Genomic DNA, 133,513 nt, shown 5'->3' with positions numbered 1-133,513 from the left:
AGCCGCTCTATATGCTGCACTATGCACTAAACTCGACTCGGTTGCGCCATGTTAGCTGTTTGGGATTCCCCTCCGTGATTACATCACCACACTTTCTGATTGGCTACCTGTCACATTCCACAAGTTGCGTTCTTGCTCCCAGTTATGGGAAACCTCACTCGCTGCTATAAAAGGGCCAAGACAATCCATCATGTTGAATGTGCCTGATTTTAGATCAAAGCGGTCCCGATGCTCTACGTAACACACCAAACAGGATTATTACAGCAACAATCTTAGAACTCGGAACGTTCTAAGAATGTCATAAGTGGAAAATCAGGGCAAAAAAATTGAAAACTGTGTCATGTGACCTCCTCCCCAAGCCTTGACTGGTCCGTGGTGATAAAAAGTTTGCGTAATTAACCTCACAGCATTGAAAGCTCAAAACATTGTCCTGAGCCGTATGCAACGGAATTTCGTTCTGTATACACCCTGTGCATGCAAAATGATAATAAAGTCAGTCTAAGTCTACCACTGCTTTTGAGGACAGGTGGCCTCTCCATCACAGACACACAACCTAGCACACACTCCCACATGAAAACTCCATGCAGAAAGACCCCCAGTAGGGTTTTGAACCGAGGACCTTCAGGGCGCTAGGCAACATCACGACCATCTGTACCACTGCACAGCCTGATTCTAATTTTTATTTGAAAGAAAGATAAAGGTAACACGTTTTATTTCATAATTTTAATAGTCCAAAAATTGAAATGTATTGGGTTTCTTTTTATCTTCCTCTGGTCTGGTTACATGTACCCCCATCACCAATACCACCACCACCCAAAAGCATCTTTTATCCTGGTGTCACATTTTTCTTCGCATTTATGTGAATATGACATTTCAAAATATAGCCCCAGGCTTAAGATAGCTGTACATATTAGTCTTGAGAGATGCTTTTATGGATGTGTAGTGTGCCAAGGGGCAAATATTTCACACCTCAGAGGGAGGCTGGGAATTACTTTAGCTTAGCATCTGAACTTTCCTGATTGATCTTCAGCAGAAACGTTATTTTATTTTATATTTTTACCTGTTATTCATTTTCTGCATGTTCATAAAGGAGCCCTCATGCTTCTGCGGCGTTGCTTCCCCACTGAGACTAATAAGTGAGAGGTACCGACTTCCTTGGTTTCCAGAGTTTGTATTCTGTACAGATGAGCATTTGTTTTAAACATTAAAAACCACAGCCACGTTAAAACACGTGGACATTTTGACTTTATCAGAACAGCCAGGAGTCAGCCCTGGCTCAGCGACCTGTGGTATAAATACTCCGATTTGTGGGATCGTTCTGACAAAAATGTGTAAGTCTGATTCTCACAGTTCATGATTACGACCAGTGCAGCCGTCTGGTTTTATGAAGGTGAAACATCTTAGAACAACAGAAGAGTAGGAACCAGATGGTTGCACTTTCTTTAGGAGCATCAGAGTAAAGAGACTGAATCCATATGGGTGCGACACATTTCAGATTTTAATTTGTTAAAACTTCTTTTAACAAGGAATGAATAATTTTCATTCCTCTTTTCAAATAAGCACATTTAATCAAATTTTATCAAATTTTATCAGATAAAATGAAATCTAAACTCATTAAAGTTTGGAACTGGAGACAATGTAAAAAGATGTAGGGGTATGATTCCTTTTGGAATATTCAATAACAGCACTGAATATTATTGTTGTTATAGATTTCTCCAGTGCTGTGTGTTTTACTTCAGGATACTCTAAGCGCTAGCATGAGCCATGAGGTCAGCAAAAATAAAGTCCACAGCCTAAGGCTGAGTTGTAAGCTTTGCAAATGGGCATTTTTTAATGATTCACTTCATTCTAATTCATGTAGCAATCAACAGGCCTTTTTTTCTCCAGAGTAATTAAAGAAAGGCCCTGACTCCTGATTAGGTTTATCTGAAACGGAGTAGAAAGAGAGGACAGGCACTGAGCTCTGAGCTGATTATTGCCATTCAACCTAATCTTTAAAAACTGCTCACCCTGCATTAAACTTACTGTCAAACCAGACGTTCTGCTGGGCCAAAGCCAAATCTTGGAAACGCGCACGCATAACAAAGACTCCACATATATGAACAACAGCAACCCACTCAGAATCAGACGTGGATTAAGATTTGGACTGAAGCTGAGCAACACATTTTTAAATAGTTTCTTTTTACTGAATGACTAACCAGGTTCCTAATTTGGTGTGACATAATTAATTACAGCCAATTAGGTAAACAGATGGGACACAGAGTGAGTGGAAAGGAAATGAGCGTGAGGATCATTAAGTTGTGTGGGTGGGTGGCTGGATCAGGCTTCACCACGGGCCCACCGAGCAGGCAGGAAGAGCTGCAGCTTAATGTGAGGCGGAAGAAAACCGAGGCGTAAACAGATGAAGGCGGGGGCAAAGATTAGGTTATCTTGACACTAAGCAGCAAATATTGGTGTGAAAGAAAACATCTGCCATATTGAATAGACGTTAATGTCTGTTCCACTGTGGAACAACAGAGTGCGCCAAACTCCAACCCCTCCCTAGGAGTTAATGTGTCACCCTCTGTCTGAATACGTTTCATGCAATCAGTCAGTGTTTTGTGACAGATATTAGAGAATGCTTTAGCATTCTGTCTTTTTCCAACTATGAACGTTAATGGGTCTTATTTACATACAGACAGACCAACACAAAGGGGGACATGATGGTGAGCTGGAAATAATCTGAAAAGTGTTGCGTTTGCAAGCCTATATAATCTAAAAACCCTTAATCTAATTAGTTGACAACAAATGTTGTGTTGTTTGTAAAGTTACACAGTATGAAAAAAATAACAGCAACAATTCAAGTTATAAAGCCTGTCAGAGAGAAGACAATTCATGTTTTAAAGTTTGAGGTATATATTAATTTGTAAATGTCACAGTTTGACGTATTTAGTGACCTCAATCTTCAGCATCAGGCTAAATATTTAGTTTGCAAAGTAAATATTTAGCTACAAATCAAATGTTTAGTTACCAAAGTAAATGTTTAGCTTCAAGATAAACATTTAATTTGCAAATTAATTATTTAGCTCCAACTGAAATAGTTTGTTAATTATTTAAATATTTAGCTTGCGAGACATTTAGCATTTGTTTACAAAGTTTACAAATATTTAGTTTTCAAACTAAATATTCAGCTCCAAATTAAATATTTAGTTAGAAAGCTTTATATTTATCTCCAAGCTGAACTAACTTCAAACCAAGAACCTCAGTTAGTTTGGTGCTCTGACAGCATAAGCAGATGTTAGTTTAAAATTCATGTTTGTTATGAGGAGGAGGAAAACTAAACTATTTCTCTCTGTATTCAGTTTTTTTAAAAGCAAGTTCTTGGTAACAACTTCAGTGCAAACATGTTTTATATGATGCATGTCATGAAAACAATGGTTGGAGAAACACGGTGATGGAACCTTTAGCTTTACTGGGAGATGATTAGGTTTGAGGACGATTCTGCTGAAACTGTGAGGCCTGTTTTCTCAATGATTCTATTTGCATGAGTGCCAACACTCAAATGATCAAACTGTCTTTAAAAAAAAAAAAAGTGTTTGACATCATTAGAAAGATTAAAATCCACATTTTCAAAAAATCTAAGTACCTTGGTAAGATTTGTTTTGTCGTAACATTATTCGTGAGGAATCAATTCAGTTTGTCTCAGTATTAGGAAGGAATATGTGATAAAGTGGATAGTTTCTGTAAATGTCTCACTTCCTTTTTTTAAATAGGTGGCACAAACTACAAATTTTTTTGAACTATACATTTTCTTATGTGAAATAATTTTTCTTTGCAGTGTCTGTTCTATGTAACAGACACTGCAAAAATGAAACCATTTTTGTAAAATGTTGCTCAGATGCACAACATCAGATCAGTGGGGATGATAAGCAAGTAAAGATTTTTTTGTTTCTTTTTTTAACAAAACTTTGAATAAACTCGGAGCTGGAAAAATATTAAACTAATTAGCTCCTGAATTTCGCCGTGAACTAATTGTGGCAAATTGAAATAATTTCTTATTTCCATCTCTGCCTCCTGCAGCCTTGTGGATTAGCATGAGTTTTACATAATTGCTAATATATCTGCACTCTGTGTACCATCCAAAGAAAAGGTCTCAAGCCCCACTCCGCTCTTCTGCGTAACGGTGACATTAATGAAAAAATCAGGAGCTGCAAATACATGTTGATGATGATGATGATGATGATAATTTATCCAGACAAACCAATGACTAAATCATTATGTGTTCCTGATCCTGCAAAATCTGCCTTCACTGTCTCTCATGCTGAATGGAGCTGTGCACGACTGCAGTTCTACAGAGAGTCCATGTTACCAGGCTGATGCATAATCAATAGGACAAGCACTCTCCAAATAGGGTTTTAACTTTTATTGAGCACGCACAAGAATGAGTGGCCCACTCTGTGTCCATGTACCGCCTGGATCTCCGACCTAACTGCATTCCGACTGGGATTCAGGCCTTTTTAGTGCTGACTTCTGCCCACTATGGTAAAAAATTGTCGGCAGCAGAGTGCAGCGGTCTCCGATCGATCCGTGACTGAGGAATCAATCTGCTCTGCCCTTAAAACCAAACAGTTCTCAGGCAGAATTGAAAGATCCTGCATGAGAATATTTCAGAGATTGGTGAGCTGTCGCTTGTTCTTCACTCATTATTTGCTTAAAATATAGATTTGATTGTGGTCCAAAAAAGTAGGTATGTAACAATAAATCACAATTTGCTTTGAACACAGCTCTGTATGGGTTTGGCAAAAAAAAATAAATAAATAAATAAATAAAATGAAAACCACAAACAGGCAGAGACATTTTTGTTAGTGCGCCACAGAGGAGAGACTAAGTCATCGTTTAGCAAATCACAAATAATTCTCAATTCTTTCTTTTCAAGTCTGAAGTCACAGCACGCAAGTCCTGCATTGTCAAAGATTTAGACTTTTAGTCTTCAGTCTTATTAAAGTTAATTACTAAACTAGGAAAGTTTTGTTATTTACTATGGAATTTTTGTTTATCCACAATAATCAAAAATCATGGTTTGGTATCATTTCAGTTTGTGTCAATCAAAAAAATAAATTACTATTATTATTTTTCTTAAGTTTTTACTTCAGTCAGCAGTAAACTGGGATTCTTTTTCAATTTCTGAAATTGTTTAGATGTTATGTTCTAAAACTTTAAAAAGTGGAAGTATACAGCTGACTGGAGAGATGGCTGAATATTTTAAAATTAAAGAAAGCAGACATATCCAATACTTGCATAAAGAGATTATTAAACAACGAATCTGCTAAAAAACATTGTAATTGCTTAGCAACTTCTACATATGAATATGAGAATAAAAACTATTTAAATCACTTTGGCGTTGTTTTGTTGTTTTAGATTTTCCAGTGTCCCAGCTGTACCTGAATGCAGCATGAGCAGCTGTTTGGAAAAACTCTCCTCAATATTTGCTATTTTGTTTGCATTTCCTTTTATTTCCTGTAAAGCACTTTGTATTGTCTTGTTGCTGAAAATGTGCTATACAGTATAAATAAAATGACCTTTAATGAATATTCTTCTGTCATGTATTTTATACGTTTACACATTGAACCCCTGATATTCATAGTTGTGCCTTCATCAACAGTTAAAAAAACAAATATGCTTTAATGTGCAATATTACAAACAGGAAATATGCAGCTCCTTCATAAAACAACCAATCAGAGCCAGAGGGAGGGTCTCAGTGCTGCCAATCACCCTAGTGTGCGGGTGTGTATGTGTGTGTACTGTATATTCTCAGAGTGTTCGGCTACAGCCGAAGGCAGAGCCAGAAGGCAGAGCAGCTCAATTTATTTTCAAAAATTATCTATCTCATGTTGTACGTAGTGATAGTTTTAAGAAATGTGTGAAAAAAACATGTATTTTTTAAAATAACAAGTACATGTTGTAGCTTTAAGCTCATTAATTGTAAAACTTATAAGAAAACAGTAGCTATGGCAACACATTAGGAAGCAAAGGATTCAGGTGAAAACTTAGTTTGTTGTGGCAAACACCCCAGTCAGCACATTGGGCTCACAGTGACAGTTACTATAGTAACAATCACCTTCTTCATGTTACCATGGTAATAGGCTCAGATTTTTCCCTCTGGAACTTAGAGCTCCTTTCGACTGTCAACTTTACCTCTTAGTTTTCTTCTTAGTCTGAGTTGGAGAACTTGTGAGAGTACTGGGCAAACATGTGTTGAGCTGATAAAGAGCCACTGCTCATGGGTAACTTTTATGTACACTGGGAGGATAAATAAAAGAAAAAAATATATCCAATGAAATTACAAAAAGTTGTAAAAATGTGGATCATTTAGTTTTTGCTATTAAAATGAATGGTGAAGAAGTCAACTCTTGTTCACTAATATAACAATGGCATAGCAGAAATGAATGAAGGTTGATCTCACGTCACACAAGTCATGCAAGTCATTTGCAGTTTGAAAGCAAACCCAAGTTCGTTCATTTTAGGAGACTGGCACTCAGCCAATAATTGCATGAGAAATCAATCACACCCTACTACTTTTTTCTGCAACAATCTTCACAGTCTCCTCATCTACCGGCAACTCTCCAATACCACCCAGGAAACCATCCTCACCAGTTTTGTTTGATGCACAACTAGTCTCTCCCTGGAATTAATTTAAATTATTGAAAATAGTAATACAGCACTGTCAACCTCCGGTTCTCAAGATCTGGGGTCCAGCAACCTTTAGCCGTGTCCCTGGTTCAACACACCTGGATCAAATGGCTGAATCACCTCCAGTCATCCTCTAGAGTCCCGCTAATGAACTAATTATTTGAACCAGCTGCGTTGAAGCAGAGACACGTTTAAAAAGTGTCAGAACAACGGCCCTCCAGGACTGGAGTTTGACACCTGTGATGTAGTGCGTCCACTTACTTTCCCTCGTTTGGTAACAGATCCATCTGTCACTTCATCACTTATTGCTCACTCAGGCCTTAAAATATGTACCTCTACCATCCAAACATATCTGTCTTGCAGAAAGTGTTTCTTTAAACTGATTACAGGTATCGACTGCTCATCCGTTATCCACTGTGATGTGTCCGCGCCTCTCATGTGGCTGAGAAAACAAGAACCCTCAACCATTACTCAACACCTTCCAGTGACATCAGATCACCTCAGTATTTGCATTTTAACTCGGGGCTCCAGAGCCTGCAAGCCTTTACTGACTTCCTCTGAGTTTTCTCCAGCATCGTCAAAGTTTTGTACTTTCTTCTGTCTATGTGTTTGTATCATCGTCATTAAACACGATGAAACTCTTTCAAAAGACGACAACAGAGTTGAGCTGACTGAGGAATTAATCAGTTTCATAATGAACAACCCAAACGAAACGAACAGCTGCACAAGAAGGAGATTGTATTAATAGGCTTTTTTTTTTTCCACAAACTAATCCATTCTTTCCAATCCCCACAGTGTGGAAGCCTCTGCACCTAAAGCCCAGACAGATCTGCTGGGATCACCTCAGGATTCAGCTCCCTGAGCAGAGCTGCATCCCGGATCTCATCACTTTCTATCAGCGATGTCCGTTCAGCAGCTGCAGCTCGCTGAGAAAATGTCACTGGGAGAAACCCCTCAGGGGCTGGCAACATCCACACACACACACCTACACACCAGAATGTAAGGCAAAATCCTCAGCCATGACAGCCAATGTGCATTGCTACATAGGCTCACTGATCCAGCTGCTACTGTCGGCGTGAGCTTGTGTGGGTGTACAATAGGTATGAGAGTCTCTCAGTAACAAACAGCAAGAGTCTTGATAAGAATCAGGAACACAGGAAAAACCTCCAGTTCAAACCAACTCATTACTTTTAGAGATGGTTTAGCCACAAAACGAGGCATATTCTTTAAATTCAAGGGCCTGAGATTTTAAAGCACTGTGTGTAAATTACACCCTGAGGGCTTCCTTAGCTCTTGCAGGGTTATTACAGCATGTGTAGTAATGAGGATTAAGTTCTGTTAGGACCCGTGCTGCCGGATGCTCCCAGCAACAATAGCTGAGAGTCGGAAAAGAAAAAACAACAGTGATTTTGTAAAATGATAACAGACCAGACAGGACTAGACTTAGAGTTCGCCCTGTGCAATAAAAACCATGGTTACAGGAAATTAAAGCTTCTTTTGAGAAACTATTATTCGTTATTATACGAGATATGCAACATAATACACCAAGAAGAGATGTTAGCATTAACTAAAGCCAACAGTCAGGGCTCAGAGGTTGAAGAGAAAACTGGTGGGATCTGAAAAAAACTGGAGTTTCCCTGTATTTCTGCATTTTCTGCTGTGAAGGACAAAAAAATCAAAAGGCTTTCTGTGACAAGTTTGCAAAAAGTAAAACACTAAATAGGTGCCTTTGTGTTTTTATCAAGCTATAACAGGTTAGAGATTCCAGAGAGGGCTCCGGTCTGTCGGAGCTGCAACAATAACTGTTCTAATGAAACATTTAGAGAAGCAAAAGCAGTTCCTCCTCACAGACAGAAGTTCACAGGTTAGACTGATGGTAAATTTCTAAAAAAGAGAGCCTCTAATATACACGTAGAATGTCATACAGTCTCAGATATTAAATCTCAGACGTCAACATGTCCAAGACAAACTCTGAGGCCAAATTCGAACATTTAAAAACAACTTTCATTTGTTCAGTCAGTGTAATTAGGAGTAAAACATCAATTTTCTTACACTCTTATCCCATTGGGGTTGAGGGGTGCTGGTGCCTATCTCCAGCTGTCAACGGGCGAGAGGCAGGGTCACCCTGGACAGGTCACCAGTCCATCACAGGGCAACACAGAGACAGACAGGACAAACAACCATGACACACACACACACACATTTACACTTAAGGAAAATTTATACAGACCAACCTAACAGTCATGATTTTGGACTGCGGGAGGAAGTTGGAGTACCTGGAGAGAACCCACCATGCACACAGCGAACACGCAAACTCCATGCAGAAAGACCCCAGGTTGTTGCAAGGCAACAGTGCTACCTGCTTCACCACAGTGCAGGCTAGAGTAAAACAACCAATACAAAATAAATGATAAAGAGACTGAAGCTGACAAAACAATAGATTGAATACCTTGATAAAATAAATAAACATTAACAAATCTTCTGTGTAATGGTTCAGAAAATGAAGCTACTGAAATATAATGTAAAATAAATAATAAAGCATGAAGTTGCTCAGAGCACAAGCATAGAATTGGACTGAATAGATCTGCCCTTATGGATCGAGCATATTGTCACAAGTACCCAATCTAGGATTGTTTTCAATTTTGGGACCAATACACATGTTAATATTGGACCCCCGCCTATTTCCTGATTTTTCAGTGGCTGATGACTTAGCATACTGAGAGATTTTTTCATAGAACATATCTAATCTATTCAAAAGAAATGAACGTTCAGAAGCTGAAATACCTGGACATAATACTTCTGCTTCCCCCATCAGCAGAGATTGTTGCCACAAGACATGTTAGCCTCTGCTATAGTGGTAAGATGGTTTCCATTATGTGTATTGAAGGTTTATTTAGTGTCATACCTGCTATTATAGGCAGTTAAAAGCTTAAGCTTGTTTCTTGGGTTTCTGGCTACTGGAGGCCATTTGAGGTCTCTAAACCAGGTAGAAATGGATTGGATTGAATTTCTACCTTTTGTACGGCAGACGCTGATGTCACAGTATGAAGTGGGACTCTGGAAAACCCCAACCACACATTCCAAAGTACATTCCCATCCAAAATATTGCAATAAAACATTGTTTCAGAACATTTGTGTGGAAATTCCAGGCTTTAAATTACTGTAAAACATCTTAGCACTGACTAAGACCCACAAAGAAGAAACTGTCTCTGTCTGTTAAACCACACTGAGCTACAGCTTCTGTCCTGAATGTTCCTGGAGTACGGCTATGTCGAGGTGTCAGCGAGGATGAAGAATCACGACGGGGTAATCCATTCAGAGAAACCATCCAAATGGACAGAACCAAAGGCTTTAAATTCTCGTTAAGTCGCAACAGCCAAGGTGTCTCACTCCAGCCAGCTGGCTGCCAGTTCCCACAGTGGTCAGACAGGGCGTCTTTAGAAAGCTGCAGGAGGCCGCTCAGCTGAGAGGCTGGGGGGATACCAGGGGGACACAAAGGCAGCAAAACGCATTTGTTTTTTTAAAATCAGACGTTTGAGGCTGACTTCAAGTGGCTGGATATGAAATGCTGTTCTCTCTCTCGCTTTAGCTCCGTATTGCTGGCCTGCTGCCATGCCTGTGAATACTACAGCTCAATGGGGGACCAGTGGAGACAAGCAAAGGAAACAGTGCATCTGTACGCATTTTTGTTTTCCTGTCCAAATCAGCAAAGACAGGTGGGAATTTTCCAATGAAATCAGATACAGCTCGTTCTCCACAGATAATGGATCTGTGTAGGACTACATAGATCCTCTGGTCTCTAAAGGGGCAGAATCAGGTGATTTCAAAGCACATAGTCCAGTTTTACAGCACAGTCAAGTAATTATGTTACATTCAGTTGTTATAAAAATGCCATATATATCAAATATGACTTACAAGAAGGGCTGCACAGTGGCGCAGTTGGTAGCACTGTTGCCTTGCAGCAAGAAGGTCCTGGGTTTGATTCCCCAGGGTCACTCTGCACGGAGTTTGCATGTTCTCCCTGTGCGTGGGTTCTCTCCGGGCACTCCAGCTTCCTCCCACAGTCCAAAAACATGACTGTCAGGTTAATTGGTCTCTCTAAATTCTCCCTAGGTGTGAGTGTGTGCATGGTTGTGTGTCTCTGTGTTGCCCTGCAACAGATTGGCGACCTGTCCAGGGTGACCCCGCCTCTCGCCTGGAACATTAGCTGGAGATGGATGGACTTACAAGAAATTTGACTTTGATATTTAACGCCATGAAATTGTGATATTCAACTCCTCTATTAACCCTTCAACAACATTTTTACCTGTGTTTCACTGGTTGCCATGGGAGATTAAAGGATTTCTCAAATATGAAAGGATCAAAGCAACACTCCAGGTATGTTTCTGATGAAGGAATAACACTAATATGGTGTAAAACCCCAAACACTTGATTTTACATAAAAATCCCCCATCAAACCTAAAAATCCATAAACAACAAACATTTCCCTTCTGCTAGCAAAAAGTCAACATTCACTGTGTTAAATCTAAATATCTCAGGCAGTTCAGTTTGACCTGTAGGACAAATCCGGACTGATGTCGACCCAGTCTTAGTTTTTAGGACTTTGCTGTTCTTTTATCACTTTAATGCCACTTTGTCTGGATGTTTGGAAAACCCTAAAATAAAATGTACTTCATTACTTACCTGTGCCAAATAAAGTGCAAGTTACGTATGGAAAACTGTTATGGAGACATTAAAAAGCTCACAGAAAAGCCATAACAAATACAGTAAATCACAGTAAGATTTTTTTCTGTTTTTTTTTTTTTACGTACCGATTTCATTGTTTTTACCTGTAATTGTTCAACAAGTGTTGTGCAAAATTATAGCTCTACTTTAGTTGCATTTTATCTGACTATACCAGCCAGATATAAAGAAAAAGATTTGAATTTAATCTGAATAAGTCTCACTTCTTTTGTCCAGTCTGGAAGATTGAAAACAACAAGTTCCCAGAGATAGATCTCTTATCCAACTCTTGGAAAAACCGAAATTCCACTGAACAAAGTCACAAACCATCAAAGAACAAACAGGAAATGAGACAAACACACAGAGAAGAACTGGGAAGGTAAGAGAATGAAGAGGATGGGACGGAAATAGTGACAGAGAGAGATGCTCTCCAATAAGAAATTTTTTTAACCCCATTTCTTTAGCTGGAAGTGGGTCACAAAGGGCTGGAGGTTAAAACTGTGACAACAGCACTCTGTTTGCGTCCTTATTTTTAGCAGAGGAAGAAGTTTTGTGAAATTAGTTTCTGGGAAGAGAGAGCCAGGCTAAGTGCAGCGAGAAAGAAAAAAGGAAGAATTAAAGTATAACAGGAGAGAAAGTCACATTGCAGACATTATGTAAATGAAAGAGTTTGGGTCTGTGAAATGACTTGAATGAAATGACAGTTTGCTCAAGCCCAGAGCGCTCCCAAGCCTTCCGTCGCTCTTCTCCCTGGAATTATTAAACGTGTTTAGCTTCGGCTTTGTGAAGGTGTGGGCCGAAAAAGCTTTTCACAACCTGGATGTTTAGCATTTCTGAAACCTTATATTACTGAGGAGGTAATCATAAGCAGACAAGAAACCAGCCCCTGCGGCTGCACATTTTAAATTAGAAGCCAGTTTTCTATAGAATCTTCATTAACTCGGAGACAATTCGACTCAGAGGTTAGTCGGGATCAGATGTGTAGGTGTTTAACTACCGGCAGGAAGTTTCTCAGCAAGGAAAAAGTTTCAATAAAATGAAGAGAAGTATGAAATCGTTAGGTTCTGTTAATTCGTTTTAAAACTCTGTCACTCAGATTCCATCCGACTGAAGCCGAGAATTAGAGAAAGAAAGAGAATTAGAGCTCGGACCTCTTTGGTTAGTCAAAAGAAAGTCCACCCCGTAAAGTGGTTTGTAAAAAAATTCCCCTTAATAATGAACACAAATGTTACCTCATCTAACAGGCTGAGAAGGAGAGGCTCACAGTTCCGTACTGAAAAACACGGAGGGTTAATAAGCTTGGTGAACAGATATGTTGAATCCAGTCCTGATCTGAAATATTGACCTCTAACAACATGAGGCGTTCTGATTGGTCAGAGTTTCTTTCAGAGAGTAGAAGAAAAAACAATGATGATGAAGTTATGATGTATTTTATCATAATTATAATCAACTTACTGATGTCAAATGACCAAATTATTCAATGATGACATCGTAGGAAAAAAGTATCGATATTGATATCGGTATCTGCAATACCAGAGGCTTACTTACTTGATATAGGACCAAGATCAAAAAATCCCAGTATTCCACACCTCTACCACCTGCTGGGTTTAAATGTGTTTTTTTTTAAGAACCTTGCAGCAAACACACAGACACTGATAAATTTTGTCTCTAAAACTAAATTTTTTTAATTCAGTTTTCCAAAAACCAAATTGAAAAGTGTTTTGGGTTGTACCACTTCCTGCCACATTTTGTTGTCACATTGCAAATCAAACATTCTGGTCTCACCGAGCAGCATTGCAAATTCAATCCTGTTTGTTGTCTTTGTTGCAAGTATAGAATGCATTTTAACTGATTTACCACAGCTGTAGCAACAGGAACTCCCAAAATATTGGCAGCTATAAATATCTGTCTGAGTGGCATGTCAAAGTGACACCTGCAGGGGGCGAACGGTGTGGGCCATCAAATGGAAAACAAAGAGGCAGCAGCAGAACAGTGACATGTAAAAAGGCTGAATTGTGAATGTAAATGATTGTGTTTACCATGCATGAGTCTCCCCTGCTTGTTATCCTCTGACAAATGTTTTGAGTGGTGAGCGGATGACATTCACTGCCTCCGGTAATCAATGGCTGGCTCTGGCGTTGCCCCTGGAATAGACTATTATAGATCACTTGAAGATTCCTGAATATAAACTGCCAAACCTGCAATCTGAGTCCCGTGCGTCTCCACGTCTCTGCTGTGTAAGACAACATAATTAAACAAAGAGTAATCCTTCGTGGTGGCCAAGCCAAAGCTAAACCTTTCTCTGGTTTAATTCAGAACTGCTTTAATTAAAGTGATAAACGCTTAAATTAGCTCCGGAATATGTGGGTTTTATTTTATGCTTTAGTCTGTCTGCTGGGTGCCGACTTGTTTAAGCTCACATTTCCTGTTCAGGCCTGTTTGACTCTGATTGATTCCTCATCTTTGCGTCTTTGTTCGTCGTCCAGAGGTGAGGCTCAGATCGTTCCCAGTCAGCACCGTATTTGCCTCAACAATAACGACTCACTAAGGTTGCCAATTAGCCCTGTCAATACAAATTTCAAACCCTTTCACTATTCTGACTTTTGAACCTCTCTCCAACGCTGATCCTCCACCCCACCGATAAACACTTGCTGATAGCAACGCAGCCCTCCTGGGCATTCACCCAAATCTTCTGTGCGAGCTAACAAATGCTGCATATGTCCGCCCATGCTGCGGCATTAGAGGGGAAATTCCATTTGGTGTCAGGAGGAATGATCTATCAGAGACCCCCACGCTGCTCTTGCCATTCACAAAACACATCTCCATCGATTGCCAATGTGTTTGCTGTAAGTGCAACTGGGTTCTGCTTCACTTCACTGTATCAAGCCGGCGAAAGTAACCACTCAACTCTGCGTTGTGTAGTTTTTTTAATGAAGACGAGTTTCTGGGTGAACAGGCAGTTTATTTCCTGAATGAGAACATATCGGGGTTCGAATCGGTGCAACGGCTGAGCTTCAATCAGCACACTACAACAGAGCGTTATGTTAGCTTTTAACTTAGCACATGAAGTGTTTTACAATATTCACACAACTAAAAGTACAAAAATTGGTGCCAGGCACACATCTAGTAAATAGTCATTACACACTATTTGTCTAAGTTAGTAAAAATTATGTTTTATTATATTGCTAACACTTTTCTACTATGTGCTGAAGAATGCAACTCACCTCTCGTGCAGCTTTCACAGACTGGCACTGAGTACAGGAGCCAGCAACATATAACCAACCACACAGAGAGGGGGCGCTATCTCCCCATTGCACTGATACATATAAAGCAAGTGGGATTCTACAACTTAAACCTAAACACTGTTACATAAGGCCAATGGTACCAACGCTCCAGTGCTTCCAGCAATAAGCAAGTATTTGTCCCTTTGTGTCTTCCTCTTTAGTCTGCAGATACAGAAAGGTTTGTCAGCTGTTTGGAAATCAGATTGACAGTTGATAGGAAGATTTGTGACTGACACTTCCACCTGGCCAAGATCATGCAAATATCAACCAATCACTTAAATAACTTTCTAAGTGATCCCTGCGGTGCATATAAACATGGTATTGAGTCACATAAAACTTCAATCAATGGAGTGTTTTTAAAGTGCATCAGGATAATTACCCCATTGTTGACTACAGAGCATTTACCATCTGACTAAACACATTATCCAATATATTTTATTTTGATCAAGTTGTTTAACAAGTGTTATGCCAGAGGACATTATTTTATCACAGCACTAGAGGATAACATTTGCATTATGTCTAAGGGTGTTTTCACACCTGATAGCCTGGTGGACTAAATTACAACATTTGTGTTTTCAGTTGGTGCGGTTTGCTTTCTCAGTGCGTTGTTCCGGTTCACCTCTCGCCTGTGGAGGCGCAGCACCAAGAACCACTGAAGGAAGCAACACAAAAACCTCTGAACAGGACAAAGTCCTTCTTCACAAAAAAGTAGATACAAATGGGGTGGCGTCAAATTTCAGCTACTTTGCGTTTCTTGCATTTTTTGTGCAGCTCCCCAAACGAACCTAGAGTCTGGTTTGTTTGGGGAGCTGTACAATTGGATTAAGCCGACTACACAGGGTAAGCCTGTGTAAAAAATAACAAATTTTCTTGGGCGATAAATTGTTCCAGAAGTTATTGCGATGAACAATAAAATTGTTATTTTGAGATATTTCTTAAGTAATATAATGGTAATGGCATAGCAATAAAGCAAAAATACATTCTCAGAAATCTATAAACTTCAAAATCTAATGAACATTTAACAGTGGAACTGAAAGACATTTTAAATATCCAAAATAAATAAACAAAACGACAGAAACAAAAAATAAATTGAACTATGAAGTCTCTGTGAACAAAACTATCCTTCAAAAAGACTTTTGTCATCTAGTTTTTGTTAGAAAAAAAAAGATAAATCATGCCAAAGGAAGTTATTGAGTTTGTTTTAATTTATCATGCGAGTAATTGATTTATTGATTATTTTGACAGGCCTAACACAGGGTTAGTATGAATGAACCCTTAATTAAAAATAATGTAATCATTGTTCAGTCCATCTTCCAACTAACTCAAATAAAATGTATTTCCATTTTGACTTTCAAACTAAAACTCATTCTCAAGTTAAACGACCAACACCTACTGAGTTTTCTTGAGCAGTAACTAGAACCACAGACATCCTGTACAGTGGGCAAGTGAAGTTGTTAGGAAGTTTGTTGTGGGATTACACATCTTTTCTAAAGGTAGATTATGAAAAACATCTGTTTTGCGGAGCTTTAGAATGGCCTGGGGCAACAGAAACCTCTAAAGCTAGAAGAAAAAATGTTTGAGAGGAAAATGTGCACAAGTAAAAGCAATGCAAGAACTGATAAATCTAAACAAAAAGACAGGAAAAGCTGCCTCCAGTGGGCTCCCCACACCAGCTGAGCAAAACTAATCTGGCTCGTTGTCAAACATCTCTCACCAAAAGACAAAGTCCGAAGTGCTGAAATCATAAGAAACTGCTGTTCATTTACCAATAAGAGTTTCAAAGATTCCAGATAGATCAAGTGATGTTACAATGAAACATGACATGGACGTTACGTTATGTACAAAAAGGCAGACGAAAGACTTCATGACATGTTACACTGTTTGCATAGTTATTTTAAACATCGCAGTCTTAGTGGTATACTTCCAAACCCCAGCGTTGTGTCAGAGAGGTTCGGTTCATGCCACATCGTCTCCTTTTAGCTTCAGATGTTTTCATCTGAGATGAAAGAAGGTGGCTTTGGGAAAGATGGGGTAAGATGTTTATTTGACTGCTTAAAAGTATCCAGTGACCCCTGAGCTGCTGCTGCTGCTGCAAGGCGAGTGAGGATGCAGAGGGTTGTAACAAGCAAGGAAATGAGGTCAGTGTGTGTAAGCAAGAGCAAGGTGGAGAATAACACTGATGTACCAAAGTCAGTGTGGTGTTCTCTGACTTTTGGAACAAAATGGGTGTAAAAAGCTCAAGATGAACTTTGTTGAAAACTACACAGGGCTTTCAAGGTTGGTGTTACTTGATAAAGGAAGCCAAACAACACGGTCAGCACGCTTTCTGCCCCACCATGTGAAAAACCTGCACACTTCCAGTGAACAATGCTGTCTGACTGTTACCACATCCTTGAATGGTTCTGTCTCTTCTTTACTTCCATGACTGAACCATCCTGATTGGTCTTCTTCAGCTTTATGATTACATTCAGAGAATACATGTTTTCCTGGCAAAGCAACACTCTTACGTGTCTGTTTCCCTGACAACTCTTCCTGTCAGTTTGTTTCTCTCTCCCCAATACGCAAATTTAAAAACAGTTTTTGTGTTAGTATGTTTTTCAGCTGGATTCAAGTAGACATATTTCATAAAACTCCAATGGAAAAACAGTTTTTTGCATCACACAAGTCACATGATCAACTGCCGGATGATACTACTGATGAAATCAATGAAGAAGATGACAAGAAGCAGGAAGTAGTATTAGGATTGTGGTTTGCTTTTGTTTTGACTTTTTTTCTTTTTTTGCTCCACCAGAGCTCTCACAGTATCACGCAGATCATAAAAAGTTATATGTCATTGCAATGGGTTGAATCCAGAACTCTACTGTTAAAAATCTGACTACATTTTCCCCAAAACGTCGCATACATATCCACTCCAACGCTTGAGTAAGATCCCGATGTCTCCTCTGGTTTACTGATAAGATGATGAGCATTAGCCATGGCTGAATTATGAATATATCTTATGCAACTGTTTACATCCATCGCTGCCATGATTTTTGATGACTGGACAAACTTATTCATGTGTGATTTTAATTTTGCTTCCTTTTTAATGTAAACAATACAGTTGTAGAATTGTGTGTGTGGAATTGGTGGACTGACACTGGAAGAAGAGCGACAAAGATTTGTGCACATTTGTAATGGGAACAGCTAGTGTGATCCTTCGGTGGATACTTCCTCTTATCCTTCAAACTCCATCGTTACCTAAACTTGACTGTCTAACCTCTGCACACATGTTTGGTTTGTGTGAGCTCTCACCAGCAGCGGCTCTGCTGTTGTTCCTGCCCATCCTGACTCTGCTCCAATATGACAACGGAGCTTTGAGTGAATAAGATCAAACTTTAAGTGTTCTTTGCTGCAGCTGCTGTCCTGGGGGGAGAGTGTAGCTTTGGAGGAAAGACAGGAGCAATTTGTATTCCCCAACAGAGGCTACTCGACTTGTTGTCACTGTTTTATCCTGACTGAAAAAAGGTTATATATAAGAGCAGAGTACTTTGGTGCATCCACTCTGGTCATTTGGGTTTGCCCACAGGCGGAGGATTTTTTTTTATCTTTGTTTGAGTGTGAGCACGTGCCTCTGCTGCTCTGTGTGCATCTGTCACAACAACATGCAAAGACTTTTAGCATTCCGCAACTATTCTCAGCAATCGCTTTGGTGTTTAGCTACTTTACACACCAAAGTTTGTTAGGTAAAAGCCTTTAACACATGGGAGAGAAAAAAAAAAAACATGCACTGTGGCTTTAGCAGGGGGTTTGTGAAGTCGGATTAATTCCACTGTGTGATTTAGCCAGTGGTGGAGAAAAGTACTCATACAATGTACTTAAGTAAAAGTACAAATACACAGACAAAAATGTACTCAAGTAAAAGTCAAAGTACCACATTATTATTTTACTTAAGTAAAAGTAAGAAAGTACAAGCTTTTAAAACTACTTAAGTATTAAAAGTAAAAGTACTTGCCGACCATAATACCTAACGGCTAATATAACGTCATTAAGTGTACCTATCGTATTTAGTTTTAATAAATCAGTAATGTACCATTTTAATGAGCAATGCTGCAGATAAAGCATGTTTTTATTGTGTTTACCCCCTGTGACAGTTTAGATTTAGATATTTTATTCCATGCATCAGAATTCCAGGGATGACCTGCAGGGTTACATGTAATTAGGCAAAATGAGAGAAATTATTATAACTTTGAAATGTTTTATTTAATTCAAAATAAACACGTTCAAAAGAAAATTGTTTCCCTGAAAAAAGGGACTTTAAACTGACCTAACAAACATCAAGCGATTTGGAAACATCTAGTCTTTCGTCCTAACAAAACATGAACTTAACTTTTTTGCCAGCTATTTTGAGAGAACTCTTAACAGAAAGGGGCTGACAATAAACACCTTCCAGGCAGGGGGGGTACGGCTGACTCTGTGGGCAGGAATGTCCGCCAATGTCGCCGGACTTGCGACAATTGCGTCTCATTGGAACCCATATTCTAATTTATTGAATATGACTGTAACTGTTACATGGAGATTATTTTAATGGCGCTAACATTTATTCAATAACCAGGACGTGAAGGAGTTTAGCGTCAACTTATATGTAACATTCATGGCGGGAGACGTGATCACGACCGCAGTAATCACTGTTACTTGCAAGTTCATGCTAGCTTATAACAATATACAGTAATCGTATTTATTTACTGCAGTCGAGTTCAACAAAAAGCTTGCTAAGATTACATAAAACTTCACTAACACAAATTAATTTAACATCGATAGCGTTTAGCAACTTAACTTACCTCAATATGTTTTTTCAAATTTGATGGTGAATTTTTGAAAGATAGAATTTCATGCTTTCGGGGAAGGCAAAGGCGGCATTGGAATCTCCAGGAAGCGTTTTTTGACCCAGTTATTTCAAAGAAATCTTTTAAATAAGGCCATGGGTGGGGCAGGTCTTCTGGAGGATGACTATCCTTGGACTCCATTCTGGGAGTTAATGATTCTGCAGGTCCTGCGTACTGTGCTGCTCTTCTTGAGGGAGGGCCTAGTGGTTATTTCCCGCTTTGGATTGGTTCAGCGGACTGATTCTGCTCTCGCCATTGGATACTTTCAAACTAACGAACAAATCAAAAAACTGAAATGCGTCTTGGATGTAACGAGTAACGAAACGCTATATAGAAATGTAGTGAAGTAGAAAGTACAGATACTTACTGTTAAATGTAGTGGAGTAAAAGTAGAAAGTATCCATTATTAAATCTACTTAAGTAAAGTACAGATACACAAAAATTGTACTTAAGTACAGTAACGAAGTACTTGTACTTCGTTACTTCCCACCACTGGATTTAGCTGATATCAGGATAGGTTGATGTTGAGGGCAAGACTGAAAATAAAAGAAATTTGAGTTCTTTGAAGCCAGAATTACATGCACTATTCGCTGTACAACACAGTTTGTTTTTTTTTTCCCCAAGATGGCGGCGCACGCAGTTGCAGCGGCTCATTGCTCTCTCGGTCGGTGCTATGTTTGGCTGCTTGTGTAGGTGTGCTCCATACTCGTCATGTCGGACAAACAAGATATACAGTCGGGACGATCTCCTGACGATCGGTGCCCGCTACGAACTAGATGTTACAGCTGATTTTCAACGCTTGTTCAATACTCTGGGGGACATAGCGAGGAGCCCTGGCGCGCCGTGGATTACCATCACAGCAGGGAGGAAGCGACGGCGGCGTAGAGAGAGAAGGCAGAAGCGGGGCTGCAGGGCCGGCGTGGTAGCTAGGCTACAGAGGCAACCACACAAACCGCCGCTCCCCAGCCTGTTTCTCTCGAACGCCAGATCCCTTGCAAACAAGATGGATGAACTGAGACTACAGGCTGCATCTCACAGCGCAGTGAAGGACAGCTGTATTCTTCTGATCATGGAGACCTGGCTGCATCCAGACGTAGCGGACTCTGCCATCGAGCTAGCAGGCTACGCAGTACAGCGCCACGACAGAACGAAGGACTCCGGTAAGAGCAGAGGAGGAGGGCTATGTGTGTACGTGAACAACACCTGGTGTACTAACACAGCGACTGTCATCAGCCATTGCTCTCCAGACCTGGAGTATGTGACGGTTAAATGCAGACCAATATACCTCCCCAGAGAGTTCACCGTAGTCATGGTAACCGGTGTGTGCATCCCACCAGATGCTAATGCTAAAACAGCTATTGGACTTTTGCATGGCAGCATTAGCCATCTGCAGAGCATCTATCCAGATGCTGTGCACATCATAGCGGGGGACTTCAACCATGCAGACATGAAGACGCCGCTCCCCAAATTCCACCAGCATGTAAAGTGTGCTACAAGAGAGGCTAACACTCTGGACAAAGTCTACTCCAACATCAAGGTAGGCTACAGGGCTAGACCACTTCCTCACCTGGGTCAGTCCGATCACCTGTCCCTGCATTTAATTCCAGCTTATGCCCCCCTCAGGAAAACTGCTCCAACCATCACCAAAACCATCAAATCCTGCCCCGAGGATGCGACACAGCAGCTGCAGGACTGTTTCGACAGGACAAACTGGGATGTTTTTGAACATCAGGACCTGGAGGTTTTTACAGACAGTGTACGCCCCTCCATGCTGCTCTGTCACATCTGGAGCAGCAGGGGAGCTATGTGCGGATGCTCTTTGTAGACTACAGCTCTGTTTTTAATACCATCCTCCCTCACAGACTGGTGGACGAATTGGGGAACCTGGGCCTCCCTCACTCCACCTGCATGTGGATTCTGAGCTTACTGACCAACCGACAGCAGAGAGTTAGGGTGGGAAAACATACATCCACTGCCCTCAGCCTTAGTACTGGCTCTCCACAGGGCTGTGTGCTGAGCCCCCTGCTCTATTGTCTGTACACATACGACTGCACCCCTGCCCACCACAGCAACACCATCATCAAGTTTGTTGATGACACCACAGTGGTGGGGCTCATCTCAGGAGGCGACGAGTCCGCCTAAAGGGGAGAGGTGGAGCAGCTGTTGCAGTGGTGCAGGGAGAACAATCTGCTCCTCAACAACTCAAAGACAAAAGAACTCATAATAGATTACAGGAGGAATAAAACGGACATTACACCACTAACCATTGAGGGAAAATGTGTGGAGAGGGTAGCTGATTTCCGTTTCCTGGGGGTCCACATTGAGCAGGGCCTCACATGGAACATGAACACCTTCGAGCTGATAAAAAAGGCCCAGCAAAGACTGTACTTCCTGAGGGTTCTCAGGAGGAACAACATCAAGGAGAAGCTGCTGGTGTCCTTCTACAAGTGCTCCATAGAGAGCATACTGACCTACTGTACCTGCGTATGGTATAACAGTAGCACTACGGCTCAAAGGAAAGCTCTCCAAAGGGTTGTGAATACAACCCAAAAAATCATTGGCTGCCCTCTCCCCTCACTGGAGGATCTGCACAGCGACCGCTGTCTAAGAAAAGCACAACACATCACAAAGGACACTTCTCACCCCGGACATTCTCTGTTCACACTGCTGCCTTCAGGCAGAAGATACAGAGCAATCAGAACAAGAACCAACCGTCTCAGAGACAGTTTCTACCCGATAGCAATAACAAAACTAAATGCAATCAAAAACAACCATTAATCATCATGAATGATGTACGTGAGAATGTGGCTATTCTTATTTATTAGTTTTTTTGTTTTGTTTTGTTTTTTTACCAGTTATTTGTTAATTCTTACATTGTGTGTGAATTGTGAGACAGTTATTTTTTTGTTTTTAAGCATATGCACTGACTGATGGCACCTTTTAAATTTTGTTGTTCTTGTGACAATGACAATAAAGATTTATCTCTCTCTATCTCTCATCTCTATGATTAGAGAACTAGAAAAGGTTCAACAGTCTGATAATGACGGCTGGTTCTATTTTTGGTTCGGTTCTGGGAACGACTATGGAACCTCTGGAGATGATTAGACAAGAAAGGATTCTTAATAAAATCATGGGAATTATGGACATCCCTGACCATCCTCTTCATGAGACTGTTTTGAGAAATCAGAGTATCTTCAGTCAGAGACTTCTTCAGTTCTGCTGTAATACAGACCGCTACACGAGATTCTTCTTCTTGGCAACAGCCATCACTATCTGTAACACCTTGTTGAAGACTTTGAATTAATAAGCTACAACAACATTTAATTTTCCTTTGGAATCAATAAAGTATTTTTGAAGTTGATTTCCAGTTGGTCATGTTTAGGCTTAACACCAATTAAAAACCTTCATCCATCCTCCTGTGCACAATGGCTGAAACTCACTCTTATGGAGAGAAATTGTCTGGGATCAACCCAGACATGGACAATTCTCAAACAGTTGTCAAACACTAGAAACTTGATTGACTCATAGAGACAATCTAATTTGGAGGAATGCAGAGAGCTGGGAAGTGCCTTGTGAAGACCTTAAGTGCAGCATTTGCTCTAAAGGGAAAATGGGACATGTGCCATGAAACATATACAGGCTTGGTGAAATGAAACAAATATATTTTGAACCTCAACAAACGTGACAAAAACAATTACATGCATCTGGAGGGAGAAAGTAAAATAGCTGATCATACCCTGCAACTGTTACCCAGGCGATCATGATGCATAAGAAGTCAACACTCCCTCTTAACATATAATGGAAGCAGCTAATTACAAGCAACATAGTGAGTCAAGAGTCCTTGACAACGAGGGTTTTTTTTGCTATTGAGGTCTCAGGATGCAGTAAACCGCTCCACTGAAACTGAAACAAAATCATGGGAAGCAGGTAGGATAGCTTTAAGGTGTGAGGCATGGATAGTGTGGCTACAGATACATATGTTATTATAAATTTGGCTTCTCTAATGCATGGGAGATAGTGTGTTGTGTGCTCCCGGTGACAGCCGTGAATGTGAGTCACACTGGTGCAAATGTGACTAATAATAGATTGCTAAGAAGAGACCATAAGCATGTTTGTGAGTCTGTGAAGCTTGCAAAAGATCTTTGACGATGAATACCTACAGGGCTTAAAAGACAATATGAGAAAATGGGGCAGGTGAAAAAAAAGTGTTTTTTCCCTGACCAGGAATCAAATCCAGGCCGAGGCAGTGAGAGCGCCTAATCCTAACCACTAGACCATCAGGGACCTTTGCAACTCTGTTAAGCTAGCAAAAGATCTTTGATGATGAATACAAAGACATGATCAAAACAATGGGGAGGGTTAAAAAGAAGTGTACTTTCCCTGGCCAGGGACTGAACCCTAGCCACAGCAGTGAAAGCACTGAATCCTGACCACTAGACCAACAGGGATGTTTGTGAGTCTGTGAAGCTTGCAAAAGATCTTTGACGATGAATACCTTGACTGCTTTATAGACACATTCAAAAGAAAGGTGCAGATGAAATAAAAGTGGACCTTCAATTACCGGGAATCGAAGCCAAGCCGCGGCGGAGAGAGTACCGAATCCTATGTTTTTAGCTAAGAAAAGATCTTTGACGATGAATACATAGAGTGCTTTATAGACATGATCAAAACAAAGGTGCAGATGGAAGAGAAGTGGACCTTCCCTGACTGGGAATCGAAACCAAGCTGGTGAGAGTGCCGAATCCTAACCACTAGACCAGGGGTCTCAAACTCCAGTCATCGAGGGCCTCAGACCTACAGTTTTTAGATGTGCCACAGGTACAAAACACTGGAATGAAATTGCTTAATTACCTCCTCCTTGTGTAGATCAGTTCTCCGAGCTAATGACCTAATTATTCCGTTCAGGTGTGGTGCAGCAGAGGAACGTCTAAAAGTTGCAGGACTGAGGCCCTCGAGGACTGGAGTTTCAGACCCCTGCACTAGACCATCAGGGACCTTTGTGACTGTTTGTAGCTAAGAAAAGTTCTTTGACGATGAATACATAGAGTGCTTTAAAGACATGATCAAAACAATGGGGCAAGTGAAAAAAAGGGGTTTTTCCCTGATCAGGAATTGAACCAGGGACATAGCAGTGAGCGCAGCGAATCCTGACAACTGGACCGTCAGGGAATTCTGTGTCTTTGAGTCTTTAGCAAAAGGATTTTGACCACAAATACCTCGGATGTTTTAAAGTCATACTCAGAAAATGGGGCTGGTGAAAAATAACTGGATTTTCCCTGACCGGGAATCGAACCCAGGACGCGGCAGTGAGAGCGACGAATCCTGACCACTAGACCATCAGTGAATTTTGTGTGTTTGAGTCTTTAGCAAAAGGATTTTGACCATAAATACCTCGAATGCTATAAAGTCATACTGAGGAAATGGGGCTGGTGAAAAATAACTGGTTTTTCCCTGACCAGGCATCGGACCACGGCCGCGGCGGTGAGAGCGCTGAATCCTATACACTAGACCATCACTGACCTTTGTGTGTCTGCAAAGCTTGCAAAACCTGTTTGACAATGAATACGTTGACTGCTTTACAAAGACGAGCAAAGCAAATGCGCAGATGAAATAGAAGTGGACCTTGCCTGACTGGGAATCGAAGCCAGGCCGCGGCGGTGAAAGCGCCGAATCCTGACCACTAGACCATCAGGGAATTTTGTGTCTTTGAGTCTTTAGCAAAAGGATTTTGACCATAAATACCTCGAATGCTTTAAAGTCATACTCAGAAAATGGGGCTGGTGAAAAATAACTGGTTTTTCCCTGACCGGGAATTGAAGCCAGGCCGCGGCAGTGAGAGCGCCGAATCCTGACCACTAGACCATCAGGGAATTTTGTGTCTTTGAGTCTTTAGCAAAAGGATTTTGACCATAAATACCTCGAATGCTTTAAAGTCATACTCAGAAAATGGGGCTGGTGAAAAATAACTGGTTTTTCCCTGACCGGGAATTGAAGCCAGGCCGCAGCAGTGAGAGCGCCGAATCCTGACCACTAGACCATCAGGGAACTCCGTGTGTTTGATTCTTTAGCAAAAGGATTTTGACCATAAATACCTCCAATGCTTTACAGTCATACTCAGAAAATGGGGCTGGTGAAAAATAATTGGTTTTTCTCTGACCGGGAATCGGACCCCGGACGCGGCGGTGGGAGCGCTGAATCCTATACACTAGACCATCACTGACCTTTGTGTGTCTGCAAAGCTTGTAAGAGGTGTTTGACAATGAATACCTTGACTGCTTTATAGACACGATCAAAATAAAGGTGCAGATGAAATACAAGTGGACCTTCCCTGACCGGGAATCGAACCCAGGCCGCGGCGGTGAGAGCGCCGAATCCTGACCACTAGACCATCAGGGAATTTTGTGTCTTCGAGTGTTTAGCAAAAGGATTTTGACCATAAATACCTCGAATGCTTTAAAGTCATACTCAGAAAATGGGGCTGGTGAAAAATAACTGGTTTTTCCCTGTCCGGGAATTGAAGCCAGGCCGCGGCGGTGAGAGCGCCGAATCCTGACCGCTAGATCATCAGGGAATTTTGTGTCTTTAAGTCTTTAGCAAAAGGATTTTGACCATAAATACCTCGAATGCTTTAAAGTCATACTCAGAAAATGGGGCTGGTGAAAAATAATTGGTTTTTCTCTGACCGGGAATCGGACCCCGGCCACGGCGGTGAGAGCGCTGAATCCTATACACTAGACCATCACTGACCTTTGTGTGTCTGTAAAGCTTGTCAGAGGTGTTTGACAATGAATACCTCGACTGCTTTATAGACACGATCAAAATAAAGGTGCAGATGAAATAGAAGTGGACCTTCCCTGACCGGGAATCGAACCCAGGCCGCGGCGGTGAAAGCACCGAATACAGACAATTAGACCATCAGGGAATTTTGTGTCTTTGAGCCTTTAGCAAAAGGATTTTGACCATAAATACCTCGAATGCTTTAAAGTCATACTCAGAAAATGGGGCTGGTGAAAAATAACTGGTTTTTCCCTGACCGGGAATTGAAGCCAGGCCGCTGCGGTGAGAGCGCTGAATCCTATACACTAGACCATCACTGACCTTTGTGTGTCTGCAAAGCTTGCCAAAGGTGTTTGACAATGAATACCTTGACTGCTTTATAGAAACGATCAAAGAAAAGGTGCAGATGAAATACAAGTGGACCTTCCCTGAGCGGGAATCGAACACAGGCCGCGGCTGCAAAGCTTGCAAAAGGTGTTCGACAATGAATACGTTGACTGCTTTATAGAAACGATCAAAGAAAAGGTGCAGATGAAATACAAGTGGACCTTCCCTGACCGGGAATCGAACCCAGGCCGCGGCTGCATCCAGCCATCCATCCATCCATTTTCTGTTCACCCTTGTCCCTAATGGGGTCGGGAGGGTTGCTGGTGCCCATCTCCAGCTACGTTCCGGGCGAGAGGCGGGGTACACCCTGGATAGGTCGCCAGTCTGTCGCAGGGCGCCGCGGCTGCAAAGCTTGCAAAAGGTGTTCGACAATGAATACGTTGACTCCATCCATCTATCCATCCATCCATCCATCTTCTTCCGCTTATCCGAGGTCGGGTCGCGGGGGTAGCAGCTTCAGAAGGGAGGCCCAGACTTCCCTCTCCCCGGCCACTTCTTCTAGCTCCTCCGGGGGAATCCCGAGGCGTTCCCAGGCCAGCCGAGAGACATAGTCCCTCCAGCGTGTCCTGGGTCTTCCCCGGGGCCTCCTCCCGGTGGGACGTGCCCGGAACACCTCACCAGGGAGGCATCCAGGAGGCATCCTGACCAGATGCCCAAGCCACCTCAACTGGCTCCTCTCGATGTGAAGGAGCAGCGGCTCTACTCTGAGTCCCTCCCGGATGACTGAGCTTCTCACCCTATCTCTAAGGGAGAGCCCAGCCACCCTACGGAGAAAACCCATTTCGGCCGCTTGTATCCGCGATCTCGTTCTTTCGGTCATGACCCAAAGCTCATGACCATAGATGAGGGTGGGAACGTAGATCGACCGGTAAATCGAGAGCCTCGCTTTTTGGCTCAGCTCTCTCTTCACCACGACGGACCGGTACAGCGCCCGCTTGACAGCAGACGCTGCGCCAATCCGCCTGTCGATCTCCCGCTCCCTTCTTCCCCCATTCGTGAACAAGATCCCGAGATACTTAAACTCCTCCACTTGGGGCAGGACACCCCCCCTGACCCGGAGAAGGCACTCTACCCTTTTCCGGCTCAAGACCATGGCCTCGGATTTGGAGGCACTGATCCCCATCCCGGCCGCTTCACACTCGGCTGCGAACCGATCCAGCGAGAGCTGCAGATCACGATCTGATGAAGCCAAAAGGACCACATCGTCTGCGAAAAGCAGAGATGAGATCCTAAGGCCACCAAATCGGATCCCCTCAACACCTTGGCTGCGCCTAGAAATTCTGTCCATAAAAGTGATGAACAGAATCGGTGACAAAGGGCAGCCCTGGCGGAGTCCAACTCTCACCGGAAACGAGCCCGACTTACTGCCGGCAATGCGGACCAGACTCTGACACCGGTCATACAGGGACCTGACAGCCCGTATCAAAGGGCCCGGTACCCCATACTCCCGGAGAACCCCCCACAGGGCTCCCCGAGGGACACGGTCGAACGCCTTCTCCAAGTCCACAAAACACATGTAGACTGGTTGGGCGAACTCCCATGCACCCTCCAGGACCCTGCTGAGGGTGTAGAGCTGGTCCAGTGTTCCACGACCAGGACGAAAACCACGCTGCTCTTCCTGAATCCGAGGTTCGACTATCCGACGGACCCTCCTCGAATACGTTGACTGCTTTATAGAAACGATCAAAGCAAAGGTGCAGATGAAATAGAAGAGGACCTTCCCTGACCGGGAATCGAACCCAGGCCACGGCGGTGAAAGCGCCGAATCCTGACCACTAGACCATCAGGGAATTTTGTGTCTTTGAGTCTTTAGCAAAAGGATTTTGACCATAAATACATCGAATGCTTTAAAGTCATACTCAGAAAATGGGGCTGGTGAAAAATAACTGGTTATTCCCTGACCGGGAATCGGACACCGGCCGCGGCGGTGAGAGCGCTGAATCCTAAACACTAGACCACCACTGACTTTTGTGTGTCTGCAAAGCTTGTAAGAGGTGTTCGACAATGAATACGTTGACTGCTTTATAGAAACGATCATAGCAAAGGTCCAGATGAAATAGAAATGGACCTTCCCTGTCCGGCAATCGAACCCAGGCCGCGGCGAGCAGAGCGCGGAATCCTGACCACTAGACCATCAGGGAATTTTGTGTCTTTGAGTCTTTAGCAAAAGGATTTTGACCATAAATACCTCGAATGCTTTAAAGTCATACTCAGAAAATGGGGCTGGAGAAAAATAACTGGTTTTTCCCTGACCGGTAATCGGACACCGGCCGCGGCGGTGAGAGCGCTGAATCGTATAAACTAGACCATCACTGACCTTTGTGTGTCTGCAAAGCTTGTAAGAGGTGTTTGACAATGAATACCTTGACTGCTTTATAGACACGATCAAAATGAAGGTGCAGACGAAATAGAAGTGGACCTTCCGTGACCGGGAATCGAACCCAGGCCGCGGCGGTGAAAGCGCCGAATCCTGCCCGCTAGACCATCAGGGAATTTTGTGTCTTTGAGTCTTTAGCAAAAGGATTTTGACCATAAATACCTCGAATGCTTTAAAGTCATACTCAGAAAATGGGGCTGGTGAAAAATAATTGGTGTTTCTCTGACCGGGAATCAGACCCCGGCCGCGGCGCAGAGAGTGCTGTATCCTATACACTAGACCATCACTGACCTTTGTGTGTCTGCAAAGCTTGCAAAAGGTGTTCGACAATGAATACGTTGACTGCTTTATAGAAACGATCAAAGCAAAGGAGCAGATGAAATAGAAGTGGACCTTCCCTGACCGGGAATCGAACCCAGGCCGCGGCTGCAAAGCTTGCAAAAGGTGTTCGACAATGAATACGTCAACTGCTTTATAGAAACGATCAAAGAAAAGGTGCAGATGAAATACAAGTGGACCTTCCCTGACCGGGAATCGAACCCAGGCCGCGGCGGTGAGATCGCCGAATCCTGACCACTAGACCATCAGGGAATTTTGTGTCTTTGAGTCTTTAGCAAAAGGATTTTGACCATAAATACATCGAATGCTTTAAAGTCATACTCAGAAAATGGGGCTGGTGAAAAAAAATTGGTTTTTCTCTGACCGGGAATCGGACACCCGGCCGCGGCGGTGAGAGCGCTGAATCCTATACACTAGACCATCACTGACCTTTGTGTGTCTGCAAAGCTTGTAAGAGGTGTTTGACAATGAATACCTTGACTGCTTTATAGAAACGATCAAAGCAAAGGTCCAGATGAAATAGAAATGGACCTTCCCTGTCCGGCAATCGAACCCAGGCCGCGGAGAGGAGAGCGCCGAATCCTGACCACTAGACCATCAGGGAATTTTGTGTCTTTGAGTCTTTAGCAAAAGGATTTTGACCATAAATACCTCGAAGGCTTTAAAGTCATACTCAGAAAATGGGGCTGGTGAAAAATAACTGGTTTTTCCCTGACCGGTAATCGGACACCCGGCCGCGGCGGTGAGAGCGCTGAATCCTATACACTAGACCATCACTGACCTTTGTGTGTCTGCAAAGCTTGTAAGAGGTGTTTGACAATGAATACCTTGACTGCTTTATAGACACGATCAAAACGAAGGTGCAGATGAAATAGAAGTGGACCTTCCCTGACCGGGAATCGAACCCAGGCCGCGGCGGTGAAAGCGCCGAATCCTGACCACTAGACCATCAGGGAATTTTGTGTCTTTGAGTCTTTAGCAAAAGGATTTTGACCATAAATACCTCGAATGCTTTAAAGTCATACTCAGAAAATGGGGCTGGTGAAAAATAATTGGTTTTTCTCTGACCGGGAATCAGACCCCGGCCGCGGCGCTGAGAGTGCTGTATCCTATACACTAGACCATCACTGACCTTTGTGTGTCTGCAAAGCTTGCAAAAGGTGTTCGACAATGAATACGTTGACTGCTTTATAGAAACGATCAAAGCAAAGGAGCAGATGAAATAGAAGTGGACCTTCCCTGACCGGGAATCGAACCCAGGCCGCGGCTGCAAAGCTTGCAAAAGGTGTTCGACAATGAATACGTCAACTGCTTTATAGAAACGATCAAAGAAAAGGTGCAGATGAAATACAAGTGGACCTTCCCTGACCGGGAATCGAACCCAGGCCGCGGCGGTGAGAGCGCCGAATCCTGACCACTAGACCATCAGGGAATTTTGTGTCTTTGAGTCTTTAGCAAAAGGATTTTGACCATAAATACATCAAATGCTTTAAAGTCATACTCAGAAAATGGGGCTGGTGAAAAAAAATTGGTTTTTCTCTGACCGGGAATCGGACACCCGGCCGCGGCGGTGAGAGCGCTGAATCCTATACACTAGACCATCACTGACCTTTGTGTGTCTGCAAAGATTGCAAAAGGTGTTTGACAATGAATACGTTGACTGCTTTATAGAAACGATCAAAGCAAAGGTCCAGATGAAATAGAAATGGACCTTCCCTGTCCGGCAATCGAACCCAGGCCGCGGCGAGGAGAGCGCCGAATCCTGACCACTAGACCATCAGGGAATTTTGTGTCTTTGAGTCTTTAGCAAAAGGATTTTGACCACAAATACCACGAATGCTTTAAAGTCATACTCAGAAAATGGGGCTGTGAAAAATAATTGGTTTTTCTCTGACCTGGAATCGGAACCCGGCCACGGCGGTGAGAGCGCTGAATCCTGACCACTAGACCATCAGGGAATTTTGTTTCTTTGAGTCTTGAGCAAAAGGATTTTGACCATAAATACCTCGAATGCTTTAAAGTCATACTCAGAAAATGGGGCTGGTGAAAAATAATTGTTTTTTCTCTGACCGGGAATCGGACACCGGGCACGGCGGTGAGAGCGCTGAATCCTATACACTAGACCATCACTGACCTTTGTGTGTCTGCAAAGATTGCAAAAGGTGTTTGACAATGAATACGTTGACTGCTTTATAGAAACGATCATAGCAAAGGTCCAGATGAAATAGAAATGGACCTTCCCTGTCCGGCAATCGAACCCAGGCCGCGGCGAGCAGAGCGCGGAATCCTGACCACTAGACCATCAGGGAATTTTGTGTCTTTGAGTCTTTAGCAAAAGGATTTTGACCATAAATACCTCGAATGCTTTAAAGTCATACTCAGAAAATGGGGCTGGAGAAAAATAACTGGTTTTTCCCTGACCGGTAATCGGACACCGGCCGCGGCGGTGAGAGCGCTGAATCGTATAAACTAGACCATCACTGACCTTTGTGTGTCTGCAAAGCTTGTAAGAGGTGTTCGACAATGAATACGTTGACTGCTTTATAGAAACGATCAAAGAAAAGGTGCAGATGAAATACAAGTGGACCTTCCCTGACCCGGAATCGATCCGAGGCCGCGGCGGTGAGAGCGCCGAATCCTTACCACTAGACCATCAGGGAATTTTGTGTCTTCGAGTGTTTAGCAAAAGGATTTTGACCATAAATACATCGAATGCTTTAAAGTCATACTCAGAAAATGGGGCTGGTGAAAAATAACTGGTTATTACCTTACCGGGAATCGGACACCCGGCCGCGGCGGTGAGAGCGCTGAATCCTATACACTAGACCATCACTGACCTTTGTGTGTCTGCAAAGCTTGTAAGAGGTGTTTGACAATGAATACCTTGACTGCTTTATAGACACGATCAAAATAAAGGTGCAGATGAAATAGAAGTGGACCTTGCCTGACCCGGAATCGAACCCAGGCCGCGGGGGTGAAAGCGCCGAATCCTGACCGCTAGACCATCAGGGAACTTTGTGTGTTTGAGTCTTTAGCAAAAGGATTTTGACCATAAAAACCTCGAATGCTTTAAAGTCATACTCAGAAAATGGGGCTGGTGAAAATTAACTGGTTATTACCTTACCGGGAATCGGACACCCGGCCGCGGCGGTGAGAGCGCTGAATCCTATACACTAGACCATCACTGACCTTTGTGTGTCTGCAAAGCTTGTAAGAGGTGTTTGACAATGAATACCTTGACTGCTTTATAGAAACGATCAAAATAAAGGTGCAGATGAAATAGAAGTGGACCTTCACTGAGCGGGAATCGAACCCAGGCCGCGGCTGCAAAGCTTGCAAAAGGTGTTCGACAATGAATACGTTGACTGCTTTATAGAAACGATCAAAGCAAAGGTGCAGATGAAATACAAGTGGACCTTCCCTGACCGGGAATCGAACCCAGGCCGCGGCGGTGAGAGCGCCGAATCCTGACCACTAGACCATCAGGGAATTTTGTGTCTTTGAGTCTTTAGCAAAAGGATTTTGACCATAAATACCTCGAATGCTTTAAAGTCATACTCAGAAAATGGGGCTGGTGAAAAATAACTGGTTTTTCCCTGACTGGGAATCGGACCCCGGCGGTGAGAGCGCTGAATCCTATACACTAGACCATCACTGACCTTTGTGTGTCTGCAAAGCTTGTAAGAGGTGTTTGACAATGAATACCTTGACTGCTTTATAGACACGATCAAAATAAAGGTGCAGATGAAATAGAAGTGGACCTTCCCTGACCGGGAATCGAACCCAGGCTGCGGCGGTGAGAGCGCCGAATCCTGACCACTAGACCATCAGGGAATTTTGTGTCTTCGAGTGTTTAGCAAAAGGATTTTGACCACAAATACCTCGAATGTTTTAAAGTCATACTCAAAAAATGGGGCTGTGAAAAATAATTGGTTTTTCCCTGACAGGGAATCGGACCCCTGCCGCGGCGGTGAGAGCGCTGAATCCTATACACTAGACCATCACTGACCTTTGTGTGTCTGCAAAGATTGCAAAAGGTGTTTGACAATGAATACGTTGACTGCTTTATAGAAACGATCAAAGCAAAGGTCCAGATGAAATAGAAATGGCCCTTCCCTGTCCGGCAATCGAACCCAGGCCGCGGCGAGGAGAGCGCCGAATCCTGACCACTAGACCATCAGGGAATTTTGTGTCTTTGAGTCTTTAGCAAAAGGATTTTGACCATAAATACCTCGAATGATTTAAAGTCATACTCAGAAAATGGGGCTGGTGAAGAATAACTGGTTTTTCCCTGACCGGTAATCGGACACCGGCCGCGGCGGTGAGAGCGCTGAATCCTATAAACTAGACCATCACTGACCTTTGTGTGTCTGCAAAGCTTGTAAGAGGTGTTTGACAATGAATACCTTGACTGCTTTATAGACACGATCAAAATAAAGGTGCAGATGAAATAGAAGTGGACCTTCCCTGACCGGGAATCGAACCCAGGCCGCGGCGGTGAAAGCGCCGAATCCTGACCACTAGACCATCAGGGAATTTTGTGTCTTTGAGTCTTTAGCAAAAGGATTTTGACCACAAATACCTCAAATGCTTTAAAGTCATACTCAGAAAATGGGGCTGTGAAAAATAATTGGTTTTTCTCTGACCGGGAATCGGACCCCGGCGGTGAGAGCGCTGAATCCTATAAACTAGACCATCACTGACCTTTGTGTGTCTGCAAAGCTTGTAAGAGGTGTTTGACAATGAATACCTTGACTGCTTTATAGACACGATCAAAATGAAGGTGCAGATGAAATAGAAGTGGACCTTCCCTGACCGGGAATCGAACCCAGGCCGCGGCGGTGAAAGCGCCGAATCCTGACCACTAGACCATCAGGGAATTTTGTGTCTTTGAGTCTTTAGCAATAGGATTTTGACCATAAATACCTCGAATGCTTTAAAGTCATACTCAGAAAATGGGGCTGGAGAAAAATAACTGATTTTTCCCTGACCGGTAATCGGACACCGGCCGCGGCGGTGAGAGCGCTGAATCGTATAAACAAGACCATCACTGACCTTTGTGTGTCTGCAAAGCTTGTAAGAGGTGTTTGACAATGAATACCTTGACTGCTTTATGGAAACGATCAAAGCAAAGGAGCAGATGAAATAGAAGTGGACCTTCCCTGACCGGGAATCGAACCCAGGACGCGGCTGCAAAGCTTGCAAAAGGTGTTCGACAATGAATACGTCGACTGCTTTATAGAAACGATCAAAGAAAAGGTGCAGATGAAATACAAGTGGACCTTCCCTGACCGGGAATCGAACCCAGGCTGCGGCGGTGAGAGCGCCGAATCCTGACCACTAGACCATCAGGGAATTTTGTGTCTTTGAGTCTTTAGCAAAAGGATTTTGACAATAAATACATCGAATGCTTTAAAGTCATACTCAGAAAATGGGGCTGGTGAAAAAAAATTGGTTTTTCTCTGACCGGGAATCGGACACCCGGCCGCGAGAGCGCTGAATCCTATACACTAGACCATCACTGACATTTGTGTGTCTGCAAAGCTTGTAAGAGGTGTTTGACAATGAATACCTTGACTGCTTTATAGAAACGATCAAAGCAAAGGTCCAGATGAAATAGAAATGGACCTTCCCTGTCCGGCAATCGAACCCAGGCCGCGGAGAGGAGAGCGCCGAATCCTGACCACTAGACCATCAGGGAATTTTGTTTCTTTGAGTCTTTAGCAAAAGGATTTTGACCATAAATACCTCGAATGCTTTAAAGTCATACTCAGAAAATGGGGCTGGTGAAAAATAACTGGTTTTTCCCTGACCGGTAATCGGACACCCGGCCGCGGCGGTGAGAGCGCTGAATCCTATACACTAGACCATCACTGACCTTTGTGTGTCTGCAAAGCTTGTAAGAGGTGTTTGACAATGAATACCTTGACTGCTTTATAGACACGATCAAAGCAAAGGTCCAGATGAAATAGAAATGGACCTTCCCTGTCCGGCAATCGAACCCAGGCCGCGGCGAGGAGAGCGCCGAATCCTGACCACTAGACCATCAGGGAATTTTGTGTCTTTGAGTCTTTAGCAAAAGGATTTTGACCACAAATACCTCGAATGCTTTAAAGTCATACTCAGAAAATGGGGCTGTGAAAAATAATTGGTTTTTCTCTGACCGGGAATCGGACCCCGGCCACGGCGGTGAGAGCGCTGAATCTTGACCACTAGACCATCAGGGAATTTTGTTTCTTTGAGTCTTTAGCAAAAGGATTTTGACCATAAATACCTCGAATGCTTTAAAGTCATACTCAGAAAATGGGGCTGGTGAAAAATAATTGTTTTTTCTCTGACCGGGAATCGGACACCGGGCGCGGCGAGGAGAGCGCCGAATCCTGACCACTAGACCATCAGGGAATTTTGTGTCTTTGAGTCTTTAGCAAAAGGATTTTGACCATAAATACCTCGAATGCTTTAAAGACATACTCAGAAAATGGGGCTGGAGAAAAATAACTGGTTTTTCCCTGACCGGTAATCGGACACCGGCCGCGGCGGTGAGAGCGCTGAATCCTATAAACTAGACCATCACTGACCTTTGTGTGTCTGCAAAGCTTGTAAGAGGTGTTTGACAATGAATACCTTGACTGCTTTATAGACACGATCAAAATGAAGGTGCAGATGAAATAGAAGTGGACCTTCCCTGACCGGGAATCGAACCCAGGGCGCGGCGGTGAAAGCGCCGACTCCTGACCACTAGACCATCAGGGAATTTTGTGTCTTTGAGTCTTTAGCAAAAGGATTTTGACCATAAATACCTCGAATGCTTTAAAGTCATACTCAGAAAATGGGGCTGGTGAAAAATAATTGGTTTTTCTCTGACCGGGAATCAGACCCCGGCCACGGCGCTGAGAGTGCTGTATCCTATACACTAGACCATCACTGACCTTTGTGTGTCTGCAAAGCTTGCAAAAGGTGTTCGACAATGAATACGTTGACTGCTTTATAGAAACGATCAAAGCAAAGGAGCAGATGAAATAGAAGTGGACCTTCCCTGACCGGGAATCGAACCCAGGCCGCGGCTGCAAAGCTTGCAAAAGGTGTTCGACAATGAATACGTCGACTGCTTTATAGAAACGATCAAAGAAAAGGTGCAGATGAAATACAAGTGGACATTCCCTGACCGGGAATCGAACCAAGGCCGCGGCGGTGAGAGCGCTGAATCCTGACCACTAGACCATCAGGGAATTTTGTTTCTTTGAGTCTTTAGCAAAAGGATTTTGACCATAAATACCTCGAATGCTTTAAAGTCATACTCAGAAAATGGGGCTGGTGAAAAATAATTGTTTTTTCTCTGACCGGGAATCAGACACCGGGCGCGGCGGTGAGAGCGCTGAATCCTATACACTAGACCATCACTGACCTTTGTGTGTCTGCAAAGATTGCAAAAGGTGTTTGACAATGAATACGTTGACTGCTTTATAGAAACGATCAAAGCAAAGGTCCAGATGAAATAGAAATGGACCTTCCCTGTCCGGCAATCGAACCCAGGCCGCGGCGAGGAGAGCGCCGAATCCTGACCACTAGACCATCAGGGAATTTTGTGTCTTTGAGTCTTTAGCAAAAGGATTTTGACCATAAATACCTCGAATGCTTTAAAGTCATACTCAGAAAATGGGGCTGGAGAAAAATAACTGGTTTTTCCCTGACCGGTAATCGGACACCGGCCGCGGCGGTGAGAGCGCTGAATCCTATAAACTAGACCATCACTGACCTTTGTGTGTCTGCAAAGCTTGTAAGAGGTGTTTGACAATGAATACGTTGACTGCTTTATAGAAACGATCAAAGAAAAGGTGCAGATGAAATACAAGTGGACATTCGCTGACCGGGAATCGAACCCAGGCCGCGGCTGCAAAGCTTGCAAAAGGTGTTCGACAATGAATACGTCGACTGCTTTATAGAAACGATCAAAGAAAAGGTGCAGATGAAATACAAGTGGACATTCGCTGACTGGGAATCGAACCCAGGCCGCGGCGGTGAGAGCGCCGAATCCTGACCACTAGACCATCAGGGAATTTTGTGTCTTTGAGTCTTTAGCAAAAGGATTTTGACCATAAATACCTCGAATGCTTTAAAGTCATACTCAGAAAATGGGGCTGGTGAAAAAAAATTGATTTTTCTCTGACCGGGAATCGGACACCCGGCCGCGGCGGTGAGAGCGCTGAATCCTATACACTAGACCATCACTGACCTTTGTGTGTCTGCAAAGCTTGTAAGAGGTGTTTGAGAATGAATACCTTGACTGCTTTATAGAAACGATCAAAGCAAAGGTCCAGATGAAATAGAAATGGATCTTCCCTGTCCGGCAATCGAACCCAGGCCGCGGAGAGGAGAGCGCCGAATCCTGACCACTAGACCATCAGGGAATTTTGTGTCTTTGAGTCTTTAGCAAAAGGATTTTGACCATAAATACCTCGAATGCTTTAAAGTCATACTCAGAAAATGGGGCTGGTGAAAAATAACTGGTTTTTCCCTGACCGGTAATCGGACACCCGGCCGCGGCGGTGAGAGCGCTGAATCCTATACACTAGACCATCACTGACCTTTGTGTGTCTGCAAAGCTTGTAAGAGGTGTTTGACAATGAATACCTTGACTGCTTTATAGACACGATCAAAATAAAGGTGCAGATGAAATAGAAGTGGACCTTCCCTGACCGGGAATCGAACCCAGGCCACGGCGGTAAAAGCGCCGAATCCTGACCACTAGACCATCAGGGAATTTTGTGTCTTAGACTCTTTAGCAAAAGGATTTTGACCACAAATACCTCGAATGCTTTAAAGTCATACTCAGAAAATGGGGCTGGTGAAAAATAATTGGTTTTTCTCTGACCGGGAATCGGACCCCGGCCACGGCGGTGAGAGCGCTGAATCCTGACCACTAGACCATCAGGGAATTTTGTTTCTTTGAGTCTTTAGCAAAAGGATTTTGACCATAAATACCTCGAATGCTTTAAAGTCATACTCAGAAAATGGGGCTGGTGAAAAATAATTGTTTTTTCTCTGACCGGGAATCGGACACCGGGCGCGGCGGTGAGAGCGCTGAATCCTATACACTAGACCATCACTGACCTCTGTGTGTCTGCAAAGATTGCAAAAGGTGTTTGACAATGAATACGTTGACTGCTTTATAGAAACGATCAAAGCAAAGGTCCAGATGAAATAGAAATGGACCTTCCCTGTCCGGCAATCGAACCCAGGCCGCGGCGAAGAGAGCGCCGAATCCTGACCACTAGACCATCAGGGAATTTTGTGTCCTTGAGTTTTTAGCAAAAGGATTTTGACCATAAATACCTCGAATGCTTTAAAGTCATACTCAGAAAATGGGGCTGGAGAAAAATAACTGGTTTTTCCCTGACCGGTAATCGGACACCGGCCGCGGCGGTGAGAGCGCTGAATCGTATAAACTAGACCATCACTGACCTTTGTGTGTCTGCAAAGCTTGTAAGAGGTGTTTGACAATGAATACCTTGACTGCTTTATAGACACGATCAAAATGAAGGTGCAGATGAAATAGAAGTGGACCTTCCCTGACCGGGAATCGAACACAGGTCGCGGCGGTGAAAGCGCCGAATCCTGACCACTAGACCATCAAGGAATTTTGTGTCTTTGAGTCTTTAGCAAAAGGATTTTGACCATAAATACCTTGAATGCTTTAAAGTCATACTCAGAAAATGGGGCTGGCGAAAAATAACTGGTTTCTTCCTGACCGGGAATTGAAGCCAGGCCACGGCGGTGAGAGCGCTGAATCCTGACCACTAGACCATCAGGGAATTTTGTGTCTTTGAGTCTTTAGCAAAAGGATTTTGACCATAAATACCTCGAATGCTTTAAAGTCATACTCAGAAAATGGGGCTGGTGAAAAATAAATGGTTTTTCTCTGACCGGGAATCAGACCCCGGCCGCGGCGCTGAGAGTGCTGTATCCTATACAGTAGACCATCACTGACCTTTGTGTGTCTGCAAAGCTTGCAAAAGGTGTTCGACAATGAATACGTTGACTGCTTTATAGAAACGATCAAAGCAAAGGAGCAGATGAAATAGAAGTGGACCTTCCCTGACCGGGAATCGAACCCAGGCCGCGGCTGCAAAGCTTGCAAAAGGTGTTCGACAATGAATACGTCGACTGCTTTATAGAAACGATCAAAGAAAAGGTGCAGATGAAATACAAGTGGACATTCGCTGACCGGGAATCGAACCCAGGCCGCGGCGGTGAGAGCGCCGAATCCTGACCACTAAACCATCAGGGAATTTTGTGTCTTTGAGTCTTTAGCAAAAGGATTTTGACCATAAATACCTCGAATGCTTTAAAGTCATACTCAGAAAATGGGGCTGGTGAAAAAAAATTGATTTTTCTCTGACCGGGAATCGGACACCCGGCCGCGGCGGTGAGAGCGCTGAATCCTATACACTAGACCATCACTGACCTTTGTGTGTCTGCAAAGCTTGTAAGAGGTGTTTGAGAATGAATACCTTGACTGCTTTATAGAAACGATCAAAGCAAAGGTCCAGATGAAATAGAAATGGACCTTCCCTGTCCGGCAATCGAACCCAGGCCGCGGAGAGGAGAGCGCCGAATCCTGACCACTAGACCATCAGGGAATTTTGTGTCTTTGAGTCTTTAGCAAAAGGATTTTGACCATAAATACCTCGAATGCTTTAAAGTCATACTCAGAAAATGGGGCTGGTGAAAAATAATTGGTTTTTCTCTGACCGGGAATTGAAGCAAGGCCGCGGCGGTGAGAGCGCCGAATCCTGACCGCCAGACCATCAGGGAATTTTGTGTCTTAGACTCTTTAGCAAAAGGATTTTGACCACAAATACCTCGAATGCTTTAAAGTCATACTCAGAAAATGGGGCTGGTGAAAAATAATTGGTTTTTCTCTGACCGGGAATCGGACCCCGGCCACGGCGGTGAGAGCGCTGAATCCTGACCACTAGACCATCAGGGAATTTTGTTTCTTTGAGTCTTTAGCAAAAGGATTTTGACCATAAATACCTCGAATGCTTTAAAGTCATACTCAGAAAATGGGGCTGGTGAAAAATAACTGGTTTTTCCCTGACTGGGAATCGGACCCCGGCGGTGAGAGCGCTGAATCCTATACACTAGACCATCACTGACCTTTGTGTGTCTGCAAAGCTTGTAAGAGGTGTTTGACAATGAATACCTTGACTGCTTTATAGACACGATCAAAATAAAGGTGCAGATGAAATAGAAGTGGACCTTCCCTGACCGGGAATCGAACACAGGCCGTGGCGGTGAAAGCGCCGAATCCTGACCACTAGACCATCAGGGTCTTTGTGTCCTTGAGCCTTTAGCAAAAGGATTTTGACCATAAATACCTCGAATGCTTTAAAGTCATACTCAGAAAATGGGGCTGGTGAAAAATAACTGGTTTTTCCCTGACCGGGAATCGGACACCCGGCCGCGGCGGTGAGAGCACTGAATCCTATACACTAGACCATCACTGACCTTTGTGTGTCTGCAAAGCTTGCAAAAGGTGTTCGACAATGAATACGTTGACTGCTTTATAGAAACGATCAAAGCAAAGGAGCAGATGAAATAGAAGTGGACCTTCCTGACCGGGAATCGAACATAGGCCGCGGCTGCAAAGCTTGCAAAAGGTGTTCGACAATGAATACGTTGACTGCTTTATAGAAACGATCAAAGAAAAGGTGCAGATGAAATACAAGTGGACCTTCCCTGACCCGGAATCGATCCGAGGCCGCGGCGGTGAGAGCGCCGAATCCTTACCACTAGACCATCAGGGAATTTTGTGTCTTCGAGTGTTTAGCAAAAGGATTTTGACCATAAATACATCGAATGCTTTAAAGTCATACTCAGAAAATGGGGCTGGTGAAAAATAACTGGTTATTACCTTACCGGGAATCGGACACCCGGCCGCGGCGGTGAGAGCGCTGAATCCTATACACTAGACCATCACTGACCTTTGTGTGTCTGCAAAGCTTGTAAGAGGTGTTTGACAATGAATACCTTGACTGCTTTATAGACACGATCAAAATAAAGGTGCAGATGAAATAGAAGTGGACCTTGCCTGACCCGGAATCGAACCCAGGCCGCGGGGGTGAAAGCGCCGAATCCTGACCGCTAGACCATCAGGGAACTTTGTGTGTTTGAGTCTTTAGCAAAAGGATTTTGACCATAAAAACCTCGAATGCTTTAAAGTCATACTCAGAAAATGGGGCTGGTGAAAATTAACTGGTTATTACCTTACCGGGAATCGGACACGCGGCCGCGGCGGTGAGAGCGCTGAATCCTATACACTAGACCATCACTGACCTTTGTGTGTCTGCAAAGCTTGTAAGAGGTGTTTGACAATGAATACCTTGACTGCTTTATAGAAACGATCAAAATAAAGGTGCAGATGAAATACAAGTGGACCTTCCCTGACCGGGAATCGAACCCAGGCCGCGGCGGTGAGAGCGCCGAATCCTGACCACTAGACCATCAGGGAATTTTGTGTCTTCGAGTGTTTAGCAAAAGGATTTTGACCATAAATACCTCGAATGCTTTAAAGTCATACTCAGAAAATGGGGCTGGTGAAAAATAACTGGTTTTTCCCTGACTGGGAATCGGACCCCGGCGGTGAGAGCGCTGAATCCTATACACTAGACCATCACTGACCTTTGTGTGTCTGCAAAGCTTGTAAGAGGTGTTTGACAATGAATACCTTGACTGCTTTATAGACACGATCAAAATAAAGGTGCAGATGAAATAGAAGTGGACCTTCCCTGACCGGGAATCGAACCCAGGCTGCGGCGGTGAGAGCGCCGAATCCTGACCACTAGACCATCAGGGAATTTTGTGTCTTCGAGTGTTTAGCAAAAGGATTTTGACCACAAATACCTCGAATGTTTTAAAGTCATACTCAAAAAATGGGGCTGTGAAAAATAATTGGTTTTTCCCTGACAGGGAATCGGACCCCTGCCGCGGCGGTGAGAGCGCTGAATCCTATACACTAGACCATCACTGACCTTTGTGTGTCTGCAAAGATTGCAAAAGGTGTTTGACAATGAATACGTTGACTGCTTTATAGAAACGATCAAAGCAAAGGTCCAGATGAAATAGAAATGGCCCTTCCCTGTCCGGCAATCGAACCCAGGCCGCGGCGAGGAGAGCGCCGAATCCTGACCACTAGACCATCAGGGAATTTTGTGTCTTTGAGTCTTTAGCAAAAGGATTTTGACCATAAATACCTCGAATGATTTAAAGTCATACTCAGAAAATGGGGCTGGTGAAGAATAACTGGTTTTTCCCTGACCGGTAATCGGACACCGGCCGCGGCGGTGAGAGCGCTGAATCCTATAAACTAGACCATCACTGACCTTTGTGTGTCTGCAAAGCTTGTAAGAGGTGTTTGACAATGAATACCTTGACTGCTTTATAGACACGATCAAAATAAAGGTGCAGATGAAATAGAAGTGGACCTTCCCTGACCGGGAATCGAACCCAGGCCGCGGCGGTGAAAGCGCCGAATCCTGACCACTAGACCATCAGGGAATTTTGTGTCTTTGAGTCTTTAGCAAAAGGATTTTGACCACAAATACCTCAAATGCTTTAAAGTCATACTCAGAAAATGGGGCTGTGAAAAATAATTGGTTTTTCTCTGACCGGGAATCGGACCCCGGCGGTGAGAGCGCTGAATCCTATAAACTAGACCATCACTGACCTTTGTGTGTCTGCAAAGCTTGTAAGAGGTGTTTGACAATGAATACCTTGACTGCTTTATAGACACGATCAAAATGAAGGTGCAGATGAAATAGAAGTGGACCTTCCCTGACCGGGAATCGAACCCAGGCCGCGGCGGTGAAAGCGCCGAATCCTGACCACTAGACCATCAGGGAATTTTGTGTCTTTGAGTCTTTAGCAATAGGATTTTGACCATAAATACCTCGAATGCTTTAAAGTCATACTCAGAAAATGGGGCTGGAGAAAAATAACTGATTTTTCCCTGACCGGTAATCGGACACCGGCCGCGGCGGTGAGAGCGCTGAATCGTATAAACAAGACCATCACTGACCTTTGTGTGTCTGCAAAGCTTGTAAGAGGTGTTTGACAATGAATACCTTGACTGCTTTATGGAAACGATCAAAGCAAAGGAGCAGATGAAATAGAAGTGGACCTTCCCTGACCGGGAATCGAACCCAGGACGCGGCTGCAAAGCTTGCAAAAGGTGTTCGACAATGAATACGTCGACTGCTTTATAGAAACGATCAAAGAAAAGGTGCAGATGAAATACAAGTGGACCTTCCCTGACCGGGAATCGAACCCAGGCTGCGGCGGTGAGAGCGCCGAATCCTGACCACTAGACCATCAGGGAATTTTGTGTCTTTGAGTCTTTAGCAAAAGGATTTTGACAATAAATACATCGAATGCTTTAAAGTCATACTCAGAAAATGGGGCTGGTGAAAAAAAATTGGTTTTTCTCTGACCGGGAATCGGACACCCGGCCGCGAGAGCGCTGAATCCTATACACTAGACCATCACTGACATTTGTGTGTCTGCAAAGCTTGTAAGAGGTGTTTGACAATGAATACCTTGACTGCTTTATAGAAACGATCAAAGCAAAGGTCCAGATGAAATAGAAATGGACCTTCCCTGTCCGGCAATCGAACCCAGGCCGCGGAGAGGAGAGCGCCGAATCCTGACCACTAGACCATCAGGGAATTTTGTGTCTTTGAGTCTTTAGCAAAAGGATTTTGACCATAAATACCTCGAATGCTTTAAAGTCATACTCAGAAAATGGGGCTGGTGAAAAATAACTGGTTTTTCCCTGACCGGTAATCGGACACCCGGCCGCGGCGGTGAGAGCGCTGAATCCTATACACTAGACCATCACTGACCTTTGTGTGTCTGCAAAGCTTGTAAGAGGTGTTTGACAATGAATACCTTGACTGCTTTATAGACACGATCAAAATAAAGGTGCAGATGAAATAGAAGTGGACCTTCCATGACCGGGAATCGAACCCAGGCCGCGGCGGTGAAAGCGCCGAATACTGACCACTAGACCATCAGGGAATTTTGTGTCTTTGAGTCTTTAGCAAAAGGATTTTGACCACAAATACCTCGAATGCTTTAAAGTCATACTCAGAAAATGGGGCTGTGAAAAATAATTGTTTTTTCTCTGGCCGGGAATCGGACACCGGGCGCGGCGGTGAGAGCGCTGAATCCTATACACTAGACCATCACTGACCTTTGTGTGTCTGCAAAGATTGCAAAAGGTGTTTGACAATGAATACGTTGACTGCTTTATAGAAACGATCAAAGCAAAGGTCCAGATGAAATAGAAATGGACCTTCCCTGTCCGGCAATCGAACCCAGGCCGCGGCGAGGAGAGCGCCGAATCCTGACCACTAGACCATCAGGGAATTTTGTGTCTTTGAGTCTTTAGCAAAAGGATTTTGACCACAAATACCTCGAATGCTTTAAAGTCATACTCAGAAAATGGGGCTGTGAAAAATAATTGGTTTTTCTCTGACCGGGAATCGGACCCCGGCCACGGCGGTGAGAGCGCTGAATCCTGACCACTAGACCATCAGGGAATTTTGTTTCTTTGAGTCTTTAGCAAAAGGATTTTGACCATAAATACCTCGAATGCTTTAAAGTCATACTCAGAAAATGGGGCTGGTGAAAAATAATTGTTTTTTCTCTGACCGGGAATCGGACACCGGGCGCGGCGAGGAGAGCGCCGAATCCTGACCACTAGACCATCAGGGAATTTTGTGTCTTTGAGTCTTTAGCAAAAGGATTTTGACCATAAATACCTCGAATGCTTTAAAGACATACTCAGAAAATGGGGCTGGAGAAAAATAACTGGTTTTTCCCTGACCGGTAATCGGACACCGGCCGCGGCGGTGAGAGCGCTGAATCCTATAAACTAGACCATCACTGACCTTTGTGTGTCTGCAAAGCTTGTAAGAGGTGTTTGACAATGAATACCTTGACTGCTTTATAGACACGATCAAAATGAAGGTGCAGATGAAATAGAAGTGGACCTTCCCTGACCGGGAATCGAACCCAGGGCGCGGCGGTGAAAGCGCCGACTCCTGACCACTAGACCATCAGGGAATTTTGTGTCTTTGAGTCTTTAGCAAAAGGATTTTGACCATAAATACCTCGAATGCTTTAAAGTCATACTCAGAAAATGGGGCTGGTGAAAAATAATTGGTTTTTCTCTGACCGGGAATCAGACCCCGGCCGCGGCGCTGAGAGTGCTGTATCCTATACACTAGACCATCACTGACCTTTGTGTGTCTGCAAAGCTTGCAAAAGGTGTTCGACAATGAATACGTTGACTGCTTTATAGAAACGATCAAAGCAAAGGAGCAGATGAAATAGAAGTGGACCTTCCCTGACCGGGAATCGAACCCAGGCCGCGGCTGCAAAGCTTGCAAAAGGTGTTCGACAATGAATACGTCGACTGCTTTATAGAAACGATCAAAGAAAAGGTGCAGATGAAATACAAGTGGACATTCCCTGACCGGGAATCGAACCAAGGCCGCGGCGGTGAGAGCGCCGAATCCTGACCACTAGACCATCAGGGAATTTTGTGTCTTTGAGTCTTTAGCAAAAGGATTTTGACCACAAATACCTCGAATGCTTTAAAGTCATACTCAGAAAATGGGGCTGTGAAAAATAATTGTTTTTTCTCTGGCCGGGAATCGGACACCGGGCGCGGCGGTGAGAGCGCTGAATCCTATACACTAGACCATCACTGACCTTTGTGTGTCTGCAAAGCTTGTAAGAGGTGTTTGACAATGAATACCTTGACTGCTTTATAGACACGATCAAAATAAAGGTGCAGATGAAATAGAAGTGGACCTTCCCTGACCGGGAATCGAACCCAGGCCGCGGCGGTGAAAGCGCCGAATCCTGACCACTAGACCATCAGGGAATTTTGTGTCTTTGAGTCTTTAGCAAAAGGATTTTGACCACAAATACCTCGAATGCTTTAAAGTCATACTCAGAAAATGGGGCTGTGAAAAATAATTGGTTTTTCTCTGACCGGGAATCGGACCCCGGCCACGGCGGTGAGAGCGCTGAATCCTGACCACTAGACCATCAGGGAATTTTGTTTCTTTGAGTCTTTAGCAAAAGGATTTTGACCATAAATACCTCGAATGCTTTAAAGTCATACTCAGAAAATGGGGCTGGTGAAAAATAATTGTTTTTTTCTCTGACCGGGAATCAGACACCGGGCGCGGCGGTGAGAGCGCTGAATCCTATACACTAGACCATCACTGACCTTTGTGTGTCTGCAAAGATTGCAAAAGGTGTTTGACAATGAATACGTTGACTGCTTTATAGAAACGATCAAAGCAAAGGTCCAGATGAAATAGAAATGGACCTTCCCTGTCCGGCAATCGAACCCAGGCCGCGGCGAGGAGAGCGCCGAATCCTGACCACTAGACCATCAGGGAATTTTGTGTCTTTGAGTCTTTAGCAAAAGGATTTTGACCATAAATACCTCGAATGCTTTAAAGTCATACTCAGAAAATGGGGCTGGAGAAAAATAACTGGTTTTTCCCTGACCGGTAATCGGACACCGGCCGCGGCGGTGAGAGCGCTGAATCCTATAAACTAGACCATCACTGACCTTTGTGTGTCTGCAAAGCTTGTAAGAGGTGTTTGACAATGAATACCTTGACTGCTTTATAGACACGATCAAAATGAAGGTGCAGATGAAATAGAAGTGGACCTTCCCTGACCGGGAATCGAACCCAGGCCGCGGCGGTGAAAGCGCCGAATCCTGACCACTAGACCATCAGGGAATTTTGTGTCTTTGAGTCTTTAGCAATAGGATTTTGACCATAAATACCTCGAATGCTTTAAAGTCATACTCAGAAAATGGGGCTGGAGAAAAATAACTGATTTTTCCCTGACCGGTAATCGGACACCGGCCGCGGCGGTGAGAGCGCTGAATCGTATAAACAAGACCATCACTGACCTTTGTGTGTCTGCAAAGCTTGTAAGAGGTGTTTGACAATGAATACCTTGACTGCTTTATAGACACGATCAAAATGAAGGTGCAGATGAAATAGAAGTGGACCTTCCCTGACCGGGAATCGAACCCAGGCCGCGGCGGTGAAAGCGCCGAATCCTGACCACTAGACCATCAGGGAATTTTGTGTCTTTGAGTCTTTAGCAAAAGGATTTTGACCATAAATACCTCGAATGCTTTAAAGTCATACTCAGAAAATGGGGCTGGTGAAAAATAATTGGTTTTTCTCTGACCGGGAATCAGACCCCGGCCGCGGCGCTGAGAGTGCTGTATCCTATACACTAGACCATCACTGACCTTTGTGTGTCTGCAAAGCTTGCAAAAGGTGTTCGACAATGAATACGTTGACTGCTTTATAGAAACGATCAAAGCAAAGGAGCAGATGAAATAGAAGTGGACCTTCCCTGACCGGGAATCGAACCCAGGCCGCGGCGGTGAGAGCGCCGAATCCTGACCACTAGACCATCAGGGAATTTTGTGTCTTTGAGTCTTTAGCAAAAGGATTTTGACCATAAATACATCGAATGCTTTAAAGTCATACTCAGAAAATGGGGCTGGTGAAAAAAAATTGGTTTTTCTCTGACCGGGAATCGGACTCCCGGCCGCGGCGGTGAGAGCGCTGAATCCTATACACTAGACCATCACTGACCTTTGTGTGTCTGCAAAGCTTGTAAGAGGTGTTTGACAATGAATACCTTGACTGCTTTATAGAAACGATCAAAGCAAAGGTCCAGATGAAATAGAAATGGACCTTCCCTGTCCGGCAATCGAACCCAGGCCGCGGAGAGGAGAGCGCCGAATCCTGACCACTAGACCATCAGGGAATTTTGTGTCTTTGAGTCTTTAGCAAAAGGATTTTGACCATAAATACCTCGAATGCTTTAAAGTCATACTCAGAAAATGGGGCTGGTGAAAAATAACTGGTTTTTCCCTGACCGGTAATCGGACACCCGGCCGCGGCGGTGAGAGCGCTGAATCCTATACACTAGACCATCACTGACCTTTGTGTGTCTGCAAAGCTTGTAAGAGGTGTTTGACAATGAATACCTTGACTGCTTTATAGACACGATCAAAATAAAGGTGCAGATGAAATAGAAGTGGACCTTCCCTGACCGGGAATCGAACCCAGGCCGCGGCGGTGAAAGCGCCGAATCCTGACCACTAGACCATCAGGGAATTTTGTGTCTTTGAGTCTTTAGCAAAAGGATTTTGACCACAAATACCTCGAATGCTTTAAAGTCATACTCAGAAAATGGGGCTGTGAAAAATAATTGGTTTTTCTCTGACCGGGAATCGGACCCCGGCCACGGCGGTGAGAGCGCTGAATCCTGACCACTAGACCATCAGGGAATTTTGTTTCTTTGAGTCTTTAGCAAAAGGATTTTGACCATAAATACCTCGAATGCTTTAAAGTCATACTCAGAAAATGGGGCTGGTGAAAAATAATTGTTTTTTCTCTGACCGGGAATCAGACACCGGGCGCGGCGGTGAGAGCGCTGAATCCTATACACTAGACCATCACTGACCTTTGTGTGTCTGCAAAGATTGCAAAAGGTGTTTGACAATGAATACGTTGACTGCTTTATAGAAACGATCAAAGCAAAGGTCCAGATGAAATAGAAATGGACCTTCCCTGTCCGGCAATCGAACCCAGGCCGCGGCGAGGAGAGCGCCGAATCCTGACCACTAGACCATCAGGGAATTTTGTGTCTTTGAGTCTTTAGCAAAAGGATTTTGACCATAAATACCTCGAATGCTTTAAAGTCATACTCAGAAAATGGTGCTGGAGAAAAATAACTGGTTTTTCCCTGACCGGTAATCGGACACCGGCCGCGGCGGTGAGAGCGCTGAATCCTATAAACTAGACCATCACTGACCTTTGTGTGTCTGCAAAGCTTGTAAGAGGTGTTTGACAATGAATACCTTGACTGCTTTATAGACACGATCAAAATGAAGGTGCAGATGAAATAGAAGTGGACCTTCCCTGACCGGGAATCGAACCCAGGCCGCGGCGGTGAAAGCGCCGAATCCTGACCACTAGACCATCAGGGAATTTTGTGTCTTTGAGTCTTTAGCAATAGGATTTTGACCATAAATACCTCGAATGCTTTAAAGTCATACTCAGAAAATGGGGCTGGAGAAAAATAACTGATTTTTCCCTGACCGGTAATCGGACACCGGCCGCGGCGGTGAGAGCGCTGAATCGTATAAACAAGACCATCACTGACCTTTGTGTGTCTGCAAAGCTTGTAAGAGGTGTTTGACAATGAATACCTTGACTGCTTTATAGACACGATCAAAATGAAGGTGCAGATGAAATAGAAGTGGACCTTCCCTGACCGGGAATCGAACCCAGGCCGCGGCGGTGAAAGCGCCGAATCCTGACCACTAGACCATCAGGGAATTTTGTGTCTTTGAGTCTTTAGCAAAAGGATTTTGACCATAAATACCTCGAATGCTTTAAAGTCATACTCAGAAAATGGGGCTGGTGAAAAATAATTGGTTTTTCTCTGACCGGGAATCAGACCCCGGCCGCGGCGCTGAGAGTGCTGTATCCTATACACTAGACCATCACTGACCTTTGTGTGTCTGCAAAGCTTGCAAAAGGTGTTCGACAATGAATACGTTGACTGCTTTATAGAAACGATCAAAGCAAAGGAGCAGATGAAATAGAAGTGGACCTTCCCTGACCGGGAATCGAACCCAGGCCGCGGCGGTGAGAGCGCCGAATCCTGACCACTAGACCATCAGGGAATTTTGTGTCTTTGAGTCTTTAGCAAAAGGATTTTGACCATAAATACATCGAATGCTTTAAAGTCATACTCAGAAAATGGGGCTGGTGAAAAAAAATTGGTTTTTCTCTGACCGGGAATCGGACTCCCGGCCGCGGCGGTGAGAGCGCTGAATCCTATACACTAGACCATCACTGACCTTTGTGTGTCTGCAAAGCTTGTAAGAGGTGTTTGACAATGAATACCTTGACTGCTTTATAGAAACGATCAAAGCAAAGGTCCAGATGAAATAGAAATGGACCTTCCCTGTCCGGCAATCGAACCCAGGCCGCGGAGAGGAGAGCGCCGAATCCTGACCACTAGACCATCAGGGAATTTTGTGTCTTTGAGTCTTTAGCAAAAGGATTTTGACCATAAATACCTCGAATGCTTTAAAGTCATACTCAGAAAATGGGGCTGGTGAAAAATAACTGGTTTTTCCCTGACCGGTAATCGGACACCCGGCCGCGGCGGTGAGAGCGCTGAATCCTATACACTAGACCATCACTGACCTTTGTGTGTCTGCAAAGCTTGTAAGAGGTGTTTGACAATGAATACCTTGACTGCTTTATAGACACGATCAAAATAAAGGTGCAGATGAAATAGAAGTGGACCTTCCCTGACCGGGAATCGAACCCAGGCCGCGGCGGTGAAAGCGCCGAATCCTGACCACTAGACCATCAGGGAATTTTGTGTCTTTGAGTCTTTAGCAAAAGGATTTTGACCACAAATACCTCGAATGCTTTAAAGTCATACTCAGAAAATGGGGCTGTGAAAAATAATTGGTTTTTCTCTGACCGGGAATCGGACCCCGGCCACGGCGGTGAGAGCGCTGAATCCTGACCACTAGACCATCAGGGAATTTTGTTTCTTTGAGTCTTTAGCAAAAGGATTTTGACCATAAATACCTCGAATGCTTTAAAGTCATACTCAGAAAATGGGGCTGGTGAAAAATAATTGTTTTTTCTCTGACCGGGAATCGGACACCGGGCGCGGCGGTGAGAGCGCTGAATCCTATACACTAGACCATCACTGACCTTTGTGTGTCTGCAAAGATTGCAAAAGGTGTTTGACAATGAATACGTTGACTGCTTTATAGAAACGATCAAAGCAAAGGTCCAGAGGAAATAGAAATGGACCTTCCCTGTCCGGCAATCGAACCCAGGCCGCGGCGAGGAGAGCGCCGAATCCTGACCACTAGACCATCAGGGAATTTTGTGTCTTTGAGTCTTTAGCAATAGGATTTTGACCATAAATACCTCGAATGCTTTAAAGTCATACTCAGAAAATGGGGCTGGTGAAAAATAATTGGTTTTTCTCTGACCGGGAATCAGACCCCGGCCGCGGCGCTGAGAGTGCTGTATCCTATACACTAGACCATCACTGACCTTTGTGTGTCTGCAAAGCTTGCAAAAGGTGTTCGACAATGAATACGTTGACTGCTTTATAGAAACGATCAAAGCAAAGGAGCAGATGAAATAGAAGTGGACCTTCCCTGACCGGGAATCGAACCCAGGCCGCGGCTGCAAAGCTTGCAAAAGGTGTTCGACAATGAATACGTCGACTGCTTTATAGAAACGATCAAAGAAAAGGTGCAGATGAAATACAAGTGGACATTCCCTGACCGGGAATCGAACCCAGGCCGCGGCGGTGAGAGCGCCGAATCCTGACCACTAGACCATCAGGGAATTTTGTGTCTTTGAGTCTTTAGCAAAAGGATTTTGACCATAAATACCTCGAATGCTTTAAAGTCATACTCAGAAAATGGGGCTGGTGAAAAAAAATTGATTTTTCTCTGACCGGGAATCGGACACCCGGCCGCGGCGGTGAGAGCGCTGAATCCTATACACTAGACCATCACTGACCTTTGTGTGTCTGCAAAGCTTGTAAGAGGTGTTTGACAATGAATACCTTGACTGCTTTATAGACACGATCAAAATAAAGGTGCAGATGAAATAGAAGTGGACCTTCCCTGACCGGGATTCGAACCCAGGCCACGGTGGTGAAAGCGCCGAATCCTGACCACTAGACCATCAGGGAATTTTGTGTCTTTGAGTCTTTAGCAATAGGATTTTGACCATAAATACCTCGAATGCTTTAAAGTCATACTCAGAAAATGGGGCTGGAGAAAAATAACTGATTTTTCCCTGACCGGTAATCGGACACCGGCCGCGGCGGTGAGAGCGCTGAATCGTATAAACAAGACCATCACTGACCTTTGTGTGTCTGCAAAGCTTGTAAGAGGTGTTTGACAATGAATACCTTGACTGCTTTATAGACACGATCAAAATGAAGGTGCAGATGAAATAGAAGTGGACCTTCCCTGACCGGGAATCGAACCCAGGCCGCGGCGGTGAGAGCGCCGAATCCTGACCACTAGACCATCAGGGAATTTTGTGTCTTTGAGTCTTTAGCAAAAGGATTTTGACCATAAATACATCGAATGCTTTAAAGTCATACTCAGAAAATGGGGCTGGTGAAAAAAAATTGGTTTTTCTCTGACCGGGAATCGGACTCCCGGCCGCGGCGGTGAGAGCGCTGAATCCTATACACTAGACCATCACTGACCTTTGTGTGTCTGCAAAGCTTGTAAGAGGTGTTTGACAATGAATACCTTGACTGCTTTATAGAAACGATCAAAGCAAAGGTCCAGATGAAATAGAAATGGACCTTCCCTGTCCGGCAATCGAACCCAGGCCGCGGAGAGGAGAGCGCCGAATCCTGACCACTAGACCATCAGGGAATTTTGTGTCTTTGAGTCTTTAGCAAAAGGATTTTGACCATAAATACCTCGAATGCTTTAAAGTCATACTCAGAAAATGGGGCTGGTGAAAAATAACTGGTTTTTCCCTGACCGGTAATCGGACACCCGGCCGCGGCGGTGAGAGCGCTGAATCCTATACACTAGACCATCACTGACCTTTGTGTGTCTGCAAAGCTTGTAAGAGGTGTTTGACAATGAATACCTTGACTGCTTTATAGACACGATCAAAATAAAGGTGCAGATGAAATAGAAGTGGACCTTCCCTGACCGGGAATCGAACCCAGGCCGCGGCGGTGAAAGCGCCGAATCCTGACCACTAGACCATCAGGGAATTTTGTGTCTTTGAGTCTTTAGCAATAGGATTTTGACCATAAATACCTCGAATGCTTTAAAGTCATACTCAGAAAATGGGGCTGGAGAAAAATAACTGATTTTTCCCTGACCGGTAATCGGACACCGGCCGCGGCGGTGAGAGCGCTGAATCGTATAAACAAGACCATCACTGACCTTTGTGTGTCTGCAAAGCTTGTAAGAGGTGTTTGACAATGAATACCTTGACTGCTTTATAGACACGATCAAAATGAAGGTGCAGATGAAATAGAAGTGGACCTTCCCTGACCGGGAATCGAACCCAGGCCGCGGCGGTGAAAGCGCCGAATCCTGACCACTAGACCATCAGGGAATTTTGTGTCTTTGAGTCTTTAGCAAAAGGATTTTGACCATAAATACCTCGAATGCTTTAAAGTCATACTCAGAAAATGGGGCTGGTGAAAAATAATTGGTTTTTCTCTGACCGGGAATCAGACCCCGGCCGCGGCGCTGAGAGTGCTGTATCCTATACACTAGACCATCACTGACCTTTGTGTGTCTGCAAAGCTTGCAAAAGGTGTTCGACAATGAATACGTTGACTGCTTTATAGAAACGATCAAAGCAAAGGAGCAGATGAAATAGAAGTGGACCTTCCCTGACCGGGAATCGAACCCAGGCCGCGGCGGTGAGAGCGCCGAATCCTGACCACTAGACCATCAGGGAATTTTGTGTCTTTGAGTCTTTAGCAAAAGGATTTTGACCATAAATACATCGAATGCTTTAAAGTCATACTCAGAAAATGGGGCTGGTGAAAAAAAATTGGTTTTTCTCTGACCGGGAATCGGACTCCCGGCCGCGGCGGTGAGAGCGCTGAATCCTATACACTAGACCATCACTGACCTTTGTGTGTCTGCAAAGCTTGTAAGAGGTGTTTGACAATGAATACCTTGACTGCTTTATAGAAACGATCAAAGCAAAGGTCCAGATGAAATAGAAATGGACCTTCCCTGTCCGGCAATCGAACCCAGGCCGCGGAGAGGAGAGCGCCGAATCCTGACCACTAGACCATCAGGGAATTTTGTGTCTTTGAGTCTTTAGCAAAAGGATTTTGACCATAAATACCTCGAATGCTTTAAAGTCATACTCAGAAAATGGGGCTGGTGAAAAATAACTGGTTTTTCCCTGACCGGTAATCGGACACCCGGCCGCGGCGGTGAGAGCGCTGAATCCTATACACTAGACCATCACTGACCTTTGTGTGTCTGCAAAGCTTGTAAGAGGTGTTTGACAATGAATACCTTGACTGCTTTATAGACACGATCAAAATAAAGGTGCAGATGAAATAGAAGTGGACCTTCCCTGACCGGGAATCGAACCCAGGCCGCGGCGGTGAAAGCGCCGAATCCTGACCACTAGACCATCAGGGAATTTTGTGTCTTTGAGTCTTTAGCAAAAGGATTTTGACCACAAATACCTCGAATGCTTTAAAGTCATACTCAGAAAATGGGGCTGTGAAAAATAATTGGTTTTTCTCTGACCGGGAATCGGACCCCGGCCACGGCGGTGAGAGCGCTGAATCCTGACCACTAGACCATCAGGGAATTTTGTTTCTTTGAGTCTTTAGCAAAAGGATTTTGACCATAAATACCTCGAATGCTTTAAAGTCATACTCAGAAAATGGGGCTGGTGAAAAATAATTGTTTTTTCTCTGACCGGGAATCGGACACCGGGCGCGGCGGTGAGAGCGCTGAATCCTATACACTAGACCATCACTGACCTTTGTGTGTCTGCAAAGATTGCAAAAGGTGTTTGACAATGAATACGTTGACTGCTTTATAGAAACGATCAAAGCAAAGGTCCAGAGGAAATAGAAATGGACCTTCCCTGTCCGGCAATCGAACCCAGGCCGCGGCGAGGAGAGCGCCGAATCCTGACCACTAGACCATCAGGGAATTTTGTGTCTTTGAGTCTTTAGCAATAGGATTTTGACCATAAATACCTCGAATGCTTTAAAGTCATACTCAGAAAATGGGGCTGGTGAAAAATAATTGGTTTTTCTCTGACCGGGAATCAGACCCCGGCCGCGGCGCTGAGAGTGCTGTATCCTATACACTAGACCATCACTGACCTTTGTGTGTCTGCAAAGCTTGCAAAAGGTGTTCGACAATGAATACGTTGACTGCTTTATAGAAACGATCAAAGCAAAGGAGCAGATGAAATAGAAGTGGACCTTCCCTGACCGGGAATCGAACCCAGGCCGCGGCTGCAAAGCTTGCAAAAGGTGTTCGACAATGAATACGTCGACTGCTTTATAGAAACGATCAAAGAAAAGGTGCAGATGAAATACAAGTGGACATTCCCTGACCGGGAATCGAACCCAGGCCGCGGCGGTGAGAGCGCCGAATCCTGACCACTAGACCATCAGGGAATTTTGTGTCTTTGAGTCTTTAGCAAAAGGATTTTGACCATAAATACCTCGAATGCTTTAAAGTCATACTCAGAAAATGGGGCTGGTGAAAAAAAATTGATTTTTCTCCGACCGGGAATCGGACACCCGGCCGCGGCGGTGAGAGCGCTGAATCCTATACACTAGACCATCACTGACCTTTGTGTGTCTGCAAAGCTTGTAAGAGGTGTTTGACAATGAATACCTTGACTGCTTTATAGACACGATCAAAATAAAGGTGCAGATGAAATAGAAGTGGACCTTCCCTGACCGGGATTCGAACCCAGGCCACGGCGGTGAAAGCGCCGAATCCTGACCACTAGACCATCAGGGAATTTTGTGTCTTTGAGTCTTTAGCAATAGGATTTTGACCATAAATACCTCGAATGCTTTAAAGTCATACTCAGAAAATGGGGCTGGAGAAAAATAACTGATTTTTCCCTGACCGGTAATCGGACACCGGCCGCGGCGGTGAGAGCGCTGAATCGTATAAACAAGACCATCACTGACCTTTGTGTGTCTGCAAAGCTTGTAAGAGGTGTTTGACAATGAATACCTTGACTGCTTTATAGACACGATCAAAATGAAGGTGCAGATGAAATAGAAGTGGACCTTCCCTGACCGGGAATCGAACCCAGGCCGCGGCGGTGAGAGCGCCGAATCCTGACCACTAGACCATCAGGGAATTTTGTGTCTTTGAGTCTTTAGCAAAAGGATTTTGACCATAAATACATCGAATGCTTTAAAGTCATACTCAGAAAATGGGGCTGGTGAAAAAAAATTGGTTTTTCTCTGACCGGGAATCGGACTCCCGGCCGCGGCGGTGAGAGCGCTGAATCCTATACACTAGACCATCACTGACCTTTGTGTGTCTGCAAAGCTTGTAAGAGGTGTTTGACAATGAATACCTTGACTGCTTTATAGAAACGATCAAAGCAAAGGTCCAGATGAAATAGAAATGGACCTTCCCTGTCCGGCAATCGAACCCAGGCCGCGGAGAGGAGAGCGCCGAATCCTGACCACTAGACCATCAGGGAATTTTGTGTCTTTGAGTCTTTAGCAAAAGGATTTTGACCATAAATACCTCGAATGCTTTAAAGTCATACTCAGAAAATGGGGCTGGTGAAAAATAACTGGTTTTTCCCTGACCGGTAATCGGACACCCGGCCGCGGCGGTGAGAGCGCTGAATCCTATACACTAGACCATCACTGACCTTTGTGTGTCTGCAAAGCTTGTAAGAGGTGTTTGACAATGAATACCTTGACTGCTTTATAGACACGATCAAAATAAAGGTGCAGATGAAATAGAAGTGGACCTTCCCTGACCGGGAATCGAACCCAGGCCGCGGCGGTGAAAGCGCCGAATCCTGACCACTAGACCATCAGGGAATTTTGTGTCTTTGAGTCTTTAGCAAAAGGATTTTGACCACAAATACCTCGAATGCTTTAAAGTCATACTCAGAAAATGGGGCTGTGAAAAATAATTGGTTTTTCTCTGACCGGGAATCGGACCCCGGCCACGGCGGTGAGAGCGCTGAATCCTGACCACTAGACCATCAGGGAATTTTGTTTCTTTGAGTCTTTAGCAAAAGGATTTTGACCATAAATACCTCGAATGCTTTAAAGTCATACTCAGAAAATGGGGCTGGTGAAAAATAATTGTTTTTTCTCTGACCGGGAATCGGACACCGGGCGCGGCGGTGAGAGCGCTGAATCCTATACACTAGACCATCACTGACCTTTGTGTGTCTGCAAAGATTGCAAAAGGTGTTTGACAATGAATACGTTGACTGCTTTATAGAAACGATCAAAGCAAAGGTCCAGAGGAAATAGAAATGGACCTTCCCTGTCCGGCAATCGAACCCAGGCCGCGGCGAGGAGAGCGCCGAATCCTGACCACTAGACCATCAGGGAATTTTGTGTCTTTGAGTCTTTAGCAATAGGATTTTGACCATAAATACCTCGAATGCTTTAAAGTCATACTCAGAAAATGGGGCTGGTGAAAAATAATTGGTTTTTCTCTGACCGGGAATCAGACCCCGGCCGCGGCGCTGAGAGTGCTGTATCCTATACACTAGACCATCACTGACCTTTGTGTGTCTGCAAAGCTTGCAAAAGGTGTTCGACAATGAATACGTTGACTGCTTTATAGAAACGATCAAAGCAAAGGAGCAGATGAAATAGAAGTGGACCTTCCCTGACCGGGAATCGAACCCAGGCCGCGGCTGCAAAGCTTGCAAAAGGTGTTCGACAATGAATACGTCGACTGCTTTATAGAAACGATCAAAGAAAAGGTGCAGATGAAATACAAGTGGACATTCCCTGACCGGGAATCGAACCCAGGCCGCGGCGGTGAGAGCGCCGAATCCTGACCACTAGACCATCAGGGAATTTTGTGTCTTTGAGTCTTTAGCAAAAGGATTTTGACCATAAATACCTCGAATGCTTTAAAGTCATACTCAGAAAATGGGGCTGGTGAAAAAAAATTGATTTTTCTCTGACCGGGAATCGGACACCCGGCCGCGGCGGTGAGAGCGCTGAATCCTATACACTAGACCATCACTGACCTTTGTGTGTCTGCAAAGCTTGTAAGAGGTGTTTGACAATGAATACCTTGACTGCTTTATAGACACGATCAAAATAAAGGTGCAGATGAAATAGAAGTGGACCTTCCCTGACCGGGATTCGAACCCAGGCCACGGCGGTGAAAGCGCCGAATCCTGACCACTAGACCATCAGGGAATTTTGTGTCTTAGACTCTTTAGCAAAAGGATTTTGACCACAAATACCTCGAATGCTTTAAAGTCATACTCAGAAAATGGGGCTGGTGAAAAATAATTGGTTTTTCTCTGACCGGGAATCGGACCCCGGCCAAGGCGGTGAGAGCGCTGAATCCTGACCACTAGACCATCAGGGAATTTTGTTTCTTTGAGTCTTTAGCAAAAGGATTTTGACCATAAATACCTCGAATGCTTTAAAGTCATACTCAGAAAATGGGGCTGGTGAAAAATAATTGGTTTTTCTCTGACCGGGAATCAGACCCCGGCCGCGGCGCTGAGAGTGCTGTATCCTATACACTAGACCATCACTGACCTTTGTGTGTCTGCAAAGCTTGCAAAAGGTGTTCGACAATGAATACGTTGACTGCTTTATAGAAACGATCAAAGCAAAGGAGCAGATGAAATAGAAGTGGACCTTCCCTGACCGGGAATCGAACCCAGGCCGCGGCTGCAAAGCTTGCAAAAGGTGTTCGACAATGAATACGTCGACTGCTTTATAGAAACGATCAAAGAAAAGGTGCAGATGAAATACAAGTGGACATTCGCTGACCGGGAATCGAACCCAGGCCGCGGCGGTGAGAGCGCCGAATCCTGACCACTAGACCATCAGGGAATTTTGTGTCTTTGAGTCTTTAGCAAAAGGATTTTGACCATAAATACCTCGAATGCTTTAAAGTCATACTCAGAAAATGGGGCTGGTGAAAAAAAATTGATTTTTCTCTGACCGGGAATCGGACACCCGGCCGCGGCGGTGAGAGCGCTGAATCCTATACACTAGACCATCACTGACCTTTGTGTGTCTGCAAAGCTTGTAAGAGGTGTTTGAGAATGAATACCTTGACTGCTTTATAGAAACGATCAAAGCAAAGGTCCAGATGAAATAGAAATGGACCTTCCCTGTCCGGCAATCGAACCCAGGCCGCGGAGAGGAGAGCGCCGAATCCTGACCACTAGACCATCAGGGAATTTTGTGTCTTTGAGTCTTTAGCAAAAGGATTTTGACCATAAATACCTCGAATGCTTTAAAGTCATACTCAGAAAATGGGGCTGGTGAAAAATAACTGGTTTTTCCCTGACCGGTAATCGGACACCCGGCCGCGGCGGTGAGAGCGCTGAATCCTATACACTAGACCATCACTGACCTTTGTGTGTCTGCAAAGCTTGTAAGAGGTGTTTGACAATGAATACCTTGACTGCTTTATAGACACGATCAAAATAAAGGTGCAGATGAAATAGAAGTGGACCTTCCCTGACCGGGAATCGAACCCAGGCCACGGCGGTAAAAGCGCCGAATCCTGACCACTAGACCATCAGGGAATTTTGTGTCTTAGACTCTTTAGCAAAAGGATTTTGACCACAAATACCTCGAATGCTTTAAAGTCATACTCAGAAAATGGGGCTGGTGAAAAATAATTGGTTTTTCTCTGACCGGGAATCGGACCCCGGCCACGGCGGTGAGAGCGCTGAATCCTGACCACTAGACCATCAGGGAATTTTGTTTCTTTGAGTCTTTAGCAAAAGGATTTTGACCATAAATACCTCGAATGCTTTAAAGTCATACTCAGAAAATGGGGCTGGTGAAAAATAATTGTTTTTTCTCTGACCGGGAATCGGACACCGGGCGCGGCGGTGAGAGCGCTGAATCCTATACACTAGACCATCACTGACCTTTGTGTGTCTGCAAAGATTGCAAAAGGTGTTTGACAATGAATACGTTGACTGCTTTATAGAAACGATCAAAGCAAAGGTCCAGATGAAATAGAAATGGACCTTCCCTGTCCGGCAATCGAACCCAGGCCGCGGCGAAGAGAGCGCCGAATCCTGACCACTAGACCATCAGGGAATTTTGTGTCCTTGAGTTTTTAGCAAAAGGATTTTGACCATAAATACCTCGAATGCTTTAAAGTCATACTCAGAAAATGGGGCTGGAGAAAAATAACTGGTTTTTCCCTGACCGGTAATCGGACACCGGCCGCGGCGGTGAGAGCGCTGAATCGTATAAACTAGACCATCACTGACCTTTGTGTGTCTGCAAAGCTTGTAAGAGGTGTTTGACAATGAATACCTTGACTGCTTTATAGACACGATCAAAATGAAGGTGCAGATGAAATAGAAGTGGACCTTCCCTGACCGGGAATCGAACCCAGGCCGCGGCGGTGAAAGCGCCGAATCCTGACCACTAGACCATCAAGGAATTTTGTGTCTTTGAGTCTTTAGCAAAAGGATTTTGACCATAAATACCTTGAATGCTTTAAAGTCATACTCAGAAAATGGGGCTGGCGAAAAATAACTGGTTTCTTCCTGACCGGGAATTGAAGCCAGGCCACGGCGGTGAGAGCGCCGAATCCTGACCACTAGACCATCAGGGAATTTTGTGTCTTTGAGTCTTTAGCAAAAGGATTTTGACCATAAATACCTCGAATGCTTTAAAGTCATACTCAGAAAATGGGGCTGGTGAAAAATAATTGGTTTTTCTCTGACCGGGAATCAGACCCCGGCCGCGGCGCTGAGAGTGCTGTATCCTATACACTAGACCATCACTGACCTTTGTGTGTCTGCAAAGCTTGCAAAAGGTGTTCGACAATGAATACGTTGACTGCTTTATAGAAACGATCAAAGCAAAGGAGCAGATGAAATAGAAGTGGACCTTCCCTGACCGGGAATCGAACCCAGGCCGCGGCTGCAAAGCTTGCAAAAGGTGTTCGACAATGAATACGTCGACTGCTTTATAGAAACGATCAAAGAAAAGGTGCAGATGAAATACAAGTGGACATTCGCTGACCGGGAATCGAACCCAGGCCGCGGCGGTGAGAGCGCCGAATCCTGACCACTAAACCATCAGGGAATTTTGTGTCTTTGAGTCTTTAGCAAAAGGATTTTGACCATAAATACCTCGAATGCTTTAAAGTCATACTCAGAAAATGGGGCTGGTGAAAAAAAATTGATTTTTCTCTGACCGGGAATCGGACACCCGGCCGCGGCGGTGAGAGCGCTGAATCCTATACACTAGACCATCACTGACCTTTGTGTGTCTGCAAAGCTTGTAAGAGGTGTTTGAGAATGAATACCTTGACTGCTTTATAGAAACGATCAAAGCAAAGGTCCAGATGAAATAGAAATGGACCTTCCCTGTCCGGCAATCGAACCCAGGCCGCGGAGAGGAGAGCGCCGAATCCTGACCACTAGACCATCAGGGAATTTTGTGTCTTTGAGTCTTTAGCAAAAGGATTTTGACCATAAATACCTCGAATGCTTTAAAGTCATACTCAGAAAATGGGGCTGGTGAAAAATAACTGGTTTTTCCCTGACCGGTAATCGGACACCCGGCCGCGGCGGTGAGAGCGCTGAATCCTATACACTAGACCATCACTGACCTTTGTGTGTCTGCAAAGCTTGTAAGAGGTGTTTGACAATGAAAACCTTGACTGCTTTATAGACACGATCAAAATAAAGGTGCAGATGAAATAGAAGTGGACCTTCCCTGACCGGGAATCGAACCCAGGCCACGGCGGTAAAAGCGCCGAATCCTGACCACTAGACCATCAGGGAATTTTGTGTCTTAGACTCTTTAGCAAAAGGATTTTGACCACAAATACCTCGAATGCTTTAAAGTCATACTCAGAAAATGGGGCTGGTGAAAAATAATTGGTTTTTCTCTGACCGGGAATCGCACCCCGGCCACGGCGGTGAGAGCGCTGAATCCTGACCACTAGACCATCAGGGAATTTTGTTTCTTTGAGTCTTTAGCAAAAGGATTTTGACCATAAATACCTCGAATGCTTTAAAGTCATACTCAGAAAATGGGGCTGGTGAAAAATAATTGTTTTTTCTCTGACCGGGAATCGGACACCGGGCGCGGCGGTGAGAGCGCTGAATCCTATACACTAGACCATCACTGACCTTTGTGTGTCTGCAAAGATTGCAAAAGGTGTTTGACAATGAATACGTTGACTGCTTTATAGAAACGATCAAAGCAAAGGTCCAGATGAAATAGAAATGGACCTTCCCTGTCCGGCAATCGAACCCAGGCCGCGGCGAAGAGAGCGCCGAATCCTGACCACTAGACCATCAGGGAATTTTGTGTCTTTGAGTTTTTAGCAAAAGGATTTTGACCATAAATACCTCGAATGCTTTAAAGTCATACTCAGAAAATGGGGCTGGAGAAAAATAACTGGTTTTTCCCTGACCGGTAATCGGACACCGGCCGCGGCGGTGAGAGCGCTGAATCGTATAAACTAGACCATCACTGACCTTTGTGTGTCTGCAAAGCTTGTAAGAGGTGTTTGACAATGAATACCTTGACTGCTTTATAGACACGATCAAAATGAAGGTGCAGATGAAATAGAAGTGGACCTTCCCTGACCGGGAATCGAACACAGGCCGCGGCGGTGAAAGCGCCGAATCCTGACCACTAGACCATCAGGGAATTTTGTGTCTTTGAGTCTTTAGCAAAAGGATTTTGACCATAAATACCTTGAATGCTTTAAAGTCATACTCAGAAAATGGGGCTGGTGAAAAATAACTGGTTTCTTCCTGACCGGGAATTGAAGCCAGGCCACGGCGGTGAGAGCGCCGAATCCTGACCGCTAGACCGTAAGGGAACTTCGTGTGTTTGAGTCTTTAGCAAAAGGATTTTGACCATAAATACCTCGAATGCTTTAAAGTCATACTCAGAAAATGGGGCTGGTGAAAAATAATTGTTTTTTCTCTGACCGGGAATCAGACCCCGGCCGCGGTGCTGAGAGCGCTGAATCCTATACACTAGACCATCACTGACCTTTGTGTGTCTGCAAAGATTGCAAAAGGTGTTTGACAATGAATACGTTGACTGCTTTATAGAAACGATCAAAGCAAAGGTGCAGATGAAATAGAAGTGGACCTTCCCTGACCGGGACTCGAACCCAGGCCGCGGCGGTGAGAGCGCCGAATCCTGATCACTAGACCATCAGGGAATTTTGTGTCTTCGAGAGTTTAGCAAAAGGATTTAGACCATAAAAACCTCAAATGCTTTAAAGTCATACTCAGAAAATGGGGCTGGTGAAAAATAACTGGTTTTTTCCTGACCGGGAATCGGACCCCGGCCGCGGCGGTGAGAGCGCTGATTCCTATACACTAGACCATCACTGACCTTTGTGTGTCTGCAAAGCATGTAAGAGGTGTTTGACAATGCATACCTTGACTGCTTTATAGACACGATCAAAATATAGGTGCAGATGAAATAGAAGTGCACCTTCCCTGACTGGGAATCGAACCCAGGCCGCGGCGGTGAGAGCGCCGAATCCTGACCACTAGACCATCAGGGAATTTTGTGTCTTTGAGTCTTTAGCAAAAGGATTTTGACCATAAATACCTTGAATGCTTTAAAGTCATACTCAGAAAATGGGGCTGGTGAAAAATAACTGGTTTCTTCCTGACCGGGAATTGAAGCCAGGCCACGGCGGTGAGAGCGCCGAATCCTGACCGCTAGACCGTAAGGGAACTTCGTGTGTTTGAGTCTTTAGCAAAAGGATTTTGACCATAAATACCTCGAATGCTTTAAAGTCATACTCAGAAAATGGGGCTGGTGAAAAATAATTGTTTTTTCTCTGACCGGGAATCAGACCCCGGCCGCGGTGCTGAGAGCGCTGAATCCTATACACTAGACCATCACTGACCTTTGTGTGTCTGCAAAGATTGCAAAAGGTGTTTGACAATGAATACGTTGACTGCTTTATAGAAACGATCAAAGCAAAGGTGCAGATGAAATAGAAGTGGACCTTCCCTGACCGGGACTCGAACCCAGGCCGCGGCGGTGAGAGCGCCGAATCCTGATCACTAGACCATCAGGGAATTTTGTGTCTTCGAGAGTTTAGCAAAAGGATTTAGACCATAAAAACCTCGAATGCTTTAAAGTCATACTCAGAAAATGGGGCTGGTGAAAAATAACTGGTTTTTTCCTGACCGGGAATCGGACCCCGGCCGCGGCGGTGAGAGCGCTGATTCCTATACACTAGACCATCACTGACCTTTGTGTGTCTGCAAAGCATGTAAGAGGTGTTTGACAATGCATACCTTGACTGCTTTATAGACACGATCAAAATATAGGTGCAGATGAAATAGAAGTGCACCTTCCCTGACTGGGAATCGAACCCAGGCCGCGGCGGTGAGAGCGCCGAATCCTGACCACTAGACCATCAGGGAATTTTGTGTCTTTGAGTCTTTAGCAAAAGGATTTTGACCATAAATACCTCAAATGCTTTAAAGTCATACTCAGAAAATGGGGCTGGTGAAAAATAACTGGTTTTTCCCTGACCGGGAATTGAAGCAAGGCCGCGGCGGTGAGAGCGCCGAATCCTGACCGCCAGACCATCAGGGAATTTTGTGTCTTAGACTCTTTAGCAAAAGGATTTTGACCACAAATACCTCGAATGCTTTAAAGTCATACTCAGAAAATGGGGCTGGTGAAAAATAATTGGTTTTTCTCTGACCGGGAATCGGACCCCGGCCACGGCGGTGAGAGCGCTGAATCCTATACACTAGACCATCACTGACCTTTGTGTGTCTGCAAAGCTTGCAAAAGGTGTTTGACAATGAATATGTTGACTGCTTTATAGAAACGTTCAAAGCAAAGGTCCAGATGAAATAGAAATGGACCTTCCCTGTCCGGCAATCGAACCCAGGCCGCGGCGAGGAGAGCGCCGAATCCTGACCACTAGACCATCAGGGAATTTTGTGTCTTTGAGTCTTTAGCAAAAGGATTTTGACCATAAATACCTCGAATGCTTTAAAGTCATACTCAGAAAATGGGGCTGGTGAAAAATAACTGGTTTTTCCCTGTCCGGGAATTGAAGCCAGGCCGCGGCGGTGAGAGCGCCGAATCCTGTCCACTAGACCATCAGGGAATTTTGTGTCTTTGAGTCTTTAGCAAAAGGATTTTGACCATAAATACCTCGAATGCTTTAAAGTCATACTCAGAAAATGTGGCTGGTGAAAAGTAACAGGTTTTTCCCTGACCGGGAATCGGACCCCGGCCGCGCCGGTGAGAGCGCTGAATCCTATACACTAGACCATCACTGACCTTTGTGTGTCTGCAAAGCTTGTAATAGGTGTTTGACAATGAATACCTTGACTGCTTTATAGACGCGATCAAAGCAAAGGTGCAGATGAAATAGAAGTGGACCTTCCCTGACCGGGAATCGAACCCAGGCCACGGCGGTGAGAGCGCCAAATCCTGACCACTAGACCATCAGGGAATTTTGTGTCTTTGAGTCTTTAGCAAAAGGATTTTGACCATAAATACCTCGAATGCTTTAAAGTCATACTCAAAAAATGGGGCTGGTGAAAAATAACTGGTTATTCCCTGACCGGGAATCGGACACGCGGCCGCGGCGCTGAGATCGCTGAATCCTATACAATAGACCATCACTGACCTTTGTGTGTCTGCAAAGCTTGTAAGAGGTGTTTGACAATGAATACCTTGACTGCTTTATAGACACGATCAAAATAAAGGTGCAGAAGAAATAGAGGTGGACCTTCCCTGACCGGGAATTGAACCCAGTCCGTGGCGGTGAAAGCACCTAATCCTGACCACTAGACCATCAGGGAATTTTGTGTCTTTGAGTCTTTAGCAAAAGGATTTTGACCATAAATACCTCGAATGCTTTAAAGTCATACTCAGAAAATGGGGCTGGTGAAAAATAACTGGTTTTTCCTTGACCGGTAATCGGATACCGGCCGCGGCGGTGAGAGCGCTGAATCCTATACACTAGACCATCACTGACCTTTGTGTGTCTGCAAAGCTTGTAAGAGGTGTTTGACAATGAATACCTTGACTCCTTTATAGACACGATCAAAATAAAGGTGCAGATGAAATAGACCTTCCCTGACCGGGAATCGAACCCAGGCCGCGGCGGTGAGAGCGCCGAATCCTGTCCACTAGACCATTAGGGAACTTCGTGTGTTTGAGTCTTTAGCAAAAGGATTTTGACCATAAATACCTCGAATGCTTTAAAGTCATACTCAGAAAATGGGGCTGGTGAAAAATAACTGGTTTTTTCCTGACCGGGAATCGGACCCCGGCCGCGGCGGTGAGAGCGCTGAATCCTATACACTAGACCATCACTGACCTTTGTGTGTCTGCAAAGCATGTAAGAGGTGTTTGACAATGAATACCTTGACTGCTTTATAGACACGATCAAAATATAGGTGCAGATGAAATAGAAGTGCACCTTCCCTGACTGGGAATCGAACCCAGGCCGCGGCGGTGAGAGCGCCGAATCCTGACCACTAGACCATCAGGGAATTTTGTGTCTTTGAGTCTTTAGCAAAAGGATTTTGACCATAAAAACCTCAAATGCTTTAAAGTCATACTCAGAAAATGGGGCTGGTGAAAAATAACTGGTTTTTCCCTGACCGGGAATTGAAGCCAGGCCGCGGCGGTGAGAGCGCCGAATCCTGACCGCTAGACCGTAAGGGAACTTCGTGTGTTTGAGTCTTTAGCAAAAGGATTTTGACCATAAATACCTCGAATGCTTTAAAGTCATACTCAGAAAATGGGGCTGGTGAAAAATAATTGTTTTTTCTCTGACCGGGAATCAGACCCCGGCCGCGGCGCTGAGAGTGCTGAATCCTATACACTAGACCATCACTGACCTTTGTGTGTCTGCAAAGCTTGTAATAGGTGTTTGACAATGAATACCTTGACTGCTTTATAGACGCGATCAAAGCAAAGGTGCAGATGAAATAGAAGTGGACCTTCCCTGACCGGGAATCGAACCCAGGCCACGGCGGTGAGAGCGCCAAATCCTGACCACTAGACCATCAGGGAATTTTGTGTCTTTGAGTCTTTAGCAAAAGGATTTTGACCATAAATACCTCGAATGCTTTAAAGTCATACTCAGAAAATGGGGCTGGTGAAAAATAACTGGTTTTTCCCTGACCGGTAATCGGATACAGGCCGCGGCGGTGAGAGCGCTGAATCCTATACACTAGACCATCACTGACCTTTGTGTGTCTGCAAAGCTTGTAAGAGGTGTTTGACAATGAATACCTTGACTGCTTTATAGACACGATCAAAATAAAGGTGCAGATGAAATAGACCTTCCCTGACCGGGAATCGAACCCAGGCCGCGGCGGTGAGAGCGCCAAATCCTGTCCACTAGACCATCAGGGAATTTTGTGTCTTTGAGTCTTTAGCAAAAGGATTTTGACCATAAATACCTCGAATGCTTTAAAGTCATACTCAGAAAATGGGGCTGGTGAAAAATAACTGGTTTTTCCCTGTCCGGGAATTGAAGCCAGGCCGCGGCGGTGAGAGCGCCGAATCCTGACCGCTAGACCATTAGGGAACTTCGTGTGTTTGAGTCTTTAGCAAAAGGATTTTGACCATAAATACCTTGAATGCTTTAAAGTCATACTCAGAAAATGGGGCTGGTGAAAAATAACTGGTTTTTCCTGACCGGTAATCGGATACCGGCCACGGCGGTGAGAGCGCTGAATCCTATACACTAGACCATCACTGACCTTTGTGTGTCTGCAAAGCTTGTAAGAGGTGTTTGACAATGAATACCTTGACTGCTTTATAGACACGATCAAAATAAAGGTGCAGATGAAATAGACCTTCCCTGACCGGGAATCGAACCTAGGCCGCGGCGGTGAGAGCGCCGAATCCTGTCCACTAGACCATTAGGGAACTTCGTGTGTTTGAGTCTTTAGCAAAAGGATTTTGACCATAAATACCTCGAATGCTTTAAAGTCATACTCAGAAAATGGGGCTGGTGAAAAATAACTGTTTTTTCCCTGACCGGTAATCGGACACCGGCCGCGGCGGTGAGAGCGCTGAATCCTATACACTAGACCATCACTGACCTTTGTGTGTCTGCAAAGCTTGCAAAAGGTGTTTGACAATGAATATGTTGACTGCTTTATAGAAACGATCAAAGCAAAGGTCCAGATGAAATAGAAATGGACCTTCCCTGTCCGGCAATCGAACCCAGGCCGCGGCGAGGAGAGCGCCGAATCCTGACCACTAGACCATGAGGGAATTTTGTGTCTTTGAGTCTTTAGCAAAAGGATTTTGACCATAAATACCTCGAATGCTTTAAAGTCATACTCAGAAAATGGGGCTGGTGAAAAATAACTGGTTTTTCCCTGACCGGTAATCGGATACCGGCCGCGGCGGTGAGAGCGCTGAATCCTATACACTAGACCATCACTGACCTTTGTGTGTCTGCAAAGCTTGTAAGAGGTGTTTGACAATGAATACCTTGACTGCTTTATAGACACGATCAAAATAAAGGTGCAGATGAAATAGACCTTCCCTGACCGGGAATCGAACCCAGGCCGCGGCGCTGAGAGCGCCGAATCCTGTCCACTAGACCATCAGGGAATTTTGTGTCTTTGAGTCTTTAGCAAAAGGATTTTGACCATAAATACCTCGAATGCTTTAAAGTCATACTCAGAAAATGGGGCTGGTGAAAAATAACTGGTTTTTCCCTGACCGGTAATCGGACACCGGCCGCAGCGGTGAGAACGCTGAATCCTATACACTAGACCATCACTGACCTTTGTGTGTCTGCAAAGCTTGTAAGAGGTGTTTGACAATGAATACCTTGACTGCTTTATAGACACGATCAAAATAAAGGTGCAGATTAAATAGAAGTGGACCTTCCCTGACCGGGAATCGAACCCAGGCCGCGGCGGTGAGAGCGCCGAATCCTGACCACTAGACCATCAGGGAATTTTGTGTCTTCGAGTGTTTAGCAAAAGGATTTTGACCATAAATACCTCGAATGCTTTAAAGTCATACTCAGAAAATGTGGCTGGTGAAAAATAACTGGTTTTTCTCTGACCGGTAATCGGACACCGGCCGCGGCGGTGAGAGCGCTGAATCCTATAAACTAGACCATCACTGACCTTTGTGTGTCTGCAAAGCTTGTAAGAGGTGTTTGACAATGAATACCTTGACTGCTTTATAGACACGATCAAAATGAAGGTGCAGATAAAATAGAAGTGGACCTTCCCTGACTGGGAATCGAACCCAGGCCGCGGCGGTGAAAGCGCCGAATCCTGACCACTAGACCATCAAGGAATTTTGTGTCTTTGAGTCTTTAGCAAAAGGATTTTGACCATAAATACCTCGAATGCTTTAAAGTCATACTCAGAAAATGGGGCTGGTGAAAAATAATTGGTTTTTCTCTGACCGGGAATCAGACCCCGGCCGCGGCGCTGAGAGTGCTGTATCCTATACACTAGACCATCACTGACCTTTGTGTGTCTGCAAAGCTTGCAAAAGGTGTTCGACAATGAATACGTTGACTGCTTTATAGAAACGATCAAAGCAAAGGAGCAGATGAAATAGAAGTGGACCTTCCCTGACCGGGAATCGAACCCAGGCCGCGGCTGCAAAGCTTGCAAAAGGTGTTCGACAATGAATACGTCGACTGCTTTATAGAAACGATCAAAGAAAAGGTGCAGATGAAATACAAGTGGACCTTCCCTGACCGGGAATCGAACCCAGGCCGCGGCGGTGAGAGCGCCAAATCCTGACCACTAGACCATCAGGGAATTTTGTGTCTTTGAGTCTTTAGCAAAAGGATTTTGACCTTAAATACATCGAATGCTTTAAAGTCATACTCAGAAAATGGGGCTGGTGAAAAAAATTGTTTTTTCACTGACCGGGAATCGAACCCAGGCCGCGGCGGTGAAAGTGCCGAATCCTGACCACTAGACCATCAGGGAATTTTGTGTCTTTGAGTCTTTAGCAAAAGGATTTTGACCATAAATACCTTGAATGCTTTAAAGTCATACTCAGAAAATGGGGCTGGTAAAAAATAACTGGTTTTTCCCTGACCGGTAATCGGACACCGGCCGCGGCGGTGAGAGCGCTGAATCCTATACACTAGACCATCACTGACCTTTGTGTGTCTGCAAAGCTTGTAAGAGGTGTTTGACAATGAATATCTTGACTGCTTTATAGACACGATCAAAATAAAGGTGCAGATTAAATAGAAGTGGACCTTCCCTGACCGGGAAGCGAACCCAGGGCGCGGCGGTGAGAGCACCGAATCCTGACCACTAGACCATCAGGGAATTTTGTGTCTTCGAGTGTTTAGCAAAAGGATTTTGATCATAAATACCTGGAATGCTTTAAAGTCATACTCAGAAAATGTGGCTGGTGAAAAATAACTGGTTTTTCGCTGACCAGGAATCGGACCCCGGCCGCGCCGGTGAGAGCGCTGAATCCTACACACTAGACCATCACTGACCTTTGTGTGTCTGCAAAGCTTGTAAGAGGTGTTTGACAATGAATACCTTGACTGCTTTATAGACGCGATCAAAGCAAAGGTGCAGATGAAATAGAAGTGGACCTTCCCTGACCGGGAATCGAACCCAGGCCACGGAGGTGAGAGCGCCAAATCCTGACCACTAGACCATCAGGGAATTTTGTGTCTTTGAGTCTTTAGCAAAAGGATTTTGACCATAAATACCTCGAATGCTTTAAAGTCATACTGAGAAAATGGGGCTGGTGAAAAATAACTGGTTTTTCCCTGTCCGGGAATTGAAGCCAGGCCGCGGCGGTGAGATCGCCGAATCCTGACCGCTAGACCATTAGGGAACTTCGTGTGTTTGAGTCTTTAGCAAAAGGATTTTGACCATAAATACCTCGAATGCTTTAAAGTCATACTCAGAAAATGGGGCTGGTGAAAAATAATTGGTTTTTCTCTGACCGGGAATCAGACCTCGGCCACGGCGCTGAGAGCGCTGAATCCTATACACTAGACCATCACTGACCTTTGTGTGTCTGCAAAGCTTGCAAAAGGTGTTTGACAATGAATATGTTGACTGCTTTATAGAAACGATCAAAGCAAAGGTCCAGATGAAATAGAAATGGACCTTCCCCGTCCGGCAATAGAACCCAGGCCGCGGCGAGGAGAGCGCCGAATCCTGACCACTAGACCATCAGGGAATTTTGTGTCTTTGAGTCTTTAGCAAAAGGATTTTGACCATAAATACCTCGAATGCTTTAAAGTCATACTCAGAAAATGGGGCTGGTGAAAAATAACTGGTTTTTCCCTGACCGGTAATCGGATACCGGCCGCAGCGGTGAGAGCGCTGAATCCTATACACTAGACCATCACTGACCTTTGTGTGTCTGCAAAGCTTGTAAGAGGTGTTTGACAATGAATACCTTGACTGCTTTATAGACACGATCAAAATAAAGGTGCAGATGAAATAGACCTTCCCTGACCGGGAATCGAACCCAGGCCGCGGCGGTGAGAGCGCCGAATCCTGTCCACTAGACCATCAGGGAATTTTGTGTCTTTGAGTCTTTAGCAAAAGGATTTTGACCATAAATACCTCGAATGCTTTAAAGTCATACTCAGGAAATGGGGCTGGTGAAAAATAACTGGTTTTTCCCTGACCGGTAATCGGACACCGGCAGCAGCGGTGAGAGCGCTGAATCCTATACACTAGACCATCACTGACCTTTGTGTGTCTGCAAAGCTTGTAAGAGGTGTTTGACAATGAATACCTTGACTGCTTTATAGACACGATCAAAATAAAGGTGCAGATTAAATAGAACTGGACCTTCCCTGACCGGGAATCGAACCCAGGCCGCGGCGGTGAGAGTGCCGAATCCTGACCACTAGACCATCAGGGAATTTTGTGTCTTCGAGTGTTTAGCAAAAGGATTTTGACCATAAATACCTCGAATGCTTTAAAGTCATACTCAGAAAATGTGGCTGGTGAAAAATAACTGGTTTTTCTCTGACCGGGAATCAGACCTCGGCCACGGCGCTGAGAGCGCTGAATCCTATACACTAGACCATCACTGACCTTTGTGTGTCTGCAAAGCTTGCAAAAGGTGTTTGACAATGAATATGTTGACTGCTTTATAGAAACGATCAAAGCAAAGGTCCAGATGAAATAGAAATGGACCTTCCCCGTCCGGCAATCGAACCCAGGCCGCGGCGAGGAGAGCGCCGAATCCTGACCACTAGACCATCAGGGAATTTTGTGTCTTTGAGTCTTTAGCAAAAGGATTTTGACCATAAATACCTCGAATGCTTTAAAGTCATACTCAGAAAATGGGGCTGGTGAAAAATAACTGGTTTTTCCCTGACCGGTAATCGGATACCGGCCGCGGCGGTGAGAGCGCTGAATCCTATACACTAGACCATCACTGACCTTTGTGTGTCTGCAAAGCTTGTAAGAGGTGTTTGACAATGAATACCTTGACTGCTTTATAGACACGATCAAAATAAAGGTGCAGATGAAATAGACCTTCCCTGACCGGGAATCGAACCCAGGCCGCGGCGGTGAGAGCGCCGAATCCTGTCCACTAGACCATCAGGGAATTTTGTGTCTTTGAGTCTTTAGCAAAAGGATTTTGACCATAAATACCTCGAATGCTTTAAAGTCATACTCAGAAAATGGGGCTGGTGAAAAATAACTGGTTTTTCCCTGACCGGTAATCGGACACCGGCCGCAGCGGTGAGAGCGCTGAATCCTATACACTAGACCATCACTGACCTTTGTGTGTCTGCAAAGCTTGTAAGAGGTGTTTGACAATGAATACCTTGACTGCTTTATAGACACGATCAAAATAAAGGTGCAGATTAAATAGAAGTGGACCTTCCCTGACCGGGAATCGAACCCAGGCCGCGGCGGTGAGAGCGCCGAATCGTGACCACTAGACCATCAGGGAATTTTGTGTCTTCGAGTGTTTAGCAAAAGGATTTTGACCATAAATACCTCGAATGCTTTAAAGTCATACTCAGAAAATGTGGCTGGTGAAAAATAACTGGTTTTTCTCTGACCGGTAATCGGACACCGGCCGCGGCGGTGAGAGCGCTGAATCCTATAAACTAGACCATCACTGACCTTTGTGTGTCTGCAAAGCTTGTAAGAGGTGTTTGACAATGAATACCTTGACTGCTTTATAGACACGATCAAAATGAAGGTGCAGATGAAATAGAAGTGGACCTTCCCTGACCGGGAATCGAACCCAGGCCGCGGCGGTGAAAGCGCCTAATCCTGACCACTAGACCATCAGGGAATTTTGTGTCTTTGAGTCTTTAGCAAAAGGATTTTGACCATAAATACCTCGAATGCTTTAAAGTCATACTCAGAAAATGGGGCTGGTGAAAAATAATTGGTTTTTCTCTGACCGGGAATCAGACCCCGGCCGCGGCGCTGAGAGTGCTGTATCCTATACACTAGACCATCACTGACCTTTGTGTGTCTGCAAAGCTTGCAAAAGGTGTTCGACAATGAATACGTTGACTGCTTTATAGAAACGATCAAAGCAAAGGAGCAGATGAAATAGAAGTGGACCTTCCCTGACCGGGAATCGAACCCAGGCCGCGGCTGCAAAGCTTGCAAAAGGTGTTCGACAATGAATACGTCGACTGCTTTATAGAAACGATCAAAGAAAATGTGCAGATGAAATACAAGTGGACCTTCCCTGACCGGGAATGGAACCCAGGCCGCGGCGATGAGAGCGCCGAATCCTGACCACTAGACCATCAGGGAATTTTGTGTCTTTGAGTCTTTAGCAAAAGGATTTTGACCATAAATACCTCGAATGCTTTAAAGTCATACTCAGAAAATGGGGCTGGTGAAAAATAACTGGTTTTTCCCTGACCGGTAATCGGATACCGGCCGCGGCGGTGAGAGCGCTGAATCCTATACACTAGACCATCACTGACCTTTGTGTGTCTGCAAAGCTTGTAAGAGGTGTTTGACAATGAATACCTTGACTGCTTTATAGACACGATCAAAATAAAGGTGCAGATGAAATAGACCTTCCCTGACCGGGAATCGAACCCAGGCCGCGGCGGTGAGAGCGCCGAATCCTGTCCACTAGACCATCAGGGAATTTTGTGTCTTTGAGTCTTTAGCAAAAGGATTTTGACCATAAATACCTCGAATGCTTTAAAGTCATACTCAGAAAATGGGGCTGGTGAAAAATAACTGGTTTTTCCCTGACCGGTAATCGGACACCGGCCTCAGCGGTGAGAGCGCTGAATCCTATACACTAGACCATCACTGACCTTTGTGTGTCTGCAAAGCTTGTAAGAGGTGTTTGACAATGAATACCTTGACTGCTTTATAGACACGATCAAAATAAAGGTGCAGATTAAATAGAAGTGGACCTTCCCTGACCGGGAATCGAACCCAGGCCGCGGCAGTGAGAGCGCCGAATCCTGACCACTAGACCATCAGGGAATTTTGTGTCTTCGAGTGTTTAGCAAAAGGATTTTGACCATAAATACCTCGAATGCTTTAAAGTCATACTCAGAAAATGTGGCTGGTGAAAAATAACTGGTTTTTCTCTGACCGGTAATCAGACACCGGCCGCGGCGGTGAGAGCGCTGAATCCTATAAACTAGACCATCACTGACCTTTGTGTGTCTGCAAAGCTTGTAAGAGGTGTTTGACAATGAATACCTTGACTGCTTTATAGACACGATCAAAATGAAGGTGCAGATGAAATAGAAGTGGACCTTCCCTGACCGGGAATCGAACCCAGGCCGCGGCGGTGAAAGCGCCGAATCCTGACCACTAGACCATCAGGGAATTTTATGTCTTTGAGTCTTTAGCAAAAGGATTTTGACCATAAATACCTTGAATGCTTTAAAGTCATACTCAGAAAATGGGACTGGTGAATAATAACTGGTTTCTTCCTGACCGGGAATTGAAGCCAGGCCACGGCGGTGAGAGCGCCGAATCCTGACCGCTAGACCGTAAGGGAACTTCGTGTGTTTGAGTCTTTAGCAAAAGGATTTTGACCATAAATACCTTGAATGCTTTAAAGTCATACTCAGAAAATGGGGCTGGTGAAAAATAATTGTTTTTTCTCTGACCGGGAATCAGACCCCGGCCGCGGTGCTGAGAGTGCTGAATCCTATACACTAGACCATCACTGACCTTTGTGTGTCTGCAAAGCTTGCAAAAGGTGTTCGACAATGAATACGTTGACTGCTTTATAGAAACGATCAAAGCAAAGGAGCAGATGAAATAGAAGTGGACCTTCTCTGACAAGAAATCGAACCCAGGCCGCGGCTGCAAAGCTTGCAAAAGGTGTTCGACAATGAATACGTTGACTGCTTTATAGAAACGATCAAAGCAAAGGAGCAGATGAAATAGAAGTGGACCTTCCCTGACCGGGAATCGAACCCAGGCCGCGGCTGCAAAGCTTGCAAAAGGTGTTCGACAATGAATACGTCGACTGCTTTATAGAAACGATCAAAGAAAATGTGCAGATGAAATACAAGTGGACCTTCCCTGACCGGGAATGGAACCCAGGCCGCGGCGATGAGAGCGCCGAATCCTGACCACTAGACCATCAGGGAATTTTGTGTCTTTGAGTCTTTAGCAAAAGGATTTTGACCATAAATACATCGAATGCTTTAAAGTCATACTCAGAAAATGGGGCTGGTGAAAAAAAATTGGTTTTTCTCTGACCGGGAATCGGACACCCGGCCGCGGCGGTGAGAGCGCTGAATCCTATACACTAGACCATCACTGACCTTTGTGTGTCTGCAAAGCTTGTAAGAGGTGTTTGACAATGAATACCTTGACTGCTTTATAGAAACGATCAAAGCAAAGGTCCAGATGAAATAGAAATGGACCTTCCCTGTCCGGCAATCGAACCCAGGCCGCGGAGAGGAGAGCGCCGAATCCTGACCACTAGACCATCAGGGAATTTTGTGTCTTTGAGTCTTTAGCAAAAGGATTTTGACCATAAATACCTCGAATGCTTTAAAGTCATACTCAGAAAATGGGGCTGTGAAAAATAATTGTTTTTTCTCTGACCGAGAATCGGACCCCGGCCACGGCGGTGAGAGCGCTGAATCCTGACCACTAGACCATCAGGGAATTTTGTTTCTTTGAGTCTTTAGCAAAAGGATTTTGACCATAAATACCTCGAATGCTTTAAAGTCATACTCAGAAAATGGGGCTGGTGAAAAATAATTGTTTTTTCTCTGACCGGGAATCAGACCCCGGCCGCGGCGCTGAGAGTGCTGAATCCTATACACTAGACTATCACTGACCTTTGTGTGTCTGCAAAGCTTGCAAAAGGTGTTCGACAATGAATACGTTGACTGCTTTATAGAAACGATCAAAGCAAAGGAGCAGATGAAATAGAAGTGGACCTTCCCTGACCGGGAATCGAACCCAGGCCGCGGCTGCAAAGCTTGCAAAAGGTGTTCGACAATGAATACGTTGACTGCTTTATAGAAACGATCAAAGTAAAGGTGCAGATGAAATACAAGTGGACCTTCCCTGACCAGGACTCGAACCCAGGCCGCGGCGGTGAGAGCGCCGAATCCTGACCACTAGACCATCAGGGAATTTTGTGTCTTCGAGTGTTTAGCAAAAGGATTTTGACCATAAAAACCTCGAATGCTTTAAAATCATACTCAGAAAATGGGGCTGGTGAAAAATAACTGGTTTTTTCCTGACCGGGAATCGGAACCCGGCCGCGGCGGTGAGAGCGCTGAATCCTATACACTAGACCATCACTGACCTTTGTGTGTCTGCAAAGCATGTAAGAGGTGTTTGACAATGAGTACCTTGACTGCTTTATAGACACGATCAAAATATAGGTGCAGATGAAATAGAAGTGCACCTTCCCTGACTGGGAATCGAACCCAGGCCACGGCGGTGAGAGCGCCGAATACTGACCACTAGACCATTAGGGAATTTTGTGTCTTTGAGTGTTTAGCAAAAGGATTTTGACCATAAAAACCTCGAATGCTTTAAAGTCATACTCAGAAAATGGGGCTGGTGAAAAATAACTGGTTTTTTCCTGACCGGGAATCGGACCCCGGCCGCGGCGGTGAGAGCGCTGAATCCTATACACTAGACCATCACTGACCTTTGTTTGTCGGCAAAGCATGTAAGAGGTGTTTGACAATGAATACCTTGACTGCTTTATAGACACGATCAAAATATAGGTGCAGATGAAATAGAAGTGCACCTTCCCTGACCGGGAATCGAACCCAGGCCGCGGCGGTGAGAGCGCCGAATCCTGACCACTAGACCATCAGGGAATTTTGTGTCTTTGAGGCTTTAGCAAAAGGATTTTGACCATAAATACCTCGAATGCTTTAAAGTCATACTCAGAAAATGGGGCTGGTGAAAAATAACTGTTTTTTCCCTGACCGGGAATTGAAGCAAGGCCGCGGCGGTGAGAGCGCCGAATCCTGACCACTAGACCATCAGGGAATTTTGTGTCTTTGAGTCTTTAGCAAAAGGATTTTGACCATAAATACCTCGAATGCTTTAAAGTCATACTCAAAAAATGGGGCTGGTGAAAAATAACTGGTTTTTCCCTGACCGGGAATCAGACCCCGGCCAAGGCGCTGAGAGCGCTGAATCCTATACACTAGACCATCACTGACCTTTGTGTGTCTGCAAAGCTTGCAAAAGGTGTTCAACAATGAATACGTTGACTGCTTTATAGAAACGATCAAAGCAAAGGTGCAGATGAAATAGACGTGGACCTTCCCTGACCGGGAATCGAACCCAGGCCGCGGCGGTGAAAGTGCCGAATCCTGACCACTAGACCATCAGGGAATTTTGTGTCTTTGAGTCTTTAGCAAAAGGATTTTGACCATAAATACCTTGAATGCTTTAAAGTCATACTCAGAAAATGGGGCTGGTGAAAAATAACTGGTTTCTTCCTGACCGGGAATTGAAGCCAGGCCACGGCGGTCAGAGCGCCGAATCCTGACCGCTAGACCATCAGGGAACTTCGTGTGTTTGAGTCTTTAGCAAAAGGATTTTGACCATAAATACCTCGAATGCTTTAAAGTCATATTCGTAAAATGGGGCTGGTGAAAAATAACTGGTTTTTCCCTGACCGGGAATCAGACTCCGGCCACGGCGCTGAGAGAGCTGAATCCTATACACTAGACCATCACTGACCTTTGTGTGTCTGCAAAGCTTGCAAAAGGTGTTCAACAATGAATACGTTGACTGCTTTATAGAAACGATCAAAGCAAAGGTGCAGATGAAATAGAAGTGGACCTTTCCTGACCGGGAATCGAACCCAGGCCGCGGCTGCAAAGCTTGCAAAAGGTGTTCGACAATGAATACGTTGACTGCTTTATAGAAACGATCAAAGCAAAGGTGCAGATGAAATAGAAGTGGACCTTCCCTGACCGGGACTCGAACCCAGGCCGCGGCGGTGAGAGCGCTGAATCCTGACCACTAGACCATCAGGGAATTTTGTGTCTTTGAGTGTTTAGCAAAAGGATTTTGACCATAAAAACCTCGAATGCTTTAAAGTCATACTCAGAAAATGGGGCTGGTGAAAAATAACTGGTTTCTCCCTGACCGGGAATTGAAGCCAGGCCGCGGCGGTGAGAGCGCCGAATCCTGACCGCTAGACCGTAAGGGAACTTCGTGTGTTTGAGTCTTTAGCAAAAGGATTTTGACCATAAATACCTCGAATGCTTTAAAGTCATACTCAGAAAATGGGGCTGGTGAAAAATAATTGTTTTTTCTCTGACCGGGAATCAGACCCCGGCTGCGGCGCTGAGAGTGCTGAATCCTATACACTAGACCATCACTGACCTTTGTGTGTGTGCAAAGCATGTAAGAGGTGTTTGACAATGAATACCTTGACTGCTTTATAGACACGATCAAAATATAGGTGCAGATGAAATAGAAGTGCACCTTCCCTGACTGGGAATCGAACCCAGGCCGCGGCTGTGAGAGCGCCGAATCCTGACCACTAGACCATCAGGGAATTTTGTGTCTTTGAGTCTTTAGCAAAAGGATTTTGACCATAAATACCTCGAATGCTTTAAAGTCATACTCAGAAAATGGGGCTGGTGAAAAATAACTGGTTTTTCCCTGACCGGGAATCAGACCCCGGCCACGGCGCTGAGAGCGCTGAATCCTAAACACTAGACCATCACTGACCTTTGTGTGTGTGCAAAGCTTGCAAAAGGTGTTCAACAATAAATACGTTGACTGCTTTATAGAAACGATCAAAGCAAAGGTGCAGATGAAATAGAAGTGGACCTTTCCTGACCGGGAATCGAACCCAGGCCGCGGCTGCAAAGCTTGCAAAAGGTGTTCGACAATGAATACGTTGACTGCTTTATAGAAACGATAAAAGCAAAGGTGCAGATGAAATGGGAGTGGACCTTCCCTGACCGGGACTCGAACCCAGGCAGCGGCGGTGAGAGCGCCGAATCCTGACCACTAGACCATCAGGGAATTTTGTGTCTTCGAGTGTTTAGCAAAAGGATTTTGACCATAAAAACCTCGAATGCTTTAAAGTCATACTCAGAAAATGGGGCTGGTGAAAAATAACTGTTTTTTTCCTGACCGGGAATCGGACCCCGGCCGCGAGAGCGCTGAATCCTATACACTAGACCATCACTGACCTTTGTGAGTCTGCAAAGCATGTAAGAGGTGTTTGACAATGAATACCTTGACTGCTTTATAGACACGATCAAAATATAGGTGCAGATGAAATAGAAGTGCACCTTCCCTGACTGGGAATCGAACCCAGGCCGCGGCTGTGAGAGCACCGAATCCTGACCACTAGACCATCAGGGAATTTTGTGTCTTTGAGTCTTTAGCAAAAGGATTTTGACCATAAATACCTCGAATGCTTTAAAGTCATACTCAGAAAATGGGGCTGGTGAAAAATAACTGGTTTTTCCCTGACCGGGAATCAGACCCCGGCTACGGCGCTGAGAGCGCTGAATCCTATACACTAGACCATCACTGACCTTTTTGTGTGTGCAAAGCTTGCAAAAGGTGTTCAACAATGAATACGTTGACTGCTTTATAGAAACGATCAAAGCAAAGGTGCAGATGAAATAGAAGTGGACCTTCCCTGACCGGGAATCGAACCCAGGCCGCGGCTGCAAAGCTTGCAAAAGGTGTTCGACAATGAATACGTTGACTGCTTTATAGAAACGATCAAAGCAAAGGTGCAGATGAAATAGACGTGGACCTTCCCTGACCGGGAATCGAACCCAGGCCACGGCGGTGAAAGTGTCGAATCGTGACCACTAGACCATCAGGGAATTCTGTGTCTTTGAGTCTTTAGCAAAAGGATTTTGACCATAAATACCTTGAATGCTTTAAAGTCATACTCAGAAAATGGGGCTGGTGAAAAATCACTGGTTTCTCCCTGACCGGGAATTGAAGCCAGGCCGCGGCGGTGAGAGCGCCGAATCCTGACCGCTAGACCGTAAGGGAACTTCGTGTGTTTGAGTCTTTAGCAAAAGGATTTTGACCATAAATACCTCGAATGCTTTAAAGTCATACTCAGAAAATGGGGCTGGTGAAAAATAATTGTTTTTTCTCTGACCGGGAATCAGACCCCGGCCGCGGCGCTGAGAGTGCTGAATCCTATACACTAGACCATCACTGACCTTTGTGTGTCTGCAAAGCTTGCAAAAGGTGTTCGACAATTAATACGTTGACTGCTTTATAGAAACGATCAAAGCAAAGGAGCAGATGAAATAGAAGTGGACCTTCCCTGACCGGGAATCGAACCCAGGCCGCGGCTGCAAAGCTTGCAAAAGGTGTTCGACAATGAATACGTTGACTGCTTTATAGAAACGATAAAAGCAAAGGTGCAGATGAAATGGAAGTGGACCTTCCCTGACCGGGACTCGAACCCAGGCCGCGGCGGTGAGAGCGCCAAATCCTGAACACTAGACCATCAGGGAATTTTGTGTCTTCGAGAGTTTAGCAAAAGGATTTTGACCATAAAAACCTCGAATGCTTTAAAGTCATACTCAGAAAATGGGGCTGGTGAAAAATAACTGGTTTTTTCCTGACCGGGAATCGGACCCCGGCCGAGGCGGTGAGAGCGCTGAATCCTATACACTAGACCATCACTGACCTTTGTGTGTCTGCAAAGCATGTAAGAGGTGTTTGACAATGAATACCTTGACTGCTTTATAGACACGATCAAAATATAGGTGCAGATGAAATAGAAGTGCACCTTCCCTGACTGGGAATCGAACACAGGCCGCTGCGGTGAGAGCGCCGAATCCTGACCACTAGACCATCAGGGAATTTTGTGTCTTTGAGTCTTTAGCAAAAGGATTTTGACCATAAATACCTCGAATGCTTTAAAGTCATACTCAGAAAATGGGGCTGGTGAAAAATAACTGGTTTTTCCCTGACCGGGAATTGAAGCAAGGCCGCGGCGGTGAGAGCGCCAAATCCTGACCGCTAGACCATCAGGGAACTTCGTGTGTTTGAGTCTTTAGAAAAAGGAGTTTGACCATAAATACCTCGAATGCTTTAAAGTCATACTCAGAAAATGGGGCTGGTGAAAAATAACTGGTTTTTCCCTGACCGGGAATCAGACCCCGGCCACGGCGCTGAGAGCGCTGAATCCTATACACTAGACCATCACTGACCTTTATGTTTCTGCAAAGCTTGCAAAAGGTGTTCAACAATGAATACGTTGACTGCTTTATAGAAACGATCAAAGCAAAGGTGCAGATGAAATAGAAGTGGACCTTCCCTGACCGGGAATCGAACCCAGGCCGCGGCGGTGAGAGCGCCGAATCCTGACCACTAGACCATCAGGGAATTTTGTGTCTTTGAGTCTTTAGCAAAATTATTTTGACCATAAATACCTCGAATGCTTTAAAGTCATACTCAGAAAATGGGGCTGGTGAAAAATAACTGGTTTTTCCCTGACCGGGAATTGAAGCAAGGCCGCGGCGGTGAGAGCGCCGAATCCTGACCGCTAGACCGTAAGGGAACTTCGTGTGTTTGAGTCTTTAGCAAAAGGATTTTGACCATAAATACCTCGAATGCTTTAAAGTCATACTCAGAAAATGGGGCTGGTGAAAAATAATTGTTTTTTCTCTGACCGGGAATCAGACCCCGGCCGCGGCGCTGAGAGTGCTGAATCCTATACACTAGACCATCACTGACCTTTGTGTGTCTGCAAAGCTTGCAAAAGGTGTTCGACAATTAATACGTTGACTGCTTTATAGAAACGATCAAAGCAAAGGAGCAGATGAAATAGAAGTGGACCTTCCCTGACCGGGAATCGAACCCAGGCCGCGGCTGCAAAGCTTGCAAAAGGTGTTCGACAATGAATACGTTGACTGCTTTATAGAAACGATAAAAGCAAAGGTGCAGATGAAATGGAAGTGGACCTTCCCTGACCGGGACTCGAACCCAGGCAGCGGCGGTGAGAGCGCCGAATCCTGACCACTAGACCATCAGGGAATTTTGTGTCTTCTAGTGTTTAGCAAAAGGATTTTGACCATAAAAACCTCGAATGCTTTAAAGTCATACTCAGAAAATGGGGCTGGTGAAAAATAACTGTTTTTTTCCTGACCGGGAATCGGACCCCGGCCGCGAGAGCGCTGAATCCTATACACTAGACCATCACTGACCTTTGTGAGTCTGCAAAGCATGTAAGAGGTGTTTGACAATGAATACCTTGACTGCTTTATAGACACGATCAAAATATAGGTGCAGATGAAATAGAAGTGCACCTTCCCTGACTGGGAATCGAACCCAGGCCGCGGCTGTGAGAGCACCGAATCCTGACCACTAGACCATCAGGGAATTTTGTGTCTTTGAGTCTTTAGCAAAAGGATTTTGACCATAAATACCTCGAATGCTTTAAAGTCATACTCAGAAAATGGGGCTGGTGAAAAATAACTGGTTTTTCCCTGACCGGGAATCAGACCCCGGCTACGGCGCTGAGAGCGCTGAATCCTATACACTAGACCATCACTGACCTTTTTGTGTGTGCAAAGCTTGCAAAAGGTGTTCAACAATGAATACGTTGACTGCTTTATAGAAACGATCAAAGCAAAGGTGCAGATGAAATAGAAGTGGACCTTCCCTGACCGGGAATCGAACCCAGGCCGCGGCTGCAAAGCTTGCAAAAGGTGTTCAACAATGAATACGTTGACTGCTTTATAGAAACGATCAAAGCAAAGGTGCAGATGAAATAGACGTGGACCTTCCCTGACCGGGAATCGAACCCAGGCCACGGCGGTGAAAGTGTCGAATCGTGACCACTAGACCATCAGGGAATTCTGTGTCTTTGAGTCTTTAGCAAAAGGATTTTGACCATAAATACCTTGAATGCTTTAAAGTCATACTCAGAAAATGGGGCTGGTGAAAAATCACTGGTTTCTCCCTGACCGGGAATTGAAGCCAGGCCGCGGCGGTGAGAGCGCCGAATCCTGACCGCTAGACCGTAAGGGAACTTCGTGTGTTTGAGTCTTTAGCAAAAGGATTTTGACCATAAATACCTCGAATGCTTTAAAGTCATACTCAGAAAATGGGGCTGGTGAAAAATAATTGTTTTTTCTCTGACCGGGAATCAGACCCCGGCCGCGGCGCTGAGAGTGCTGAATCCTATACACTAGACCATCACTGACCTTTGTGTGTCTGCAAAGCTTGCAAAAGGTGTTCGACAATTAATACGTTGACTGCTTTATAGAAACGATCAAAGCAAAGGAGCAGATGAAATAGAAGTGGACCTTCCCTGACCGGGAATCGAACCCAGGCCGCGGCTGCAAAGCTTGCAAAAGGTGTTCGACAATGAATACGTTGACTGCTTTATAGAAACGATAAAAGCAAAGGTGCAGATGAAATGGAAGTGGACCTTCCCTGACCGGGACTCGAACCCAGGCCGCGGCGGTGAGAGCGCCGAATCCTGAACACTAGACCATCAGGGAATTTTGTGTCTTCGAGAGTTTAGCAAAAGGATTTTGACCATAAAAACCTCGAATGCTTTAAAGTCATACTCAGAAAATGGGGCTGGTGAAAAATAACTGGTTTTTTCCTGACCGGGAATCGGACCCCGGCCGAGGCGGTGAGAGCGCTGAATCCTATACACTAGACCATCACTGACCTTTGTGTGTCTGCAAAGCATGTAAGAGGTGTTTGACAATGAATACCTTGACTGCTTTATAGACACGATCAAAATATAGGTGCAGATGAAATAGAAGTGCACCTTCCCTGACTGGGAATCGAACACAGGCCGCTGCGGTGAGAGCGCCGAATCCTGACCACTAGACCATCAGGGAATTTTGTGTCTTTGAGTCTTTAGCAAAAGGATTTTGACCATAAATACCTCGAAAGCTTTAAAGTCATACTCAGAAAATGGGGCTGGTGAAAAATAACTGGTTTTTCCCTGACCGGGAATTGAAGCAAGGCCGCGGCGGTGAGAGCGCCAAATCCTGACCGCTAGACCATCAGGGAACTTCGTGTGTTTGAGTCTTTAGAAAAAGGAGTTTGACCATAAATACCTCGAATGCTTTAAAGTCATACTCAGAAAATGGGGCTGGTGAAAAATAACTGGTTTTTCCCTGACCGGGAATCAGACCCCGGCCACGGCGCTGAGAGTGCTGAATCCTATACACTAGACCATCACTGACCTTTGTGTGTCTGCAAAGCTTGCAAAAGGTGTTCGACAATTAATACGTTGACTGCTTTATAGAAACGATCAAAGCAAAGGAGCAGATGAAATAGAAGTGGACCTTCCCTGACCGGGAATCGAACCCAGGCCGCGGCTGCAAAGCTTGCAAAAGGTGTTCGACAATGAATACGTTGACTGCTTTATAGAAACGATAAAAGCAAAGGTGCAGATGAAATGGAAGTGGACCTTCCCTGACCGGGACTCGAACCCAGGCAGCGGCGGTGAGAGCGCCGAATCCTGACCACTAGACCATCAGGGAATTTTGTGTCTTCTAGTGTTTAGCAAAAGGATTTTGACCATAAAAACCTCGAATGCTTTAAAGTCATACTCAGAAAATGGGGCTGGTGAAAAATAACTGTTTTTTTCCTGACCGGGAATCGGACCCCGGCCGCGAGAGCGCTGAATCCTATACACTAGACCATCACTGACCTTTGTGAGTCTGCAAAGCATGTAAGAGGTGTTTGACAATGAATACCTTGACTGCTTTATAGACACGATCAAAATATAGGTGCAGATGAAATAGAAGTGCACCTTCCCTGACTGGGAATCGAACCCAGGCCGCGGCTGTGAGAGCACCGAATCCTGACCACTAGACCATCAGGGAATTTTGTGTCTTTGAGTCTTTAGCAAAAGGATTTTGACCATAAATACCTCGAATGCTTTAAAGTCATACTCAGAAAATGGGGCTGGTGAAAAATAACTGGTTTTTCCCTGACCGGGAATCAGACCCCGGCTACGGCGCTGAGAGCGCTGAATCCTATACACTAGACCATCACTGACCTTTTTGTGTGTGCAAAGCTTGCAAAAGGTGTTCAACAATGAATACGTTGACTGCTTTATAGAAACGATCAAAGCAAAGGTGCAGATGAAATAGAAGTGGACCTTCCCTGACCGGGAATCGAACCCAGGCCGCGGCTGCAAAGCTTGCAAAAGGTGTTCGACAATGAATACGTTGACTGCTTTATAGAAACGATCAAAGCAAAGGTGCAGATGAAATAGACGTGGACCTTCCCTGACCGGGAATCGAACCCAGGCCACGGCGGTGAAAGTGTCGAATCGTGACCACTAGACCATCAGGGAATTCTGTGTCTTTGAGTCTTTAGCAAAAGGATTTTGACCATAAATACCTTGAATGCTTTAAAGTCATACTCAGAAAATGGGGCTGGTGAAAAATCACTGGTTTCTCCCTGACCGGGAATTGAAGCCAGGCCGCGGAGGTGAGAGCGCCGAATCCTGACCGCTAGACCGTAAGGGAACTTCGTGTGTTTGAGTCTTTAGCAAAAGGATTTTGACCATAAATACCTCGAATGCTTTAAAGTCATACTCAGAAAATGGGGCTGGTGAAAAATAATTGTTTTTTCTCTGACCGGGAATCAGACCCCGGCCGCGGCGCTGAGAGTGCTGAATCCTATACACTAGACCATCACTGACCTTTGTGTGTCTGCAAAGCTTGCAAAAGGTGTTCGACAATTAATACGTTGACTGCTTTATAGAAACGATCAAAGCAAAGGAGCAGATGAAATAGAAGTGGACCTTCCCTGACCGGGAATCGAACCCAGGCCGCGGCTGCAAAGCTTGCAAAAGGTGTTCGACAATGAATACGTTGACTGCTTTATAGAAACGATAAAAGCAAAGGTGCAGATGAAATGGAAGTGGACCTTCCCTGACCGGGACTCGAACCCAGGCCGCGGCGGTGAGAGCGCCGAATCCTGAACACTAGACCATCAGGGAATTTTGTGTCTTCGAGAGTTTAGCAAAAGGATTTTGACCATAAAAACCTCGAATGCTTTAAAGTCATACTCAGAAAATGGGGCTGGTGAAAAATAACTGTTTTTTTCCTGACCGGGAATCGGACCCCGGCCGAGGCGGTGAGAGCGCTGAATCCTATACACTAGACCATCACTGACCTTTGTGTGTCTGCAAAGCATGTAAGAGGTGTTTGACAATGAATACCTTGACTGCTTTATAGACACGATCAAAATATAGGTGCAGATGAAATAGAAGTGCACCTTCCCTGACTGGGAATCGAACACAGGCCGCTGCGGTGAGAGCGCCGAATCCTGACCACTAGACCATCAGGGAATTTTGTGTCTTTGAGTCTTTAGCAAAAGGATTTTGACCATAAATACCTCGAATGCTTTAAAGTCATACTCAGAAAATGGGGCTGGTGAAAAATAACTGGTTTTTCCCTGACCGGGAATTGAAGCAAGGCCGCGGCGGTGAGAGCGCCAAATCCTGACCGCTAGACCATCAGGGAACTTCGTGTGTTTGAGTCTTTAGAAAAAGGAGTTTGACCATAAATACCTCGAATGCTTTAAAGTCATACTCAGAAAATGGGGCTGGTGAAAAATAACTGGTTTTTCCCTGACCGGGAATCAGACCCCGGCCACGGCGCTGAGAGCGCTGAATCCTATACACTAGACCATCACTGACCTTTATGTTTCTGCAAAGCTTGCAAAAGGTGTTCAACAATGAATACGTTGACTGCTTTATAGAAACGATCAAAGCAAAGGTGCAGATGAAATAGAAGTGGACCTTCCCTGACCGGGAATCGAACCCAGGCCGCGGCGGTGAGAGCGCCGAATCCTGACCACTAGACCATCAGGGAATTTTGTGTCTTTGAGTCTTTAGCAAAATTATTTTGACCATAAATACCTCGAATGCTTTAAAGTCATACTCAGAAAATGGGGCTGGTGAAAAATAACTGGTTTTTCCCTGACCGGGAATTGAAGCAAGGCCGCGGCGGTGAGAGCGCCGAATCCTGACCGCTAGACCATTAGGGAACTTTGTGTGTTTGAGTCTTTAGCAAAAGGATTTTGACCATAAATACCTCGAATGCTTTAAAGTCATACTCAGAAAATGGGGCTGGTGAAAAATAATTGGTTTTTCTCTGACCGGGAATCAGACCTCGGCCACGGCGCTGAGAGCGCTGAATCCTATACACTAGACCATCACTGACCTTTGTGTGTCTGCAAAGCTTGCAAAAGGTGTTTGACAATGAATATGTTGACTGCTTTATAGAAACGATCAAAGCAAAGGTCCAGATGAAATAGAAATGGACCTTCCCTGTCCGGCAATCGAACCCAGGCCGCGGCGAGGAGAGCGCCGAATCCTGACCACTAGACCATCAGGGAATTTTGTGTCTTTGAGTCTTTAGCAAAAGGATTTTGACCATAAATACCTCGAATGCTTTAAAGTCATACTCAGAAAATGGGGCTGGTGAAAAATAACTGGTTTTTCCCTGTCCGGGAATTGAAGCCAGGCCGCGGCGGTGAGAGCGCCGAATCCTGACCGCTAGACCATTAGGGAACTTCGTGTGTTTGAGTCTTTAGCAAAAGGATTTTGACCATAAATACCTCGAATGCTTTAAAGTCATACTCAGAAAATGGGGCTGGTGAAAAATAACTGGTTTTTCCTGACCGGTAATCGGATACCGGCTGCGGCGGTGAGAGCGCTGAATCCTATACACTAGACCATCACTGACCTTTGTGTGTCTGCAAAGCTTGTAAGAGGTGTTTGACAATGAATACCTTGACTGCTTTATAGACACGATCAAAATAAAGGTGCAGATGAAACAGACCTTCCCTGACCGGGAATCGAACCCAGGACGCGGCGGTGAGAGCGCCGAATCCTGTCCACTAGACCATCAGGGAATTTTGTGTCTTTGAGTCTTTAGCAAAAGGATTTTGACCATAAATACCTCGAATGCTTTAAAGTCATACTCAGAAAATGGGGCTGGTGAAAATTAACTGGTTATTCCCTGAACGGGAATCGGACACGCGGCCGCGGCGGTGAGAGCGCTGAATCCTACACACTAGACCATCACTGACCTTTGTGTGTCTGCAACGCTTGTAAGAGGTGTTTGACAATGAAATCCTTGACTGCTTTAAAGACACGATCAAAATAAAGGTGCAGAAGAAATAGAAGTGGACCGTCCCTGACCGGGAATCGAACGCAGGGCGTGGCGATGAAAGCACCGAATCCTGACCATTAGACCATCAGGGAATTTTGTGTCTTTGAGTCTTTAGCAAAAGGATTTTGACCATAAATACCTCGAATGCTTTAAAGTCATACTCAGAAAATGGGGCTGGTGAAAAATAACTGGTTTTTCCCTGTCCGGGAATTGAAGCCAGGCCGCGGCGGTGAGAGCGCCGAATCCTGACCGGTAGACCATTAGGGAACTTCGTGTGTTTGAGTCTTTAGCAAAAGGATTTTGACCATAAATACCTCGAATGCTTTAAAGTCATACTCAGAAAATGGGGCTGGTGAAAAATAATTGGTTTTTCTCTGACCGGGAATCAGACCTCGGCCACGGCGCTGAGAGCGCTGAATCCTATACACTAGACCATCACTGACCTTTGTGTGTCTGCAAAGCTTGCAAAAGGTGTTTGACAATGAATATGTTGACTGCTTTATAGAAACGATCAAAGCAAAGGTCCAGATGAAATAGAAATGGACCTTCCCTGTCCGGCAATCGAACCCAGGCCGCGGCGAGGAGAGCGCCGAATCCTGACCACTAGACCATCAGGGAATTTTGTGTCTTTGAGTCTTTAGCAAAAGGATTTTGACCATAAATACCTCGAATGCTTTAAAGTCATACTCAGAAAATGGGGCTGGTGAAAAATAACTGGTTTTTCCCTGTCCGGGAATTGAAGCCAGGCCGCGGCGGTGAGAGCGCCGAATCCTGACCGCTAGACCATTAGGGAACTTCGTGTGTTTGAGTCTTTAGCAAAAGGATTTTGACCATAAATACCTCGAATGCTTTAAAGTTATACTCAGAAAATGGGGCTGTTGAAAAATAACTGGTTTTTCCTGACCGGTAATCGGATACCGGCCGCGGCGGTGAGAGCGCTGAATCCTATACACTAGACCATCACTGACCTTTGTGTGTCTGCAAAGCTTGTAAGAGGTGTTTGACAATGAATACCTTGACTGCTTTATAGACACGATCAAAATAAAGGTGCAGATGAAATAGACCTTCCCTGACCGGGAATCGAACCCAGGCCGCGGCGGTGAGAGCGCCGAATCCTGTCCACTAGACCATCAGGGAATTTTGTGTCTTTGAGTCTTTAGCAAAAGGATTTTGACCATAAATACCTCGAATGCTTTAAGGTCATACTCAGAAAATGGGGCTGGTGAAAAATAACTGGTTATTCCCTGAACGGGAATCGGACACGCGGCCGCGGCGGTGAGAGCGCTGAATCCTATACACTAGACCATCACTGACCTTTGTGTGTCTGCAACGCTTGTAAGAGGTGTTTGACAATGAAAACCTTGACTGCTTTATAGACACGATCAAAATAAAGGTGCAGAAGAAATAGAAGTGGACCTTCCCTGACCGGGAATCGAACGCAGGGCGCGGCGGTGAAAGCACCGAATCCTGACCACTAGACCATCAGGGAATTTTGTGTCTTTGAGTCTTTAGCAAAAGGATTTTGACCATAAATACCTTGAATGCTTTAAAGTCATACTCAGAAAATGGGGCTGGTGAAAAATAACTGGTTTTTCCCTGTCCGGGAATTGAAGCCAGGCCGCGGCGGTGAGAGCGCCGAATCCTGACCGCTAGACCATTAGGGAACTTCGTGTGTTTGAGTCTTTAGCAAAAGGATTTTGACCATAAATACCTCGAATGCTTTAAAGTCATACTCAGAAAATGGGGCTGGTGAAAAATAATTGGTTTTTCTCTGACCGGGAATCAGACCTCGGCCACTGCGCTGAGAGCGCTGAATCCTATACACTGGACCATCACTGACCTTTGTGTGTCTGCAAAGCTTGCAAAAGGTGTTTGACAATGAATATGTTGACTGCTTTATAGAAACGATCAAATCAAAGGTCCAGATGAAATAGAAATGGACCTTCCCTGTCCGGCAATCGAACCCAGGCCGCGGCGAGGAGAGCGCCGAATCCTGACCACTAGACCATCAGGGAATTTTGTGTCTTTGAGTCTTTAGCAAAAGGATTTTGACCATAAATACCTCGAATGCTTTAAAGTCATACTCAGAAAATGGGGCTGGTGAAAAATAACTGGTTTTTCCCTCACCGGTAATCGGATACCGGCCGCGGCGGTGAGAGCGCTGAATCCTATACACTAGACCATCACTGACCTTTGTGTGTCTGCAAAGCTTGTAAGAGGTGTTTGACAATGAATACCTTGACTGCTTTATAGACACGATCAAAATAAAGGTGCAGATGAAATAGACCTTCCTTGACCGGGAATCGAACCCAGGCCGCGGCGTTGAGAGCGCCGAATGCTGTCCACTAGACCATCAGGGAATTTTGTGTCTTTGAGTCTTTAGCAAAAGGATTTTGACCATAAATACCTCGAATGCTTTAAAGTCATACTCAGAAAATGGGGCTGGGGAAAAATAACTGGTTTTTCCCTGACCGGTAATCGGACACCGGCCGCGGCGGTGAGAGCGCTGAATCCTATACACTAGACCATCACTGACCTTTGTGTGTCTGCAAAGCTTGTAAGAGGTGTTTGACAATGAATACCTTGACTGCTTTATAGACACGATCAAAATAAAGGTGCAGATTAAATAGAAGTGGACCTTCCCTGACCGGGAATCGAACCCAGGCCGCGGCGGTGAGAGCGCCGAATCCTGACCACTAGACCATCAGGGAATTTTGTGTCTTCGAGTGTTTAGCAAAAGGATTTTGACCATAAATACCTCGAATGCTTTAAAGTCATACTCAGAAAATGTGGCTGGTGAAAAATAACTGGTTTTTCCCTGACCGGGAATCGGACCCCGGCCGCGCCGGTGAGAGCGCTGAATCCTCTACACTAGACCATCACTGACCTTTGTGTGTCTGCAAAGCTTGTAAGAGGTGTTTGACAATGAATACCTTGACTGCTTTATAGACACGATCAAAATAAAGGTGCAGATGAAATAGACCTTCCCTGACCGGGAATCGAACCCAGGCCGCGGCGGTGAGAGCGCCGAATCCTGTCCACTAGACCATCAGGGAATTTTGTGTCTTTGAGTCTTTAGCAAAAGGATTTTGACCATAAATACCTCGAATGCTTTAAGGTCATACTCAGAAAATGGGGCTGGTGAAAAATAACTGGTTATTCCCTGAACGGGAATCGGACACGCGGCCGCGGCGGTGAGAGCGCTGAATCCTATACACTAGACCATCACTGACCTTTGTGTGTCTGCAACGCTTGTAAGAGGTGTTTGACAATGAAAACCTTGACTGCTTTATAGACACGATCAAAATAAAGGTGCAGAAGAAATAGAAGTGGACCTTCCCTGACCGGGAATCGAACGCAGGGCGCGGCGGTGAAAGCACCGAATCCTGACCACTAGACCATCAGGGAATTTTGTGTCTTTGAGTCTTTAGCAAAAGGATTTTGACCATAAATACCTTGAATGCTTTAAAGTCATACTCAGAAAATGGGGCTGGTGAAAAATAACTGGTTTTTCCCTGTCCGGGAATTGAAGCCAGGCCGCGGCGGTGAGAGCGCCGAATCCTGACCGCTAGACCATTAGGGAACTTCGTGTGTTTGAGTCTTTAGCAAAAGGATTTTGACCATAAATACCTCGAATGCTTTAAAGTCATACTCAGAAAATGGGGCTGGTGAAAAATAATTGGTTTTTCTCTGACCGGGAATCAGACCTCGGCCACTGCGCTGAGAGCGCTGAATCCTATACACTGGACCATCACTGACCTTTGTGTGTCTGCAAAGCTTGCAAAAGGTGTTTGACAATGAATATGTTGACTGCTTTATAGAAACGATCAAATCAAAGGTCCAGATGAAATAGAAATGGACCTTCCCTGTCCGGCAATCGAACCCAGGCCGCGGCGAGGAGAGCGCCGAATCCTGACCACTAGACCATCAGGGAATTTTGTGTCTTTGAGTCTTTAGCAAAAGGATTTTGACCATAAATACCTCGAATGCTTTAAAGTCATACTCAGAAAATGGGGCTGGTGAAAAATAACTGGTTTTTCCCTCACCGGTAATCGGATACCGGCCGCGGCGGTGAGAGCGCTGAATCCTATACACTAGACCATCACTGACCTTTGTGTGTCTGCAAAGCTTGTAAGAGGTGTTTGACAATGAATACCTTGACTGCTTTATAGACACGATCAAAATAAAGGTGCAGATGAAATAGACCTTCCTTGACCGGGAATCGAACCCAGGCCGCGGCGTTGAGAGCGCCGAATGCTGTCCACTAGACCATCAGGGAATTTTGTGTCTTTGAGTCTTTAGCAAAAGGATTTTGACCATAAATACCTCGAATGCTTTAAAGTCATACTCAGAAAATGGGGCTGGGGAAAAATAACTGGTTTTTCCCTGACCGGTAATCGGACACCGGCCGCGGCGGTGAGAGCGCTGAATCCTATACACTAGACCATCACTGACCTTTGTGTGTCTGCAAAGCTTGTAAGAGGTGTTTGACAATGAATACCTTGACTGCTTTATAGACACGATCAAAATAAAGGTGCAGATTAAATAGAAGTGGACCTTCCCTGACCGGGAATCGAACCCAGGCCGCGGCGGTGAGAGCGCCGAATCCTGACCACTAGACCATCAGGGAATTTTGTGTCTTCGAGTGTTTAGCAAAAGGATTTTGACCATAAATACCTCGAATGCTTTAAAGTCATACTCAGAAAATGTGGCTGGTGAAAAATAACTGGTTTTTCCCTGACCGGGAATCGGACCCCGGCCGCGCCGGTGAGAGCGCTGAATCCTCTACACTAGACCATCACTGACCTTTGTGTGTCTGCAAAGCTTGTAAGAGGTGTTTGACAATGAATACCTTGACTGCTTTATAGACGCGATCAAAATAAAGGTGCAGAAGAAATAGAAGTGGACCTTCCCTGACCGGGAATCGAACCCAGGCCGCGGCTGTGAAAGCGCCGAATCCTGACCACTAGACCATCAGGGAATTTTGTGTCTTTGAGTCTTCAGCAAAAGGATTTTGACCATAAATACCTCGAATGCTTTAAAGTCATACTCAGAAAATGGGGCTGGTGAAAAATAACTGGTTTTTCCCTGTCCGGGAATTGAAGCCAGGCCGCGGCGGTGAGAGCGCCGAATCCTGACCGCTAGACCATTAGGGAACTTCGTGTGTTTGAGTCTTTAGCAAAAGGATTTTGACCATAAATACCTCGAATGCTTTAAAGGCATACTCAGAAAATGGGGCTGGTGAAAAATAACTGGTTTTTCCTGACCGGTAATCGGATACCGGCCGCGGCGGTGAGAGCGCTGAATCCTATACACTAGACCATCACTGACCTTTGTGTGTCTGCAAAGCTTGTAAGAGGTGTTTGACAATGAATACCTTGACTGCTTTATAGACACGATCAAAATAAAGGTGCAGATGAAATAGACCTTCCCTGACCGGGAATCGAACCCAGGCCGCGGCGGTGAGAGCGCCGAATCCTGTCCACTAGACCATCAGGGAATTTTGTGTCTTTGAGTCTTTAGCAAAAGGATTTTGACCATAAATGCCTCGAATGCTTTAAAGTCATACTCAGAAAATGGGGCTGGTGAAAAATAACTGGTTATTCCCTGAACGGGAATCGGACACGCGGCCGCGGCGGTGAGAGCGCTGAATCCTATACACTAGACCATCACTGACCTTTGTGTGTCTGCAACGCTTGTAAGAGGTGTTTGACAATGAAAACCTTGACTGCTTTATAGACACGATCAAAATAAAGGTGCAGAAGAAATAGAAGTGGACCTTCCCTGACCGGGAATCGAACGCAGGGCGCGGCGGTGAAAGCACCGAATCCTGACCACTAGACCATCAGGGAATTTTGTGTCTTTGAGTCTTTAGCAAAAGGATTTTGACCATAAATACCTCGAATGCTTTAAAGTCATACTCAGAAAATGGGGCTGGTGAAAAATAACTGGTTTTTCCCTGACCGGGAATCGAACCCAGGCCGCGGCTGTGAAAGCGCCGAATTCGGACCGCTAGACCATCAGGGAATTTTGTGTCTTTGAGTCTTTAGCAAAAGGATTTTGACCATAAATACCTCGAATGCTTTAAAGTCATACTCAGAAAATGGGGCTGGTGAAAAATAACTGGTTATTCCCTGAACGGGAATCGGACACCCGGCCGCGGCAGTGAGAGCGCTGAATCCTATACACTAGACCATCACTGACCTTTGTGTGTCTGCAAAGCTTGTAAGAGGTGTTTGACAATGAATACCTTGACTGCTTTATAGACACGATCAAAATAAAGGTGCAGAAGAAATAGAAGTGGACCTTCCCTGACCGGGAATCGAACCCAGGCTGCGGCTGTGAAAGCGCCGAATCCTGACCACTAGACCATCAGGGAATTTTGTGTCTTTGAGTCTTTAGCAAAAGGATTTTGACCATAAATACCTCGAATGCTTTAAAGTCATACTCAGAAAATGGGGCTGGTGAAAAATAACTGGTTTTTCCCTGACCGGGAATTGAAGCCAGGCCGCGGCGGTGAGTGCGCCGAATCCTGACCGCTAGACCATTAAGGAACTTCGCGTGTTTGAGTCTTTAGCAAAAGGATTTTGACCATAAATACCTCGAATACTTTAAAGTCATACTCAGAAAATGGGGCTGGTGAAAAATAATTGGTTTTCCTCTGACAGGGAATCGGACCCCGGCCACTGCGGTGAGAGCACTGAATGCTAAACACTACACCATCACTGACCTTTGTGTGTCTGCAAAGCTTGCAAAAGGTGTTTGACAATGAATTCGTTGACTGCTTTATAGACACGATCAAAACAAAGGTGCAGATGAACGAGACATGGACCTTCCCTGACAGGGAATCGAACCTAGGCCACGGCGGTGAGAACGCCAAATCTTGACCTCAAGACCATCAGGGAATTTTGTGACACTGTGTAGCCAAGAAAAGATTTTTGACGATGAATATATAGAGTGATTTAAAGACATGATCAAAAAAACGGGGCAGGTGAAAAAAAAGTGTTGTTTTCCCTGATCGGGAATCAAACCAGGGCGGTGGCAGGGAGAGCGCCGAATCCTGACCAATAGACTATCAGGGACATTTGTGTTTCTTTGATGTTAATGTAACCCACATAAAGTGGGTATGCCACTTTAAGAGAAGAGGTTAAGGAAGCTGGGTGGTCTGCCTGGCCAATGAGAAGTTTAGTTTCCAGAGCGTCTGGACCAATCAGGGTGCAGGCTGCCGTTGTGGATCCCGCCCTTCTCCCCCGGGTCTGCAGTACCGTTGGTTTTGCTCTAGAGATCCGACGCGGTGAGACTGCTGAGCGGGGCAGCGCCAGAGTATGTATCCCAACAGTTAAAAGTATTTTTTACGTGCTGTATTAACTGTATTGTGGATAAACTCTTTTGTAAATAGATTTTATGTTGATTGTCCAGCTTTTGTGCTGGAAATTATTTATTAAATGAATACAAACTGAACTTCAGTTTTTTACTGCCAGAAGCCGTTAGGAATCGTTGGCTCTTTCTGGCAGTTATTTCAGCTTGTTCTTCGTAGATAAAAGTGCCCCACGCATCCGGATTGAGACCCACTCACTATACGGTTGTCTGAAGTGTGTCGCACTGAGATCGGTCAGGTTTTTTTTTATACTGGATCATTCCTGAAGAGGATCCCTCCTTTGATATTGATGGCGAGCCTTCCCACCTGGACCTGAAGAGAGAACCAGATTTCGTCTATCCCATTTGGAGTCATGCTGCACCCTGCGGTGTGGTAGGAGAGCAACATACATCTTCACACACGGTTATGGGTGAAACCTACAACTGACATTCTCCATTATTATTGTTTTTTTTTAATTTATTGATTTTTGGACAATACTGTTTGGATTGTTTTATTTCGGACATTGTGACGCACAGCTGTGGTGGAAATTCTCCTGTGAATGAAGTTGAATCAAACCAAATTGGGATTAATTTGATTAATCTGCTGACTAATACAATTTGGAGTGCAGATTACCAGGGTGCACCCGAATTATTTGAAATTAAGAATTAGCACTTGGCCAAGTATTATTGTTATTTCTTTTTTTTTATTTTATTGTGTGTAATTTTATTTTCATAATTGTGTGTTTTGTGCAACTGTTAATTGTGTGTTTTCTGTCACTAAAACCAGTTCTTTAAATACACCCAACTGCCCTTGTGTGTCATTTAAACACTCCACTGTGCTCTGATAGCCGAATCTATTGGCCCATTTATCCAAAATATATGTAATACCCTTCTCTACTGTGTTACAGAGGAAGCTTTGGCGAGCCAGCCAGGAGCATGAGTGTGTGTGTTTAAGTGTCAGACATCTTACACATATTGTTAGAACGTGCCAAGTACGTCTCTTTAAAAACAAAAAAATAAAAAACCAAATATGGATGTGGTACTCCGGGAGTCCATCCAAATTCCCCATTCTGTGGTTGTTAGTGGTTTAACAGGGTCAGAGACAGATGAGGAAGTGTCAACCTTTCTCCAGAAGTATGGCTCCATTAACCGTTACATTTGCTTAGATGATCCTAAGTCAGATTACCATAAAAACATGATTGTTGAGTTTGCACATGAAACTGCCATGCAGACATTGGAACCATTGTTGCCTCTTCAGTTTCCAAGCATGACTCAAGCAGGCATTGTGTATGAGTTAAAGGCTTTAGGAAGTGTCTACACCATAGATGCCAGAAGCAAAGCTACTAAGATGTACATGGAACAGCTCTCTGAAATTGCCAGGCTGAGTGGAAATTCATTAGGAGAAATGTTGAAAGAAGAACTTAAAAATCTGGTTTCATCTGCAGAATGTGCCTTTTCCCAATCACTTCAGACTGATCCAGAATCCTCAGCTCCGCAGAGTCCAACCCCACAAAAAAATTCAACCATCAAAAGAAATGTCCCATCTTCTGAAACCCCTCAGTCAGTGATGCCTACAGATCCCATGACTTTGACATCAGCAAATGATCCAAGTAAGCCTCTCATCCCTTCCATTTTCAGAAAAAACCTGATTGATCTCAATCCCTCGCAGACTTTCTCTGTCTCATCTGAATCCACTGCTACGCCCCTAATTGATGTCAATCCACCTGCAGTTCAGCGAGTGGTGGTTGAGCATGTGGTGCGCAGTAATGATAACTCACCCCAGTTTGCTTCACCCAGTAGACTCAGAGCTTTTTCAGGCAAGAGTCCACGACCAAGCCATGAAGCAGATTATGATACATGGCGTGCAAGTGTCGAAATTCTTATCAGAGATCCATCTGTGTCAGACTTGCATTGCACACATCGTGTATTGGACAGTCTTCTTCCTCCTGCTTCTGAAATGATCAAACATTTGAGCCCACAGTCTAGTCCCTCAACTTACCTCAAGTTGCTTGACTCCGCCTACGGAACGGTTGAAGACGGTGACGAGCTTTATGCTAGGTTCATTAGCACGTTCCAGAATGATGGAGAATTACCTTCTGTTTTCCTGCAGAGATTGCACACTGCTTTAAGCAAAACAATGAGACGTGGTGGTGTGTCCGCTCAAGAGTTTGACCAACAGCTTTTAAAGCAGTTCTGTAGAGGCTGTTGGGAGAACGCTTTAATAGTCGATCTTCAGTTAGAACCAAAGAAAGAAAAACCTCCTACTTTTGCAGAATTGTTGCTCCTTCTTAGGACAGAAGAAGATAAACAGGCTGCAAAAATGACTCGCATGCGACAGCATTTCAGCCATACTAAGTCTGGCCACAACCCCAGCCAGCAGCGTGCCATGTCACATGTGCATTTTGCACATGACACAAATGATTTGATAAATAAGACTGATCTTGAGATGCTCAAGCAACAAATTGCTGACCTCAGCATTCAGGTAAAGAGCATTGTGTCAGGGAGTCAAAAGCCAAAACAACCTAAGCAACAAAAAGCAAAGTCTGTTCCTCTAAGTGTCACACATGAAGCCCATGTGGTGAAACCAAAAACAAGCTATCCTTCCACATTTAAAGCAAATGGCAGACCACGTCCCTGGTACTGTTTCCACTGTGGAGAGGATGGTCATATTGTGTCAGTCTGTGATAAAGCACCAAATCCTTCCCTTGTAGCAGCTAAGAAAAAACAACTGAAAGAAAAGCAGGCTGCTTGGGAAGCCTCTAATGCTTCTCAAAGTGAGACACATTTAAACTAGTGTCTGCTCTCATAGAGGGACATATGGGAGCGAAGTTACAAAACTCCAGTCCCGAAACCATGAAGTCTATTGTCAAGAGTGTTGAGGTAGAAGGATTAAAATTGCCACATGGCCTTGTGGGAACTAAAACCACAGCTCAAGTATACATTGTAGGGAAAGAAACAAACTGTCTTCTGGACACAGGTTCGCAAGTCACAACTGTGCCCCAGTCCTTTTATGAAGAACACCTTTCTGATCTGACCATTCATTCTTTAAATGATTTGCTTGAAGTGGAGAGTGCTAATGGCCAGTTTGTTCCCTATTTAGGATATGTCGAGCTTACCATCACCTTTCCAAAAGAGTTTGTTGGTTCTGATATTGAAATTAACACTTTGGCCTTGGTTATTCCTCACCTCCGCTCTGCAGCCCATGAACAAGTGCTTATAGGCACAAACACACTAGACGTTCTTTATGCTGATTACCGGAAACGTTCATCTTTTCAGCCTTTGATGAATGGATATCAGGCTGTTCTCAAAATACTTGAGATACGACAAAGGGAGCTTAACTACAGCAGTCTTGGTTGTGCAGAAATAACGGGCAAGTTGCCTAGAGTTGTTCCTGCAAGACAGACCACTGTTGTTGAAGCTTCTGTTCATGTTGATCAATTGAACATTCAGAGAGATGTCATTCTTGAGCAACCATCAGCTTCTTCTCTACCGAATGGCTTACTCGTTTCAGCGATTGCAGTAACTCTACCAAGCAAACGCTCATGTCATGTTCCTGTCGTACTAAGAAATGACACCAATCATGATATAGTCATTCCTCCCAAAACCATTGTGGCAGATGTTTAAAGCAGTACAGGTGTTACACAAAGAACACACTGTCAATGAACCAGATGGTTCTCAATTTCAAGCAAAGTCTTCCCCAGAACTGAGCTTTGATTTTGGAGATTCACCTTTATCCACTGAATGGAAAAGGCGAATAACAAAAATGTTAAACACCATGCCAAACGTTTTCTCTCAGAATGACCTAGATTTTGGCCATACTGATAAGGTGAAACACAGAATCAAGCTCAGCGATGAGACGCCTTTTAAGCAAAGAGCACGTCCGATACACCCCAACGATGTGGATGCTGTGAGACAACATCTACAGGAACTCCTTGAATCTGGAGTCATACGGGAATCTGAATCCCCATTTGCTTCCCCAATCGTTGTGGTTCGTAAAAAGAATGGTTCTGTTCGTCTGTGTGTGGATTACAGAAAGCTGAATATGCAGACCATTAAAGACGCCTACGCTCTTCCAAAACTGGAAGATGCTTTCACTGCACTTGCTGGTTCTAAGTGGTTCTCTGTTTTAGACCTCAAGTCAGGCTACTATCAGGTCGAAATGGAAGAAGCAGACAAGCATAAGACTGCATTTGTGTGTCCAGTTGGATTCTGGGAATTTAACAGGATGCCCCAAGGAATAACGAATGCGCCTTCAACTTTCCAAAGACTGATGGAAAAGTGTGTTGGTGATATGAACCTAAAAGAAGTTTTAGTGTTCATTGACGACCTGATTATTTTCTCATCGTCCCTGGAAGAACATGAACAGCGCTTGCAGCGTGTTCTTGGACGATTGATGACATATGGTTTGAAACTGGCACCAGAGAAGTGCAAGTTCTTTCAAACATCAGTGAAATACCTTGGTCACATTGTTTCTGAGAGAGGAGTTGAAACTGATCCTGAAAAAGTTGCGGCCTTAAATACCTGGCCAATCCCCGCAAATCTTAAAGAACTTCAATCCTTTTTAGGATTTGCTGGATACTACCGACGGTTCATTCAAGGGTACTCTACTATTGTAAAACCACTTAATGAACTAACGTCTGGTTATCCACCACTCAGAAAGCTGAACAAGAAGCAGAAGATAAATCCAAGTCCAGAGTATCGCAACCCAAAGGAATCCTTTGGTGAGCGGTGGACATCCCAATGTCAGAAAGCCTTTGATGACATAATAGGAAAGCTAACATCAGCTCCAGTCTTAGGATTTGCAGACCCCCAACTTCCGTATGTCCTACATACAGATGCCAGCACTGTTGGCCTTGGGGCTGCATTATATCAGGTTCAAGATGGTCAATCTCGAGTCATAGCTTTTGCGAGTCGAGGACTTTCAAAGAGCGAGAGGAAGTACCCGGCTCATAAGCTCGAATTCTTGGCCCTTAAGTGGGCAGTCACAGAAAAATTTTCTGATTACCTATATGGTACAGACTTCACAGTAGTGACTGACAGCAACCCACTGACATATATTTTAACATCCGCAAAGCTTGATGCGACAGGGTACAGGTGGTTGTCCAGTCTTTCTACTTACTCATTCAATCTTCAGTACAGAGCCGGAAAGCAAAATCTAGATGCTGACGCACTCTCTCGCCGACCTCACGATCCACCAAAGGATGATTATGCATCCAAGAAGGAGAGTGAGAGAATCCGGCAGTTCACACTGTACCATCTGAGCAATCCTGACAATCCAGAAACTGTTCCCAAGGAAGTGATAAAGGCAATTTGTGAACGTCATATGGTTACTTCATCTCTAGCTGGTGTTCAAGCCGCCGCTCCTGGGTTGACATTAGTTGAATCCCTCACTCACCAGTCCACAGCCATTCCCGACTGCTTCCAGCAGGAACAAGTGGATGGGTCCCCTCTGGTCCATTCATTTTCAGAAGAAGAGTTGAGGCAAAAACAAACATTAGATCCTGCTATCAATGCAGTCATTGTACTCTTGGAGACTGGTGAAACTCCATGTCCCAGCCTTAGGTTGGAACTCCCAGAACTACCTTTGTTACTCAGAGAGTTGTCGCGGTTAGAGATCCAGAATGGAATTCTCTATCGTAAGCGAAAAGACGGTCCAAATGTCTCATATCAGCTTGTGCTTCCTGAGGCGCTAAGAGCTACAGCACTTAGGAGTCTTCATCATGATATGGGCCACCTTGGAGTCGAACGAACGGTAGATTTGGCAAGAACCAGATTTTACTGGCCGAAAATGTACATGACCATAGATAAAATGGTTAAAGCCTGTGAGAGATGTGTTCGTCGAAAAACACATCCAGAAAAAGCTGCTCCACTTATGAACATTAAAACCTACCGACCTCTCGAACTGGTGTGCATTGATTTTTTATCAATAGAGCCAGATCGCGCAAACACTAAAGACATTTTAGTAATAACTGATCATTTTACAAAATATGCAGTGGCTATACCAACTCAAAACCAGCGGGCACAGACCATAGCAAAATGCCTCTGGGAAAATTTCATTGTTCATTATGGTTTTCCTGAGAAGCTCCTTAGTGATCAGGGTGCTGATTTCGAATCAAAAACCATAAAAGAACTCTGTGAACTCATTGGCATGAGGAAAGTGCGCACAACCCCTTACCATCCTAGGGGAAATCCGGTTGAAAGATTCAACCGCACTCTTCTTCAAATGCTCGGAACACTTGATAAGTCAGATAAACTCCGCTGGAAAGACTTTGTCAAACCTCTGGTACATGCTTATAATTGTACAAAGAGTGATGTGACTGGATTCTCCCCGTACGAATTAATGTTCGGGAGACAGCCCAGATTACCCATTGATTTGATTTTCAGATTGCCCACCAATGCTACTAAGCAGACTCATTCTCAGTATGTTGGCAATTTAAAATCTCGGTTGGAAGAAAGTTACCGTATTGCTACTAGCAAGGCAGGGAAGAACGCAAGTCGCAATAAAGCCAGATTTGACCGGCGAGTGATTGAATCAACCTTGCAGACAGGAGACAGAGTTCTCGTACGAAATGTGAAGCTGCGTGGAAAACATAAATTGGCAGACAAGTGGGAGGAGGATGTTTATATTGTCCTCAAGCGAGCTGGAGAAATGCCAGTTTACACAGTTAAACCAGAAAGTAAAGATGGACCAGTGCGAACTCTGCACAGAGACTTGCTTCTGCCATGTGGATTCCTGTCAGTAGCTGCAGAAACTGAAACAGTCAAGCCTTGTCGAAACAGGAGGCCCAGAACAAGACAACGTCCAGTCGTCGAGAGTGAAGAGGAGATCATCTCAGATTTGGATGATGTACCTGATTGGACATTCTTCCCTCATGTTATGTCAAAACCTGATGCACATGTCGTGGTGCCTGAAACTCACAAGTTGAGTGAGCCTCCTTGTGCAGTCCGACACTCAGCAGAAACAGAGGAGTCTGAAAATTCCCTCTCACCTGATGCTCCAACAACTCAATCCCTTGTAAGAGATGGAAGTACTGGAGATATTCAGGGTGCATCAAGTGTCAACTCACCTGAAAATGTCAACTCACCTGAAAGTGTCAACTCACCTGAACAAGACAGATTATCCGAAGCAAACGTTTCACCTGAACTGAACTCAGTAAACAGATCCCCTCAGTGTTTCGATTTGCAGCAATCTGAAGAAACTCCTCCAGATAATGAGATGAGCTCAGATGCAGCATGCAATGATGGGTTTTGTGAAGTAAATGAACCTGTCACTGCCCAGCCTGAACCTTTAAAGTTTCAGACTGATGGACTTCAAGATGCTGAAACATCTCTCCGTCGATCTCAAAGAGTGCACACAAAGCCTAACAGATTAGATTATGTAACACTAGGAAATCCTCTGATGATGGTGGTGAATTCTCTGTTCCAGGGTCTAAGTGATGCATTGACTAGCTCCTTGAATGGTTTTGAGAATGTATCCCATAATTCCGTCAGGCATCCTTAAGCTGTGTGACTCCATGTCACATTGCAGATGCCCAGGGACGGGCATACCCTTCAGAGGGGAGGGTGTAACCCACATAAAGTGGGTATGCCACTTTAAGAGAAGAGGTTAAGGAAGCTGGGTGGTCTGCCTGGCCAATGAGAAGTTTAGTTTCCAGAGCGTCTGGACCAATCAGGGTGCAGGCTGCCGTTGTGGATCCCGCCCTTCTCCCCCGGGTCTGCAGTACCGTTGGTTTTGCTCTAGAGATCCGACGCGGTGAGACTGCTGAGCGGGGCAGCGCCAGAGTATGTATCCCAACAGTTAAAAGTATTTTTTACGTGCTGTATTAACTGTATTGTGGATAAACTCTTTTGTAAATAGATTTTATGTTGATTGTCCAGCTTTTGTGCTGGAAATTATTTATTAAATGAATACAAACTGAACTTCAGTTTTTTACTGCCAGAAGCCGTTAGGAATCGTTGGCTCTTTCTGGCAGTTATTTCAGCTTGTTCTTCGTAGATAAAAGTGCCCCACGCATCCGGATTGAGACCCACTCACTATACGGTTGTCTGAAGTGTGTCGCACTGAGATCGGTCAGGTTTTTTTTTATACTGGATCATTCCTGAAGAGGATCCCTCCTTTGATATTGATGGCGAGCCTTCCCACCTGGACCTGAAGAGAGAACCAGATTTCGTCTATCCCATTTGGAGTCATGCTGCACCCTGCGGTGTGGTAGGAGAGCAACATACATCTTCACACACGGTTATGGGTGAAACCTACAACTGACATTCTCCATTATTATTGTTTTTTTTTAATTTATTGATTTTTGGACAATACTGTTTGGATTGTTTTATTTCGGACATTGTGACGCACAGCTGTGGTGGAAATTCTCCTGTGAATGAAGTTGAATCAAACCAAATTGGGATTAATTTGATTAATCTGCTGACTAATACAATTTGGAGTGCAGATTACCAGGGTGCACCCGAATTATTTGAAATTAAGAATTAGCACTTGGCCAAGTATTATTGTTATTTCTTTTTTTTTATTTTATTGTGTGTAATTTTATTTTCATAATTGTGTGTTTTGTGCAACTGTTAATTGTGTGTTTTCTGTCACTAAAACCAGTTCTTTAAATACACCCAACTGCCCTTGTGTGTCATTTAAACACTCCACTGTGCTCTGATAGCCGAATCTATTGGCCCATTTATCCAAAATATATGTAATACCCTTCTCTACTGTGTTACATTAACAAAAGGTCTTTGACTATAAATACCTAGAGGGCTTTAAAGACATGATCAAAACAACGGGCAGGTAAAAAGGAAGTGGTGGTGCTCCAACCTTTGGAGCACCAAGGCCCTATCAGCCCCAAAACACCAAAGGACAGGGTCCAGGACCACAAAATTCATTCTGTGATGCTATTGATGATTCCCTGCCCCTGGCCATTCTCCTCTGCCCAAAGACTGATCCCCCAGACTCAAAAGAAAACCCCTCTGAACAAACTGGTTTTGCATTTAGATCTCATGGAGGTCAAAGAGGACATGAATATCTCCTGAGGTCCCTGGATGCTGCACCCCTGATCGCTGAAGACCAAGGCAACCTCGCCTGTCCCATGATTGAAATCCTGGGTCTGAAGGGTCCTGAGCTGCTGTTCAGAGCCTTTGGACCTGGTTGCTGTAGCCAAACAACATCTGCCACCAATCAAAAATTGCGGCAGAGCCATCGCTGAGGCCCTGGAGTATCTCAGCAAAACCATGCGGTCTACCATTTTTGAACTTAAGACTGTGATGTTGCATGTGTACGGGCCAACTATTGTCTCAAAGCTGGGACCTGTTTTTCTTGCTGACTGCCGTCTGTTGGGAATTGATTCCCCCAAAGAAAACCACGAGGACGACGATGATTATGATGCAGCCCTGCAGAAACTCACTGAGGCCTTCATCACACTGTTTCCTATCCGCCCCAGCTACAATATCATATCAGCCTGCATCCAGGGCCCCGCTGAACCCACTCAAGACTTTTACTGACGCCTGTTTGACATTCTCTTTAAAGAAGAGAATATCTCTTCTTTAAGGAAAAGAGACATTTAAAGAAGGTTATTGGAAAACGCGACCCAGGAGCCCACCAAGTGGCTTCTATCTAAGCATCTAAGCACCCCTTTAAAAAATAGGGCCGCCAACGACAGCTCACTCAGTAGGTCACCCAGTAAATAGCTGAGGCACAATTAAGAACATGGAGAATACCAGACGATGTCATCAGTGACACTGGATCACAGATGCCATTATAATTATTTTTAAATTGTTTTAAGAAAAGAAAAAAAAGTCTGGAATTGTAGAATAAAATAATTATTCACAGTGATCTCACACGATCTCCTGTACCCTGAGATACACTGCATTAAAAGTCCATGGCAGAGATCTTGGGCACATAGGTGAAATTGATGCATAATGGACCGTGTTATTGGACCCTGGTCCTTGCCAAGCAGGCGGTGCGGTAGGGATGAATAAATGTGGCTTCGTTGGAGGGGGTGGCGTGTACTCTTCACTTTCCCCTACCTGTTTTGTGTTCTGGAAATCAGTGGGTCGAAGATATATGAGGTACTTGAGAAAATATGCTTCGGTGAGCGGATTGGAAGGAGTGAAATCTTCTCTTGGCATATCAAGTAGTATAGAGGTAGTAGGGAGTCTTAGGAACGGGCCTTTCTCTGATATTCCCGACGAGACTCCAGCTCCTACTTTGAACATTTTAGTTACAAAAACCCTTGTACCTTTCCGTCTTGTGGGTTTCGACTGACGTTGGGACTTGGCGACTCGTTTTCCCCCTTCCGGTGTATCCGTTAGTCTTGGTTCTTCTTCCTCCATGGAAATGCTGAAGTGAGCTTCTGCCAGGCGTGAATCTTGGGTTTCTTCTTAGGGGGCTCTGGTTCGGTGTAGGACACGGTGGCGTAATTCTGCTCGTCTGGCACCACTTTGACGGCTGCTCCGATGGAGTAGATGCCTTTATAGGGGACGGTGATCATGCGCACTGACAGCTGAATCTGACAGGAGGTGCTAGGATCAGAGGGCGTACCCGCTCTGTGGGCCACGCCTCCCGGGTGTTGCAAAACTCCCTCCCGAAACTGGGATTCCGCTGTTACCCAGTACAGGCAAGACTTTTCCTTAGGTCTTACCGCATTGCTGCCCCACCCGTCCACCTCAGTGGTGTAGTAATACATATCTGAGCAGCGTACCCCATCTTCCCTTGGTACGTCCGGTAAATCCACCACAGGAATCGTGCCGTCATTGATGACTTCCAAAATCAGATGTGCCCAGGTGGTCAGCTCCCAGGGGCCTGTCCAACCCCCTTTAACGGCTTGGTCTCTGGCGTCATCTGGGAGTGTACTTAGCCCCTCAGCTGATGGTTGGTACGCATGAGGCCGATGCACCCGGAAGATCACAGGGGAGTGGTTGGTATTCAATGGTGGGAATGACAGGGATGCTCCAGCAGCTTCATATGGCCAGGCGGCATGAACAGAATCCCACAGGACATCATGGGGCCCTTCTTCCCTCCTCCACACCCATGGATCCGCTTCTTCTGGGGTGTTTGGGGGAGCTGAAGGTCCTGGTAATATTATCGGTATGGGGCTCCCATGGTTTGGTTGTACTTGCCCATATGTTTTGTAATATCGCAGCGAGCTATAAAACCTCGTCACCTGCCATCCCTCAGCCTGACCTGTCAAAGTCACTTCTCCTCTCCCCAGCTGGTCTTCGCAAGTAGAACAGTGATGGAGATCGTCCCCATCCCAGAAGCAATAACAGCTTTTTGGTTCTTCATTCTGCCAGCCCCATTGGGTCTCCAACTGAAGCCGGGGCAGGTAACCTACCCGGCAGTTCCCACAGATCGTGGTGTTCAAAACCGTAACCGGAGAGACGCGGAGATGTTGTAGCATCTCTGCGGTGGCTCCTTGTTGCCTGGGTTTCTCACGGCCCGGTCCCTCCCAGGTGATGGGGAGTGGGTTGTTTACTAAACAAACCGGACAGCGACTTTTAGCTTTTGCCCACATCAGCATCTCTCGCTCCTCCGACAGGACTCCCTTTTTAGCCCAATCCAATTTCTTCAGGGCTCGTCCTGCCCAAATCCCTGAAGGTGTTCTTCTAATTACAACCACCCCTTTCACGGTGGCCAGTCCGATATAGGGTGGAATGGTACATGATTCACTGGCCATTTCACCGGCTTCTGTTTCGCTTTAGTCAGGAACTGGCTTGAGCTGCTCAACTCCTTGAATCCCTTTTCTTTTCAGCAATACTGTGTTCCTATCCAGTACTTGCTTGACGATGTCAGTTGTCTCAAACTTGGGTTTTACTGCTGCACTTACAGGTTGCTCTCTTGCTTTGACCCACACGCGCTGTCCCTCTCGGAATGGCACTCTGGGCGTCAGCTTCTCCTTTTTGTCGCTGGAGCTCCGCCCCACGTTCTTCGTGGTGAACGGCCGTTGGTTGAGCTCCATTGCAGGGGCGGGTCTCTCGGCTCTGCTTCTGTCGTTCAGGGCCTGCCCTATTTCCACCGCCTGTGTGCTCCAACTGTTGGTGTTAGCATTTTTAGCTATCCAGCTTTTCACTAACCCTATGGCTCGTTCCACCACTCCGTTAGCTTGTGGGGTATAGGGTGGAGAGTAAACTCGCATTACTCCAAACTTCTGACACCATTGGTCAACCTGTGAATTACGGAAATGAGTCCCATTATCCGTGCGCAGCTCTTTCGGGATTCCCAGGGCACTGCATACTTGTTCCAGCATGCCGACAACACTATTGCCGTTTGCTTTCCTGGCTGCTTTTGTAGTTACAAACCCCGACATAGAATCCACCAGCACTAAGAGGTACTTCTCACCTCTCCTTCCTGTTATCCCCATGGGGCCTGCAACATCCATGCAGACTGAACCCCAGGGGACCGTGCTTTTGATGGATAACCCATCCATCCGCTGCCCTCGGCGACCTGCGTTGTATTGTCCACATACTGCACAGTCCCTTAGCACGCGTTGGACTTGTTTCACTGGGATCCAAAGATCCTGCTCCTCCAGCTCCTTACGGGTAGGTCGTACGCCTGCATGTCCAAGGGCCGCATGCACGCTCCGCACGACCTCGACCACGTACTCTTCTGGGACCTCCCGTCCTCTGGGAGTGCTGTCCCACTTCTCGGTACCGACAAAGACGATCTTTCTTTGCTGGACATAACAGTCCACTTCATCATTCCCACGCCAATGAGCTCCCTCATGCGTGTGTGCTTTTTGATGCTCAACATCTATTTCCAACTGTAGTTTTAGCTCAGCAATCTTTTTCCACAAGTCTTTGTGCGCCACTGGCTTGCCCTTTGCTGTCTCGAAACCATTTTCTTCCCAAATGGCCAAGTCTTCTCTAAGGGCTTGAGCACAGTAGTAACTGTCGGTTACTAACCTGGCACTCTTGATTTTCCTTTTCACCAGCTCCAGCAATCCTTCCAGTACGGCCGTTACTTCTCTGGCTTGAGCACTACCGGGAGCTTTTCCTTTCTGACGGCATTTTTCCTTGCCGTCTTGCTTCAGAATAAATCCCCAGTATGCCGACTGGTCGGACCCCTTTCTGGATCCATCGGTGTAGATTGTCCATTCTGGTTGTCCTGGCTTGTCAGGTGTCTCTGGCGGTTTCTTCTTACTGGTGGGTTGTGCTGGCCCAATTTCAAGCTCCGGGTCCAGCAGGATGTCCTCCCATCTTCCCCACCGTGTGTTAGTTGCTTTAGTACTTTCCACGGTACCTTTTCTTAGATACTTGTGAACCTGGCTTTGTGTGATGACTTTAACTGGTTGTCCCTGTGCTAAATCTTTCAGCACACCCCAGTAACGAGCTAACACCGCTAGCTCTTTCTCCTCCTGCGGATATTTCTTCTCAACAGAAGTCAGGGTGTAACTCCACAGGGTAACCAAGCCTCCATTTTCGTTACTCACTTTGATCATGGCGTCGTCATTCTCACAGCTGATCTCTGCCACCAGTCTTTCTGACAAACTTCTTGGCTCCAGTCTCACAGCTGCTTGAATGGCTTTTCTCAATTCTTCCAGGTTCTGTTGATTCGCTGCTGTCCAAACCCAGGGTCTTCTTCCGTCTTTCTCGTCCTCCTCACTCTTTCTCAGGCATTTGTACAAAGGTCTGGCATACTTCTGATAATTGGGTATGTGGTCCCGGACATAGTTGCATAGTCCTAATATTTTCTGTAAGTCATTCTCTGACTGAGGTGGTTGAATGTTCGTCAGCTTTTCTCTGTACCCATCTGAGAGTCCCAAATCTGACGTAACTTGGAAACCCAGATAATTCACTTGGAATTGTCCAAATTGACATTTCTTGAGGTTTAGTTTCAGACCTGCCTTGGTGAGGTTTTCAACCACTTTTTGTAGCCTCTCTAGGTGTTCTTCTTCTGTGTCATCAGCAATAAAGACATCATCAATGTACACAGTTGCACCTACGTCCCCCAGTACTTCCATCACTGCTGACTGGAACACGTTTGGGGAGTTCTTGTATCCCTGGGGTAACCTTTGCCACACGTAGCTCTTGCCTTTGTGGGTGAATGCAGTTTTACCTTGCGATTGTCTGGCGAGGCGTAGAGAGAAAAATCCATTGGCCAGATCGATGCAGGACTTGAACTTCTTGACCCGAAGAGTTTTCAGTGCTCCTTGTGGATTGATTAAACTGGCTCGGTTCGCTATTGTTCTCCGATTCAGGGCTTTGAAGTTGATAACTGGTCTCCAACCCCCTCCAGCCGATTCAGGTTTCTTCACCGCCTGGATGGGGCTGTTGGTGATCGGGTTGAGCTCCTCTCTGATGATTTCCAGGGCGCTCAGCTCCTTCACGATCTTGTCCATCTCCTCGACTGCTCCCGGGTTCAGCGGGTACTGCCGGACAGGTGGATGAACCCCACCTTCGATGTGATGAACAAACTTTGGACCCAAATCCCCACAATCGTTCTTGAACCGTGCCACTTGCGCTGTAACGATGATCTCACGCAGCTTCTCTTTCCCATACCTCGCGGGAGAAACGGTTTGCTTTAGTGTGTGCCAAAGCGGTTCCAACCGGCTTCCTTTGTCCAACCGTCCTCTAGCTCTCTTCACCTGGGACTCTTCGTCGTCCATGTCCTCCAACACCAATCTCTCATAGTTGCTCTGTGCTGACTCCGTTCCAACCATCGGGTCCGCAGTCACGCTGGTCAGCCACAACTTTTTGGCCCCTTCGTGGTTGGTGGTAGATAGCACGGTTGGCCAAACATCTTTCAAATACTCCTCATTATTTTCGTCTGCGTTTTTACTCCGAATCACCAGCCTTAGATTCTTTAGTTCTGCATATGCATCTTGTCCAGTAGTAGGGGCCGGTGGCTGGGCCGACACCCCTTGTGGTCTCCGCGGGATCTGTGGTCCTGGCTCTGAAGACGTCGCCTGCGGCTCCTCTTCATCAGCCGACACCTCGTCCAGCTTCTGTCGAGTCTCCTTGGAGTACTTGTAGGCCGCTTTCTTCAGTCGTCGCAGCATCACATCATACATAATTCCCATGTATGCGTTCCTGAAGTTGGTGGTCAGGGAATAGTGTGCTGTCAGGGTAGAGTAGGATGGTGTCATCAGGATGTTAGCCCACTCCCCGACTGTCGCTTCTACCTCGAGCAGCACCCTGTCTCCCAGCCTGCTGGCCCATCCTGCTGGAATCTGGTACTCGGTCTGACCGACCTCTGGTACATATGTACGCCGTCCGTCTTTAGCCTGTACGGGGCCCCAGGTCACGTCTCTCGCCAGTCTCTCAGAAGAACCCTCAATGTCAAAGGTTTCTATTTCTTTCTTCTTACCTCGGTGCTGTCCTGTTCGGAGCGTCTTATACCCTGTCGGTGGTTGCTTTGGGTCGGAGAAGATGCTGCCGTGATCACTCTCTTCTTCTTCTTCTTCTTCAGAATGTTCAATCTCCTGTTGCTCTTCTCCGTCCTCCGAGTCGCTGATGTCCTCATACTGTTGTTGTCGGAGAGGTTCCCTCCTGGGGGATTTCAGCGGTTGAATCTTGGCTGGTTTCATCGGTCCTTCTTCTCTCTGAACCGTCAGCTGCTCATTCTTGACTCTGCCGGTGTTGGGTTGTTTCAGTTCACTGCTGCTTCCCTCAAATGAGAATTCTTTGACGTATCTTGCTGCGTGGGACTCTGGTCCAACTGTTGCTTCCCTTAATTTTATCCTGAGTGGCTCCATAACCTTGGCTTTGCCGGTCTGGGTGGTGTTTGAAACTTCACTCTGGGGTATTTTTAAGGGATATTTCTTGATCTCCTGTGCTGGGTGGCTGATGCGGCATTGTTCCTCCATCTCAGTTGCCATTCGTACACCTTGCTCCGTACGGAGTCGATGCATACGGGGGTCAACCACCACCACTACCTCTTTGAACACAAAGAAATGACTGTTGGTCTTGGCTATGTTCACCACTCCATTCTCTGTGACCGACCTGGCGGTGTCCCCTGGCAAATCTGCCGATCTTAGTCCCTGCACGCTCACCATCACCCTTCTCATGCTTTCGTTGCTGGCAGTCACCAGGCCCCTTTCGAGTCCGTGCCACATCTTCTTCCGATACTCCTCCAGACTCTCTCCTTTCTTGTAAACATCTATTGGGACCAGGATTACGGCACCATAAGGAAGACTGTAGCCCTTCATCATCACTACGTCTCCTCTAGTTTTTTCACTACAGGAAGCCTCCAACACCTTTGAATCTTTTTGGTAATATTTCCCAGCTTGGTTTTTAAGGCTGCGTCGGAACTTTCGATTGTGGATCTTGTATTTATCATTGGTGAACACAATCAGCCCGTCACCTTCAAGGTCCCATATTCCTCCAATAAACTGGTAAATCATGAGCCCGGATTGCAGCCTTAAGCTGATGGTCTCTGATGGTATTTTGGCCAACTCTCGGGTCCTCCTCCAAACATCCGACTTCGGGGTCTTCTTCTTAGGGCGGCCGGGGTCCCACAGCTCCTCATCCGATTCCTCCTCGTCCTCGTCGGAGCTGCTGCCCGCTGGAGTCTCCGTAGGTGGCAGTGGCTGCCTCCTTTCCGTACTGTGGACTCGGGGATGAAACCCGAACTCCTGACCCCGTCGAGGGGACCAATCCCTGGCCGCTTGCTCCAACTGCTCCTCAGTGAAACCGTCGATGAGCGCTCCCTCGTGATTTTCCTCTCCTGACTGCTCAGAGGGGATCTCGTCGTTCCGCGATGATCCCGGTCGAGCTGGGATGTCGTCATCGCCGTCCGTCAGGTCTATCAGGTCCTTCGGAGCTTGCTTCGGCTGGTTCGTCGGTGTTGTGGCTCTGCTGGGCAGTCGAGAGGGGGCCTCAGCCACCTCCGATTCCGCCTTTTCCGGGGCTCGCTCCTTTTCTTTGATGTTTTTGTAGGTTGACAGTCTCTGCAGGGCTTCTTTACACTCTTTATACTGACTTACCCCTCTAGCTAGCTGTTCTACCAGGATCCCGTCGATGCCCGCTGCCCTTGTAGCTGTCTTCACTACTCCGTCATACTTCCCAGAGGGGCTGTAAACAATCCGCAGCTCACCAGCGGTCCATCTTTCAAGGAGCCCGGCGAACCATTCTAGCCACTCTTTAATCTCCAACTTCTTAGCAACTTTCACTGGGCATTTGACGACCCCCAGTCGGTGACCATCGTTAAGTCGGGAGCAGTAGTATATCTGGGTCTGTATCATGTAGTTCATTATGTCCCGAACCTTGTTCTCGTGGGTACTATAATGAGATTCGAAGAAAGTCCTTTTCAGTGTCCCAGTCCAGGAATCCAATCCATCACCGAGTAATATCAACATTACAGGAAGTTGTGATATAGTAGTTTGGGAAAGACGGGTTTGATGATCTTCCCCGTCTTGGCTGATGTTGCTTGCCCTTTGTCCCTTTGCTGGCTCTGGCAGGGGATCCAGTTCCCCTCTTTCTTCTTCATTCATAGTTGTCTTTGTCTTCGAGTTGCCTATCCCCCAAAGCCTCTCTTTGCGCTCTTGAGTAGGGATGGGTCCAGGCTGTGTTGGCTACTGGCTTCACTGTCTGGATACTATCACTTATCCTCAGTAGAAGCTTTCCCTCACCTGCATGCTATACAGTTACTGCAAGGGTTGTGACTGACGGCCTTATCAGTCACTGTTAACTCTATTCTCTAAGAGTTAACCGTCCAAGTGAGCTATTCAGAATCACACATCTGTTTTTACTGACTTGGTGTATAGGGCCCGCCTACTTGGCACCGCCCCACGTTGGGCGCCATGTCCGTTATCCTACAATAGCTAGCCCCGCCCACTTCATCACAACTCTCCGGGGCTGACTACTGACCAGTTCTCTGTCTAACAGGTCCGGAAAATCTCTAAGAACTGGGTATTACCCTAAGCGGGATCTATAAGAGATAATCTATTCAAACTGGTGTCGAAAGCGATTCGTCTAGCTCTAACTACCTCCAATCCAGAAGTTACGACCCTTTTCAGTTAAGAAACAATCAGCTGAGTAGCCCTCACAGCTGCATAATTCCAATAACCACTTCTGTTAACGGTAGCTCGCTTTCTAAATTATAACTCGCTCTTGGAACCGGCTAGACTAAATTTAGTGACTTGGATGCAAGTCCCTGGGTCATTATTTTACTATCGCTAAAGGAAATTATGAAGCCTCCTCTTTACTAGAACCATGTACATTAGTTTTACCTTTATTAAAAGAACTGAAAAATGATTAACCGACTCAATTAATTCCAATGTCCACCCACCTCATTAGAATTTTAGAGTATGAATTTATTAAGCAAGCTTAAGCAGGGATATGTGACATACAGTTTAATAACAACTTGTATATAATTCAAGAGCAGCGTAATAAAATCAACATGTATAATCATACCATCCTGTCTCTTTTCCCTAACCTATGTCGCAAATTCTGAGATAGCTTTTTAGGAAGCAGGTTCAACTCATACCCAGTTGGTGGTGGATCTTTTAGCAACAGGAACGTACGAAAACCTTGGTCAGAATCTTTGTCCTTGTGTGGAAAAATCCTCCTTAGAATAGAAGCAAAGTAGAAAGGGTTTAATTCCTTTGAAAACCCAACTCTTTATCCCTCCGGAACCTTTGTCTTTTCTCCAAGTCTGTTGCAATGTTTGGGTCGAGGCAAGACCGACGATCGAATCAGGAACCCGGGTTGGACGATTGGAACTTGTCTCCCTTTGGCGGCGCGAAGCTTCAGCTTTTCCCGTGGCTCCTAGGTGTGGTCTGCTGCTGTCTCCTCGATCTGCTTCTTCGTGTAGGCTCTACTTCGGTGCCGCGGACAAAGAACAGTTACTTCCTCATTCCCGTCCTGTTTTATACTTTTTTCCTCCATATGTGTGTATGGGCAGCTCGGTTTACTATTTTTTTCTTGAACTTCTGCTTTTCCACACCCATATGTGTGTATGGCGAGCTCCTGTGGCTTCCTGAACATCTGCTGCTCATTGTGTAATCCCCGGTGTTCCCCACCCTGTTCACTGAGTCTTGCGAAAGTCCCTTGCTTCCCCAGCTTGCGACATCTTGTCAGCGAGGCCTCACTCATCATGAGACTGTATCTTTCCTGACTTTGCTATAACTCACTTTATCATCTGTTACAAACCTTTAACCATCGCATTAAAACCATATTGAATCTGTTTAAATCATCTTGGCTTCGATATTCAATCATATTCATTATAATTAATCACATTTTTCTCTTACTATAAGTCATCAATCATCTTCATTATAATTAATCACATTACAGATCAACATTTAGAAATACAATTCTGAAAGTTATGTATTGATTATTGATATACATATTAAACTGAAATGATTTATTTAAGTAAACCACTAGATTGCTTTATTTCTCTCAGGCCTTCATACACCTTTTCTGCGTGTACCTGGAAAGATCTCACAACTCCATGCCAGTTTACTTGACAACGGGAAAACAGAAAAGAGGATGTAACTGTTCTTAATTATAGATACATCCTGTGCAGCTGATTCTGTCTGTGTTTGTTCCATTCCGTCTTTTTACATGTGCTAATCTTGAAAGCCCCTTGGGTGTGTTAACGCCCTCTGATATGTCCCTCGGATTCGTGAAGGGGGGTTTAAGGATAGGGAATCACGATATCTAGTTCAGAGTTTCTCTGACAGTGTTACTGATCAGTGCGCTCCGCTTGCAAGCGTAATAAAGCTGTTTTTGTTCTCTAACTTTGACTCTTGGTTTTCCAGATATTTTCAGACTTGACAAGCTAGAGGGCTCTAAAGACATGATCACAACAACGGGGCAGGTGAAAAAGAGGTGGCCTTTGTCAAGCTGGACCTTACTTTCAGCATTCCTTCATTCAAACATTGTTTGGAATCAGAAGACATTCTCCATAGAGATTCTCCAGTCTATGGAAACAGATTAGTGAAAATATATCTACATTTTCTGGCTCAAAAACCTTCACAATTTGAAGTCATCCTCTTTATTGGCATCTACAATTCATTGTGTTTGGTTTTACCTCTCCTTCTCCTTCTTGTTTACCTAGTCATCAATTCCTTCTTTCTGATTTCTGAGTATTTGTCTCATGTCACTGTTTCTTCTTTCCAAATTTTACTTCCTTTTTTTGTGGGTCAGATTTGAACCTTGAAAGATTCGCAGCTTTTCTTTGATCAGTGTTTCCGTTTGATTCTTCTTCCCTGTCTCGTGTGTCGCATCCTAGCCGTTAACCAGTCAGTGGGAGTAAAACCACGGAGGCTGTTTGATTTTGCCTTTCTTCTGTGTGGTATACATCCTGAGAAGTTGTGTTCACACCAATCCTGGACAGAAATGCTGAGTGGTCGAATCATTGCAAGACATCAGGAGAACTCAGGGGAGCTTTGTGCACAAGTGTACCATTCTGTGTAGCTCAGAACTGTGCTGTGAAGATTTAGATGTGATTAAATAGGTTTATTTGCAAAATACTGTACATTCACACCACAGAGCTCTGAATGCAGCTTGCCTGTTTGAAGTAATTATAAATGTCTGCCACAGATAAGAAAATGACTTCAAATTAAAGTCCTTCTTAGTCACTCAAACAGGAGGCTGCTCTGTTGGCAGGCTATTGTGATTCAAATTCACTTTGGAGAGGAAAAACTTCTTTAATAGTCTAAGAGAAAGTAAACAAAGAAATTATCATATGAATCAACATTTACTCTCTTGGCAGTTTGAGGTACTGGGTTGGCTTATCAGCATTTGTCTTGCACTGGTTTTCTTATCGTTTATTTAGTATGTCTGCTTCAAATGACAGGCTTTACTTAAATCATCTTTTTTATGGTGTACCTCAGGGTTTGGTTTTGGAGCCCTTGTAATTTCCATTTAGATGCCCCCTCTTCAACACATTGAGTACTTTTAGAACGTCTCATATCATTGTTATGTGGATGACAGTCAGTGATACACCATTTTAAGTCTTGTGCTGTCTATAAACGCAGAATTATGGGTGGTCGACATGTGGACCTTTGGGGTTTGGTGAAGCTAGCAAGAGGTCTTTGACGCCCAATACCAAGAGTGCTTGGTCGTAACCTGTCATCAACAAAATGTGGCAGACTAAAAATAAAAACAGTTTCCCTGATACATTTTTATGCTTGTATCCACACTTTATAGATTTTTACAGTAATACACTGTTGTAATAACAGTACACAGTTTGGTTGCAAGTGACAATTACAGGATCATATCTGCAGTTTAGGTAAAGTGCTAACTAGAATCTAATTTCGAAGAAGCATATATATATATATATATATATATATATATATACTGCTCAAAAAAATAAAGGGAACACTTAAACAACACAATATAACTCCAAGTAAATCAAACTTCTGTGAACTCAAACTGTCCATTTAGGAAGCAACACTGATTGACAATCAATTTCACCTGCTGTTGTGCAAATGGAACTTTGTACAGAACAAAGTATTCAATGAGAATATTTCTTTCATTCAAATCTAGGATGTGTTATTTGAGTGTTCCCTTTATTTTTTTGAGCAGTGTATATAAATATACTATATATCTATATAGATATATAGTATATTAGGATACTAATATTTAAACATAGAGTGGGGTTGTACGTGCATTTTATGTTAAAGCATTTAGAAGTACACTCTACATTCTTTGACTGTGGCAGTTTAGAAAAAAAGTCTGGAATGAAGTTAAACATGTAGGTTTAGGAATATTTAAAAGCAATGTGATGCCATCCATTGTTCTTGGCAACAATTATTAAATATTTGTACATGAACATTGGGTATCAAACTGGTTAGCTTGGGGAAAACAGACTTTCTAAACCTAACAGGGACCCTTTAGAGAAATGTGTGGATGACCCTCACAGGAATGAGGGGTGGTTCCAAACAGATCATCAAGGCTTGCTGCTTTCCCAGTTTTTCCGTTGGTTCTGGGAATCCCTCTGGTGACATGCTGCCCGGTGGTGGTGGTGGGTCCATGGGAGGAAGGAGGAACAGGTTAAAAATCTGTGTTAAACTCTAAATCTCCCACAGTGAACAGACTCTGCAGAGACTGCTAAGCATATGGCCTGATTAATATTCCTTGATATGGAAAAGTGTCATAGTCGTCTCATTTATTATTAACAAGATTCTGACCCTCACATTCACTGTGTCCTCTCTGCTTCAAACATCATCATATCGTTTATTTAGAACCTTAAAGTAACAGAGCTGGCTTTAAAGGTGTCTCGCTAAAAATCTCAGTGCATATTTTACCCATTCTGTATCACTGACAGTTATTAATACAATATTAATGGCGGAGCACTGTATCATTTCCTTTGAGCAGACTGACTATCTTTGGATCTTGGAAATCCATAAAAGCCTGGAAGGAGTTTCCCATCAGCCTCTCTGTCTCATTGACATCAGCGTTGTTGTTTTTGTCATCGTCTGCAGTATTTTTGGAGCCATCAGTGGTGCATCATTGTTATCCATGCAGAGATAGATGGCTGTTGTTTAGGTGAGAGATGAGATAAAGAACTCAGCCAGGCATGAACCTCTCCATATCTGTTCTACATTCTTCCTCTGGACCCGTCTCTCATTTTGTCATTGCTCTTCCATTATTATGTCTTTTTTGTTCTTCATTGTTAGTATTTTTCCTTTTGTTAGTCTGCATCTTCAGATGTAGCTTTCCCATGACTGAAAATGGACAACCACTGAATTTTGAATCAAAAGACTGATAGAACTGTTCTGCTTTAGCCTATGTTGTGAACAAGTGTGAAATACAGCCTGACTACACCAAAAATAATCATTATTATTATTGAAAATAAATATTTTGAAGCATGATGTGCTCTGATACTTTCTGCTAGATCACTTCATTGACTGTGGACTTCAGAAAACCCAGTGGATCAAAACCAGCAGATAACATGTTCCCCCCAATCCATCACTGACTGTTGAAACGTAACTCTGGAATTTAACCAACGCAGATTTTAACCTTCCAATCCTCCTCCAGACCCTCAGAGCTCGATTTCTAAATGAAATGCAGAATTTACTTTCATGTGAAAACAGGACTTTGTATGACTGGTCTTGGTCAGTTTTATGATTTGTACATAAAAAAAAGCAGGTCATATTTCAACCATTTAATCAATGATTTTTATTAAAGTTGAAGAATGTGACAGTAGAGCCCGACTCCAACATCATTCTCATCCTCAAGTCACTGCAAATTCCAGCGTTTATTGCAAATATCTCATTTTCTGCTAAACATTCTAAATCATTCAATCAAGTTCATTTGTTAAGTACATTTGAACAAGAAAGTTCAAAGTGCTTCACATCATAAAAACACAAGAAAAAGAAGTCATAAAAGCAACATACAGTCAACTATTGAGAAACCAATGAGTGACAAATATGACATTATACAATATACATCAAATATGTTGGTCAATGTTCCATTTATTATGGTTCAAAAGCAATTCTAAACAACTGGGCTTTTGACCTTGATTTAAATGAAAGCTTGTTCCAGATTTGTGGTGCATAGAAGCTGAATGCTGCTTCTCTCTATTTAGTTCTCCTTATGGGGAAGACCTTACCTCTATTATTTGTTTCCTCGGTGTGTTTCTGCATGTCATGAAGTTATCTCCCAACATGATGATGTGTCCAGTCAGTAGTCTTCCCCATTGCTTGACTGGTAGTACTTTTACAACCAACATGGTTCGGAGACTTCCACATTACTGTCTGCCTTGTGATCCCCCTCTCAAATTGCAAAACATGACATCTACTGTAGATCCCCAGGAGACTTTGCAGGTCTCTTGAAATAATTCGCTTTTTAAGGTGTGGCGTCACACTTTTCTGACATTTAACGTTTTGAGAACATTTTAGTCTTCCGAGACGCTCAATTTTAGGTTTTCATTATCTGTAAACCATGAGTATTAAAAAGGTAATAAGTAAAGGCTTAAAATATTTCACTGTGTTGTGATCAGTATGTAAGGGATTCACTTTCTGAAATGAGTGACAAAATAAACTTCTTCTGGATGTCCTAGAGTTTTTTTACGCTGTATGTCTATACTATTATTATTATTATTATTATTATTATTATTATTATTATTATTCCATTGTATCTCAAATTTCCCAAAATTTTGTGACCAACTCTAAAACTGCTGCATTTCCCCCCTCTGGACAGTAAATATCTCCATCATCTCCTGGTTACTGTCTACTTAGACATTTCCCATGAACTAACTTTGGAAGACCCCCTCAATCAATTTATGTGTGCCAACGTTGAGAAATCATCTTCCATTCCTCATCTAACTGGCTCATTCTGTGTTTTTTTTCCCCATCTTCTCGCCCACTCTGTCTCCTTCTTTGATATGCAGTACCTCGCCCAGATCACCAACATAGCTAATGAGCATTTGAGGCTTTTGGGTGACTGAGTGCGGCTGAATGAGACACCTTCCTATCCTCGCCGCTGTGCTCCAACAGGCAATTATTCAACGACAGGACAGTGTAAGGGCTACCAACACTTTGCCCTTCCCGTGTGTAATTAATTCTGTGCGCTGACAGTGCAAATTATACCCTTCCTCTGGCGCACGCTCACACATACAAGCTCAAATAAAGCCATACGGACGGAGATCAAATCGTCGAAAGGCCCACGCACTTTCTGGTTTATAATGGATTAGCGCTATCTGTCATGTGTCATGACACCGATTATGAGAAATTAAGTCTCCACTGGGGGAAAAGCAGCTGCCTTCCATGGGAAATTAGTTCCTCTGTAAAATGATGAAAGCCTCCAACTCCTTTCTAATCTACCTTTTTTTTTTGTCCTTCATATGAAAAAGTTTGACCTTTCCAATCTGACTCCTTATTAACATCTGGATCTATTTTTATAATATCTATTTACTACTACCCTGCATGTAGATTCCTTGGCATGCTTTGACTTCAGTTTCTCTGTACAACCTGTGGATCACTAAGAATAACTTTTGCTGAGAGGATATGCTCGATTTCTAACTAATGCTAAAAAAAGATTCTCAATTACTATGATTTAATATAAATTAAAAGTATAACAAAAACCTGTTTGCTGTCAGTCCTCCATTTTTTAACTCCGCGGTATGTTCTGACATCATCACACAGTCAGTACTGCCACAATATAGACACATTACAAAAGTTACAAATGGAGAGATTCAACCGGTTTTTGTTGAAGGCCAACATTTGGACTCATTTTGGTCGTCACTGAAGACGGAGCTTCACCATGTGGAAGGCTCCCAAAATAAAGGTTAAGCACTTTGGGAGCGCCGCAAATAACAGCTTGATATCTGGGCAGACGATAGTCCACATTGACGTGTCCCGGATGACACCGTTACACTGCAAAAGAAATGAGTTGAAACTACTTAACTGAATTGCTTCAACAGGTAGCAAGTAAATCAATTAAGTTTATCCAACTCAATTAATTTATTTTTACTGAATTCATTAAGTGTGTTTAAAATGACAAATTTAAGTCAGTCTTACTCAAATCATTTAGTTTACTTCAAATGAAGAAGGAAACTAATAAATGATTTCTTTTTTTACCACGGTTTTTTGGTTCAGGCCTTGTACACCTTTATTTGAGAGTAATGACAGAAAGGGAAAACATGAAGCTAAAGTCATCAGGCTGGAATTGAACTTCATTATGGCCTTATGCGAGTTGTGCTTTTTTTTTTCTCTCAAAGGTTTTGTTGGCTCTAGTAGCCTTTATTTGAAAGTGGTTTGACAGGAAACAGGGTAATGAGAGAGGGAAGACATGTGGCAAATGTCACCAGGCTGGGAATCAAACCTGTGACCACCGCCACGAGGACTAAGGCCTCAATACGTGGGTCGTGCTGTGCCCCTGCACCACCACAGAACCCCAGTGGGTACAGGATCTGTCCTAATGAAGCGTGCATCATGACGTCAGATGTAGGATACAAACACGGCATTGAACTCAATTGTTTCAAATACACTTTTGAGAATGCAATCTAAGAAGTGTATTCTAAAAACACACTTTTTAGAGAGTACTCTAATCCATGACGACATATAATATTAATCTAGAATAGGATCCTAATTTTGTTGCTGTCTATCTTCAGTAGTAATGGTTACATTTACTTGAACAACTTTTTTGGGTGGGAAAAGCTTTAGGACTTGTAGAACATTTTCTGTCCTTTTTACGGCTAAAATAAAAATAGCTACATTTTGAGGCCTGAATGTAAAAGGATTAAAGAAATTGACTTCAGCAATTGGACACATTAGGCTCTTAGATTTCTGCAACATATGAGCTAATGTTTATGACAGAAAAATAGTTAAAGGACTGAAGAGAGGATGTTGGACACAAAGAGTTCGTCTTTCACATACTCAGTGGTGTCTTTTTAAACGCTATGCTTCAAATATGTCCTGCACCTAGATATTTTCCCCTGTAGCCTGCTGTTCTGTCACCTTCTTTCGTTGCTCTCCCCTATGAAAATAAAGAAGTCGTATATATTAGAATGGCTGAGATATATAGATTTGTTCACCAGAGAGTAACGCCCTCCATACAAGGCTCAGGTACGGCGAGTGAAAAGATCTCTCTGAAACATTTATTTAAGATGGAACTTTAATGAGAGGAAAGGGTCGAAGAGAAGTGGCCATGCTGTTCTTGGTGGAACTGAGTGTGTGCGTGCGCGTGCGTGTGTGCCTGTACATGAGTGAGACAGAGAGGGAAGCAAAGAGAGTCTGGCTACATAGACCAGGAATCATACAAAATTCATAGCCAGGGTAAAATCTGACACTGCTGTCTGGGGACAGGAGGTGAAGAAGGATGAGAGAGCTGTGTAGTGGAATGAGAGCGAGATCAAGCGGAATGGAAGGAGGATAATGTGGGTGGAAAGCAGAGGAGGGAGAGTATAGGGGGGAGAAGGAGAGCAGGGAAACAGAGGATGAAATGTACAGTGTGAGAACAGAAGTTGGTCTTTAATTAATATCACTCCAACAGAAGGTACAGGAGGTATTAAGGAGCCAAAAGAAACATAATTAATATGGGCAGCCTTCATAACTCTAGAAATCTTCCTTTAACTCTCTGCAAAGCTTCGTAACCTGTTTGCTTTCACCTCAGAGAGGCTCTGATAAGGAACCAGGAGGATGTGCGGTTCCTCCTACCATCCAGAGAGACGTAGGCAGGTAAGACAGGACTGCATATCACAGCATATTCAGCTGTGAGAAAGGCCTAGTCAAAGTCCATATCTAAATCTGATTGAAAATCTGCACCTGCATTTTCATTACAAATGTGGGGAAAAACTGATTCTGCTGATTAAAAAAAAAAAAAAAACTATTTTGCAATTGCGAAGTTTCCTTTAAATAAGAATCACAGTTAAAATCACACATGAATAAGTTTGTTCACACTATAAGTCAAAGGAAAACATCCTCCTCCTGCCACTGCCTGTCATCTTCTTTGTCTTTTCTGTCAGTACTAACATCTTGTTGTTGATCACGTAACTTGTGAAATGCAAAAAAGAAAAGTGTTTCCATTGCAGTTTTTTGAATCAGCTGAAAAACCTTCTCGTCCAAGCACAAAAACTTTTAATTGAAAAACGTGAGTATCTTTGAAATTGAAGGTTTTTTTATGTTCGTGATGAAAAGAAATTTATGTTCATAATTCCAATTTGTGCAATCTCATGCACAAACTGGAAATGCAGCTTATAGAAAATTGATGCTTCCAACCAGACTGAGTTTCCAAAAGAAAGTGTTGAGCCTTTTCGTTCTCTCTTCCAACTTTGTACATTGAGAGAAAAAACTTGCATTTTCACCCAAAACTCAAAAGTTGAAAAAATTTTCAGATTTATGTGACTTATACATGGTAAAAGGAGGTGAAATTGATTGGTCCTTCAGCTTTACAATTATGGCTGAATACATTTTGTCATATAGTTGATCTCCAACTGTTTGAGGTCCAGTATCACAAACTCACATATTTGAATATCTTTCTGCGGAACAGAACGCCACAATATTCACAGAAAATTAGCCTATTCATGGATTTTTTTTCATAGAGCATGTCTAAAATATTTGAAAAAAAAAAAAGCAAAGAAGTTTTGTCGCCCTGTGTCAAAATGTGTGAAAGTTTAAAGACACATAAACACTTTGGCGAGCCCTGCATGTTGCATCCACTTTCATCGACTTTAACATCCATCAGTCCTGATATATACTGAAACTTCAGACTTTTACAGAGTATTCTGTCAAAATCAATCTGAGCAAAGAAGAGAGAAAAATAGGTACCCGCACTACTGAAGTTAAGAGGAAGAAAACTTTTAAAAGGAACTGTTATCATTCATTTTCAGAACGCATTAAATGACAGGTGCATTTTTACAATACTCTGCAGTTTCTCACCTTGTCTGACTGAAAGGTGAGCTACAAATCAGAAAGAAAGAAAAGGCACAAATAAAGGCCACTAGTGCTAGAGAAACCTTTAAAACGAAAACGACCCAGATTAACCATGTGTCTTAGTTCTGCCAAGCTGCAGCAACACATATAAATTGCAAATTGATAAGAATGTAGAGGAATGTCTTTATGCTAATGTGATTGAAGGTGTGTGTGTGTGTGTGTGTGTGTGTTTTAAGTTGTTGTTTGCATTTGTAATGGGATTATGGTTGCTCTAAAAACCACGTTTTCCTCCAGTACAGTATAATGTGAACCCAAAAGCCTCCAGCACATCAGTTCACTGAGGACTTAAAGGAAAAAAATAAGTCTGTTAAAATAGCCATGTACATACAGTATATACACACACATATATATTTTAGTTGTGTAACAACATCATATGTTATAAAGCGAGGAGGTTTTTTTTCACCACTCTGCCCTGCCTGATGGGAGGGGGGAGATACAAATCATGTGTTGGCAAAGAAGACACATTTTTTTAATGAATGAATGAACGCTCAAATCATCTCATTAGTGTAACAGCAATGTTTAATGTGATTATGGTTATTAAGAAGCTAATGTACCTCACAGTGAGTAACACTTAAGGCTGTGAATATGTTGAAATTTGTTCAGAATACACACACACACATATATATATATATATGAAAAACACCCAAAAGGATAGTGAGCACAACAAATTACTGCTGAGGGCTTTTCACTGAATCATTGAAGTAGATATAAAAAGGTTCCATCAAGGCATCCATTAGACTTCTTTCTGCCACGTCTGAGAGCGACCGGACGTCACTCAGCGTTCGGCGTGAATCGGAGCTTTTGTGCGTCAAATCTAAACTCAAAGACCTCAACAAACTATCCGTCCAGAAGAATACATTATAAGCTTTCTTATTCTGTTGGCCAAGTTCCACATGCATGTCTGCTAATTTCCTGAAGACAAGCCCAACCTCAGAGCTTTTTTGACATGATTTTTAGACTCTTTAAAAGCTATAAATCTTACAAACTTAAGTGATGAATTTGATTTGCAACCTTTTATTTTTTCTCATGGACTCATAGGGATTTGTTACTCCGGCACCTTGAGCATTCTACTATTGTATATTCTTTATGTGTAAATAAAGTTCATCACAATTCTTATTGTATCCACGGCAACAAAAACATTCAATTATGTGACAGCTTGTACATCATAATAACTCTCGCAAAAGAGGAGGAAATTAAATTAAAGACTAATTATTATTTTATTGCAGGAGGTAAGAATGTTTTTTCCCTCTACATTTTATTTTCCGTGGTCATTTCTGTGACCTTTTCCACCGTGGAAACATTTTGAAACAGAGTGAGTATTCTTACCACAGCAACAACGTCTGCCGATCACTCACCAGTGGAGTCACGTTGTTGAAAATAAGTAAAATAAATTACTTCGCTACTTTTAATTCCTCTTTTTTCTTCTGTATACATCTTGAAAGCCTGAACAATGCCACACCGTTACCAGTAGCAACACTTTAGAAAACATCGTCATGGTGTTCAGTAAACCAACACAATACAGTCTTAGAATACATCAAAGCGTTGTTATCCTGCCACATACGGCCTCACTAAAGACACAGACTCTGAGAATATCATATGTTAAGGAAGGATAAACCTTGTTGGAGAGATAATCAAAAATTCTTTTTTATACTCAGTCTCAAAAGGAAGATGACATGAAGGAAGATGTCTGAGTTCAGCTGGAGTTCAGCCTTTTCTGTTCTTCCCCTCAGACAGCTTTGGCTTACATCCTCAAAAAGTTCATATAACGATTGTTATGGAACAAGTAAACTGAGCTGTTAGACTGGTAACAATTGTACCAAATCAACAAACAAAATAATGAGGAAGTGACACCAGGGGGGGATGGAAGGGATGGTTCAAGGATTCACAGGTTACAGTTCAGTTTGGTTCATCCATTCTCTATTTCTGTTTCGAAATGAGTCAATATGGTATTGCCAAAACCAAAAAATAAAATAAATAAAGTAGAAAAACAACAATTATCAACAGAAGATTTTCCACCATTGGGAGTTTTTCTGAAGAGAATGTCACACCTCTCTATGAGGTTCAAGATCAATTCTTACTTACAAAACTGGAAGATACTTTTCATTTCAAAAGCATTTTTAACATACCCGTTTTTTTATTTGTTTCTTTTCATATTACTCATGGTGTTTACCAGTAGCCTTGTATTTATGTTGACCCGTTAGTTTTGTGGGTTTATTCAGTTTGCTGTGGAAACTTCAAATTATCAGGCTAAATATTTATCTTGCTAATTTGAAGCAGATTATATAGTTTGGTACATAAATTTAACTCCAAACTAATGCTTAGTTAGCAAGATAAGTATTTGGCTTAGCATATAAAAAGTTTAACATAAAAGCTTAAATTGGAAACTAAATATTTAACTCCAAATTAAATATTCAGCAAACAGGCTAATAAATATGTCAGTAATATAATAATTTACTTATCATAGAAGTTTTTAAAGAGGCTTGTGAGACTCTTATTTAATTCTGATTTTCCACTTCCACGTATTAGCAAGTGAATTTGCATATTAGCTAAATATTTAGCTCAGAGCTATTTATTTAGTTCATGAACTAATTGAAGCCTGCTAGCTACAGACTTAGCTTAAAGCTGTGACATTTGTAAATAAACATACAATATGGTGAAATTATAACTTCTTCAGGCTAAATGACCCAAATGATTGCTGTTAATCTTTGACTGTGTAACTTAACAAACGGCAGCTCATATGAGGCAACAGTCCTAAAAATGTAGTCATTTACAAATTGAAAAATAACTGTAGAAGCTCTCACACTGATATCATTAGATTACATCATTATTTCAAGGGTGTAATAAAAAACAAAAATTCTTTTGGAACCTTTTCCAAATCTAATTGGGGGCTGGCTTTGACTTTGCAGTGTATCCTTCTATTTCAGATAGATAGACATGGGGATCTACAGAAAAATAAGAGTCACATCATTTTGGTTACTATAAATCAGAAAAATACAGTGTAGCAAATTAAAAAAACAGCATTATTTCCAAGTAATTATCCATGGTTTCCATGTGAAATGAATGGGATGTGAAGCTGGAGGAGCACTTGCCTTTAAGCTGTGTCCTGTCCTGATCTTCATCTCTGCTTTCTCAGATTCTTCACCACATGACTGATAAAACATGCCTCAGTCACAGCCGTCCCTCGGCTCATTCAGATGTGTGATTGGCATTCAACCAACCAGAAACAGTGCTGCCTCTGTATCGCCTGTCTGAGGTGACACAGCTTCTGGGTTCTGGAATGTCAGCGTGTCAACTTCAAGATAAGTGACGAGAAAGGAACTGAAGCAAGCTTTTATTCTCACAGAGCTGGTCTCTGTGGCCCAAGTGTGCTGTTGGATGGAGTCGCTATAAACTATTTATTCTTATAACATGCCTTGGTTGTGCAGGATCGGAAATCTGGAGCCATTTTTAATCTTCCATGCGTACTGGTCTGCCAACTACAACATTGCATTAGGAGGCTTTCTTGTTCAAGTGCAAGAATATTACACTTGTCATATTAATAAAATTACAACAAAAAAAATTGTTTCACTGAGATAGAGATTAAGGTCTGACATGACCAGCTCGTCTAGTCCGTGATCTTGAAGTAGACTCAGAGGTTTGCAGATCGTTTCAAAGTCCTGCTCCCGATAATAATTTGATGCTTTTGTTGTAAAAGATTAAGTAAGTCCTTATTGGAAAAACCTTCACAACATGTTTAGCATTCCTGATAATACTTTTTTATTATTTTTTTGTGTTGGAGTTAAATCTTAAGACTGAATAAAAAGTGACAAGAAACAAAATGTTTGTGGTTCTATATGATTTTTGTAACCCACTGAATCTTTCTCAAAATTTAAATAAGCTCCGACCTCAGCTGCGACAGCACAATGTGCAAACACTTACTTGTTAATTTCAACGATGAATGGAGGGAAATGACATGGAAGCCTGTTCAGGGTTCAAATTTACGCGTTTTTGATGTAGTGCATCTTAAACTTCTGATGCACAGCATGTTTGAGTATAAATGGAATTTTGCATATATCATACTTGTACGTTTCAGAAAATTTCTTTAAAGTGTAGTTGGACGGAGTGAGACGGAATGATTTCTAAGCAGATTTTTGCCCTGATTCTCACTTTCTGACACGCAGCGGCTGGGGGAATGTGGCTTTCAGCCATTCAGAAGGCGAGGTGATAGAAACACAAAGGGGAACAGAAAGTCTGGTGGACGTCCACAGACTACTGCCATTGTTTCTTCACAGTCGGCCATGTTTGTTTGCTCTGAACTCACGTTTCTCCTCTGCAAGAACCGGTTCTCAATTCCCATCCCTAATCACAAGTCAGCTCAAGTAATGGCTTCTACGAGAAACAATTTGAAAATTGACATTTGGTCGCATGAGACAAGGAGAGGTTATTATGATATGAGAGGTGAATCTTTATTTTGAGAAGGAAGCGCGCAGTGCTCATCTGGTGTAAGTTCACCAGATGAGCACTATGACGTGGAGGTCAAGTTATTGTACAGTTCTAAACTTCTTCAGTTGTGCTTTTTTGTTCAGCAACTCTTAATAACTAAAAGTAAACATTTTCTTCATTTATTTGGGTAGGTTGTAGTTTTATAGTCCATTAAAGCAGCGATAAAAATAATCGTTAAACAAAACAAGGTTGTGGGGGTTAATCTTATTGTCCATTTGTCATTATGGAGGTGAACTGCTCAACATATCATGATTCCAGTTTTAGTCCTCATTGCCCAGCCCTTGTCTGCTGTGTGGCTCCACACCACACACCATCTGCATAACGTCCATTGAAGTCGTGGTTCTCAAACTTTTCAGGTTTTCCCACAACAGAAAACTCTTTTCTCCACTGAGGAAATAAACATCTCCCTGGTTGCTACTTATGTCCTTCAGAACTGCAGGTTCCACACCGCAGTAAACATTTACTGCATATTGCCGTTATACTGTATATTGAGTTTGGTTCAACAGAATTTACAGCCTTGGACAGCACAGTTACCCAATGTGATATACAGTATCTTCTTTGTCTTCTTCATTACAATAATCACTGTTTAAAATATTCATGAAGCACTTTGAGATTTCAAATAAGATTGATAAATTTTACTGTTTGTATTGCCATTTTTACAAAAGAACAGTTTTTTCACAATAATATCACACTGAAAGGAATCAGAATGATTACTTAATTAAGTGGTTCATTTAGTAAATCAATTAATTTGCTTCTTGATCTAAACAGATTTTAATGGCTCTAGAACTTTTTCTTAAACCTGAGAGAAACCACAAAATATCCGACAAAGCTTTTATTTCTTAGCATCAAGACAGCAATTCACGAATAGAAGCCATTCAACGTTGAGATTCTATTGTAAATGACTGATTTTGTCCTACTTAGGATGTATATGTCTTAAAAAATGTTTGCAGAAATAAGTAGGGATTTGTGCTATTTTCCCATTTGGTTAATTTTGCAAAATGATTTAGCAGAATCCTAAAAAAAAAGAAAAAAGAAAGATATAATCTACTTGTCCATCCACTGCATGCATACTTATTTCTCACCTTTGGGTGTGGGCCTCTATTTTAATGATTCTCATTCCTTAAAAAAAAATGTTTTTTACTTTTTACATTTAGATAGCATTGACATTTCTCCACTATACGCCTACATTAGCTCTCCATATCTTTACCCTATATTAACCTTCCATACAGCAGGCATAATGACAAGAAATAATAGGTATTCACACTAATTACATTCATTTAATTTGTCCCTAGAGAACCTGTAATAATGTCATGAGTAGCATGTGTTTACCAATAGTGCTCAGCCACGATGGCCGCTGTGAAAGATTTATTTAAAGCTACCAATTAAATACCTTCCATGTGTTTGGAAGCAAAAACCCACCTGAATGTAACAAAGGAAGCTCCACATGGAAAAGGTCCCTAAAATACCTGAAGACAGACAGGACAGACAGGGTGGGGAGGACGGGGACAGCAACATCACTACCAACCTTAGCTACTAAGTGAACATGACCAAAGTGCAGCAACTGTCTGTCAAGACTGTATATTACCAGGAAGTTATAGACATTAAATTAAAACCCTAAATTATTCACAGTGTCAGGAACTTGGTTACCTGTAAAAGGATATTGTCCTCAATAAATCCTGTCCATCACGTCCAGGTTACAACTACCGTGGCAACGGCTCCTGCAGCCAGGTTTATGCTTCTTATCAGCCGCAGACCGCCATGCTGAGCTCTGCTGGCGTTTCCTCGTCTCCGAGGGTGGACTTGATGAATTCGCTGGCAGAGGAGCAGAGTTAGTGGCACAGAGGAGAGAAGCTAGCCTGACACTGACTTTGTTTTAGTTCAAGCCAGAAGCTTGGAAAAAAAAAATCTCGCTTCTGACGTCAAAAGTCAGTTTTAAAATAAAATTCTAAAATGTGTTTTCTAGAGTGCAAGAAGAAATATACCTCAAACACTTTACATAGTTTCCTCCACCGCTCTGTTGCATTTTAAGAGCAGTGAAAGTCATAATACCAAAAAAATAATAATTATAACACACTTGACACAAGCTGTTTTTCCATTGCAAATTAGCACAAAACTAAGTGGATGTTTTGGTACTTTTGAAAAAACATAATTTTGCAATTAGGGTGTTTCTATTAAATAAAAAATAAAAGTAAAGTAACACAAATAAGTCTGTCTTAAATTAGATATTTAATCTTTATGTTTCTGCCATGATTATAGGAGTTTAGTCCAGAGGAAAGAACACCACAGTTTGTCCACAGTCGTAGCCTTTGGTGTCAAAACCCTGTTACTCAGGGGGGAACATGGAAGCTACATCTGTTTCCTCTCCTGTCATATTTTCTTTGGAGTTCACACCTTGTGTTTCTCTTTTGACAAAGATGACAAATAAGAAATTGGACTTTTGGTCATAGAAGATTGATGACTTCCTCCTGAAGCCACTGCCTGTCTTGATTTTCTGTTCTCTCTGTTTTGTCTCCTCTTCCCTTTGGGCAGATGGCTGACTCTGGGAGGGGAAAGGAGGAGGTGTGGGGGGCAAAAGGAGTGGATGGGGGGCTAAATAAATCAAAATCATCTTGTGAGCCATAAACAGAAAAGTAACAGGAATCATAAAACAACCATCCACAGAGTTATTACAAACAGAAGAAAACTCCCTGAAAAGGTTAAGAATTCATCTTCAGATTAAACTCATGTGATTAAGACAATGAGTGAGATTAACTGAGTTATGGACAGTACATTTATGTAAAATGGCTGATAGTTTGGTATAGTTTCAAGAGATTATGATATCTAGGATCATAATGAAGACAAAACAAACTGTGTTAGCTTACCTACAAACAGTTTACCTACTGGTCCTTTCCTTTTTCTCAAAGACTGAGTTTTGTGTGTAATGGAAATCCTGAACTCCTCTATAATTCTGCCCCAAAGCTGACATGAGTGCCAAACTGCTGGTGAAATGCATACGCATTGTTGTACAGGTTGAAGTGGACTTGCTTCTTTCATGGCTAGTAAAATCCTAGATGGCAATTGATGGTTGTTTGCACTTTTCCACAAGTCAGACCCAGCAAACAGAGAAGATGAAATAAATGCTTTTTGTGAACATTTTAGTCAATCCACTGTTGTGCTTTCTGAGTGAGAGTAGAGAGAGTTTTAGCAAGGAATATTTTCCAGCTGTAGAACATTCTATTAATAACATCTTACTTCTTTGACCACTGAACTGCAGTCTTAAACTTGTACAAATGCCACCAATGGAATTATAAAACCTTGAAAAATCCATCCTGTTTGGCCTCAACCTATGTGTCTTCAGTTCCTGCCACATTAGATTTAAGTGCTTCTGGTCATGACTAAATCATTTCACAGACTTTCAGCATCATATGTATCTGACTTCATCTGTTATGTATCCCTTCGGACCTCATTCAAATGGAATTCTGCTTGCTTTAATCTTTCAAGTTTTCTTCCAACATACTTCTTGTCACTTGCATACCATCTTCCTCAGTCAGAGGAACTGCAGCACACTGAATCAGTTATAAACCAATTACATCATTTTGTCGCGGTAAAAGTTTCAGTTAACAAGATCTTGACCGGTGACTGACTGGTTTGATGAAATATATATTTAACTATTGAAGTTCAAATTCAGAAGTACTTTATTAATCCCAAAGGGAAATGAAAAGTTCTACGCATTATTTCAGATCCTTCAAAGAGTTATTGAAGATGGTGATAGATGTTGGCAGGAAACGTGTGTTGTAGCAATCTGTATAACAGTAAATCTGAAGAAGCCACTGAGAGAAGAAACTCTTGTTTTCTCAAGACAGTCTCATGAATAGGATCAACAGTTTTGTGATTGATTTGTGCTCATTCTAATTCAGAACAGTGTGCTTTTGTTGACATGACTCAGTGTATTGTAATGGCTGCAGGTGCAGCTGGCTGTAGCTACTTCTGTGTTTGGCTCCTGGATCTTTTCACAGAAACATTTTTTTTTCAGAGTTTTTTTTATTTCTCTGAATTTTAAAGCTATCACTGAAGGTTAAGATGCCATTTCACTATATTTTTCACAACTCTTTTGTCTTGCTTGCTGCATTGTAAGTCCTCCAACAAAACGCAGGAAGATGGACATGAAAGAACCCTTCTGGTGAAACGATGTTATCTTGAAGTCCTGCTGAGCGCAACAAGCACCAGGACTATTTTTTATCCTTTTACCTGTTACACGTATCAAAATCACACCATCTAGAAAGAAGATTATACTGCTGTTGTTGAGTCTTGTTTATGGTTTGAAAGTCTGTAAATTTGCTTGCTCAGTTTTTTTCCCCTTTAAACAGGATTGCCTCATGCCTTTGTCATGAGCCAGTCTGAGTTGTAGCAGATTGTGCTGTTTCTACTGTGCTCTATTAGGACCATGGACTCACTGTTGTTTACATTCCACCCTCTGACAT

The 133,513-nt window shown here is 44.1% G+C and overlaps 100 non-coding genes across 100 annotated transcripts; all 100 read right to left on the bottom strand.

Moving 5' to 3' along the window:
- Positions 1–25,160: 25,160 nt before the first annotated feature.
- Positions 25,161–25,232, bottom strand: trnae-uuc (transfer RNA glutamic acid (anticodon UUC)). The gene has a single exon. It is a non-coding gene; the product is annotated as a tRNA-Glu (tRNA).
- Positions 25,233–25,861: 629 nt separating this feature from the next.
- On the bottom strand, positions 25,862–25,933 carry trnae-cuc (transfer RNA glutamic acid (anticodon CUC)). The gene has a single exon. It is a non-coding gene; the product is annotated as a tRNA-Glu (tRNA).
- A 2,486-nt stretch (positions 25,934–28,419) lies between these two features.
- trnae-uuc (transfer RNA glutamic acid (anticodon UUC)) lies at positions 28,420–28,491 on the bottom strand. Its single transcript has one exon. It is a non-coding gene; the product is annotated as a tRNA-Glu (tRNA).
- A 630-nt stretch (positions 28,492–29,121) lies between these two features.
- trnae-uuc (transfer RNA glutamic acid (anticodon UUC)) lies at positions 29,122–29,193 on the bottom strand. Its single transcript has one exon. It is a non-coding gene; the product is annotated as a tRNA-Glu (tRNA).
- Positions 29,194–29,597: 404 nt separating this feature from the next.
- Positions 29,598–29,669, bottom strand: trnae-cuc (transfer RNA glutamic acid (anticodon CUC)). The gene has a single exon. It is a non-coding gene; the product is annotated as a tRNA-Glu (tRNA).
- Positions 29,670–30,301: 632 nt separating this feature from the next.
- On the bottom strand, positions 30,302–30,373 carry trnae-uuc (transfer RNA glutamic acid (anticodon UUC)). The gene has a single exon. It is a non-coding gene; the product is annotated as a tRNA-Glu (tRNA).
- Positions 30,374–30,777: 404 nt separating this feature from the next.
- trnae-cuc (transfer RNA glutamic acid (anticodon CUC)) lies at positions 30,778–30,849 on the bottom strand. The gene has a single exon. It is a non-coding gene; the product is annotated as a tRNA-Glu (tRNA).
- Positions 30,850–32,834: 1,985 nt separating this feature from the next.
- trnae-cuc (transfer RNA glutamic acid (anticodon CUC)) lies at positions 32,835–32,906 on the bottom strand. The gene has a single exon. It is a non-coding gene; the product is annotated as a tRNA-Glu (tRNA).
- Positions 32,907–33,179: 273 nt separating this feature from the next.
- trnae-cuc (transfer RNA glutamic acid (anticodon CUC)) lies at positions 33,180–33,251 on the bottom strand. The gene has a single exon. It is a non-coding gene; the product is annotated as a tRNA-Glu (tRNA).
- A 629-nt stretch (positions 33,252–33,880) lies between these two features.
- trnae-uuc (transfer RNA glutamic acid (anticodon UUC)) lies at positions 33,881–33,952 on the bottom strand. Its single transcript has one exon. It is a non-coding gene; the product is annotated as a tRNA-Glu (tRNA).
- Positions 33,953–34,224: 272 nt separating this feature from the next.
- trnae-uuc (transfer RNA glutamic acid (anticodon UUC)) lies at positions 34,225–34,296 on the bottom strand. The gene has a single exon. It is a non-coding gene; the product is annotated as a tRNA-Glu (tRNA).
- Positions 34,297–34,700: 404 nt separating this feature from the next.
- Positions 34,701–34,772, bottom strand: trnae-cuc (transfer RNA glutamic acid (anticodon CUC)). The gene has a single exon. It is a non-coding gene; the product is annotated as a tRNA-Glu (tRNA).
- Positions 34,773–36,098: 1,326 nt separating this feature from the next.
- On the bottom strand, positions 36,099–36,170 carry trnae-uuc (transfer RNA glutamic acid (anticodon UUC)). Its single transcript has one exon. It is a non-coding gene; the product is annotated as a tRNA-Glu (tRNA).
- A 1,231-nt stretch (positions 36,171–37,401) lies between these two features.
- On the bottom strand, positions 37,402–37,473 carry trnae-cuc (transfer RNA glutamic acid (anticodon CUC)). Its single transcript has one exon. It is a non-coding gene; the product is annotated as a tRNA-Glu (tRNA).
- A 632-nt stretch (positions 37,474–38,105) lies between these two features.
- On the bottom strand, positions 38,106–38,177 carry trnak-uuu (transfer RNA lysine (anticodon UUU)). The gene has a single exon. It is a non-coding gene; the product is annotated as a tRNA-Lys (tRNA).
- An 805-nt stretch (positions 38,178–38,982) lies between these two features.
- On the bottom strand, positions 38,983–39,054 carry trnae-uuc (transfer RNA glutamic acid (anticodon UUC)). The gene has a single exon. It is a non-coding gene; the product is annotated as a tRNA-Glu (tRNA).
- Positions 39,055–41,859: 2,805 nt separating this feature from the next.
- trnae-cuc (transfer RNA glutamic acid (anticodon CUC)) lies at positions 41,860–41,931 on the bottom strand. Its single transcript has one exon. It is a non-coding gene; the product is annotated as a tRNA-Glu (tRNA).
- A 273-nt stretch (positions 41,932–42,204) lies between these two features.
- On the bottom strand, positions 42,205–42,276 carry trnae-cuc (transfer RNA glutamic acid (anticodon CUC)). Its single transcript has one exon. It is a non-coding gene; the product is annotated as a tRNA-Glu (tRNA).
- A 629-nt stretch (positions 42,277–42,905) lies between these two features.
- On the bottom strand, positions 42,906–42,977 carry trnae-uuc (transfer RNA glutamic acid (anticodon UUC)). Its single transcript has one exon. It is a non-coding gene; the product is annotated as a tRNA-Glu (tRNA).
- Positions 42,978–43,249: 272 nt separating this feature from the next.
- Positions 43,250–43,321, bottom strand: trnae-uuc (transfer RNA glutamic acid (anticodon UUC)). The gene has a single exon. It is a non-coding gene; the product is annotated as a tRNA-Glu (tRNA).
- Positions 43,322–43,725: 404 nt separating this feature from the next.
- Positions 43,726–43,797, bottom strand: trnae-cuc (transfer RNA glutamic acid (anticodon CUC)). Its single transcript has one exon. It is a non-coding gene; the product is annotated as a tRNA-Glu (tRNA).
- Positions 43,798–44,423: 626 nt separating this feature from the next.
- On the bottom strand, positions 44,424–44,495 carry trnae-uuc (transfer RNA glutamic acid (anticodon UUC)). The gene has a single exon. It is a non-coding gene; the product is annotated as a tRNA-Glu (tRNA).
- Positions 44,496–45,473: 978 nt separating this feature from the next.
- On the bottom strand, positions 45,474–45,545 carry trnae-uuc (transfer RNA glutamic acid (anticodon UUC)). Its single transcript has one exon. It is a non-coding gene; the product is annotated as a tRNA-Glu (tRNA).
- Positions 45,546–45,949: 404 nt separating this feature from the next.
- trnae-cuc (transfer RNA glutamic acid (anticodon CUC)) lies at positions 45,950–46,021 on the bottom strand. The gene has a single exon. It is a non-coding gene; the product is annotated as a tRNA-Glu (tRNA).
- A 278-nt stretch (positions 46,022–46,299) lies between these two features.
- Positions 46,300–46,371, bottom strand: trnae-uuc (transfer RNA glutamic acid (anticodon UUC)). Its single transcript has one exon. It is a non-coding gene; the product is annotated as a tRNA-Glu (tRNA).
- Positions 46,372–47,176: 805 nt separating this feature from the next.
- Positions 47,177–47,248, bottom strand: trnae-uuc (transfer RNA glutamic acid (anticodon UUC)). Its single transcript has one exon. It is a non-coding gene; the product is annotated as a tRNA-Glu (tRNA).
- A 279-nt stretch (positions 47,249–47,527) lies between these two features.
- On the bottom strand, positions 47,528–47,599 carry trnae-uuc (transfer RNA glutamic acid (anticodon UUC)). Its single transcript has one exon. It is a non-coding gene; the product is annotated as a tRNA-Glu (tRNA).
- Positions 47,600–47,878: 279 nt separating this feature from the next.
- trnae-cuc (transfer RNA glutamic acid (anticodon CUC)) lies at positions 47,879–47,950 on the bottom strand. Its single transcript has one exon. It is a non-coding gene; the product is annotated as a tRNA-Glu (tRNA).
- A 632-nt stretch (positions 47,951–48,582) lies between these two features.
- Positions 48,583–48,654, bottom strand: trnae-uuc (transfer RNA glutamic acid (anticodon UUC)). The gene has a single exon. It is a non-coding gene; the product is annotated as a tRNA-Glu (tRNA).
- An 804-nt stretch (positions 48,655–49,458) lies between these two features.
- On the bottom strand, positions 49,459–49,530 carry trnae-uuc (transfer RNA glutamic acid (anticodon UUC)). Its single transcript has one exon. It is a non-coding gene; the product is annotated as a tRNA-Glu (tRNA).
- A 279-nt stretch (positions 49,531–49,809) lies between these two features.
- Positions 49,810–49,881, bottom strand: trnae-uuc (transfer RNA glutamic acid (anticodon UUC)). Its single transcript has one exon. It is a non-coding gene; the product is annotated as a tRNA-Glu (tRNA).
- Positions 49,882–50,160: 279 nt separating this feature from the next.
- On the bottom strand, positions 50,161–50,232 carry trnae-cuc (transfer RNA glutamic acid (anticodon CUC)). The gene has a single exon. It is a non-coding gene; the product is annotated as a tRNA-Glu (tRNA).
- Positions 50,233–50,864: 632 nt separating this feature from the next.
- trnae-uuc (transfer RNA glutamic acid (anticodon UUC)) lies at positions 50,865–50,936 on the bottom strand. Its single transcript has one exon. It is a non-coding gene; the product is annotated as a tRNA-Glu (tRNA).
- A 929-nt stretch (positions 50,937–51,865) lies between these two features.
- trnae-cuc (transfer RNA glutamic acid (anticodon CUC)) lies at positions 51,866–51,937 on the bottom strand. The gene has a single exon. It is a non-coding gene; the product is annotated as a tRNA-Glu (tRNA).
- Positions 51,938–52,217: 280 nt separating this feature from the next.
- trnae-uuc (transfer RNA glutamic acid (anticodon UUC)) lies at positions 52,218–52,289 on the bottom strand. Its single transcript has one exon. It is a non-coding gene; the product is annotated as a tRNA-Glu (tRNA).
- Positions 52,290–52,568: 279 nt separating this feature from the next.
- trnae-cuc (transfer RNA glutamic acid (anticodon CUC)) lies at positions 52,569–52,640 on the bottom strand. Its single transcript has one exon. It is a non-coding gene; the product is annotated as a tRNA-Glu (tRNA).
- Positions 52,641–53,272: 632 nt separating this feature from the next.
- Positions 53,273–53,344, bottom strand: trnae-uuc (transfer RNA glutamic acid (anticodon UUC)). Its single transcript has one exon. It is a non-coding gene; the product is annotated as a tRNA-Glu (tRNA).
- Positions 53,345–53,623: 279 nt separating this feature from the next.
- trnae-uuc (transfer RNA glutamic acid (anticodon UUC)) lies at positions 53,624–53,695 on the bottom strand. Its single transcript has one exon. It is a non-coding gene; the product is annotated as a tRNA-Glu (tRNA).
- A 279-nt stretch (positions 53,696–53,974) lies between these two features.
- trnae-cuc (transfer RNA glutamic acid (anticodon CUC)) lies at positions 53,975–54,046 on the bottom strand. The gene has a single exon. It is a non-coding gene; the product is annotated as a tRNA-Glu (tRNA).
- Positions 54,047–54,678: 632 nt separating this feature from the next.
- Positions 54,679–54,750, bottom strand: trnae-uuc (transfer RNA glutamic acid (anticodon UUC)). The gene has a single exon. It is a non-coding gene; the product is annotated as a tRNA-Glu (tRNA).
- Positions 54,751–55,679: 929 nt separating this feature from the next.
- Positions 55,680–55,751, bottom strand: trnae-cuc (transfer RNA glutamic acid (anticodon CUC)). The gene has a single exon. It is a non-coding gene; the product is annotated as a tRNA-Glu (tRNA).
- A 280-nt stretch (positions 55,752–56,031) lies between these two features.
- Positions 56,032–56,103, bottom strand: trnae-uuc (transfer RNA glutamic acid (anticodon UUC)). Its single transcript has one exon. It is a non-coding gene; the product is annotated as a tRNA-Glu (tRNA).
- A 279-nt stretch (positions 56,104–56,382) lies between these two features.
- On the bottom strand, positions 56,383–56,454 carry trnae-cuc (transfer RNA glutamic acid (anticodon CUC)). The gene has a single exon. It is a non-coding gene; the product is annotated as a tRNA-Glu (tRNA).
- Positions 56,455–57,086: 632 nt separating this feature from the next.
- trnae-uuc (transfer RNA glutamic acid (anticodon UUC)) lies at positions 57,087–57,158 on the bottom strand. Its single transcript has one exon. It is a non-coding gene; the product is annotated as a tRNA-Glu (tRNA).
- A 929-nt stretch (positions 57,159–58,087) lies between these two features.
- trnae-cuc (transfer RNA glutamic acid (anticodon CUC)) lies at positions 58,088–58,159 on the bottom strand. The gene has a single exon. It is a non-coding gene; the product is annotated as a tRNA-Glu (tRNA).
- Positions 58,160–58,439: 280 nt separating this feature from the next.
- On the bottom strand, positions 58,440–58,511 carry trnae-uuc (transfer RNA glutamic acid (anticodon UUC)). The gene has a single exon. It is a non-coding gene; the product is annotated as a tRNA-Glu (tRNA).
- A 579-nt stretch (positions 58,512–59,090) lies between these two features.
- Positions 59,091–59,162, bottom strand: trnae-cuc (transfer RNA glutamic acid (anticodon CUC)). Its single transcript has one exon. It is a non-coding gene; the product is annotated as a tRNA-Glu (tRNA).
- Positions 59,163–59,794: 632 nt separating this feature from the next.
- Positions 59,795–59,866, bottom strand: trnak-uuu (transfer RNA lysine (anticodon UUU)). Its single transcript has one exon. It is a non-coding gene; the product is annotated as a tRNA-Lys (tRNA).
- Positions 59,867–60,671: 805 nt separating this feature from the next.
- On the bottom strand, positions 60,672–60,743 carry trnae-uuc (transfer RNA glutamic acid (anticodon UUC)). The gene has a single exon. It is a non-coding gene; the product is annotated as a tRNA-Glu (tRNA).
- Positions 60,744–62,026: 1,283 nt separating this feature from the next.
- On the bottom strand, positions 62,027–62,098 carry trnak-uuu (transfer RNA lysine (anticodon UUU)). Its single transcript has one exon. It is a non-coding gene; the product is annotated as a tRNA-Lys (tRNA).
- Positions 62,099–62,903: 805 nt separating this feature from the next.
- Positions 62,904–62,975, bottom strand: trnae-uuc (transfer RNA glutamic acid (anticodon UUC)). Its single transcript has one exon. It is a non-coding gene; the product is annotated as a tRNA-Glu (tRNA).
- An 805-nt stretch (positions 62,976–63,780) lies between these two features.
- Positions 63,781–63,852, bottom strand: trnae-cuc (transfer RNA glutamic acid (anticodon CUC)). Its single transcript has one exon. It is a non-coding gene; the product is annotated as a tRNA-Glu (tRNA).
- Positions 63,853–64,657: 805 nt separating this feature from the next.
- trnae-cuc (transfer RNA glutamic acid (anticodon CUC)) lies at positions 64,658–64,729 on the bottom strand. Its single transcript has one exon. It is a non-coding gene; the product is annotated as a tRNA-Glu (tRNA).
- A 980-nt stretch (positions 64,730–65,709) lies between these two features.
- Positions 65,710–65,781, bottom strand: trnae-cuc (transfer RNA glutamic acid (anticodon CUC)). The gene has a single exon. It is a non-coding gene; the product is annotated as a tRNA-Glu (tRNA).
- A 280-nt stretch (positions 65,782–66,061) lies between these two features.
- trnae-uuc (transfer RNA glutamic acid (anticodon UUC)) lies at positions 66,062–66,133 on the bottom strand. Its single transcript has one exon. It is a non-coding gene; the product is annotated as a tRNA-Glu (tRNA).
- Positions 66,134–66,757: 624 nt separating this feature from the next.
- On the bottom strand, positions 66,758–66,829 carry trnae-cuc (transfer RNA glutamic acid (anticodon CUC)). The gene has a single exon. It is a non-coding gene; the product is annotated as a tRNA-Glu (tRNA).
- Positions 66,830–67,283: 454 nt separating this feature from the next.
- trnae-cuc (transfer RNA glutamic acid (anticodon CUC)) lies at positions 67,284–67,355 on the bottom strand. The gene has a single exon. It is a non-coding gene; the product is annotated as a tRNA-Glu (tRNA).
- Positions 67,356–67,628: 273 nt separating this feature from the next.
- On the bottom strand, positions 67,629–67,700 carry trnae-cuc (transfer RNA glutamic acid (anticodon CUC)). Its single transcript has one exon. It is a non-coding gene; the product is annotated as a tRNA-Glu (tRNA).
- Positions 67,701–69,194: 1,494 nt separating this feature from the next.
- trnae-cuc (transfer RNA glutamic acid (anticodon CUC)) lies at positions 69,195–69,266 on the bottom strand. The gene has a single exon. It is a non-coding gene; the product is annotated as a tRNA-Glu (tRNA).
- A 279-nt stretch (positions 69,267–69,545) lies between these two features.
- On the bottom strand, positions 69,546–69,617 carry trnae-uuc (transfer RNA glutamic acid (anticodon UUC)). Its single transcript has one exon. It is a non-coding gene; the product is annotated as a tRNA-Glu (tRNA).
- Positions 69,618–70,021: 404 nt separating this feature from the next.
- On the bottom strand, positions 70,022–70,093 carry trnae-cuc (transfer RNA glutamic acid (anticodon CUC)). The gene has a single exon. It is a non-coding gene; the product is annotated as a tRNA-Glu (tRNA).
- A 102-nt stretch (positions 70,094–70,195) lies between these two features.
- trnae-uuc (transfer RNA glutamic acid (anticodon UUC)) lies at positions 70,196–70,267 on the bottom strand. The gene has a single exon. It is a non-coding gene; the product is annotated as a tRNA-Glu (tRNA).
- A 630-nt stretch (positions 70,268–70,897) lies between these two features.
- Positions 70,898–70,969, bottom strand: trnae-cuc (transfer RNA glutamic acid (anticodon CUC)). Its single transcript has one exon. It is a non-coding gene; the product is annotated as a tRNA-Glu (tRNA).
- A 799-nt stretch (positions 70,970–71,768) lies between these two features.
- trnae-cuc (transfer RNA glutamic acid (anticodon CUC)) lies at positions 71,769–71,840 on the bottom strand. Its single transcript has one exon. It is a non-coding gene; the product is annotated as a tRNA-Glu (tRNA).
- Positions 71,841–72,119: 279 nt separating this feature from the next.
- Positions 72,120–72,191, bottom strand: trnae-cuc (transfer RNA glutamic acid (anticodon CUC)). The gene has a single exon. It is a non-coding gene; the product is annotated as a tRNA-Glu (tRNA).
- A 624-nt stretch (positions 72,192–72,815) lies between these two features.
- On the bottom strand, positions 72,816–72,887 carry trnae-cuc (transfer RNA glutamic acid (anticodon CUC)). Its single transcript has one exon. It is a non-coding gene; the product is annotated as a tRNA-Glu (tRNA).
- A 279-nt stretch (positions 72,888–73,166) lies between these two features.
- trnae-cuc (transfer RNA glutamic acid (anticodon CUC)) lies at positions 73,167–73,238 on the bottom strand. Its single transcript has one exon. It is a non-coding gene; the product is annotated as a tRNA-Glu (tRNA).
- Positions 73,239–73,517: 279 nt separating this feature from the next.
- On the bottom strand, positions 73,518–73,589 carry trnae-uuc (transfer RNA glutamic acid (anticodon UUC)). The gene has a single exon. It is a non-coding gene; the product is annotated as a tRNA-Glu (tRNA).
- A 749-nt stretch (positions 73,590–74,338) lies between these two features.
- trnae-cuc (transfer RNA glutamic acid (anticodon CUC)) lies at positions 74,339–74,410 on the bottom strand. The gene has a single exon. It is a non-coding gene; the product is annotated as a tRNA-Glu (tRNA).
- A 279-nt stretch (positions 74,411–74,689) lies between these two features.
- On the bottom strand, positions 74,690–74,761 carry trnae-cuc (transfer RNA glutamic acid (anticodon CUC)). The gene has a single exon. It is a non-coding gene; the product is annotated as a tRNA-Glu (tRNA).
- Positions 74,762–75,040: 279 nt separating this feature from the next.
- On the bottom strand, positions 75,041–75,112 carry trnae-uuc (transfer RNA glutamic acid (anticodon UUC)). Its single transcript has one exon. It is a non-coding gene; the product is annotated as a tRNA-Glu (tRNA).
- A 2,408-nt stretch (positions 75,113–77,520) lies between these two features.
- Positions 77,521–77,592, bottom strand: trnae-cuc (transfer RNA glutamic acid (anticodon CUC)). Its single transcript has one exon. It is a non-coding gene; the product is annotated as a tRNA-Glu (tRNA).
- A 454-nt stretch (positions 77,593–78,046) lies between these two features.
- trnae-uuc (transfer RNA glutamic acid (anticodon UUC)) lies at positions 78,047–78,118 on the bottom strand. The gene has a single exon. It is a non-coding gene; the product is annotated as a tRNA-Glu (tRNA).
- A 103-nt stretch (positions 78,119–78,221) lies between these two features.
- On the bottom strand, positions 78,222–78,293 carry trnaq-cug (transfer RNA glutamine (anticodon CUG)). Its single transcript has one exon. It is a non-coding gene; the product is annotated as a tRNA-Gln (tRNA).
- Positions 78,294–78,697: 404 nt separating this feature from the next.
- Positions 78,698–78,769, bottom strand: trnae-cuc (transfer RNA glutamic acid (anticodon CUC)). The gene has a single exon. It is a non-coding gene; the product is annotated as a tRNA-Glu (tRNA).
- A 454-nt stretch (positions 78,770–79,223) lies between these two features.
- Positions 79,224–79,295, bottom strand: trnae-cuc (transfer RNA glutamic acid (anticodon CUC)). The gene has a single exon. It is a non-coding gene; the product is annotated as a tRNA-Glu (tRNA).
- Positions 79,296–79,699: 404 nt separating this feature from the next.
- On the bottom strand, positions 79,700–79,771 carry trnae-cuc (transfer RNA glutamic acid (anticodon CUC)). Its single transcript has one exon. It is a non-coding gene; the product is annotated as a tRNA-Glu (tRNA).
- A 273-nt stretch (positions 79,772–80,044) lies between these two features.
- Positions 80,045–80,116, bottom strand: trnae-cuc (transfer RNA glutamic acid (anticodon CUC)). The gene has a single exon. It is a non-coding gene; the product is annotated as a tRNA-Glu (tRNA).
- Positions 80,117–80,520: 404 nt separating this feature from the next.
- Positions 80,521–80,592, bottom strand: trnae-uuc (transfer RNA glutamic acid (anticodon UUC)). Its single transcript has one exon. It is a non-coding gene; the product is annotated as a tRNA-Glu (tRNA).
- Positions 80,593–82,048: 1,456 nt separating this feature from the next.
- trnae-cuc (transfer RNA glutamic acid (anticodon CUC)) lies at positions 82,049–82,120 on the bottom strand. The gene has a single exon. It is a non-coding gene; the product is annotated as a tRNA-Glu (tRNA).
- Positions 82,121–82,699: 579 nt separating this feature from the next.
- Positions 82,700–82,771, bottom strand: trnae-cuc (transfer RNA glutamic acid (anticodon CUC)). The gene has a single exon. It is a non-coding gene; the product is annotated as a tRNA-Glu (tRNA).
- Positions 82,772–83,044: 273 nt separating this feature from the next.
- Positions 83,045–83,116, bottom strand: trnae-cuc (transfer RNA glutamic acid (anticodon CUC)). The gene has a single exon. It is a non-coding gene; the product is annotated as a tRNA-Glu (tRNA).
- Positions 83,117–83,520: 404 nt separating this feature from the next.
- Positions 83,521–83,592, bottom strand: trnae-uuc (transfer RNA glutamic acid (anticodon UUC)). The gene has a single exon. It is a non-coding gene; the product is annotated as a tRNA-Glu (tRNA).
- Positions 83,593–84,171: 579 nt separating this feature from the next.
- Positions 84,172–84,243, bottom strand: trnae-cuc (transfer RNA glutamic acid (anticodon CUC)). The gene has a single exon. It is a non-coding gene; the product is annotated as a tRNA-Glu (tRNA).
- A 930-nt stretch (positions 84,244–85,173) lies between these two features.
- trnae-cuc (transfer RNA glutamic acid (anticodon CUC)) lies at positions 85,174–85,245 on the bottom strand. Its single transcript has one exon. It is a non-coding gene; the product is annotated as a tRNA-Glu (tRNA).
- Positions 85,246–85,518: 273 nt separating this feature from the next.
- Positions 85,519–85,590, bottom strand: trnae-cuc (transfer RNA glutamic acid (anticodon CUC)). Its single transcript has one exon. It is a non-coding gene; the product is annotated as a tRNA-Glu (tRNA).
- A 404-nt stretch (positions 85,591–85,994) lies between these two features.
- trnae-uuc (transfer RNA glutamic acid (anticodon UUC)) lies at positions 85,995–86,066 on the bottom strand. Its single transcript has one exon. It is a non-coding gene; the product is annotated as a tRNA-Glu (tRNA).
- Positions 86,067–86,645: 579 nt separating this feature from the next.
- Positions 86,646–86,717, bottom strand: trnae-cuc (transfer RNA glutamic acid (anticodon CUC)). Its single transcript has one exon. It is a non-coding gene; the product is annotated as a tRNA-Glu (tRNA).
- Positions 86,718–87,522: 805 nt separating this feature from the next.
- Positions 87,523–87,594, bottom strand: trnae-cuc (transfer RNA glutamic acid (anticodon CUC)). The gene has a single exon. It is a non-coding gene; the product is annotated as a tRNA-Glu (tRNA).
- Positions 87,595–88,567: 973 nt separating this feature from the next.
- trnae-cuc (transfer RNA glutamic acid (anticodon CUC)) lies at positions 88,568–88,639 on the bottom strand. The gene has a single exon. It is a non-coding gene; the product is annotated as a tRNA-Glu (tRNA).
- A 1,325-nt stretch (positions 88,640–89,964) lies between these two features.
- On the bottom strand, positions 89,965–90,036 carry trnae-cuc (transfer RNA glutamic acid (anticodon CUC)). Its single transcript has one exon. It is a non-coding gene; the product is annotated as a tRNA-Glu (tRNA).
- A 280-nt stretch (positions 90,037–90,316) lies between these two features.
- Positions 90,317–90,388, bottom strand: trnae-uuc (transfer RNA glutamic acid (anticodon UUC)). The gene has a single exon. It is a non-coding gene; the product is annotated as a tRNA-Glu (tRNA).
- Positions 90,389–91,538: 1,150 nt separating this feature from the next.
- Positions 91,539–91,610, bottom strand: trnae-cuc (transfer RNA glutamic acid (anticodon CUC)). Its single transcript has one exon. It is a non-coding gene; the product is annotated as a tRNA-Glu (tRNA).
- Positions 91,611–91,883: 273 nt separating this feature from the next.
- On the bottom strand, positions 91,884–91,955 carry trnae-cuc (transfer RNA glutamic acid (anticodon CUC)). Its single transcript has one exon. It is a non-coding gene; the product is annotated as a tRNA-Glu (tRNA).
- Positions 91,956–92,235: 280 nt separating this feature from the next.
- trnae-uuc (transfer RNA glutamic acid (anticodon UUC)) lies at positions 92,236–92,307 on the bottom strand. The gene has a single exon. It is a non-coding gene; the product is annotated as a tRNA-Glu (tRNA).
- A 1,150-nt stretch (positions 92,308–93,457) lies between these two features.
- trnae-cuc (transfer RNA glutamic acid (anticodon CUC)) lies at positions 93,458–93,529 on the bottom strand. The gene has a single exon. It is a non-coding gene; the product is annotated as a tRNA-Glu (tRNA).
- A 279-nt stretch (positions 93,530–93,808) lies between these two features.
- trnae-uuc (transfer RNA glutamic acid (anticodon UUC)) lies at positions 93,809–93,880 on the bottom strand. The gene has a single exon. It is a non-coding gene; the product is annotated as a tRNA-Glu (tRNA).
- A 447-nt stretch (positions 93,881–94,327) lies between these two features.
- trnae-cuc (transfer RNA glutamic acid (anticodon CUC)) lies at positions 94,328–94,399 on the bottom strand. The gene has a single exon. It is a non-coding gene; the product is annotated as a tRNA-Glu (tRNA).
- A 280-nt stretch (positions 94,400–94,679) lies between these two features.
- trnae-uuc (transfer RNA glutamic acid (anticodon UUC)) lies at positions 94,680–94,751 on the bottom strand. Its single transcript has one exon. It is a non-coding gene; the product is annotated as a tRNA-Glu (tRNA).
- Positions 94,752–95,206: 455 nt separating this feature from the next.
- On the bottom strand, positions 95,207–95,278 carry trnae-uuc (transfer RNA glutamic acid (anticodon UUC)). Its single transcript has one exon. It is a non-coding gene; the product is annotated as a tRNA-Glu (tRNA).
- Positions 95,279–133,513: the final 38,235 nt, after the last annotated feature.

Source organism: Xiphophorus couchianus, chromosome 23, assembly GCF_001444195.1.
Source record: "Xiphophorus couchianus chromosome 23, X_couchianus-1.0, whole genome shotgun sequence".
NCBI lineage: Eukaryota > Metazoa > Chordata > Actinopteri > Cyprinodontiformes > Poeciliidae > Xiphophorus > Xiphophorus couchianus.
The sequence above is the reverse complement of the archived record's forward strand: the minus strand, read 5'-3'. Positions and strand labels throughout refer to the sequence as shown.